The 121,896-nt window shown below is 51.3% G+C and overlaps 2 protein-coding genes across 4 annotated transcripts; both read right to left on the reverse strand.

The window, feature by feature from the left end:
• Nucleotides 1-16,527: 16,527 nt before the first annotated feature.
• Nucleotides 16,528-39,358, reverse strand: KCNC4 (potassium voltage-gated channel subfamily C member 4). 3 transcript variants are annotated; one of them, XM_061121198.1, is made up of 4 exons: nucleotides 38,084-39,358; nucleotides 25,617-26,553; nucleotides 23,430-23,633; nucleotides 16,528-17,634 (listed from the first exon to the last, which is right to left on the reverse strand). In XM_061121198.1, exons 1-4 carry the CDS (start codon nucleotides 38,750-38,752, stop codon nucleotides 17,573-17,575), a joined length of 1,872 nt encoding a protein of 623 aa, XP_060977181.1. In that variant the 5' UTR covers nucleotides 38,753-39,358; the 3' UTR covers nucleotides 16,528-17,572. The 3 variants fall into 3 exon arrangements, with proteins under 3 accessions (XP_060977181.1, XP_060977182.1, XP_060977180.1); XM_061121199.1 differs by having other exon boundaries at nucleotides 16,528-17,696; XM_061121197.1 differs by having other exon boundaries at nucleotides 16,528-21,076.
• An 8,534-nt stretch (nucleotides 39,359-47,892) lies between these two features.
• On the reverse strand, nucleotides 47,893-103,034 carry SLC6A17 (solute carrier family 6 member 17). The gene is made up of 12 exons (XM_061121200.1): nucleotides 102,936-103,034; nucleotides 85,950-86,323; nucleotides 80,764-80,921; nucleotides 78,963-79,089; nucleotides 77,807-77,988; nucleotides 76,077-76,187; nucleotides 56,947-57,188; nucleotides 56,466-56,658; nucleotides 54,392-54,584; nucleotides 53,671-53,830; nucleotides 52,296-52,458; nucleotides 47,893-51,808 (listed from the first exon to the last, which is right to left on the reverse strand). Exons 2-12 carry the CDS (start codon nucleotides 86,233-86,235, stop codon nucleotides 51,440-51,442), a joined length of 2,184 nt encoding a protein of 727 aa, XP_060977183.1. The 5' UTR covers nucleotides 86,236-86,323; nucleotides 102,936-103,034; the 3' UTR covers nucleotides 47,893-51,439.
• Between the last annotated feature and the right edge of the window lie 18,862 nt (nucleotides 103,035-121,896).

Raw genomic sequence — 121,896 nt, forward strand, 5'->3', positions numbered from 1 at the left:
AAATGAGATGTCACATGGAAAGGGCCTAGCTCAGAGCCAGCGCAACACAGGTGCTCAGAAATCTTGCTTTTACCTCCAAAAGTTAAATACAGAATTACCATATGATCCAGCAATTCTGCTTCTGGGCGTATACCCAGAAGAACTGAAAGTTGAAGAGATATTTGTACACTTATTATTCACAAGATCCAGAAGATGGAAGCAACCCAAGTGTTCTCCAGCGGATGAAGGGATAAACAGAATGAAACAAAACGTGAGAGATATCACGTGTGCGCGCACACACACAGCCACCAACACACACACCCCACAATGGAATTTTTTCGGCCTTAAAAAAGCAGGAAATTCTGACACATGCTACAATACAGATGAACTTTGAGGACATTACGTTAAGATAATCACAAAAGGACAAACACCGCATAATTCCATTATATGAGGTAACTTGAATAGTCAAATTCATGGAGACAGAAAGTAGGATGGTGTTTGCCAGGGCTGGAGGGAGGGGGGAATGGAGAGTTGTTTAATGGGTACAGGGTTTCAGTTTGGGGTAATGGAAAAGTTCTGAAGATGGATGGTGGTGATGGCTGTACAGCAATGCATATGTACTTAATGCCACTGAACTACACACTTAAAATAGTAAATTTTGTTATGCATATTTTATTACAATTTTTAAAAGAGCCATGTTGCTTTTATTCTTCTTCTCTAGCAGCAGAATCTTTACCACTTTCTCTTTTCAAGAAAAGAGGACTAGGACAGACTTGGTGTGACATTTCTGGAAGGTCACTTGAAGCCTAATTCTCAGGGGATCCTGCCCAGACTCCCAGAGTAGGGACTGATGAATCAGTGTTCTGTGGAGGCTGAGGAGTCTACAGATCAGACTCACTGGAAGGAAGCTGCCTAAAGTCGGGCAAAGGGAGAAGAGGCACATTAGCATTCATGGAGTGTCCACTGTGCGCTGGGCGGCGCGCTTAGTAGGTGCCAGGCATGCAAAAGACAAGCTTCTGCCCTCAAGGAATTCACAATCAGTTTCCACCTTTACCTGCCAGCTGGCCTTCCCCACTGTAAGACAGCAAGGAGGGCAAGAGGAAAGACACATGGTTTTGCAATTGTCTTCCTGGACTCAGGCTCAGAGATTTTTCCAGCAGTCTCTGATTTTCCTAAAGACCTGGCTCCTGAGCCGAGAAGTCCTCTGTGTCCAGACCCTAAGGAGTACTCAGAGTTGTCTAGGGAGGCTCATCTCACTGCCAAGGCTGGTAAGAGCCCAGGCCATGAAGCAGCAAGTGGCGGGAAACCTACTGGGGGCCCTGCTTCCTGCAGCCCCCTGGGTGGGTGGGGCTGGGAGGACCTCCCCTTGAGCTGATTGAAGGGACTTGCCTTGGTCAGCAACCCCTTGAGACCTCAGGCTCTCAAGAATTGAAAATCTTCATGGAGATCACCCAAATATTTCAAGGTCCTACAATGAGGATCTCATCTTTCATATATCCTCAATTTCCTGGCATATGGCAGATGGAGACCCCCACTGCAAAGTGTAAACAATTTAAACATAAGGTCCCAACTCCATGCAAGTGCTTTTCATTAATTCAACAAACATTTATTGAGCCCCTACTTAATACCAGGCATGTTAATAATACAGTCTGTACTTAAGCTGTCTAAGAGATAAGAGATCTAAGTAAAATTTCCAAAAAAGTTAAAAGCATGACTCTCATACAGATATGGAATGAACATGTATCAAAGACTTTCTTGAACTCACTATTTAACCAGGGAGCCAATAAGATGACAAAGCTGGTTCAAAGAGCATTTAAGGACAGAGATTTAAAGGAAAAGCACACCAAAATAATGTTTTCAAGTTAGAGACAAATCTGGTAAATATCCTACAGGGTAATAAAATAGGGATTATCTCTCCTACTGGACAGAAACCATTTGAATCTCTACCGGAAAAAATCTGCAAGTTAAAATGTATTTCACAGTCTGAGGCCTTCATTAATAATATCAAATGACAGCTGATTCATATCAATGTATGACAAAACCCACTGAAATGTTGTGAAGTAATTAGCCTCCAACTAATAAAAAAATTAAAAAAAAAATCATTGTAAAAAAATATATATATATATCAAATGACAAAGTCAAACAATGAACTTGCCTCCTAGAGCAGTGGTATCTGATAGTATGTAACATGAGTCAGGTGTGTAACTTAAGTGTTTCTAGTAGCCACACTAAAAACAAACAGGTGAAACTAATTTTAAGAATATATTTTATTTAATCCAGTATGTCCAAGATAGTATCAGTTTGACATGTGGCATTAGCCAAATTTTAAGGACTCAATAGCCATGTGTTGATAGCACAGTTACAGAGAATTAAATGATCTTCCTGTAGGTCTGTTAAACAAGGCTTCAGTATGACACTGAAAGAATACACAGTCATCCTCTTGGCCTCTAAATTTCAGATAATTTTCCCTAACATACCTACATAGGGTCCCTGTGACCTAGTTGGCAGGGGTAATGGAAAGGTGAGTCCAAACAGTGGCTCTTAAAAGGTAGCCATATAACCATCCGATGTGACAAATGGTCTTGGACAAGTGGATGGGGGCTGTGAGGGCCTTTAGTTTTGCTAGCGGGATGGGATGAATCAGAAAAGACTTCACAAAGGATGAGTGGGCAAAGGGAAGAGTGTAACCAAAAGCAGGACAGTGTATAAGGTCAAAGAACCATTCTGCTTGGGTGTGTAAGCAGGGAGGGCAAGGAATGAGCTTCTAGTTAGGCCGGGACCACATAATCAAGGGTCTTGAGCATCTTACCTCTATCCAACAAGGAGCCAGAGAAGGTTTTCAGAAAAGAAGGGACATGTCCGGATTCCTCTTTTAGGAAGACACATCAAGGAGCTGTTGGCCCTATGGCTGGCAGAATCTTCTCCATTTATCCCAGTTGTGAATAGGGAAGAAGTCATGGTTGGTAGCCAAAAATATTTCCTAGATATCAAGTTCCAGATGTGATGCCCAAATCCAGTGTGAAGAAAGCATTGGTAAGGGGCGCAGGGATGAAGCAAAAATGCCTCTGGATCTGAGGAAGGCTGCAAGATGATTTTTATGGATTGGTGATTTAGTTGCAGACACTTTAATAATCTTTGGGGCCAAGTTAGTACAAGGTAAGAGAAATCTCAGCCTAGAATTAACTCAGCCACTGGCCAAATGAGGCAAGAGAGGGCATGGGCTTGATTCCCATCATCTGGATGGAGACAGAGCTGGCTTTGATTTCTCTTGCCCTTTACATCTGAGAGGGCTTCCGCTTGTGGCTCAGCTGGTAAAGAATCCGCCTGCAATGCGGGAGACTTGGGTTCAATCCCTGGGTTGGGAAGATCCCCTGGAGAAGGGAAAGGCTACCCACTCCAGTATTCTGGCCTGGACAATTACATGGACTGTATAGCCCATGGGGTCACAAAGATTTGGACACAACTGAGCGACTTTCACTTACATCTGAGAAGCTCAGAGAGTTTGATGGGCCTGCTATAAGATGCTGTCTCTCGCTCCCACAAGAGGCAGGTCAGACAAGGACAGGGGAAGCTGGAACAGGCACGGAGAGTATGAAGAACCAAGAACTCCTGAATTTTCTGAAATTTCCTCCTTGGTATCCCACCTCATCAGTGTAAGAGAAGAGGGACCTGACTTCCCTGAATTCTAGTTCTACCTGAAATGCACAGAATAAGCTACTTAAGGCTGACAGTCCGTGGCCTACAGGAAGGGGAGAGGCAGTGTGGAGAAAGAGAGGTTTGGGGATGACTTTGGAATCAAGCCATCCCTCTTGGTGGTGTGTACCAGAGGCCAAAGGGTCTTAAATCAGATTTTTTACAGTTGATGTGTTTCCAAGTGACTAGTCTGAGAAGGCAGACAACTCTTGGGTCCTATTTCCTCTGGGGGTTATATAATCACCATGTGCAGGACTAACCACCCAGTAGAAACAGGAAAATTCTAATCTCCTTGGAGATAAGACTTCCTCTGGCTTTTTGCCATGAATTGATCACCAGCTGGGGCTTCATGTGAATGTCTTCTGATGAAACCTGAAGCCCAGAGCAGCAGAGAGAACTGAATTGGAACTTAGGAAATCGACCTAACCCCCAGCCTCATGTTTAGAAATGAGGTGGACAACATGTCAAATATTTGTTTAGAGCCAAAATCCAGTCCAATAACCAGCTATGTTCCAAATATCAGATATGAGTTCGGTTGCCTCTCTGCCACAAAGGGGACCTTTTGTTTAGTCAGATCTCTCTCTCCCACCCGCCAGATCCAACCTTCCAGCCCCAGCCCCTCGTGGAAAGTGAAAGTGAAAGTCACTCAGTCATGTCCAACTCTGCGACCCCATGGACTGCCAGGCTCCTCTGTCCATGGAATTCTCTAAGCAAGAAGAGCGGAGTGAGTTGCCATTCCCTTCTCCAGGGGATCTTCCCAACCCAGGGATCAAACCCAGGTCTCCAGCATTGCAGGCAGATTCTTTACCGTTTGAGCCACCAGAGAGGCTATATAATTGCCTGTATTCTCTCTCTCCCCCGTGTAGGTCTCCTCAAAGGTCCTATAGTGGAGTCTACCTATTAAATTTAGAAAGAGCCTTAGCGTCCATCCAGGAAAGAAGGGAGGGAGGAAGCAAGGACATTAAACTTTATGAAATGTTAGTTACTAAGCTAAGTTGTAGAGACATGGGACCTCACTTGAGCCTTGTGAGAACCAGCAGGGTGCGTGAGTGCTAAGTCTCTTCAGTCATGTCCAACTCTTTTGTGACCTTATGGGCCATAGCCTGCCAGGCTCCTCTGTCCATGGGATTCTTCAGGCAAGAATATGGAGTGGGTTGCTATGCCCTCCTCCAGGGGATCTTCTTCACCAAGGGACAGGGTCTTTACCACTAGCGCCATCTGGGAAGCCTATGAGAACCAGCTAAGGTGGGCAGTATTATCCCTAGTCCACAAAACAGAGAACTGCTGCTCAGCCAGGTTAAGCAAGCTGCCAAAGATTGCACAGCCAGAGGTGAACGTGAGGCTGGAGCTCTGGCCCTCTGATTCCTGTTCACATTGGGTCCCAATAGAGCTGATACAAACTCTAGAGAAAATGGTGGGGGAGCAAAAGTCTGAAAGTGAGGATTCCTTGGGCCAGGCTGAAAAGCCATGCCAGGAGCCACCTGGCTCCAGCTGCCTTCATGGTAATGCTGGCTGGGCCTCGAGCTTCTAAACTAACAGTTCTTCGTCTTGGGGGTGGGGGTGGGGGTGGCGGTGGGAGGTGGGTGCAAACTCTTCTGAGAATCTGATGAAAGCTCTGAATCCTGTCTCTAGAAAACATACGTTTACCCACCCCCACACGTACAGTTTTGGCTGCAATTTCAGGGGGTCCATGGGCCCCCAAAGTCATCAATTCTCTCTGAAACCCAGGAGTCTCCATGGGGGCCTAGATGGAGAAAGAGAAAAGGGTTTGGAAGAGCAAAGGAAGATTGAAACAGTGTGCTCTTGAGGGGTAGAGGGAAGGAGCAAAGAGGTGGTGTGGAGGGTGCTCAGGGAAGGAGGCGGCCCACGGTCGAGCCTCTGGTGCTTGGGCACCTCCCAGGGTAAAGTTTGCTGGCATCAAGTGAGCTCCTCAAAGGGCATGGTGGAGCTCTGGGAGGACTGAGAGAAGCCAGGCCCCCCACACCAGTCCTGACCCATCCCGGAAGTGGGCTCTGTTCTAATCAGGGGAGTGGGATTCCATGGCACCGCTCAGATTCCTAAATCCACTTGGAAAGTAGATTCAGAGCCCTTACCCTGAAGCCAGCAGCATCCACGGTTAGAAATAAAAACCCAGAGAGGTCTCGGCCTCAGAGTAATCAAACCTTCCACCTGCCAAGGATGGGGTGGCATCAGGCTAACGCAGCCACCATGCCACTCTGTTAAAAATAATGATTATGTAAAGAAAACATCCTCAGAAAAAAACCCTATCTAATCTGGGCTGGGCTAGAATAAACGCCTCCTGTTCTGACCTACCTCTGAGGTGAAATGATCTATTTCTTCCTTGAATTGCTCCCCCAGTTCTGCACATTCACGTGCTTGCTTAGCAGACACCCAAACAGAGTGTTTTGGGGTTTGCCCAGCTGTTCTATTTCCAGCCTGTTCAGTTCATGTCAGTTCCCACCACATGGTTTGGTCCCTCCCTCCTCTTCCCTGTCCTCCCCACCCCCTCATCTTCCCCTTCCCGCTTTTTCTTTCACTCCTTCTTCCTCCCTCTTCCTCCCCCTCCTCCTCTGAGATCCCCGCTCTGCCTCCCCACCATGTCTCCTCTCACCTCACTGCCTCATTGGCTCCCATCCCCAGGAGCCCACAAGTGTATGTGGAAGTACCTTGGGGGTAGCTCTTGAACCCTGGGCTGTCGGGGCAAGAGGAGGAAGGGAAGAGGGCAGAGAGGCACAGCCATCACAGGTGAACAGTCTTGGGAAAATGCTTCTCTCTGATTTCTCACTGCTTTGGGTAACAAGTACGCAGGTGGCACTGTGCCACTAAGAGGGAAATGACCATACTAGTGAGCCATCTCGTACGGCCTGCATCAAACAGGACACGGCCTCCATCCCATTATCCCACAGTGAGTGGCCCTAGCAAGGCATTTCTGGAAAAGTGTTTTTTGGCGTTTTCTGTTGCAGAAGTCATCCCCACCCCCACCCACCCCCTGACTCTTTCCCTATATATAAATGGGGAAGGACACTTGTTGAGTACCACTCAGCTACCTGAGTCTGGCTAGCTGTTTCATGTGGTCATCTTCCAATGAGTCCTCCTGGTAAAAATTGCAAGAGATGTCGATGATCCCCATTCCAGGGAGGAGAGGCCATGCTCAGAGAGGTTAAGTCATTTGCCCAAGGTTGCACAACTCACAAGTGGGAAACCCCGTGGCAGCCAGAACCAGCATTCTGAGAGTGGATGATGAATCGATGGCAGTGGGAGTCTGGTGCTGAGGTGCCAGCCCCTAGCTGTGTCTGTGTGTGGCCACAGGGCCAGGGTCAGGCTGAATAGGTTCAGGTCAAAACCAGGCTGTAAAGTCCACTCTCTATGGTACCTCTGTGCCTTGATTTCTTCATCCATAAGTGGCAGTGATTGAAAGAGCCCTTACCTTCTGGGTTTGTTCTGAGGATTAATCCACATATAGCATATAGGGCTTAGCAGTGCTTGGCCCACATAAACACTCAGGGTTAGCTATAACTAATCCCAGTGGCTCTGACTCTTTGATTCTGGAAGAATATCGCAGTTCCTGAGAGGAGGTTGGAGGAATGGTAACTTTCACTTCTGGTATTGCTTTAGGGATCCAGAGGCCCCACCTACCCTCTTTCTCATTTAATCTTCATAACTTCCATGGGTGAGGCCCAAGTCACAGATGTGAAATTGAAGCCCAGCAATAACATGGGACTGGATTGGGCTCCTACAGAAACAACCCCTTCCAGCCTCTCTCTCCATGGCCTCTTATGCAGCAGGACTTGTGCCAAGAATGTACCTCTGAGCAACCAGACTGGCACTCGGAGAACTGGGGAGAGCATGAGGCTCATCAAAGAATACCCTGCTGAAGGTTGAGAAGGAGAAAGACAGAGAAGAAGCCAGGACACGAGCCCCTGGCCCTTCCAGGTGGACCCCACAGCCAACCTAAGCCATTAACACCAGGAAGGAAAAGCCCAGCTGGTCACAACCAGGGAAGCCAAAGGGAATGGGGGGCAGTGGATGGGAGCAGTGGTGGTGGGGAAGGGTGGTGGAGAGACTTGGCTGGCACACAGTAGTAGGGGGTAAAGGGAAGGGCCCAACATTCCAGGGAATTGTTCTGGACAAATTCTGAAAACAGACATGGGCTAGAACAACAGATGTGAAGGACAAGAGTCAACAATGAGCAGCTAATTCATTTGCTTTCTCCTCCCTCTATCCCTCCCTTCCTCCCTTCCTTCCTTCATCATTGAGCTTCTGGATGCCAAGCAGGATCCAAGAGATAAAGCCATTAAAAAGGTGAAGCATCCATAATTGAGTAAACAAGCAACAAGCTATAATGTGATTAGTACTGTAATGGAGCGGCAAGTAAGGTGCAGTGAGAGCATAAAGGAAGAATCCAAGAAGGATTCTCAGAGGAGGTGACAGCTGTGTGGACCTTGAGGGATGAATAAGAGTCTGCCAGGAAGAGGACTCAATACTGGAATGTGGAACGGGGCAAAAAGGAGAGAGGATCTTTGGCCTAGAGGCAACTGCCATTGCTTATCACTTCGGATTCCCCTTTTGTTAGTAAAATAATGCTCAAAATTCTCCAAGCCAGACTTCAGCAATATGTGAACCGTGAACTTCCAGATGTTCACGCTGGTTTTAGAAAAGGCAGAGGAACCAGAGATCAAATTGCCAACATCCGATGGATCATTGAAAAAGCAAGAGATTTCCAGAAAAACATCTATTTCTGCTTTATTGACTAGGCCAAAGCCTTTGACTGTGTGGATCACAATAAACTGGAAAATTCTGAAAGAGACGGGAATACCAGACCACCTGACCCACCTCTTGAAAAACCTGTATGCAGGTCAGGAAGCAACAGTTAGAACTGGACATGGAACAACAGACTGGTTCCAAATAGGAAAAGGAGTACATCAAGGCTGGATATAGTCACCCTGTTTATTTAACTTATATGCAGAGTACATCATGAGAAACACCGGGCTGGAAGAAGCATAAGCTGGAATCAAGATTGCTGGGAGAAATATCAATAACCTCAGGTATGCAGATGACACCACCCTTATGGCAGAAAGTGAAGAGGAACTAAAAAGCCTCTTGATGAAAGTGAAAGAGGAGAGTGAAAAAGTTGGCTTAAAGCTCAACATTCAGAAAACTAAGATCATGGAATCTGGTCCCATCACTTCATGAGAAATAGATGGGGAAACAGTGGAAGCAGTGTCAGACTTTATTTTTTGGGGCTCCAAAATCACTGCAGATGGTGATTGCAGCCATGAAATTAAAAGACGCTTATTCCTTGGAAGGAAAGTTATGACCAACCTAGATAGCATATTAAAAAGCAGAGACATTACTTTGCCAACAAAGATCCGTCTAGTCAAGGCTATGGGTTTTCCAGTGGTCATGTATGGATGTGAGAGTTGGATTGTGAAGAAAGCTGAGCGCCAAAAAATTGATGCTTTTGAACTGTGGTGTTGGAGAAGACTCTTGAGAGTCCCTTGGACTGCAAGGAGATCCAACCAGTCCATCTAAAGGAGATCAGTCCTGGGTGTTCATTGGAAGGACTGATGCTGAAGCTGAAACTCCAGTACTTTGGTCACCTCATGCGCAGAGTTGACTCATTGGAAAAGACCCTGATGCTGGGAGGGATTGAGGGCAGAAGGAGAAGGGGACGACAGAGGATGAGATGGCTGGATGGCATCACCGACTCGATGGACATGAGTTTGAGTAAACTCCGGGAGTTGGTGATGGAGAGGGAGGCCTGGCGTGCTGCGATTCATGGGGTCGCAAAGAGTCGGACACGACTGAGCCACTGAACTGAACTGAACTGAATCAGAGCCAAGCCAGAATTCCTTGTAGAGTCCTGGCCTCTAATGTGAGTCACACAAGGAAGCCCCTGCTTTCTTTCTCATCTGAACAAAAAAATTATTATCTGCACTGTTTGAAGCTCTCTTGTGCTAGGATGTCCTATAACAGAGAACAAGGCTCTCACTCCGTAAGTTGAGGATAGGTCTAGTAATCCTATATTCTGAGAAATAAAGTATACATGGACTTTAATTTATACTAGAGTGTGGATGACTGACACAAGATACTTTCCTATGCAGAGATTAGAACATGAAGAGAGGATGAAGAGAAGGACTCTGGAAGTATGTGTGTGTTTGAGGGGCGCCAGAAGGGAAAGCCCCTGACAAGGGTAGAGAAGAGCCCAGGGAGAGAGATGGAGAGCACCAGATCAATTGTCACAGTGCAGCACACTCACGGGCTCTCGGGTGGTGCTCAACCTGCCTGCCAATGCAGAGACATGAGGCTCGGATTCGATCCCTAGACTGGGAAGATCCCCTGGAGGAGGGCATGGCAACCCGCTCCAGTATTCTTGCCTGGAGAATCCCCGTGGACCAAGGAGCCTGAGGGCTACAGTCTATAGGGTTGCAAAGAGCCGAACATGACTGAAGTGAGACCCAGAGGGACAGGGGTACTCTCTGGAGCCTTCTTACCTGCCGCCTACTCCCACCATTCTACCCCCAAACTCTCTGGCCAATGGTTGCCACCTCCAGTGGGGTCCTGAGAGAAAGAAGGTCCCCAGTTGATTGCCACAAATACAGTGTTGTTCCCTCCGGGGAGGAGGTGGTCCCAAGGCATGAGGCTGGATGCATGTGGGGCACTGGGAAGATGACAGGTTCTGTCACGTTCCTTGGAACTGGGAACCCCTGGGGCACTGAGAGGAAGGCACAGGCTTGGCCCCCAGGCCGACCAGCCAGCAGCTGAGGAAGGGTTAAGGATCCAGGCAGCTTCCACACCGTCTGGTGGCGGCGGTGGCCCAACTCTGCTCACCATAGCACCTCAGGAACCACCACCCTTGGGAGACTCCATGACAACAGCTAGTGTGGGAACAGGTCCTTTGGGTCTCCCCACCTCCTGGGCTCACCCCTGTCCTCCCGGGGGGCAGCCGGCCTGGCCTGGGCCGTGACGGGGAGGCGGCCGCCTCCGCTCTGATCCCCTCTGGGGCCTAGGGCTGAGGGCATGGGGGAAAGTCTGGTTTTGTTTATTTCTCTTTGTTTGCTCTGAACCTTTGATCGCTGGTATTATGTTTGAGGTGACTCTCCTTGAACCTGGGGTCTAAAGATGAGGAATTAAGGGGAGTGTGAAGGGGGAGTCTCTGGGGACATTAAGAATGAAGTCATGAGACAGGTGAAGGATCCCAGTCTCTAGTCCCTGCAGAGGTCTCCTCAGAGTGGTCCCCTCCCTCCCCCGCCGCCATGGCCTTAGGATCTGTCCCACCCAGAGGCCTGAGCAGGATCAGGAGGCTCAGAGCTCAGGATGGAGCCCACCGGAGGTGAGGGGGCACCAGCATGAAGGCCAAGCTGAGCCAGGCAACTCCGGCCTCAAGATTTCCTTCCCTCTTTCCATGCCCCAACCTCACTTGCTTTATCATCTCTTTCCTCTGTTCATCAACCCCCTACATCCTTCCCTCTTCCTCCTCTGGCCTTCTCCTCTCCTTCACTCCTCCTTTTTCATCACTTTCTTCATTCACTTTAATGTTTTCCTGAGCACCCACTGTGCAGAGAACCCCGGGCTAGGCCCCGAGAGGCTTTGGGATGAATTAGCTCCCCGGGGTCGCTCACGGTCGGGGGAGGGGAATTCTACAGGCATGTAGAACACCAGGTAGAAATGGTTACGTTCTGAAAGGAAGAGCTAAGGGAACTCTCCTCTTAATCCCTCTCTTCCAGCCTGCCTCATTATTCTGACAGTTTCTCAGACAGGAGATACATAATGTAAAGAGGAGAGCTTTTTATTCCCCCCAAGGACTCCCAGGAATGCCCTAGAAAGTGAGGTGCAAATGCCAGCGGAGACAGCTTGGGAGGGATAAGACAGGACAGGGTTCAGGATTTACTCATGCCAGGTCCACCTCTGCCCCTTCATTCATTCATAAAACATTTATTTCATATGGTGCTGGAACCCAGGTACTTACAGGAAGGCAGGCAATAGACAAATATAGTTGCAAGGAAGAGAGTGTGATGAAGAAAATGAGCAGCTGCAATGACAGAAAACAACACGGAGGTGGCGGGGTGGGGCAGGGGGTGAGGGGTCACCAAGGGAGTGACATCTAAAGTCAAACCCAAAGAGTGAGAACTCAGCCAAGCGAAGGGTGGGGTGAAGTGGGTCACAGTGGTCATGGGAGGAACAGCGTGTAAAAACCACTAAAGGTGGGAGAGCCTGGTATGTGTGAGGAAGGTCCCCTGGGGCAGAGGGAGGGGGCAGGAGTGGTCTGCTGAGGCAGGAAGAGGCCTGAGATTCAGCAGTGCCTTGAGGGCCCACCTTTCTTTGAACAAATTTTGATTTTATTCAAAATGCAGTGGGAATCCAGCCACTGAGGATTTTAGACAGAGATAGCACTTTCCGGTTTCTGTTTTAAGGAGCACTCTCTGCCGTGATGACCCAGGGAGGTCAGGAGAGAGGAGATGGAGCCTACCTCCAGAGTTGAAAGGGAGGAAGGAGATGGGGAACATGTGAAGCATTTCGGAGCTAGGAATGGTAGAACTTACTTAGAACTTACTTGCTCCATGGCTGATTCATAGCAATGTATGACAAAACCCACTGGTAAAAAAAATAATAATAAAAATTAAAAAAAAATAAAATAAAAAAAAAATAAAAAATAAAAAATAAAAAAAATAAAAAAAAAAATAAAAGTTTTCCTTCACATCCTTCAAAAAAAAAAAAAAAGAACTTACTTGCTAACGACTTGGAATGAGGTGGGGTGGCGGTGGGGGAGGGGCCGGGGAATGCAAGATATTATTAGGTATTTTAGTCTACTTGTCCTTAGTCTGTGTCCTCCATTAGAATGTAAGCTCCGTGATGGCAGGGATTTCATTGGTTTGGTTCACTCTTGGTTCCCCAGGACACGATACAGGCATTTCATAAAGATTGACTAAACAGTAAGTGAGCTGAACTAAGGGATGAGAGGACGGGATTAACGATGACATCTCAGCTTCTGGCTCACCTAGGGGAGAATAATGGAAGCATAGCAAGAGAGGAGGCCCAGGGAGGCAGAGAGGTGAGCGGCGAAGGTGCCTGCGAGGGGCCAAGCAGGCAGTGTGAATGGGCATGGAAAGCAGGGAGAAGAAGGGGGTGTGAGTTTGGGTCACCTCTGTACACCAGCAGGGAGAGCAGTGCCTGGAAAAACAGAAGAGGCTCGATGTGTTTGCCGAATGGATGAGTGAGTGAATGAAGTCAAGATGCGAGTTCTGGACCGGAACTACAAACGTGGCTGTCACCGGTCCCTGGAGGGTGTTGAAGGCCGTGGGCGTGGATGGGGTCATTTAGGGAAGAGTGTTTGGAGAGAGAAATGAAGGGAACCCGCTAACCCAGCCACAGCCTCTCCCCACACCAGGTATTGCTGATTTAGGAAGCAGGGACCCTAACTCAGCAAAAAGCAGAGCCCTGCAGTTCCAGGAGACTCCTAGGGAATAGCCATAGAAGCAGGCAAATCTGGTGGGAGGGGGCCCCACAGAGCTGTGGGGAAAGGAGAGGCTGCCGGCACTAACAGCAGACGGTCCCTCTGACCTGGAGCCACAGCCACACTCCTGGCTCCCTCTCAGCCCTTGATGCTGTGGTCAAGCTCAACAGAGGTCTCCCAGGAGACAGCAGGTCTCGGAGTCCCTGGCAGCTATTGCTGGCCTCTGACACAATACAGGCTGTTGGGGCATGGGTGTGCTTATCAAGCCCTGGGTGACTGAGCCCGCTCGTGCACCATCTGTTGTGTGGGTACCAGGGTGGGCTCACACAAGGGCCTGGAGCTGGGAGACGAAGGCGGGTGCTCTCGGTGGTGATGCTGTCAGGGCCCTGGGAGGCTGCAAGGGGTGGATGCTGGGTACATGTCGTCAACCCAAGCCCAGGGTATCCACAGAGTCACTCTGGACTGGATGCACCCCAAATATCGCTCTCTGCCCCACCTTGTGCCTATGACTGGCTGGGCGGAGGCTGACAGAAAGTCTAGCAGGGAATTCCACCCTAGAGTTGAGGACTTTGAGGAAAATCATGCTAGGGAAGGAGCTTATCTGAGTCCTGGTCAGAAGACCAGGTTCTGGACCTGCCTCCATGACTGATACCTGGGTGGTTCCATGTACGTCAGAACATCTTAGAACTAGAAGGGGTCTTCTAGTTCCACCTTCCAGGCTGAGCAGAAATTCCTCCCATGAACCCCCAGCCCATGATCATTCAGAATCTCTCTAAACTTCCAGGATGGGGATTTCACTCCCCATAGGACAACCCATTCCGTCAAGAGTTTGTTAGAAAGCCTTTCTTTATCCAAAGGCTGGAAGGCCCCAACACCAGAGGTTAACAGCGTCACCTCCAGGGAGGACAGTGGGATTGAGAGAGGGAGACAGGGCTTCCCTGTTGATTTGGTTTGGGATGCTTTCCGCACTGTTTGTTAAACTTGTGATGGCAAGAGAGGCAATGAAAAAGACAGGTTTTTCTTGATTGAAAGCCATTCTGCCTTCCTAACATTTCTACCTACTAATCCTAGGTCTTCTCTCTGAGATCAGAGAATAATCTAAACCCATTTCCCCTCTGATGCCCTTCAAATACCTGAACTTGATCTCCATCAAGTTTCCACTGAGACTTCTTCAGGCTGAGCTCCAGACCAGTCTCCATCCCAGTACCCCCAGAAAATAAAACTCACTGGGTTGCAGAAAGAAGGAACCAATCACTCCTTGAGTTGGGAGCTAGTTCATGCTGATTCATTAGTGAGGCCTGAGATTTTCTTCTCCGTTTTCTGTGTGAGTGTGTGTGTGTGTGCGTGCATGCGCGGGGCAGGGGGCAGAGGGCATGATCATATCACTTCCTTCCTCCAGTCTTGGTTTTCTTACCATTAAAGGGGAAAACAATACCTTTGCTATGAGAATCAATACAGATGAAGGAAATGAAAAACATTAAAAAGCACAAATCTATACTCTGGGTGTGATGACCCAGAAGCCCCATTCCATTTAGATAGCAGCTAAGTGTAGGGCTCATAGAGCCAGATGGCTTGGGTTCAAATCCCAGCTTTACTGCTTATTGGATGTGTGACCTTGGGGAAATGACCTGACATTACTGTGCTGCAGTTTTCTCCTCTGAAACAAGGGACGATGATAACATGAAGCTCAGAATGGGTCTTTAGGAGCATTAGCTATATTGCCTAGCACTTTAAAAAGGTTAACTGTTGGGTATTACCACCCCAACTCTATTCCTTCACAGAGAGATAGGGGTTCACAGAAATGAGGCAAATTCATGGTACTTATTTGAAAGGTGAGGTCATTAAACCAAAGCAGTCATTGGAGTGAGTTGCTCCCTGACCCCAATATTTGTAAACCATGCTTTGTGCTAGGCACTGTGCTAAGGGTGTCTCAGGCCCTGCCTCATTGGAGGGGTCTGAGGGTGTTGCTGGGGGCTCCAAAGGCATCTCCTTGGGTCCCCTCAGGCTCTGTTGGCATTGGGTACCCTTGGGCTGCTTGCTGGATTCTCAGCCCCTGACCATGAAATGGTTCCACATTGATAGACAAAAAAAAAACCCCAAACAAACCAAACAACAACAAAAAACACCATTTTGGATGTGGGTCCAGATGCGTAATATCATTATGGAAACAGCAGCGTCTCCCAGCCCATTATCTCCCAGCCAAGCTTCTCTGAGGCGAGCCTGGCTGCAAATGGCTTTCTCCTGTCTGGGAGGTGGGGGGGCGGGGGGGGGGGGGGGCCGGTACAGCCCCTACTTGCCCTCCACTGCTGGAGGAGACATTTTATCTTTAATTAACAACTGGCTGCCTGCCATTGCCTCACCTCTGCTGGCCCAGGCTCCCAGCCTGACTCTCTGCTTCAGGAACAGGCTTCCCTTTGCTTCTCCCCTCCCCTCACCTCACCCTGCTCCCTGGTGAGCTCTTGTCCTTTCCTGGACAGATGACCCTGGGTCAGGCCTTCACATTCACTGACTCTGAGATGCATGCTATCATTATACCCATTCTACAGGCAGGGAAACTGAAGTTCAGTGAATTGCCCCAAGTTACCCAGCTGGGAAGTGGCAGCTGAACTGAGGTCCCCCATCTGCCCACTGGCTCGAGTAAGGAGAGCAAACACGGGCGCAGGCTACATAATTCAGAGCCCTGTGCAAAACAAAAACACTGGGCCCTTCTTCAGTAATTATCAGTAACTTCCAGAGGGCGACAGCTGAGCATTAGTTGGTTGTGGGCCTTCTGAGCGACTCAGGGGGCACTGCCCTGAAGCCAAGCCCCTGTGTGCCTGTAGGAGGGTCTAGGGTAGGGATGACATCTGAGCATCCCCCACCACCCCCACCTCCTGTCTGGGCCCAGGACTGTTCACTTCCCAGCCCTCAGAGATCCCAGTGTGGCCCCAGGTCCTTGTCAGCCTCAGTTCATCAGCCATCCAGTCATTACAACAACGCCGGCATCCCCTGGGCCTCGGCCCACACAGAATTGGTGCAATTTCAGGGGAGAGAGGAAGCCCCCTGCAAAACGAGGAATACAGTGGAACTGCTGAAATGAACAAGTCTCTTCTTCCATGTTATGGTTGGGGGTGGGGGTGGGGTTAGGGGGATGGTGGCAGCAGTAGAGATCCCTGCCCAGGAGCCTAGATCCCAGGTCAGTCCTCTTGGTGTGACCTTGGCCAGAATCACTCTTCATCTCAAGCATTCGTGTCTGGTTCTAAATGCAGGAGTTGGGCTCCACTGGTGATTCCTGGTGGGGGTGGGGTTAGGAGTATGCATTTCTTAAATGCTGGGGGGGGGGGCAGCCAGGGAGATCCCCACAGACATAGAAAGGAAAGGCGGAGGCAGTCACACAGTGGGCACGGCAGAACGCTCCAGATGTCTTTATTGGGGCTTGAGCACGGCATGACAGTCACAGGCATGCGGACAGGGCGGTAGGGCCCAGCCTAGGCATGCCTCAGACGCACGAGGGGACAGCTTTAGAAAAGGACGACCAACATCAGGGAGGGGCAGGGTGGGCTGGGAGTGGGGAGGGAGGGCTGAGGCAGGGGCAGAGGCCAAGGTCGAAGGGGGGCACCTGGCCTCAGCTATTGCACGCATCCTCTGGCCACCAGCCGGGAAGTACAGTATTGCAACTGGTCTCCGCTCGCCCGCGGCTTCCCCTTCTCAGACCCCTGAGCCAGATGGGCAGACAGACCCCTTCCCTGCCCGTCTGCCCAGCAGCATCTTTGGAAAACAAATGGACGAAGGAGACAGAACAAAAAACCAGAAATAAAAACAGACAAAACACCCCCTCAGTCAAGGACGCAGGGAAGGTGGAGGAAGGAGTGGAGGAAGCTGCAGAGGAGCCCTGGGAAGTCCCCCAACAACTGGGGCGTGGGGTGGGAGGTAGAGCCCCAATCTGGGGTGGGGTGAGGCCAGTGGAGCAGTGACCCCAGGGGGCAATCTGGCCTTCCACCAGCCTCTGGCCCACAGGGGAAATGCTCCCAAGAGGGAGAGTCTAGCCTGGGACCACCCAGCTGGACTGGCAGTTCCCAGGTGTATTTTTCCTGGGATATTCCACACACACATTCAGCAGAAACAAAGAATCAGTGAAGGGAAAGGGGGTGGGGTGGGGCAAGGATTTGGGGAGACACAGCCTAACGAAGAAGACAGACCACCAACAGCACGGGCACTACACACAATAGTACAGTATGTATGAATATAGATACTATATGTGCATATATAGCTCTTCAATGTACAACAGAACAAGAACAGCAGACCCGGCGGCTCTGGGCCCGAGGGTCACATGGGAGGTTTTCCATCAGTCCTGTGCAATCAAGGATATGAGTCTTTCCCAGCGAAAGATTCTTGCCTGGGTTCCAGAGTTGCCCTAAGCCTCTGGCTTTCTGTCTGTCTGCCTGTCTCTCTCACGTTGGTGCCGCTTTAAGAGAGGGTGAGGACTTCGGCCTGGGCATAGTTGGACGAGAGGGCGTCTTGGCAGGTCTCTGTGTTTAAAGAGCACAGGTGTGAGACACTGGGACGCACGCTTTCGGCTCAACATTGCCTTCTTGAGAGGTAAGGAGTTCAGCAAAAGAAAGGGAGAAACGAAGAATGAGATATTAGAAGGAAGGCGGCTGCTGACCCACACGCTGTGGGCTGAGGAGTAGGCCAGAGATGCAAGGCATGGGGCCTGGAGTTAAGAAACAGAAAGAGCAGGGATAGGAAGGGAAGGGCGAGCCCTTCATCATCCTGCCAACCCAGCACTGGGCCTCAGTGACCCGTAGGTGATGTCACAGCTCAGCCCCACGCCTGTCAGACAATGAGCTCCAGGAACCAGGAGCCCTCAGGTCCCCAAAGCTGCAGAGCGGTGGGGAGAGGGACCACAGCTCTGCAGCCTGGCATGGAGGCGGCAAGGGAAGTTCCTGCCGGGGCTCTCAGCCCACAGGCCATCGCCTGCCCAGCCTGTGCTCCCCCCAACACAGTTCCATCTGCTGTCACCACCTGGGTCTAGTCCACTGTCCCAGGGGCTGGCGAGGAAGGCTCCTGAGTGGGCTGCCATGTCAGGCCCAGCCCCCTTCCTCAGTCTGGCAGGAAGAGAGTCCCAGCAGCTGCAGGGTGAGTGCTGAAGAGGAAGCTCAAGGAGGACGGATGTGCCCATCTCAGGAGAGGAGGCAGGAAACCCAGCGGCTCAGTGAGCCCTTCCAGACATCTCCTTCTCAGCCTGGGGCGGCAGGGGCCTGGGCCTTCCCTTCCCCTGCCTTCCTAGCTGGGGCACAGGTAGGGCAGGCAGGAGGCTGCAGTGGGGGCGGGGACTTCGGGAGGTGAGAGTCTCTGGCCAGGGCAGATGAGGCCCGGCCCTGAGGAAGCTCTATGAAAAGGAAGCCAGGGCTGTTGCACAGCCTCTCCTCTGACTCCCATGCACCCTCCCCTCTGGCTCCAGCTCACAGCTTCTCCTCTCAGAAGCCCTGAAGGCTGAAGACCGGTCTCCACAGTTGTCAGCAGCAACTGGTACAAACAGGAAGAAAGGTAGCAACTCCTGCCTGGGCTGCTTCCCCTGCTCTGTGGAGAGGGGCTGGGCCCCAGCTGAAGGTGAAGACAGAAGCCAACGTAACGGGTACAAGCCCAAATCCAGAGGCAAGGGAAAGTAAACTGTGCTCTCAGATTGTGGGCGGAAGACAGAGCTTTCTCCTAAAAAGGGGAGGCCCAGGGCCTAGGCAAGCCTGAGGCCTGTGAAGGGGGCCACCTTCCCAGATAGGGCCTAGAGGACTGTGGGGCCCTGTAAACTCACTCTGTCCTTTCCCAGGACCCTGAGGAGGAACTGGGGCCAGCAGCCTCCTCAGTGATCCTGTTGGCTCAATCCTGTGTCAGCCCCACAGAAGCCAGGGAGCCAGGAGGGGTGTGTGGGAGCCCACCCAGCCCCCCCAAGGCACAAGGGGCCCCAGGCTGGCACTCCTGCATCATGTCGCCCAGGGACATCTGTGCCCACCATGGGGGTGCCATGAGCATGCCCGTTCCTGTGGGAGGGAAGAGGGAAGGAGGCGGTGGGTGCCGTGGAAACTTGGGCTCCTGACAACTTGAGGGCTGCCACAGAAATAGCCGCCTCAGTTCCCTGAACCAGAAAGGCAAGTGAGAGGAGGAAATAGCTATAGTGCCCATGCTACACCGGTCACCTCACTCACAGTGTCCATGTTGGAGTCAGGACCCCAGCACCGCTGGGGAGCCCAGCGGGGGCAGGAGCTAAACCATCCTTCTGGAAGAGAAGCTGGGCTCTCAGACTGGACTGAAAGGGGAGAAGGTGCCCTGCTCTCTGTCCTGCTCCCCAGGGCTTGCCTGTCTGTGTCCCCTTCTGAGGGGCAGTGGCATGAATGGTCCTGTATCTTCTCAGCTCTTCTTCTCTTCCTCCTGAGAACAAACAGGACGCCAGCCCCACAGACCACAGCAGGGCGGGGAGAGCCCAGGACCCACCTTGAAGAGAATTTCCTGTGTCTGCCCAAGGCTGAAGAAGGCACTGACTGAAATGGGAATGTTTCTAGAATATGCTCTTCTTCATTGTCCCCTGCAATCCCATGAAATGGTCAGACCTTTCTGCCCAGTTCACCTTCTGGGGCGGCTTCCAGAGTCCCCAGCCTCCTGCCGAGTCCCCGAATGCTGTCTGGCGGTATCTATCTCTGCCTGTTCTGGAAGGAGCAGACATGGACCTTACTTAGTCATTCCCTCCACAAAGTTGCATAATCTGGCTCTAAAAATTGCCAGGCGCCCAGCTCTGCTGTCAGGTCTAATTCCCATCAGGTGAAATAGGAAATGCCTTGGCGGAGGTGTTCCGAGCTCCTGGGCTGAGGCAGTCCCGGCTGGTGCGCTGGGGCCTGCCCTGGGGAGGGGCCCCCTGCGGCAGGCCCTGGCGTGGCCGTGTGCCCCCCGCGGGAGGCAGCGGGTGGGGGCAGGATGGCTCCGCTCCCTGCACTTCCCCTCAGCTGCCCCTGCCCAGGGTGCATCCCTGCTCACTCCGTGACTCACAGACCTGTTGTGCTCCTGGGCTCGTTAAGTAAATGAATACACTTAATTATAGAAATTAGATGAGTCTCCGGTTCTGGCAGCGATATAGAGCGCAGAGGCTGGGTGGGAGCGGCAGGTGACTCAGAGGCAGGGCTGGGAGCTGGAGGGAGCAGGAGAGGAAGGAGAACTGGAGAGGAAGCAGGAGAAGCGGCGTGGCTAGTGATGCCGCAGCTCGGGGGGGTGGGGCACAGATGGGAGGCTGGCTCCAAGGCTGGGCTCCACCCAAGAGGGGGCATCCCGCATCTGGGCCGCTTATACTGGGGCCCCGACTTGGGAACCCCTGCCTGCGCCCCATGCCCCAGGGGACAGCCTTAATCCTGGTTGCTTTGGGTGTGGGATGGACAGACAGACAGACAGAGATGTTCAACTGCAGGCTATTCAGTTACTGGTTGAAGGCCCTGAGGAATGGGGGTGCATTTGCTGTGATTTAGGTGGGAGCCTGAGGGGGAGTCAGGGCCCAGAGACACAGTTACACAGTCCTAGGGGTGACGGCACCTTCAGCAGAGAATGGGAGTGAGTGGGGTAGGAGGCCTTCAAGTAATCTCCCCTCGCTCTCAGGCTCCAGGGCTGAAGCTTTTAGGGAGCTGGGTGCTGTGGACAGGAGGCTCAGGGGCCTCAATTCCCCTGTATCCTGTTTGACTCCCCAAGACCCAGGAGGGATGAGAGGCACGTGTGTGCCTGTTTGTGTGCGGGTGCCCAGGGTCGGGGAGAGCTGAGGGTGCAGCTACGAGGCCGAGTGTCCAGGGGGTGGGCTGGTGAGCGGGTGGAAGGGGTGGGCGAGAAGGGGCTTTCTCGGAGGGTAGGGTGAGCCGTATCGCGATGCCAGTGGAGACAGCCCCAGACTGGTTCCAGCCGCTCCCGCTATGTTGTTTAGGCTCCGGGACTTTCCACAGCCTTGGTGAAGAAAAGGCACATGGGTCAGGGGGGCGCAGCTCCTCGCCTGAGACGCTCCATGGGATCCGTGTTCCGGGGACCCAGCAGGGCAGGCAGCCCCAGGGCTGGCTGCAGAGGTGTGGTTCAGCTGGGAAAGGTTTCCTGGCTCTCTCTGGTCTCCAGATGGAACCCAGGGCCCCATCCTCAGCTGTCCTTTGCTTTGTCATCATCCCCAGGTAAGTTTCCCTCCAGTTGTACAAAGACCCTGCAGCCCTCAGAACCCTCCTTTCTCAACCCTAAGAAGCCCTAATGATCACACACCGCTTTCCTCCCAGGGAGTTCACACTCTGTCACACAGGTACCTACAAGGTCTCACTGGTGTCTGTGCTGGTGGCTGGAGGAGGTCTGGGCCCACTCCCTCCTGGACCTGATTGTAGCCCAAGCGCAGAGAAGTACGGCGTGGTCCGGCATGGGTAAAGTTGCCGAATGCACACTGGGAGTTTGGCGATGCTAACTGCCACGCATCCTTAGCAGGGCCTGTTTCCCAGCAACCCACCTGTTCCCTCTCGAAGGTCACTCTAATTGGCTGAGCTACATGCTTGTTGCCAAGAGGCAGTGTGGAGGCATCTTGAAAATAGAGCAGCCAGGCCCCACAAGCACCCAGAGAGATACGGTGGTGGGACACAGGCTCCCCAGCCCCACACATGCTCACACGCGGTCTTCTCCTCAGATGGGACCTGCTCCCCAGGACCTCAGGGCCTCTCCTCTGACTTGGACCCTCACAGCTTCTTCCTCCACACCGCTACTTCCACTGAGTCTTTCACCACACTGGATGAAAACAGGGGTGCTCAGGATTTGGTTCTGCTTGCTCAAGTCCTCCATGGGGGGTGGGGTCCCTGCCACCCCACCTTCTATGCTAACCACTTAGCATTCTCCAGACAGAGCAAGGCTCCAGGTCTGAACTAGGACACAGGAGAAGCCTCAGTGTGCTTGGGGTGGGAGGTGGGGCAGGAGGGACAGGCATACCCAGAGCCCAAGGATTGGGCTACGCAGAGGCCAAGGGTGACCAGAGGAGCACAGGGGAGTGTGGAAGTAGTATGAGCACCATCCATTTAAAGCTCTAAATTTAGCTGGGCCATATCCAGGTTCCAGATTGCTGCTCCTGCTTCTGCCACCCAGCAGGGCACATGTCCAGCAAAACTGGACACATAGCTCTCAGGGCTTGGTTAGGGTCAGGGTGCTCTGGGGACAGTGGTGATGAGCACGCCAGGGAAAGGGCCTGGGAAGGTATCCCTGGACATTTCCTGGGCTGGGCAGGCCAAGGGACATCCTTGTGGGGACAGAGACATCACAGGCTATTCCTATAGCAGCTACTGTCCCTGCCTCACTTGACCTTGTTTTAGTTTGGGATTTGGGGATGGTGGGAAGTAGCTGGGGGAAAGGGGTTGGACTGAAAGAAGACTAGTTAAGAAGCAACCTGCATACCCAGCTGTTTTGGGGTGAGAATTGGGGGTTTATCCTGAAACTAGGCACGCTTTTAAGAGAGGTTAGATGACAAGGACAGGGCAGAAAAGACAAAAAAGTGATGGGGACTGGGCAGAAGGAACACTGGGGCTTGACAGCCCTGGTCCTCAGCCATCATGGTGCTCCACCATCCCTAATCATTTCAGTCCCACTTGGTCAGGCCAGGAATCCCCGAGCTCCACTGTGGATGGAATTTCAGCTTTCCCTTGAACTCTCTAAATCCTTCAGAACATACCCCCTCTCCCTGCCCACTCCCAGCCCCTGGTCACCTGCTGGCTCTACCTGGAAGGGACAGTCACATCCCAGGGGCTTGCACAGCTGGGCTGCAGGACCCCCAGTTGTAGGATGGAGGAGGTAGGGCCTGTGCCAGGCTCTCTGAAGACCTCACACCAGAACCCCATTCTCACCTTGACTCCTGAGACTCCTGGGAGTCTCCTGGGACTACTTAGGAAACCTGAGCTGTGTTTAAAGGAGGCCTAGGTGAAGGCTAGCAATGACACTGTGGAGTCAGACCTAAAGGTCACAGCAGGAACCAGAGGAAGGGAAGGTGATCAAATGGAAGGAGTGGGCAGGAGCCCTGATCTGTGGTCCCTTCACCCTCCAGCACTTGTCTTTCTGGAGGGCACCTGGCGGGTAGAGGGGCTCTGTGTACCTTCTGGGGATGTCTCGGGCCTTTCTAATCCATGGACTAGAACATCAGGGGACCCACCCTAAAAGCGAGGGTGCGTCCAAGGCAGAGGAGATGGTGGCCACAGCCTCAGAGGAGGAGGGGACCTTAAGCTCCGTGGGGGACACTGGGGAGACTCAGCTCCAGGGGGGCTCCCCCCCTGCCCGGCCTGGGGAGCCATACCTTTGCGGACACTACCATCGGCGCAGGCATAGTCCCCAGCGCTGAGCAGGAAGCAGGCAGCTGCCTTCTTGTTTCTGTCTCGGGTGCCGGAGCGGCGCAGGGCCCTGCGCTCCTCAGGGGTGGGGGCGGAGGCCAGGGGCTGGGTGAGGCCGGCTCCCTCCTCGTCCGACAGCACCGCATTGGCATCGCCATTCTGCTTGGAATCTAAAGGGGCAGACAGAAAGGAGGCTGCAGGAGGGCTGATCCCTGGCCTAGAGCATCACTTACCCAACCCACAGGGAGAGTGGTGCCAGAACCAGGGGGTGGGCCTGCTCCTGGGGGGCAAAGAGTGGGATGCTGACTTTCCTCTCAGCCTTGGCTGGAGATGGAGCCACAAGATACCCCAAAAGCAGAGACTCCCCAAGTTGACCCTGTGAGATCAGCTCAAGGCAGGCAGTGAAGTCTGCTGCCTCCTTGGGTCTGGCTCAGGCTGACACTTGGATAAGAATGCATTCCCTGGGAGAGTGTCTGGCTTGATGGAGTTAAAATTACAGAGTGGCTTCCACATCTGTCTTCCTGGGCCACCTGAAGACACTTACTCTTAGTCACCAGGTATCCAAGCCAGAGTCGACGCCTGAAGGCCTCAGAGCCCTTTGTCTCAGGGGCTCACCTGTGTCTGGGGGAAGACCACCGCCCACCCCGCCTCGGGGAAGAGGCTCCAATTCTGCTCCCACTGCTGTATGCTCTTAGTCCTGACCCCTGCTCCACCAGACAGGCAACACCACAGGCAAAGCTGAGTCCCTGGGTCTGGAGAAGGGGGGGTGGCCAGTTGGCTTGAGGGCAAGGACCAGGAATGCCCTCACTATGACCCAGCAGTTAGGGTCAGGCTAAGGCACAGCTCATGGTGCCACAGGTGAAGTGTGCATGGCAGAAGCCTAGGGACTTGTACACTGTGATGTTAACTTACCCTCTGAGCCCTGAACGGACCTCAGGGTAGAAATGAAATTCCCTGGGGTACGGGCTAGGAGATTTCTGTTCAGGAATCTGGGAAGAAGGTACCATTTTGGTGGGGGAAAGAAGGGGAGCCTAAAGGGTTCCATCAAGGTCTTTGAAAGACCCGCGCTCTTGAATGACCCCGGCAAGTTGGACGGGCCCCCACCAACAGGCCACAGGTGAATATCCTGAGTCAGGCACCTCCCCACAAGGACAAGTCCCACTCTACCCCCAGAACCATGCCCGGAGGGAGCTGGTGTCTTATGAGCAGCTCCCCAGTGGCCTGGCATCCAATGGCCCCCCCCCATACTAGGAATCTCATACCTCTCTCAGGAGCCCACCCCATACCTAACAATTGGGTTCCCACTCTCCCAACTTAACTCTGAGCTGCTGTGGATGAAGCCAATTTCCTTTCACCTCTTGACTCAGGTAGAAGCAAGCTTTCCTGAGCTGGCCTTTCCCATCCTTGGATAGCATGATTCAGACCCTCAGGTCTGCTTATTCCACCTTGCAGCTACCAGTTTTTTCCCCCTTTCCTTTCCCCTCTCCCAACATTGTCTGGGCTGCTCCCTCTTGGTTCCCTTGCATCCAAGTTAAACCCCAAGCCCAGGACTCAATCTAGCTTGTGCCAAGCAGAAGGCAGCCTCCCACAGCCATTACGTTATCACATTTATTAGGCCAAGAGACACCAGACTCGAACGTTTGGAAAGAAATGATTCATGTGTTGATGCTCCTCAGGAGAACAGCTGCCCTCCTCTCCAGTTAATAATGACAGTGCCTGATATTTGTAAAGTGGGTTTAACTTCTCAAAGTACTTTCAGATCCGTCATTCATTTGGGGCTTGTCCAAGTCTTGGAAGTAAGATACTGATAGCATTTCTGTCTTACAGGTGAGGGGTTTATACCCAGAGAGGGTGAACGACTGGCCTGGGGGCACACGGCACACTGGCCAAGACAGGATTAGAAACCCAGGCTTCTCATTCACAGCCCCATGCCCTGCCCATAACAACCTAAATTTCGTGGCATACTCATTCTACAGAGCCTGATGTTCAGGAAGCTATCAGAAAATAGAGATTCAACCTCAATACTGTGCCTTCCTAAAGGCATGCCTTATATTTAGGGAAGCCAGTGCAACAAGAGCACAATCCCAAACTCCAATGCCTGAGCTTCAGTTGGGAGCTCCCCTGGCCACTAGGGGAGAAGTGGCTTTCCTCACCTGCTCGTTTCCTCTCAACCACACCCTCTTCTGGGGCAGGGGGGCTGGCATCACTGTAGGTGCTGTCCCTGGGTGAGGTCTCCTGTGACTTGCAATAAATGGGCGACTCCAGCTGGGGTGGCCGAGGTACATGCTTCTTCCGTTTCTTGGGCAGCTTCTGCTTGGCCATGGCCAGAGAGTAGTACATGCCGAAGTTGTTGACAATGACAGGCACGGGCATGGCAATGGTGAGCACGCCGGCCAGAGCACACAGCGCCCCCACCAGCATACCGGACCACGTCTTGGGGTACATGTCTCCGTAGCCCAGTGTTGTCATGGTGACGACGGCCCACCAGAAGCCGATGGGGATGTTCTTGAAGTCGGTGTGATCATTGCCCCGCGGGTCGGAGGGCCTGGCGCCGATGCGCTCCGCGTAGTAGATCATGGTGGCGAAGATAAGCACGCCCAGGGCCAGGAAGATGATGAGCAGCAGGAACTCGTTGGTGCTGGCGCGCAGGGTGTGGCCCAGCACGCGCAGCCCCACAAAGTGGCGCGTGAGCTTGAAGATGCGTAGGATGCGCACGAAGCGCACCACACGCAAGAAGCCCAGCACGTCGCGGGCCGCCTTGGACGACAGGCCACTCAGTCCCACCTCCAGGTAGAAGGGCAGGATGGCCACGAAGTCGATGATGTTGAGCAGGTTCTTGACGAAGTCCAGCGTGTCCGGGCAGCACACGATGCGCACCAGGAATTCCAGCGTGAACCACAGCACACACACGCCCTCGATGTAGGTCAGGATGGGCTCCGTCTCCACCTCCCGCCGGAAGCGCACGCTGGTAGTATTCCCCACCCGGTGAATCTCCGTCACGTTGCGGTCGATGTTGAAAGCCTCGTGGGTCTCCAGACAGAAGGTGGTGATGGACACCAGGATGAAGAAGAGAGAGGCGAAGGCCACCACCTATGGGCGGGGAGGAGAGTGAGGGCAGCTGTGTCAGGAATGGATGCGCCCAGCGGGGACAGGGCCCTCTGCCTGTGGAAGGAGGGGCCGTAGGTCACCAGGCAGTCTGTCAGGTGGTGAGAGGTGGGATTAAGGTGCAAGGTGGGGGGCTGGAATTCCCTCCCCAGAGGGTCTTCATCCGTGTGCTGTGAGTTGCTCAGTCCTGTCCACTCTGCGACCCCATGGACTATAGCCTGCCAGGCTCCTCTGTCCATGAAATTCACCAGGCAAGAATAGTAGAGTGGGTAGCCATTCCCTTCTCCAGATCTTCCCAAGCCAGGGATTGAACCCGGGTCTCCTGCATTGCAGGCAGATTCTTTACTGTCTGGGCCACCAGGGGAGCCCTTTATCCATGTACCTGCTAAGGCAGTACTTCCCAGTCCTTGTCAGGTGCATGGAAGTTAGAGGCTGCTCTTGGCTGGAAGGAACTGAACAGAGAACTACAGCTGCCCCATCCTGCCTACTGCCTACCTCTGCCCATCTCTAACCCTGTCGTGCTCTGAGCTTCTCAAACTGGAATGGCTATATAAGTCATCTGGGAACCTTGTTAAAATGCCACTCTGATTCAGGAGGTCTGGGGCAGGGCCTGGGTTTCTGCATTTCTAATGGGCTCTCAGGTGAGGCTGCTTGTCCACAGACCGCACCTCAAGTAACTAGACTTTAAGGCAGTGGTCCTCAAAGTGAGGGCCTGGATCAGGAGCATCAGCATCAATTGGGGACCAGTTAGAAATGCCAAGTCTCAGGCCCCACTCAAACTTACTGAATGACAAATGCCAGGGGGAGGATCTAATAATGTTTCAACAATCCTTCCCAGTAATTCTGATACACACCAAGTTAAGAGAGCCATTGCATTAAGGAGTACCTAGAGGCAAGGGGCTGGCCTTCTACCTATTAAGCTCTGGCCGTGACCCACATCTTCAAGCCCCGTCATAGCCCCTCTGGCCAGCCTCTCACCCTAGGATGTCCCAGCTGACTGCCCAGACGGTGAGAAGCATTTGAAGGAAGACAGCCTGCTGCAGGGCAGGAGACAGGGTAGTCTGTGCAGAATATCAACTCTGTCCCTTCTCAAGAGGCTTCCCTGGTGGCTCAGCAATAAAGAATCCGCCGGCAATGCGGGAGCCACAGGAGATGCAGGTTCGATCCCTGAATTGGGAAAGTCCCCTGGAGGAGAGCATGGCAACCCACTCCAGTATTCTCGCCTGGAGAATCCCATGGACAGAGGAGTCTGGCGGGCTATGGTCCATAGGGTTGCAAAGAGTTGGACACGACTGAGCACGCACGCCCTTCTGAAGAACTGACATTTCCTGAGACACTGAGCACCAATAAAAAATAAACTGCACCCATTGGGATCAGAGTGTGGCAACAGCTGATCTAGACAGCTGCCGAGATCGTAGCTAGAATGATGACAGCGGCACTCACCAGAGGAACGGCTGGGTTTAAGTGTCCCATCATTATGAATGGAGATGAAATGCATGTGTAATAACACCAATTACGGAGCCTTCATTTGTTATTCATGTGGTACCATTCACCACTGTCAGGGTACTGGTTGCTGGGGTCCACGCCCCCTGCTGTAGCCTGTCCTGCTAGGAGGGTAGAGGTGGGTTTGCTCCCTGAACAGAGGGCTGAGCTTAAATAAGATACACGAGGGAGGACTGTGCCCCATGACCACTTGCCAATCCCCAATGTCCACCCCGCTCCGATTGCCACCTGGCCATGGCATTTCCCCCTATCTAATGATGCCCCCCGGAGATGCTTTCCTCCCTGAGAGTCTGCACCGAAAGACAGACAGACTGCACCACAGACAGGGTGGGCGGACACGCCTGTTCTTAGTACCACAAAACACCAAGGGAGAATATAGAGGGAATGGCACTCTCCAGGTGGCACTAGTGGTAAAGAATCCTCCTGCCAATGCAGAAAATGTAAGAGACACAGGTTGGATCCTGGGGTTGGGAAGATCCCCTGAAGTAGGAAATGACAACCCGCTCCAGGATTCTTGCCTGGAAAATTCCACAGAGGAGCCTGGCGGTCTACAGTCCATGGAGTCACAACAAGTTGGACACAACTGAGCATGCATAAGCTCATGAGCTGGCAAAATGAAGCAAGAAATAGTGCCTGCAAGGATTTCTGAAACAGAAGTGAGTCTGAGAAGGGAACTTTGGGGATGAACATTCATTAATTCTCTATACTGTGCCTGGCACACTTGGGCATTCTGTGTTATCACCTTCAGCCTTCCCTATGAGGTAGGCCCCATTATCCCACTTTCCAAAGGAGGAGCTGAGGATCAGAGAGGTTATATACTTGTCTAAGGTCACACAGCCTTAAAGGGATGGAAACCAGATTTGAACTCAGCACCATTTACTCTCATTTCACACCTTTTGGGCTGGGTCAATTCATAAACCCAGGAAAGTCGTATCTGAATTATCAATACTTCTCCCAGCCAGCTCTCTGATGACTGGTATTTCACCCTTAGGAACATGTACCTTTGACTTGGGACACTCACCACACACTAAACTAAAACTTATTTACACTTGAGCATGGACGGGTTGATCAGATACAGTAAGTTAGGAGAAGCAGAGTAGCAGACCACAGACATGCTTTCCCACTTGACAACTTTATCTGTAGCTTCTTCTGCCTGCTTCTCCCCATGAAGGTGAATTTCAAGTTCCCTTTCTGGTTTCATTTTTTTTCCCGTGAGGAATGGGCTGTCAAGACAATATGGCTGACATGCTGCTGCTGCTGCTAAGTCACTTCAGTTGTATCCGACTCTGTGCGACCCCATAGATGGCAGCCCACCAGGCTCCCCCATCCCTGGGATTCTCCAGGCAAGAACACTGCAGTGGGTTGCCATTTCCTTCTCCAACGGCTGACATGGGCATTAGGCAAATAGCTCCAGCCCGTGGGTTTTCCATGGCCATCCAGAGACGTGCTGGTGGAGGCACATGTCCAGTAGCCATGGTGATACCAGGAACCCCAAGTCCTGGCACTGCCCTCCCAAGCAGAGGAAGCTGGGGTGAGGGGTGGGGTCAGCATATCCCAGCTCTGCCAGGAAGCCTGGGAAGCAGAAGCTTGCACTCTCAGAAGGAAATGTTAGCCAGGAGAGTTGGCCCACCTGGGAGCCCAACATGAAGTTAATTAGCGATTTGGATAAACAAGTTCACGAAAGCTGCCAAGGGATGGAGCAGAGGGTGCAGGGAGCGGGGGGGAGGGGAAGAAGGGTGCTGTGGCGCCGGGACCCTCTCCCACCTGCAGAGCAAGGTGCCTTCCTCAACTCCGCCCCATGGGCTCCTTCTGTGGCAGGCCCAGAGGGTGCCAGCCACCCCTGAATTCCTGCACTGTTCACTCGTTATTTAAAAAAACACTGAACTATCCCATCTACTGACTTCCACCCCTCCCTGCTCCTCTCTCAGAGTGAGGACAGAGAAAGGGGAACCACATGTGCCCAGCTCTTAGGGCCAACAGAGGCACGAGACAGGGAAAAGGACTTGTTGCGGATTACACTGAGGCTGGGTCCCGACACAGATCTTTTCTCTTGGCCCCTTTGACCAAAGGTGGGACAATCCTCCTTGAGGAAACCTACATGGGGCCTCAGTCTCCCGTGTGGCGCCTCTAGGCTGGTCCCAGAAAGCACTCACTCCCTGAGGAGACAGGCAGAGCCAAGGCCAAGCCCTGATGGACGCAGTGGCCTGTGTTGTAGCAGGCTGCCCCTTTTCGGGTCCCAGGGTTACAGGTTCCCCTTCAGGGCCCAAATTATTCCTCTCTCCCCTACATTATTCCCCAAGCCTAATTATGTTGTAAGTGGTGGCCCTACTTTCACCCAGCCTTTTCCCTTTGGTGGCAAGGATACTGCTGTCTTTCTCACAGCTCTTTTTTTGGTCTGTGATTTTTTTGTTTTTCTTGCTCGCACTGCACAGCATGTGGCATCTTAGTTCCCGGACCAGGGATCGAACCCACTCCCCCAGCATTGGAAGCACAGAGTCTTCACCACTGGACCACCAGGGAAGTTCCATTCCCACAACTCTTGATTGGGACGTTAAAGGGACCAGGGAGGAGGCAGCTGCACTACCCCACTTAGAGGTCAGGGCCTCACACTTGAGCCTCCTATCCAGTCCCTCCACCCCCACCCTGGGCCATCCTGCCAGCTGGCAGGGCTCCTCAGAGCACTGTCCATCAGCTCCTGCCCCACACGGGGCTGTGTGGCCTCAGGGAGCTGAGACTGAGGGCAAAAAAGAGCTAAGGAGCCCTGGTGTCAGACTGCCTGGATGCCTCATCCTGCCACTTCCAGGCAGCCAGGGCAGTGGGGCACTCTGTGCCTGCTTCCTCGCTACCCAGTGGGACAGTTCTAGTGTCCCTAGTCGTGGTACTGCAGGACTGGGTGAGCTTCGACACAGCAAGCGTCTGGCACGCAGTGAGTCCTCAGTAAATGGTAATGGAGCTGAGACGGGCAGGGGAACCCTCTGTGAATACCCCCTTGCAGCTTCTGAGGACAAGCTGGATCTGGAACCCAAACTATCACAAAGTCTTTGCTTTTCAGAAGTGAGATTTAGAAGGTCACTGAACTCAATGTCCTTTCTGATGTTTTATAGATGACGAATCTTGGGAGGCCTGGGGAGAAGCGACTTGCCTGGTTCCCATGGCCAAAGCTGTCCCTTCTTTCCATTGCCTGGGGACAGAGGGCGTGGATTTTGCTGGAAGTTAAAACTGTTCAGGTGGAAAGCCGCCCATGTGAACTGGTCTGGCCAGCAGCAGCCCCTCTCCTGGCAGGTGGGAGGATGCAGGAGGTTCAATCCGCCCTGGACAGGAGGGTCCTAGCCTCTGTGAAGGAGCACCCTGCTCCTTCAAGCTTCCTGCTCTCCTGGGCCCCTCGCACTGGCAGGCTGTATCCTGTTGGGGACCTATCTGTCCCCCGACACCCAACTATTTCAGCTGGTGGGCCACCCCTGTGACCAGTGTCCTTCACCGAGCTCATTCCACAACTGTCCTTGGCAATATAGGGCACACACTATGCAAAGTCACACACTTTTGGGTGCAAGCTGGCTCTGCAGTTACAGTCCAGGAGCCTTGGGCAAGCTTCTTGATCTCTCTGAGCCTTAGGATCTTTGTTCATAAAATGAAAAATTGAGTACCTACTATGTGTCAGACACTAAACACCTTGCCCCTCAGACTGTCAACAAATAAACAAGTAAAATATAGTATGTCAGACGGTATCAGTGTTAGGGAGAAAAATAAAGAGAAAGGAGGTTAAGAAGTGAGAGGGTGGGGGAGCTATTTCAAATAGGGTGGTAAGGCAAGGCCTCAGTGCCAAGGTGACATGGAAGCAGAGATCTGAAGAAGTGAGGGTGTGAGTTAGGTGAAGACCCAGCAGAACTCCAGAGGCAGCAGGAACAGGCAGTGCAAAGGCCCTGAGGCTACAGCATACTGAAGGGCTAAGAGAAGTACCTCTCTAATAGGGCTGTTTCGAGGATTAAAAGAAATGGTATTTGTAAAACTTAGCACAGAGCCTAGAGTGGCTCAGAAATCTGGCACAGGCTGGGTCGGGGGGGTGGGGAGGAGGTGACAGACACCAGTCATTGGGAACTGACTACAATCAGCAGGAGCAGGGGAGGGGAGCCCAAGGAGGAAGGGCCAAGGAGACAGATGGACAGATAAACATAAGAAGACTCATGCCCAAAAACCTATATTAAGGATGAAGTGTAGGAGAAGAGAATTTGAGAACACAGCCAAAGACACTTGCAGAGGAAGATCTGAGGGGATGGATGTGGAGCTGAGCCTTCTGGGGAAGCAAGATCCGAGTGCCCAGGCAGCCCTGGAAAGGCTGTGGGCAGCCCTGGGGGCTGAGAGGCAGGAATCGAGAGGGAGTCTGCCAGGCAAGGCATCTTTGAGATGTCCCTGGGCTCCTGGGTAAGGGCCTGTACTGCGATGCCCAGGCCCCAGCCAAAGGACCCCTGCTCCTCTCCCTTCATAGGCTGCCCTGGGCCTTCCTGTCCTGAGCCAGGACCCTCTGGTTCCAGTGTCAGAACCAGCTTCTACCATGCCCACCCTGCCAAGTCAGCACTTGGGGGCACTCAGGGCCACTGAGCTGCCCAGAGCTGGTGAGTCCTAGCACCAGAAGGAATTCAGTCCAGCCCAGATCACTGGCCAAGAACTTATTTAGACAACTGCAACTCCAGGCTCTTGCCCATCCACCAGAACACCCCTGCCCCTTAAGACTTTCTGTCCCATGCTGTCCTATCTCTGCTCTGGCTGGTCTCCTGGCCAGGAAATTCCCTTCTTCCCTAACTCTGCATGCTTAAGCACTACCCACATTGAATATTTATTTATATATTTATTTATAACCTGCTTCCTTCTAAAAATTATTTAAGGGAGCTAAGTCATTATCACGCAGGGCCTACCCAGTTTAACTTCTATTAATATTTCCTCGTTGAAGCTTCCCTGCATACCAACCCCCCTCCAAAAGTGATATATCCCACACGGTGGTGGGATGTGTGGCTTCTCCCCTCACCTCCTATTGAACTTCATCTTTTAAGACTACTGTGGCCCCTCTCATGATATATGTGTATTATCTTTACCATTTCCTGTCACTCATTTTTCTCTGGCTGACACCCACTCCACCTGACCTGGCTCTCTTCAGGAATAGAGACCACCTCTAACTCGTCTTTATAAAAGCCACCCTGGTATCTGACATGTAGTACATGCTCAATAAATGTTTTCTGGATGACTGAAGCCAAGGTGACTGACTGCCTGCTCCCTCTCCTGGTCCTAAGGAGCCTGTCATGAGGAGAGGTGACAAAGGGGCACCCAGGAATCCCTCCTGGTACCTGGGCTCTCAGACCCTGTGGCTCTCCAAGGTGGGTCAAGCCTGCTGCCTGATGGGGACCCCTGCCAGGAGCGGGTAACCTCACCCAGCTGGAGGAATACCCCAGCAGGGAGCTGGGTCAGGTTGAGGCAGGCTGACTGCCCAGGAGCAAAGGTGGCATGCGTACCCTGGTGCCAGCATCCCAGGCCAACACTGACCATGGGCAGAGGTGAGGGGCCTGCGGGCACCTGGTTCCTACGGCCCTGCTGCCTGACTCTGTTCGTGCCTGCTCCTCCCCCAACTCTCCAAAATAGCCCAAGTTTATTTTATCCCTTCCCCCACCTTACACCCCACCCCAAACGGTGACAAACAGAAACACCTCATCATCCAGAGACAAGATGTTCAGAGACAAATGTTGGTCTGTTCAGAACAAGAGAGGAAAACAAAAAACAAGCCCAGAAGGAGCCTGGGAGGCTGCCTAAGGGCAGAGACAGGGGTGAGGGTAGGAGGCAGCCCCTGGCCTGGGAAGGAGGCAGAGGGGCTGCCCTGGGGCATGCTGGCACTGCCCTCCCAAGGGTGCTATGGAAGTCAGGGCACCCAGCCTCCTACTCAGGTTCCTAGCCCTTTCTCACCCAGAGGGCATGGGGACCTCAAGCCCTGGCCTCACTCAGAAGCCTGTCATGCCCACCGAGTGGCTGGTACCAGGCAACATCCAGGCAGGAGAAGCCAGGGCCTTCAGAAAAGGTGAGCAGGAAGCAAACTCTGCATTTCCTTCCTAGAAGGCCTTGGTTTCATTCCTCTGCCCAGGCCATGGAAAACCTGGTCTCCTCTCTCAACCAAGCCTTCTTTCTTTTTGTCCTGTAAAAGCCCCACAGTGAGGGGGAAAAAAGAGCAAGCAAGCTCGGGTGTGAGCAACTCTAGGGAGCAAGGAGATGGGGTCTTTAATTCAGAGGGAGAAGTGAAGGAAGGGATGGGAGGATAGCAGAGGGCCTCTTAAAGTCAGAGGTCCTCTCCTAGCAGAGCTCCAGGAGGTGGGAGAGGCAGGGGACAAGCACACATGGGGATGCCCAAGATCTGGGCTTAGATCCTAGTTCTACCACCAGCTATGTGACCTTCAACAAGCCCCCCTGGTCTCCGTTCCCTTCTCTGTAAGCTAAGGTTAATACTCCCTGCCTCACGTGGGTCAGATATCAGAAAAAGGCCCAGGTGCCAGCATAGTGGATGCCTAGGCGATGTGAAACCCCAGCTCCGGCTGCAGTGGGATCCTGTGGGGTCACCTCCTCTACTCAGAAGGGAAACATCATGAGAAAACTCAATCTAGGTACTGATTTACCCAGAGGAGGACTATCATCCTTAAGACAGCCAATAACTGGACTTAAGCCAGATCAGCCCTGGGGACCTCTGGGAACAGGGATATGGGAGGTGAGCAGCCCAGGGTCCCATCCATCAGGCCTCGTGTCAGCCGTCAGAAAAGGAGGAAGGCCCGATTTTAGCACTCTGGATGCTGCCCAAACCCCGACTGGTCCCCTACAGTCTGGGAAGCCACCCTCACCGTTGCTGAGCCCTCACTCTGCCTAAAACACAGGCTGTGGGCAGATGGGGCCAAGACAAGCCCGCCCCTTGCACTTGCTCCCAGGTCAGGCCATGGGAACAGAACCACAGCAGCAGTCACCCATGGGCCCAGACGCAGGGAAGGGAGTGGGGCGAGCCCAAAGGGGAATGGCTCTGTGGGCCAGGCCAGTAGCTAGGCAACAGCCTCCCATAATCATCTCAGTTCATTTTCCGTTTGTATCTGTTTTGCTTCTGTCATAACGCGCTACTCAAATGACCAGCTGCTGTGTGCGGAGAGATGCCCGGGGTCAGTGGGAGGCTCCTCTACCCTTACTGGCCCTGGAAGCCCCTGTCCAGGGACCAGGGAGGCAGCAGGAAGAGGCCTGAGGGAGGGAAGGTATGCACACAGACCCAGGGGACGACACTGGGGAGGGGCGTGTTACTGGCCTGGGGTAAATAGAGCTCGGAGAACACAGCCCCAGAAACCCTGTACCTCAGGCCTGGAAGCGTAACTGAGTCAGTGTCCCTTCTGACGTCCCCATCTGCCCCTGGGTTTTCTGATGTCATCCACAGCAGGTACAGAACCTTGGAAAACCTCCCAGACCAGAGTAAGAAATGAGCCACCTCAAAAGCATAACAAGAGCATGTGATCATCTGAGGAGCAAGGGAGCCCTGACTTTGAGTCCCAGCCCACCGCTCTTGAGCTGTGTGACCCTAGAGAAGTTGTCTGCCCTCTCACAGCCTCAGTCTATTAAATAAGGATAATATTAACACTCCGCTGGTAGTTTACTGGGAGGATTAATGCAAAGTACTTGCATGGAGTGCTCAATAAATGGCAGTTGCTATCAGTTAATTTTTTAAACTTTTGTACTCTCACTTGTGTGTCCCAGGAACAGCTGAAGGCTTGCCTTGGCTTGTATTCCTCTGTAGGAAACGAGCCCCTTCTGGCCTGAGCTCCTTACAGCTGTGCACATCAGTGTTAACAACCAGAAGGCAGGCGGCGTGGGGTGGTTTGCTGGTTCTATTATTTATTAGTTAAGTGTCCGTGATAAGACACTTAACACCTCTGAATCCTGGTTTCTTTGTTAAGTGGGAAGAACTTCCCCAGCCCAGCCCCGAAACTTCCAACCTCAAATGGACTGCCCTGGCTGCTGTGATTCTATTGACATATCAAAAGGGCCAAGTATTAATATCTTGGGCTCATGGAGGACTTCTAGAGGATAACCAGGCTCTGAGCTTACTCACAGAGCCCAAGCTGGGCCACTCGGCAGTGAATTAAGGACAAAATAAATGCATTGATGGTACAGCCCCTTGGAACCCAGGGGAGAGGAAAGTGAGTAGGTAAAAAGTCTTCAGAGACCCCAGAATGTTCAGAAATAGGGCCCCTAAGCATCTCATCTCATTCCTGCTTCCCTGGCATGCTCTCTTTCCCCAACCCCGAGTTAAATCAGCCTCCTCCTCCTCCTCTACTGCCAACTTTGAAAGAACCTAAAGGATCTGCACTTGTCTCTGCCCCCTCCCACCCCTCTCACCATGCCCACAGCTGAGAGTGGACACCAGCAGGGCTAGAGCACTATGAGAAGCCCGTGGGATTCACAGTCTGCCAGGGCCTCACTGAGCCCTCACCTTCTGAGCTGGTCTCAGGGCTGCAGGGCAAGAAACAGAGGTGGCACCCTAGCTTTGCTCTCAGTCTTGAAACCAGTCCCTGACTTCCAGTGGTTGCCCGAGGACGTATGCCTCAGCCGCTGACCTCTCTGCTCCTCTCTCCTCTTACACACAGGCGATGCAGGTGCCCTGGTAGAGCATTTATGCCAGCCTGGCCCCTCCCTGCAGTCCCATTTCCCAATCTCCTGCTCTCCCCTGAGGATGGGGGGAGTGGAACTTTTCCTTCCATGACTGGGTTGAGGCCCAGCACCAGAGGTGCTGAGGAAGGCGGCAGAGCTCTGAGACTCATTAATGTGACAACTTGGGATGCCAGAGGTAACTACCAGCTTCCGACGCAGGAGAGCGTCCCCACACCCAGATCCAATGCATCACGTTGGTCTTCAGTCTCCCAGACAGACCCCAGACAGGCTTGAGATCAGACACTAACCACCAGGGTTCTCTTTTTTAGAGAATCTAAAGCCATCCTTCAGGTTTTGTTTTTTTTTTTTTTTAAGATGCTTAAGCCTACCTCTACATCACCCCCTTCCACCTAAAAGGATTAGGGAAAAGTGGACTGACTTGATGAGGGGGTGGTGGGAAGGGACTAGATCTTGCCTAAATCAACCTACACTTCCTCTTGCCACCCCCCCATCCATCCCCGTCACCTATTTCAAGCAGTAACCTGAACCAGGGCTTTCTGGGAAGCCAATTTGTGCTGCAGCAGGAAGAAAGCAGCAGCAACAAATCTGGGATCATCACCAGGCAGCCCGTGGCTGGCCACTGGCTGTAGAAGCTGAAGGGCCCAGAACCTTAGGCTCTTCCTGTCTGACTCTCCCCTCATCCCAGCAGAGGCCAGGACAACTCTGGTGTCCAGAAAGCCTCAGGGGCATAGCTTGGGGCAGGCATCTTGACTTATCTTGCTCTTCTTGCTTGCTTCTTCCTGGGAAAAAGAAGGACTCTCCCAAACCTGGTGTTCTGGTCCCAGTTCTACCTATTATGGCTACAGAGCTGAAGCCCGAGGCCCCTTCTCTAGAACTCAGAGTTCTTAGCACGCTGAGCTGCTGGGAGGGTTTCTATGAGATGGGACACAAGGAAGCAGCAAACCCCAAGGCCTGCCAGATCAGCCACTTACACCCTAGTTTCCCTCCCATCGCCCCAAATCCTGCCTGACCCCAGCTCAAGGCTTCATTCCAGCTCTCCAGGACTCTGTTCTTCAGAGGAATTGGGGTTAGATGTAGAGAGGCCGCCTGAGCAGGAAGGAGCGGGTGGAAAAGCAAGAGCACAGCTAGGGTTTCCTACTCGCTGCGAGGGGGGATGCCTTAAAGCAGGAGCTGGATTAGGTCCAAGTAGTAAGTCAGGTGGGTGCACTCTCCTGAAACGTGCAGGGGGCGGGGTGTGGGGTAAGGGGGTATGATTTCCTCCCAAGTAAGGGAATTTGGGAGGGCGGTGGTGGTCAAGTCAGTCAGTCTCGGTCGAGAGGAGACCCAGGCTCCTGCCACTCACCCTGGCCGCCCGGGAGGAGTAGGGATCCTCGAAGAGCGCCCACATGCGGGGCTGCCAGCCGCGGCAGCTCCCGGGCCCCGCGCCAGGGCCCGCGCCTCCTTCGTGGGGCCCCAGGCGCTGCAGGGCCAGCTCCCGCTCGTCGTCGCCGGCCTCGTCGCCGGGGCCCGCGCCCCCACCGCCTCCGTCCGGGCTCTCGAAGATGTCGAGCGCCTCCTCGGCGTCGCGGTGCTGCCGGTAGGTCATCCAGCAGCAGGGCTCCACGTCGGTCTCGTCGATACCCCAGAAGGTGAGCTCCTCCTCGAAGAGGGGGCCGCACACGTCGGCGGGGCAGTGCAGCTTGCCGGTGCGGTAGTAGTTGAGCACGTAAGCAAAGACGCCCGGGTGCCGGTCGAAGAAGAACTCACAGCCCCCGCCGCCGCTGCTGCCTGCACCACCGCCATCGGACTCGGGCCGGCCCCCGCCGTCGGGATCCGCCAGCCAGGCGAGGCGGGTGCCCGGTAGGGTGCGCAGGGTGCTGCGGTAGGTCTCATGTCGCGTGCCGCCCACGTTGATGATGATCTTCTCCGACGCCTCGCCCTTGGCCATCTCCTCCTTCAGACATGTTTTGGACGGAGGCTTGTTCCCCGACTTGCGCCCGCGGTAGGAGGAGACACACACCGAGCTGATCATAAGAAGCGCTGCGGGGCTTCGGCTTGGGGCGGCCGCTGCCCTCCAAACACCCTTCCCGAGGAGGCAGCGTCAGACGGGGGAGGGGGAGGAGACCAGGAGGAGGCAGGAGGCGGCGGCGGCCCCCTCTGCGGCGTGGCCCTGCCCCTGCCTCCCCTCCGGGGCACCGAGCGAGAGGAGTTGGATTTCTCGGGTGCACAGGTGGTTGGGGTTTGGGCTGGCAGCGCCGGGGAGGGAGTCAGGAGGGGAAAAGGAGAGCCGAGGACCCAAGCGAGGCGCCCGGGGAAGCAGGGCAAGCACACACACGTTCCCCCCGCTAGGACCCGAAGCACCCAGATGCTAGGGGCCAGGGACACGCCCCTCCTCCACCTCCCCAAAGACGGGGAAGTGCACTGTCCAGGCGCACTGCGAGGGTCCGGGCGGTGCGCGCGCTCACACTCACACGGGCCACTCTCCTGCTCCCAGTCCGCGCCGAGCCCCGGAGCAGCCGGCTTCCCCGCCGCAGCGGCGGCGGCAGCGCAGCAGCAACAAGTCCTGGGAGCGGCTGCCGGGGCCGGGCCGGCGTTCTCACGGTAGCCGGAGCTCCGCGGGCCCGGGCTGCGTGCGGTCAACAAGAGGCGGCGGCGGCGGCATGTGGCCTCTTCCCCCCATTCATAAATCCAGCGCAGGGCACGGATGGCGGGCGGGGCGGAACGCGGCTTTCAGACAGGCGGGTGCTGCGCAGGGCGAGGCGGCAGAAGGAAAACAAGCGCGCCTGCTGGGGCGAGCCTCTGGTCCTGCGTCCGCGGCTCGACAGCGGCGGGGAGCTGCGCTAGGCTGGGCGCTGCGGGGGCCGTGCCGGGGCGGGGGGGCCTCAGACGGGGCGTCCTGCGCGGCACCGAGCTTGGGGGGCGGGGCAGCTCCAGGGAACAGGGCTCTGGGCACTGGTGAAGGAGTCTCCCGGGTGGCGGCCGAGCAGCCAAGGACACCTGCAGGCTTCCTGGGCTGCGCCGAGCGGGATCCTCAGCGCAGCGCCCCGGCGCCGGGCTCCTGCGATCTGGCGGCGCTGGGAGCCACGCCATCCACGCGTTTACCCATCTCTGGGCGGGGCGCTGGCCTTGGCCCGCAGCAGGGGGCGGGCGAGAGGTGGCCTAGGGACGGGGGTTGCCTCCACGCCGTTGGGTTGCGGCTCCGAGGGCTCTCCGTCTCCCTCCGGCGTTGGCAGCGGACGCCACTCCGCTGGCGCCTTTTCCTCCCGGCCCCGCCTCGCTCGGGCGCGCCCTCCGCAGGGAGGGGTGGGCGGGGCGCGGCTCCGGGCCGACCAGGCTAGCTGCAGGGCCCCGGCGGCCGAGCTCCGCGTTCCTCCGTGGAGCCGAGCCGAGCCCAGCTCAGCCAGGCGCGTAACCCCCTTGCCGCCTGCGCGCCGCTCTTGCGCGCCTCCGCCGCCATCCTCTCCCGCCCCCTTCGGCCCCGCTCCCCGCCTTCCTAGAACCCGCAGCTCCTCCCACTGCAGTCCCGCGGCCACCGAAGCGCTCTCGACCTCTGACCTCTAACCTCCGCCTGCCCCTTCTGGCCGCTCCCGTTTCCTCCTCCCGATCTAGCCGATCGCTTTGTTGCGGTTAAATTGTGGCCGACTGGAGGCCGGGAGGGAGAAAAGAGTGGAGAGACAGTGTCGCTAGGAAGAGCCCCAGACACTGTGTTAGGGCCTCCTGACGACTCCGCCCCCAACTGGGCTCAAGATCCCCGTCGTCCTGATGCTGGAGTTTGTCACAGTCACCGAAGGCCCCGCCGGCAATAAGGCACCCGGCGGCCTTGGGCAGAAAAGCAGCTCCTGTTCTGGGTGGAAGAAAAGCGTAATCCTGGCGCTGTTACAGGTGTGGGGCAGGTGGCCCTGAAAGATCGTTGGGTTAAAGCCGCGGCTCATCGTTGTCCCAGGGGGCGCATAGGAAGCATCCATGCCTCACCTTGTGACTCCCTCCAGGTTCTACTGTTTCACTCATTGCAAATTGACTTTGCCCTTTTTCTGTCACTTCGCAGCTCTCCGACCCTGAGCTCTTAACAGGCCACACTGCTTTTTCATCTTGATAGCTCCCACAGTGCCTGCCTCTGAGAACCTGTTTGCTAAGTGATTGAGACGCTGCCATACCCAAAATATTAGGCACTAGCCCGACTGCATTGGCTTCAATCCAAAAGCAATGTCCAGATTCACTTGTTTTTATTTGTTAAGTCCAGAACTCTTCCACATCTTTAAATTAGTCCTTTTTTTTTTTAATGATTTTTTTTTTTTAGAGTTTTAGGCAAGCCTCCATATCTGTCCAGATCACTGTAAGAAGGATTTTAAAGCAGAAATGCAAGGTGATTGACACACCTCCCCGGACACCTGTGCACCATCTGGCTATAGCTCTGAGGAAAGGTTAGAAGTCCAGTACAAATATGGGGACTCCTTATAAGCAAAAGTCTCATCCTTAATGAGGTCAGAAAAAGCAAAATAATGTGATGATGATCAGTAATCTCTACTAACACACAGACAAGTTAAACAGCATTCTGGACAGTAATCAGAAACACAAATTTGCTGGCGCTCATTTTGTGTCTAGTCTCCCTACCCCTTGGATCTGATGTCGGCATTTCAGAGTTTAGCTGGCTTTGAGTTTGCTGCAGTGAAAAAGAAATCTCTCAAATGTGACTGGAAAGAGAAGACCCAGGACAAGCCAGAAGCTAGAATGAGCAAGTAAGACTCACAACAAGGATATTAAAGAATTGACTGTAATGAATAGCTTTAAAGCCCTAGCTGACTGTGTCCTGGCAAACTCCCTTGGGGTCTCTCCCCTACTTTCCATTCTTCAGGGTGGTTGAACTCAGTCATTCCAAGAAATGAGAGAGGTTGTTGAGGGTGGGTGGGAGAGGTGAGAAAAGCCGTGCCAGCTTCCCACTCCTAAGTCACTGGTTCATTCAATAAATATTTCTTGAATATCGACTATGTCCCAGGAGCTATTCCAGGCACTGGAAATCAATGAACAAAACATAGACCCTACAACCTTGCCCTGATACATCTCTGCTCTCTTGGTGTTTCCACACTGCAGGGTGTGTAGATGGTGAGAAGCCTGTGGGGAGATGGGTGGAGGAAGAAAGCTACCAGGGAAAAAGGAGGCCTGGAGATCAGAAAACTGGGATGGGGGTAGGGGAACCCAGAAGGAGTAACCGAAAACAGAGAGCCTAGCCTGGGAGAGGCAGTGGGGAGAAAGGGAACTGGGTGGAGGGCCTCTGTCGCAGCACACTGCCCAGCTCCCGGAGTAGGGACTCTGCCTCAGGCCAGGGGCCTCCAGAGAAGACCTCACCACTCGCTGAACGATTTATCCTAGAGCTCTGGGCTACTCTGTTACCTGAGCCTCTCTGAAATTTTCTGGAGAATTCAGTGTGTGGCAGTTGGCCTCATAGGGCTTGTCTCCCTTGATTCTGCGTGTGTGAGGACCTCCTATTTCCTCAGAGCTCAGAATCCAGGAAGGAGAGAGCCCCCTGCTCAGCCCACCACGTGACGACATGCTGTGGATGGGTAGGTGCTGCCCCCTGGTGGTGCTAGGATGCCACGCTCCAGACCTCACTTGGCTATGGCCCTGGGAGAAAAAGCGGCCATCAATTCCAGGACCTCAGGTTCTCTTTCCCATCTGGGACTCAGCTTGCTCTCTCCCTTTTCCATTGCTCCAAGACCTTGATAACCAACAGTTGTCAGCAAGACCACAAAGCAGTCACAGTTGGAAATTCTCAATTCCACAAACTTCTTTCCCTTCATTACCACCTTTTCTCCACTTTCCTTCCCGGGATGCTCAGGTTTCTTCTGGCTATCTGGAAATGACATCCATCTGGGAGCCAGTTCATGCTTAAGTGTCAGCCACCGTGTGTTTTCCTCAGTAGGAATAAAGGTATGGTAAATAAAAAGAAAAGAGAGTAGTGTTTGATCCCAGAGTGGCCTGGATGAGGGGTGTCGGCTCTGGAATGGCCCCTCAGATAAGGCCTTTCCTCTCCTAGGGCTAAAGCTGACCCAGAAGGCTTGAAAGCCTGACATCAAAGCTATTTACGCTTCCGGATTTCCTACTTGGTGCAGGACTCAACCACTTTGGGATGACATGAGACACCCAGTCTCCTCTCCATTTTTTTCTTTGGACTCTGCTTGTTTTGAGGGGCTCCAGACCTAGCAACAGGCCCGTGGGTTCCAAGCCAAGGGCCTAACCATTGCTATTCACTTATCTCCATTTTGATATTCCAGCTCTAGCCAAGGACTGACCTCTCTTCCCTCAGATACAGGTCAAGGAGCCAGCATCCTCTCCCAGCCTTCCCTGCTTTCAGACTGGTTAATTGAATTGCTTTATCAGCCATCATCACTGAGGCAGAGGGTGATAGAGCTTTTCCCCTTGTGGAGGGAGAGTAGGGCGGACGAGTGGAGGCTGAAACCTCCTCTGTGCTTATCGCTTCACTTTATCCTGCCTCCCACCCCCACCCCCAAGCAGCCTGCAGAGACTTGCAGGCTCCAAATCAAATGCTGATAGCCTTCCCAGGAGGGATCTGGGAAGAACCTAGACATTAGGACAGCCCACCAGGCCTTGCAGAGGTCAACTGGAAGTGCTCTGCACAAGGGCTGAAGACAGGGCTGGGTTGCAGTGAAAATCCTAATGAAGGTGTATCTGGGGCCCCAGGGGAATTCCAAAGATGGCCTTTTGGTGGCCCACCTCTTAAAGGGAAAGGACCAGAAGGGTGTAGGCTACAAGCTCAGTCCCAGCCAGGACTGGGAGAAACATAAACCATGAACTTGGAGTCAAAAGGCTGGAAGGGACCTGGGTGTCAACTCACAGGCATATTCTCCTTGAGACATTCCAGGCCTGAGGAGCAGCAGTGATTGCTGGGAGACTGCACTGGGTCTGGGGTTGCACCAAGGGTCAAGAAGGACCTGGGGTCCATGTGGCTTCTGCAGGCAGAACAGTGTTCATGGGAAGCACAGGATCGGAAGCTAAGTGGACCCCCAGAGCCCTCCTGGCTCAAGGATGCTGAGGTAGAGACCTAGCCTGGGGGTGGACAGCGAGAGTGCCCATGCACACACAGGAGCTCAGGGCCCAGCTGGTAAGACTCCTTGGTACTCAGCGCTTCTCCATCTAGAAGAGTACAGATTATTCCCACTTGGGCCGAATTCCAGCAAAACTGGTTTATTCCATTAGTGTATTCATTAGTCCTGATGGGCCCGGTCCCCTCTAGCAGGGTCTTAGGGAAAGGAAAGCGGTGTCTGGAGAGGCAGAAAAAACTTTGGCTCCTCTTGGATGCTCATGAAGCCTAGGGGTCCTTCCCTGCTTGGTCAGCTCTGGGAAGAGCAGATAGACCTAGAAGGCAGCCAGCTCTGACTTAGGGACCCAAGGGCGGAGGGGCACCATGGCTCACATGGAGTAATCCTAATAATGGCTGGGTGCTTGTTGAGTGACAGACATGGTCTTCTCCCCATTTCCCAGGGTTTCTTCCCACTATGTAAGTAAATGCAGGAGAGTCCCTAGCACTGGTGAATATAACAGGGACAGGACATGCCAAGTCAGATTATTATTGCTTCTACAAAGCAGGGACCCCTGCCTGATCCTTCTTTGTATATACTCAGTGCTTAGCACAGTCCCAGGTGCTCAGAACATTTGGTTTATGTTTGATGGATGGAATTAAAGAGGCAGTGGGATGAGGGTAGGAGAGGCCGGAGCCCCCCTGTCAGCATCTTGCTATCCTGGAGGGTGCACTGGATTGGGAGAAACCCAGTCTTTGGCCTCAGTTTTGCCCCCACTTGATTGGCACTCGGGTCCCTTTCAGCCCTTTGACTAACTCCATGGTTCATGAGGCTCTGATTTCCGGGCTCTGAATTCTCTGATTGCTGGGCCTCCGTTTCCCTGACTGTTCTATGAGAAAGTTGGGCCAGATCAGCACTAAGGTTCATATTCTGGTTACTATTGCTGTGAAACAAATTACCCAGATTTCATGGTGTAAATCCAACAAGCTTTGTATTTTGCTCATGATTTTATGGGTCAGGAGTTAGGAAAGACTGTTAGACAGCCCTTGCTTAGAGTTCCTCATACAGCTGCAAGCAGATGTGTCAGTCAGGGCTGCAGACATCTGAAGCTCAGCTGGGCTGGATGTTCACCAGGATGCATCCATGTGGCTGGCAGTTGATGCTGGCTGTTGGCTGGGAGCTTGGCTGAAGCTGTCAACAGAACCCCTGCAAACACATGTCCTCTCTGCACAGGCTGGTCTCAGGATAGTTGCACTTCTTAGAAGGTGGCTGGGTTTCCCCAGAACTCCCAGTGGGAGTGGCATAACCTATTCTAATCTAGACTCAGAAGTCATGTAACATCACTTCCACCATATTCTATTGGTCAAAGGAAGACTTTGCCCACCAGATTCCAGGGGTGGAGCATGGACTCCACTCCCTTGAAGTGTTAAAGAATTTGCGGCCTTAAAAAAAAAAAATGCCACCACATGCCTATGGTCTGTGGAAGCCTTCTCCTTCTGTCCAAGGCCCTGGGGGTGGGGCTGGGTGAGGCTGTATGGCTGGTTATGATTGTTGGGGGGCAGGAAGGTGTGTGGGATTGGTGAGACCTCCACACTTTGATACTCCCTTTCCTTCAAATGATGCCTTTTCTCCCCTCCTTCCTTGATTTCATTGAGTTTTAGGCTGAGATTGACCTTTCTGAATAGCTCTGGGAGAATGACTCACTGCAAGAGTAACGGGGGCCCTGGAATGAAGCAGGTCCATGAATGTACTCTGGTCGCAAGAAGAAAGGAAGCTAATATTTAATGAACTCTGATTCTATTCCAGTTTAGAAAGAATTCTATACTGGATTCCAGCAGGTTTACTACAAGGAGTTCATTTTTCCTTCCCAATGTCTCTGTGAGGAAGGGATTTTGTTCTCTTCCTTTTAGAAAGTGGAGGTTTAGAGGGTTCAGGGACTTGCCGCGTGTGGCAGGGTTGACGGCAGAGCCATGACTCAAACCTACCTCATGCCACCTGCCCGGGCAGACATGCGGCGAAAGAAGTTGTCTCCCATGTCCCCTGCCCGCAAGCTCCCGCATCCTCCCTGTCTGCTCCCAGGGCAGGGCCCGAGCTTAACCATTCACCTCCCTGTGAGGACTCACTTGTTTGTGCCTCACTCAGATGCCAATGACTGAAGATCTCCGCATCCTGCACTAGGCCACGAATCCTGTGGTTCCCCTCCCATCAACCGCGAGGTCTGTATGCCCTTCCACTAACTCGGGGCAGATGCTGTGGCCCACAGAGGACAGCTGAAGCGACACTGTGCCATTTTCCAGGCCCAGGCCTTCAGAATTGGCAGCTTCCACCTCCTGTCTCTTGAAATGGTCTCTGGGTAACCTGAGCCATCGCAGACAAGTCTGGCCCCCCGGGTGTGAACTGTGCTGTGGAGTCTAGTTGTCTGGGGCGTGTGTGAGCTTAGCCTGCCAACCGTTCTCACTGAGGCGCCAGTCATTTGAATGAATGTGAGTGAGCCTGCCTTGGGCCCTCTGGACCAGCTCACCTGCTAGTTGAATACCACTGAGCAACCTCAGTTGCCACCAGAAGAGCCACACAGGTAAGCCCTGACTGAATTCCTCACCCAAAAAACCACGTGATGTAATAAAATGGTTGTTTCAAGCCACTGAGCTTTGGAGTAAATTGATACATAACAACATGTTATCTCATTCAATCCATTCATTATTACCTATCTTACAGAGTAAAATTAAAGCTCAGAGAGGTTAAATAACTCGCTCTAGTTATTCTCTCAGGAAGCAGAAGGTCTAGTTGGCATTTGAACTTGAACTTGGGAAGTCTGACTGCAACTCCCTAAAACTCAAGTATTTGTGATACTGCTTCTTAGTGAATCAATGTGTCCTTTAGGGTTGGCATTTCAACCCCAAACATTACCTCCAAACAAAGAATTGAATTAATTTTCAAGGAGTGATATTTTTAGCACCAAGTCATTCCCCTGTTTGAGAGAGATTTAGAGATGGTGGGTGGGAGAGGAGGGGCTCCTTTCTCCAAACTCAGGACAGTCGGTGCGTATTTATTTATCTTTGTGTATCCATAGCTGGCACAGAGTCTGTTCATGGTGGACACTTAATAAATGATTGCTCAAGAACAAATTAGCCCACCAAGGAATGAGAGATGGGAGTTGGAGAAACGTTAAGTGGACTAAGAGCTGGAGAGCGATGTTGTTATGCCATCTGGTGGCTGTTCTTGGAACAACACTTTCTTCTCTGTGGCAGGAAAAGGAAATGGAAGGCTCCTTGGGGGACTTAGGCTGTGTCAGGGATCAGGCAGCCTCATTCTAGACTGGAGTGGGGTGCTGTGGGGTGGGGCCTCCCCCAGGAGCCACACCTTTTGCTTCTTCCAATGTCTGTGCTCTTTGAGAGTGAGCAAAGTAGTGCTTCCCCTACCCCTCCAGCTCATTCTGTTCTCCAGAGCTGAGCATTCAGTAGATGCTCAGTAAATACTTGAGATTGAACTTTGAGAAAACAAGCAATGTACAGTCTCATATTTCATCTCTACCTTCTAATGAAGTTTGCGAAAGAGACAGCTACCCTGAAGAAATGAGCCATTCTCTCAGACTTTACACCACGGCCTGCTCTTGGAGAACTCTCCAGGCCCCTGCTGCCCCTACCTGACTCCCAGGCCTCCGGACACTGGCACCTTCCCACCCCCAGCCCTCCCCACCTCCGCCCTGGCAGAACTGACCGGCTTTCTTCCCAGCAGTAAAGCAGGGCAAGAATTTCCCCTATGACACCTTGTATACAGACACGGAACACCATCAGATGGAGCCTCATTTCCCTCACTTGGAAAAACCTGGACAACGGTGCACTTCTGAGCTGTTACTCTGTGATCACGGGAGGTTACGTGTGAACTACTTGGAATCCATAAGGCCTGCTGCCAGTGTATGTGCTGTCAACCATTCTGGATAATTCCTAGGGAAATGAATGCGTGCCCTTCCTCATGCCCCTGGCTCCTCAACTGGACAGCCAGGCAGCTTCCAGACTCCCACAGTGGTCCTCGCCCACCCCACCCCCAATCCAGGCATTCACCCCAAAGCTGTCCTCAGGATCTGTGACCTCCCCCACCCCCTCTCCCTGATCCCGGAGCAGGTCAGAAAGGCGAGGGGTTTGGTAAGAACAGACACTTTATTGTACACCATGTGGGGAGCAGAGAGGAAGGAGGGGCTTCAGGGGTGACAATGCCTCATCCCCTCCCCTGGCCGAGTGTCCTTGACCCAGGGTTCTGACCAGTGTGGGATATGTGGACTGGAATCACTCTGAACTTAAGCCAGACTGAAAGGGCTGCTGGCTGTGTGTGCTTGGGTCTGTACAAAGCAGTGCCTGCGATGAGAAGGGACTCTGGGCCCTCCTTCTCCACCCCCAGTCACTAGGCTCCAGTGAAGGTGCAGCAGGCCCGTTTCAGGGCCAGGTGGGGGCTCAGGGTGTCAAACGTGTCCCAAGCTGTATTCCGGTGGCAAGGGATGGGGGTAGTGCGGCTGAGAAGAAGGGCGGAGGGCAGCCCCCTGCCTGTAACACTGCAGGCCTGCTCGGGCCCGGGACCATGCAGGTTCTGACCCCTAGCCTCACATCCTATAGGCTGACTTGAGGGATCTCTTCCTGGCACTAGGAAAGCAGCAGTCCCCACGGACTTGTTGCTCAAGGGCACAAGTCAGTCTGGTGGGCATCAACCTGTGTGCCCACCCGTCCACCCCACATGGGTCTCAGGCTTCAGGTTGCCTCAGCGGAGGGGGCTCCCTGAGCAAGAAGCTGGTGATGGGGGCTGGGGGCCAGGCAGAGGTGGGACCAGGGACCAGGGACTCCTTCAGGGACACCCCTGCCCCGCCCCACCCCGTCCTGCCCAGGAGTCTGCTCTGTTCCCTGTGGACGCTGCATGGACAGCACCAAAGTGAGCCACCTGGGGACTCTGTGCAGGAACACAGGGGCCCGGCCCTCTCTGGCCACCTCCTGCTCCTCCAGAGAATGTAGGGCTGGCTCTTACCTGTCAGATGCCCCACTTACTCTTGACCCCACTGGGCCCGCCCACTCCCAGCTCCCCGAGAGTGAGCACAGAGGTGTGTGTGTCAGAAACACAGAGGAGGGGCAGGCGTCTTCTCTGAGCACTGTCAGGGATGTCTCAAGGGCAAACACAGGACAGAGGCGCTCTGAGATGATGCCCTCTTGGGGCCTCAGCATCTTCAGAAACCCAGCACTTTCCCCGGGGATGAAGAGCTTGTGACGCCAGTGGGCACAGCCAGAAGTCTGGCTGGAAAATAAATGTGCAGGCTTCTCCCACCCCTTAAGACCCCTCATTTCCTGTTTCTGGCAAGCCTGATGGTGTGAAGGCAGTAAGTCACCAGCAAGAGGCATATGCTTTTCTCACAGGCTTCCCACAAGACTCTACCCTGAGGGCTTGCCTAACGTAGCTGAGAGGAGGAGGCAGCGTGGTCTTCAGGAACGTGAACACTAGGAGTCATAGATCAGCACCCTACGCACACCCACATATGTGCACACACATACACACGCACACACACACACACACCAAGCTCCGGGCCTTATGTCTAATGGCAGAGACACAACAGGATGGGCCCAGCCTACGGCAGCAGCTATAAGCACTACCAAGCCCACAGGACCAAGCAGACAGCCCCAGCTCAGCCACCCTGTCACAGGCTGGCACGATAGGGCCTGGTCCAGCCACACGCTACAAAATTAAAAATATATCAAATATACAATGAAAATAGATCTGTACAGCACTGAGGATGAAAATAGTCCACCAGCCACAGTATAATATTGGGTTTGTCATTTAACAGCATTTACACCCACATGTACAGATTGAATATACAATAGAAATAGAATATATAGAAGAGTATATATAGTAGTGTCTCTCCTGGGGCTTTGCTTTTCCTGTTGCTATTTCTGCTCGGGGTTAGGCACAGGGCCAGGTAGGAGGTGCTGTCAGGTGAGGGGGTGCCTAAGGCGGGATGTTGTGCCCCCAAAGCTCATGTCTTTGTGTAGATGTGGATCCCCCCTCCCCTCATACTCTCAGGAAGGACAGGTGGGGCTGAGAAGGCTAGAAATGGGAGCATGTGTGGGGAAGGGATGAGGAAGAGAGATGGCGAGTGGACCCCAAGTGGGATGGGGGAAGCCAATCTGGGGCTACTGTGCCCCTCCCAGTGCTGAGAGCACTCAGAGGCACAAGAGTGACTCAGGCCAAGCACCATGGCCTGTCCCTGCCCTGCGCACCACAGCTCTCAGAGATGGAGGTCTGCTGTCCCAGCCAGTCTTGCTCCCTCCCTCTGTCCCTTCTCTCCCTCCTTCCATCCATCCATCCATCCTTGCATCCTTTCATCAGTCCATTCAACGCTCTGCACACTTCTGACCTCTGATCAGATCCTAATCCTCCTAACCTACACTCTGAGGACAGCCCTATCCTGGGGGAGTGAAGGTAAGCGTGGGTGGGGATGCTTCAAGGTTGGGACCCAGGACAGAGTCCAGGCCCTTGCCCTGGGCGGCTTCCGTGTCCCCAGCGCTGCATGCGGCCCTCCCTGCCACTGGCCAGGCAGCCTGGGAAAGGCTTCTGAGGTGTCCACACACGCCGGGTGGCTGTGCTTATCCAAGGAGAGTGGCGGTGGCCCGGAGGGACAGTGAAATTACCACTTTCTCCAGGTGTGAGCCCCTGAACTCCAGGGACCCCTGTTCCAGGAAAGAAGCTGCCACTAGCAAGAGAGTCAGGCCCTGGGTGAGAGGGGAGGGGTGTGCTTCACAATTGTGCTCCAGATCATCTGAATTGTGCTGTGAACCATCAGGTGTGCCCTGGAAACCTCTCCTCTCCGAGGGCAGAGGCAGAGGCACCACTCTGGGCTCCAGGACGGGGGTGGGAGGGCAGGCAGGCTCAGCTCTAAGGGAGGTGGGAATGGTTCTGGGGCCAACCATCGCCCTCTCAGGCAGGATGTGGGAGCACTCCCCACACACCCCAGGCAAGGCCGAGGACACTGGAGGGTCCATCTTGAGCTGGGTGCTAAGGTGCCAAGGAGCCCCCTCATCTCACCACGTCTGCTGCCATGGTTCATGCTCAAACCAGAGGAAGCCATCTGCCTCACCAAACCGAGCTTGGGGATTTCTGCAGACTCCATCCCCAAGTCAGAGCCCTGAGTCCTGGCACCTCTGTCCCATCACTAACCTTCAGTTGGGCATCTCTGGGACAGGACACCCTGCCTAACCCGTCCCGATGCCTCTCGCCAGAGCCATGACCTGGCAGCACAGACCTAAGGGGCCCCGAGACCTAAGAGCTGCAGGTACCAGGAGGAGCGGGAAGGAGGAACGAACTCCAGAGTAGCCACTTGGAGACTCCCCTGTGCCAGGAATCGGGACTGCTGGGTGGTTCCAGTTACTCAGCTGCAATTTGGTAAGACGATCTCGGAAGGTTAGCTGGGTTGGGGGCTTAGTTCAGGGGACAGAGCTTCTCCCAACCCCCACTCAGATCTACGGAGCAGAAGTCGGCTGGGACAGGGGTGGGGGATGAGACAGGGCAGAACCCCACTCCTTGGGCCTTGGGCCTGGCCTGGAAGGAGAGGCCAGATGGGGACACGTGGGCTGGCTGTGTGTGTGTGTGTGTGTGTGTGTGTGTGTGTGTGTGTGTGTGTGGCAGGGAGTGAGGTGGGCAGGGCAGGGCAGTGGTCACAGCTCCGACTCAGGGGTGCCAGCCAGGAGGTAGCCGCTTCCGTAGCGTCCATTGGGGTTGCCGCTGGTCTCTAAGGGTGATGTGCTGCCAGGCCCTAGATAGGAGCGGTGAGTGGGCATGGGGGAGGGCGCCTCACTGGGCACCTTGCTGAGGATGAAGCGGGTCTCGTCGTTCTCCTCCAGGTTGGAGATGTCCTTCATCATGCGGCCCTTCTTGTAGGACACGGAGAGGGTGTTGGAGCCGTCGGAGAGCAGGTGGAAGTGCCGCAGGACGAATACCACAGGGATGGGCAGGACGGCCACGACAATGAGCATGATCAGGATGGCCATGGCCCAGTTGGGGAAATACAGGTAGCGCTCGGCAGCCTAGGGGCGCACACAGGTGAGCCCTGCTGCCTGCCTCGCTCTGCAGCAGCCTCACCCTCTCAGGCTCCTCCTGCCCACTCCCATCCCCCGCCCCACTGCCCAGGCACTGGCAGAATTGGGGTCATCAGGCACTGATCCTTGGGTCTGCTGATCCCCTTGGCTAAGGGCTGAGGCTCACCAGATCTCAGTTTCTACACTTGTATAAAGCTGGGCTGGTAACAGAGTCATCCGCAGGGAGGGGAAACATGGCTTAGAAAGACTGGACGAGTGCATTCACCTTTCTGCCTGTTTTCTCATTTGTGTGATAGCAATAAAACCACCTCTCTCTTTGGGTTGTTGAAAAGGTTACAGATCAGATGTGCAGAGCCCCTAGTGGGGTCTGACACCAAGTAGTTGCCCTGTAAGGGTTCATCTCTATTACTTGTTGTATTAAAGGCCTGGGAAGATACCACCCCAGATCCCTGGGGTTTCGGGCCCCCATTCTCACCTCCTCCCTGATCCAGGCACTGTAGCCCGGGGGCGTGACCCCAAGCTGGATGATGCTGGCCGTGGTGAGCACAGCCATGCACAGCGGAGACACGAACTTCCACATGTAGAAATAGAAGCGGTAGGGCTGGAAGCCCAGCATCTCCGTCAGTTCCTGCATGAACCTGCCAGGAGCAGCAGAGAGTGCAGAAGTTGGCACCCCCACAGCACTTGCCCAATGCCCCCAGACTCCTCCTCCAAAGCCTTCACTCACCAGTCCCTTCTGTCCAGGCTCTTCCATTCTTCACATTCATTATTCTGTGGCCCTGCTGGCCTCTGAAAAGCCTCTGCTGACCTCCTCTAGCTTACTCTGACTATGTCACATCACATCTCACGCAGGGAAAGAGTACAGGCCACAGGACACGCCCTGGGCGCGTGGATAGGCTCCAGAGGGCTTTCCTGGGCAGCCAACCCCACTCACACTGACCTGGCTCGAGACTCCCCCTGCTGGAAGGGAGGTAGAAGTGCCTGTCCCTGGCGTCCAAAGGCAGAAGGGGTTTCTAACCATTGGGCCCATGGCTGGAATTCGGGAGACTGGCAGACTATGTACATGAATGGCATTTAAAAAATCATCTTTACCTCAGTTAACACCTAACTGAAATCTTGTGTTTCTTTCTATTACAAGTGCAAGCAATGACAGCAGTATTATCAGTACCCATGAGGCTGTAAGGAATTGATTAAATCACAGATATTTTATCACATTACAATTGAGATACCTACAAACGTCATTTATGCTCATCACTACTTAGAAATTACTATTGTTATTAGACCCACAGCTAGATCTTGTAACTTAATGCAGTAAGAATAAAGCACACATGTATTACTATATCACAGATTTTAAAATATTATTTTGCTAATATTCAGTATAAATTTTAGGGGTTCTCTGGCAGCTCAGTGGTTAAGAATCCGCCTGCCAATGCAGGAGACATGAGTTCAGTCCCTGGTCCGGGAAGATCCCACATGTCTCAGGGCAACTAAGCCCATGCAACACAACTGCTAAGCCTGTGCTCTAGAGCCTGAGAACCACAACCACTGAGCCTGCATGCCTAGAGCCCATGCTCTGCAACAAAAGAAGCCACTGCAATGAGAAACCCATGCACCGCAACTAGAGAGTGGTCCTCACTCCAGCCCAGCGGCCTTGGGCAATCGTGTCCTCTCTCTGAGACTTGGTTTCCCTGAATGATCTGTAGGGGGGCACTTTCTGGCTAACATTCTAACTCTGTGACCTCCTGCCTAAATCACAAGCAGCCCTGGAAACACAGCACTCTCCAGGGAGTCATGAGGGGACGGACCTCTCCTCCTGTTCCCTACCTCTCCCCACGCCCCCTCCCCCTTACTTCTTGGTCCCATAGATCCAGGCCACCGCGACATTCTCGAGGATGACGATGACGGTGAGCGGCAGGGTGGCCGAGTAGTCATCAAACATGGTGACGAAATAGTTTCCGGAGCGCTGGACGAACAACAGCCCCACGAAGAATGCAAAGACACAGCAGCCCACTACAGAGAGCCGGAGGCCAGTGTGGGGGCAAAGGTGCAGGGTGGGCAGGGCCTGGGGTGTCTTCAGGGCTCCCAGGTTCCTCCCATCCCAGCCCTCTCCCACGCAGGCCTGCAGCTCACCCTCCAGAAGGCCCAGCCCTGCATGGAGTGGGGGAGGGGGTCCAGATGCCCAGGTTCTGAGCTCCCACTCTACTAGGTGGGGAGCACCCTGGAGCTGGGAGCGATCAGGATGAAACAGGATGCAGGGTTGACAAGGAGGGAGGCCATCCTGCCCAGACACCTCAGCAGGCCCTTGGGGAGAGGGGTGAGTGAACCAAAAAAGAGGCCTATCTCCCAGCCCAGGTTTGACACAGATTCCCAAATAGCCTTCTCCCTTCTGGCTCTGAAGTGCTCTTCTTGAGGTGGTTCCAGCTGCATCCCGGGTTAAGCTTTCTAAGTATGGAGTCATGAATAACCCAGTGGGAACCCAATCTTTCTAAAGTCAGAGCCACCACCTGACCGCTTCCCCCCGCCCTCCTGGGGCAGCCCACAAGGCCAGTGGGGACCGCTGGGAGGAGTTACCTGTGAACATCTCCTTGGGCACCTTGAAAGTGTCAATGATGGGTGTGGTGATGCCCGCCATGGTGCCGATCATACTGCCCAGGCCCAGGTTGATGAGCATCAGGAAGAACATGACAGACCAGAATGGGGAGGCGGGGAAGTGCGTCATGGCCTCGGTGAACGCAATGAAGGCCAGGCCTGTGCCCTGCACAGACTGGGGGGGGGGGGGCGGGGGGGGGCGCTCAGTGGGGGCCGTGCCCCCCTGGGAGCCTCCTGCTTCCTTCTCTCTGCCCTTGGAGTTTTAGGAATAACGGTTCCCTCTTTCCCAGTGATCCCTGCCCACCACCTAAACTCTCTTGTTTCTGGCCAGTGGGTCTCAAACTTGAGTGGGCATCAGAATACACCCCAGGGAGTAAAACACTAATTCAGCACTTCACCTGTGAGACCTGGAATCTACACATTGTCCAAGGACCCCCAGCTATTCACATGAAGATGCTCTCTTTTAGAAACAGCCAGTTCAAGACTCTCCTCTGAGCAGTGCAGCCACCCCCAGCTCTGAATACCAGACCTTACCGTAGTGGTCTCAGCCTTTGCTGCCCAGTGGACTCACATTGGAGCCTTTAAAAAACACTGATGCCTGAGTCTCTCCCCAAGGGCAATGATCTTCTTGGCTTAGGGGTAAAGCTGGATATTAAGGTTTTATAAAGCCCCCAGGGGGACTCTGATGGGCAGCCAAGGTAGAGAACCACTGCTGCAACGTTGGGGCCCCTGCTCGTGGGGAACTGACCACACACTGTCCACTGACATCACTTCTGTGCTCTCCTCATAGTGTCAGGGTTCGGTCAGGGAACACCCACCCCAACTGTGTGAGAGTAGCTCTTGTCATTTGGTTGTTATCAAGATTGTATTATATTAAAAAGAATCCTACTTCTATCCAGAGAACCAGGCCCCACCTGTGAGAATGGGGCAGGGTCTCAAGGAAGGGGACGGTCCTTTATACTGTCTGTTATCTGGGGAAGAAACCAGGGCAGGGGAGCCTAGACAGGGCCTTTTAGCTCTTGGTCACATGGGAAGAGGTCACAGGGGACTCAGTCCCTGAGCATTAGGTTGGTGCCAGTAGAATGCAGCTAACTTTTAAACTATTCATGGGGTTCTTGATGTTTGAACAAACTCCAGGAGATAGTGAAGGACAGGGAAGCCTGGCGTGCTGCAGGCCAGGTTGCAAAGAGTCAGATGTGACTGAGCAATTGAAAAATGACTTTTTAACAAGCAGGGGAAGCTTCACCATCCCTGGCTCCAGGGAGAAGGGCAGGGTTGGCAGAGGCTGACAGACGGGAGCTGGCGCAGCCCCCAGTGAGGCCTGGCATGAGCTGGGATCCCAGGACCCCATGGCATGTCTGTCTCCTGTTACCCCTCCTCACAGAACAGTCACTTTGAAAGTCTCGGCTAAGCAAACGGGGACAGAAGCAGAGTGTCTAAGCTTGGGCCTGCTTGACAATGAAGGGCAGCATATCCCTGCCCTCCCCAGGGGCTAAAGGTCATTGTGGCCATGGGAGTGGGGCAGGGGCAGAAGCATCAAGACTTGAACCCTGGCTCCCCAACTTCCTAGCTGTGAGATCTCAAGCAGGGTCCCAACGTAAAGGCTGCTCGCCTGTAAAACAGGAGACAACGTTAACACTCAGCTCACAGCGCTGTCATGAGGGCCCGGAGGGACAGGCAGCAAAGGGCAGATGCTAATGTAAACACTCACAATCTGTGTGCCATGTCTAAGGCACAGTTCCCAGTGTGTTACACATGGCAATGATGGGTGCACAGGAAACCCATTCAGGACACGGGAGAGCTGTCCCGTTCCCTGTGATTTTGGGGATGTGTGTGTCTGTCTTGTCTTCTCAGTGAAACTCAGCCTGCCTCAGGGCAGGGGTTTTGGCCAGTACCTTTCTCTCTGGGCACAGAGTAGATCCTCACTCATCAAGCAAAAGAAGGAGTCGCTGGTGGCTTTCTGCACCCAAGCTCCAGGCACCCATAGCCTATCTCTGGGCTCTGCACTCCCACATCTGCCTTCCTGCCTGTCCTGGAAGGACAGCCTCCCCCATACCTTATCTAGCTCGTCCTCCAGAAGGCAGGGATCGAGGCCCAGTGCTGAGAAATGGTCCTCCTTCACGGTCTTGATGACCTTGTACATCTCTGCATAGTCCTTGGTGGTAAGGTGGGAGAAGTTGACATGGGGAGGGATGAGGGCTCGGCTCAGGATGTCATTGTTGAGGTACCCCAGGATTTTCTCAGCATTCCTGGAGCACAAAAGAGAGAGCAAAGTAAAAACATTAAAAAAAAAAAAAAAAAGGTTTAAAAAAAAGTGCAGGTAAAAAGGCAAGACTGGGCTCCAACCAGGGTACCTCGCAGACACCCAGGGAGGTCACTGAAGACCATGGTCCCAGACACCTCTGAAGCTGGCCCTGTGGTCCAGGGCTGAGGACAGAGAGCTGCTCTGACCTCCATCCCCCAGCCCGGGTGGAGGGGGGATCTCCCAGGGGAAGGTGGACTGGAGCAGAGAGGACAGGAGGAGAGGTGCCACCTACTCGACCACACACTTCTCGTTCATGATGTTGGCCTTGAAGCCCAGCACAGCGAACACCACAAGGGTGGCCAGCACCGAGGTGAAGAAGTTGATGAAGGACACCAGGGCAGCGTCAAAGTGGCAGTTGTTGTCCTGCTTGTTGTAGCTGGAGAAGGCTATGACGCCCCCGAAGCCCAGCCCCAGAGCGAAGAAGACCTGTGTGGCTGCCTCCCGCCACACCTGGGGGTCCAACATCTTGTCCAGCTGCCGTGGGGGAGAGGGAGCCATGGCAGGGCGAAGAAAAGAGACACAGAGATATCGGCTTTAGCGAATGCCCTGGCAGCCCAGTGATCAGGACTCGGCACTTCCACTGCCGTGGCCTGGCTTCCGTTCCTGATGGGGGAACTAAGATCCCACAAGCCGCGTGGGGCAGCCAGAAAAAAAAAAAGAAAGAGCTTTATTCACCTGCAGTAGCATTTCCACCACATCCCCTCTCCTCAGCCTCACGGAGGCAGCGTGGCACAGTGGTAGAGAACTGTGGTTGTGTGACCTCGGGCAATTCCCCTGACCCCCTGAGCCTCAGGTTCCCCACAGGTAAAAAACAGAAAACAAGAGTATAGGAATCTAAAAAAATACAATGAACTGGTGAATATTACAAAAAAGAAACAGACTCACAGATACAGAGAACAAAGCAGTGGTTACCAGTGGGGAGAAGGTGGTGGGGAGAGGCAACACAGGAGTAGGGGATGAAGAGGTACAAACTATTAGGTTTTAAATAAACTGCAAGGATATATTGTATCTCACAGGGAACACAGCCATTGTTTTATAATAACTAGAAATGGAGTATAACCTTTAAACATTGTGAATTACTATATTGTACTCCTGTAAATTTAATAATATTGTACGAAAACTATGTGTGTGCGTGTGTGTGCCCGTGCGTGTGCTCAGTCATGTCCAGCTCTTTGTGACCCCATGGACTGTAGCCTGCCAGGCTCCTCTGTCCATGGAATTTTCCAGGCAAGAATCCTGGAGCAGGTGGCCATTTCCCCCTCCAGGGGATCTTCCTGACCCAGGATTGAACTCGCATCTCTTGCATCTTCTGCATTGGCTGGCAGATTCTTAACCACTGAGCCACCTGGGAAGTCTATACATCAACTACTATACTTTAAAAAAAAAAATAGTATCAACTTCAGATGATTTCTGGGAGGCCTAGGTAAGATAAAATAAAGGCTGTGTGCTTAATAAAGATAAAATAAATGCTGTGTGCTTAATAAAGATAAAATAAATGCTGTGTGCTTAAATAGTAAGATCCAAGTTAATTTTAACTGCTATCACTGCTTACCATGGAGCTATCATATCAAGGAACACCTTCAAGGGTATCAGCAGTGATGTGCAGGGCAAACTCTAGGGAGTGTCATTCCCTTAGACTACAGTGTGAGTGTTGCCTCCTGGAGCCGGGCAGCATTTGGCCTGCACAATAGGACAAGACAAGTAAGAACACCGATATCTCCCTGATACCTCCTCCACCTCCAACCATGAAAAAGACACCAGCTTCTCCCTCGTGCTCACCCGAACTCCCTTTTCCAAAAAAGAAAAAGACCTAAAGTTCATCTGCACACGCCCTGGATCACAGGAGAACCACCCCCTCAGCTCACCCAACTTGAAGCACAGAACTCAGACACTTCTTAGAGAGGGGACCCCTTGCCGGACCCTCCATTTGTCCTCAGACGCGAGAGGAGCCAGGACCTCCTCAGCATCGAGAGGGCACAGGGTAACTTCCAAACGCTTTTCATGTCTGTTTTCCTTTTACTGTTTGTTGCTCAAGGCAGGGACTAGGGCTTGGGCCCAGCGTAGGATTTTAGAGTCAGACAGACCCAGATCTAAGTCTGACCCCTCTTGAAACTGTTGAGAAGGCTTAGGCAAGTGACAGTGCCTGTTTTATGAGCTTCTGTTTTCTCAGCTGAAAAATGGGAATGATAATAAAGTCTTCCTCCCAAAAGGCCAAAGAATGTTCTACCATACAATTGCACTCATTTCACATGCTACCAAGGTAATGCTCAAAACCCTTCAAGTTAGGCCTTAACAGTACATGAACCAAGAACTTCCAGATGTACAAGCTGGATTTTAAAAAGGCAGAGGAACCAGAGACCAAATTGCCAACATCTGTGGGATCATAGAAAAAGCAAGGGATTCCACAAAACATCTACTTCTGCTTCATTACTATGCTACAGCTTTTGACTGTGTTGATCACAACAAACTGTGGAAAGTTCTTAAAAGAGACGGGACTACCAGATCACCTTACCTGTCTCCTGAGAAACACGTTTCCAGGTCACAAAGCAACAGTCAGAATGAGACATGAAACAACAGACTGGTTCGAAGTTGGGAAAGGAGTATGTCAAGGCTATATATTATCACCTGTTATTTAACTTATGCAGAGTACATCATGTGAAATGCCAGGCGGGATGAATCATAAGCTGGAATCAAGATTGCTGGGAGAAATATCAAGAACCTCAGATATGCAGATGATACCACTCTCCTGGCAGAAAGCAAAGAGGAACTAAAGACCCTCTTGATGAGGGTGAAAGAGGAGAGTGAAAAAGCTGGCTTAAAACTCAACATTCAAAAAACAAAGATCACGGCATCTGGTCCTATCACTTCATTGCAAATAGATGGGGGAAAAGTGGAAACAATGGCAGATTTTATTTTCCTGGGCTCCAAAATCACTGTGGACCATGACTGCAGCCATGAAATTAAAACACACTTGCTCCTTGGAAGAAAAGGTATGACAAACCTAGACAGCATGTTAAAAAGCAGAGACAATCACTTTGCTGACAAAGGTCCATATAGCCAAAGCTGATTTTTCCATTAAGCATGTACGGACATGAGAGTTAGACCATAAAGAAGGCCGAGTGCCAAAGAATTGATGCTTTTGAACTGTGGTATTGGAGAAGACTCTTGAGAGTCCCTTGGACAGCAAGAAGACCAAACCAGTCAATCCTAAAGAAAATCAAACCTGAATATTCGTTGGAAGGACTGATGCTGAAGCTGAAGCTCCAATACTTTGGCCACCTGATGTGAAGAGATGACTCAATGGAAAAGACCCTGATGCTGGAAAAGAATGAAGGCAGGAAGAAAAGGGGATGACAGAAGATGAGATGGTTGGATGGCATCACCGACTCAACGGACACGAATTTGAGCAAGCTCCAGGACACAGTGAAGGACAGGGAAGCCTGGCCTGCTGCAGTCCATAGGGTTGCAGAGTTGGACACGACTTAGCGACTGAACAACAACTCCCTCCCAAAGTGATTGTAAAGATCAAATGTACAGTCTCAAGCAGTGCCTTGTGCAGAGAATCATTTAATCCTGACAAGATGCCTCTGACCAGGTCAGGCCAGGGGTGGGCTTTTGGTTTTTGCAGGTATTTGGGGGATATTTTTTGATGGAGGGGAAGGAATTGTTATTCATATTTGGAAAGAGTAAACTAAGAACAAAGATGAAATAACTCACTCAAAGTACTGGAGCCAGCCCACTGAGACTCAGGAGTTACTAAATACAGATTGTCTGACACTAGGCAGTGGTATCCTCCCAGCTCCATCTCCTGACACAGCTGGCCTGCAGCTACACTCCTCTGACCACTTTCCCCTTGGACCTCTGCTGCTGAGGCTGACCAAAGTGACTTCACTCCAAACAGATGAGGAAGGCAAGGAGCGAATTAGGAAATCTGCCTCTCCTGTGGGGACGGCCCCACATGGTCCTGGGCCGGCTGCCCCTTGCTGCGTGCCTATGAGGGAGTCTGTTCCTTGTACACACAGTAAAGTGATAGGCTTGGGTTCTTCCAGCTCTGATATTTCAGCCCTAACACTGAGGGCAGAAGCTCAGCATCGCAGCAGCTTCCCAAGCATGTCTGAGCAGCATGAGTCCCTCCCCAGCTGACAAGGTGGTGGCATGCTTGGAGGCCAGCAGAATGATGGAGGAGGAGGAAGAGGGAGAGGAGGAAGGTGACAGTAGAGCCTTCTGGGTTCGGGTCCTGTACACAGGTGGAGGCCCAGGAGCACTGCCTCGCTGGCTAGTATTCGAATTCCAGGGAGATTACAGTCCCCCACCCTGTGCAGAAGAGGTAAAGCCATCTTTCGCCCACCGAGAAAGCCCAGAGTGCAGACCTTAAGTAGCCAACAGCCTCTCGGCACACATGAGGAGGTGACATCCTCCCACCCCCTCTCTCGCTGTACCCTCAACAGCTATAGCTGGGGGCTCCCTGTGGATACGAAACTCAGCAAACCCTGTGGACCAGGCCTGGTCCACAGCAGGTAAGCTCCCAGCTCTCGTGGAGCTGACGTTCTAGTTGGAGAGATGGACGTTGGTCAGACGAGCCCATAAACAGATGCTAAGTTCCTAAAGTGACAAGGGCTGAGAAAGCCAAGTACCTAATTCTAGGAGAGCGTGTGATGGGGGATTTGAGTTAAGTCAGGGAAGGCTTCCAGAGGAAGAGACCTTTTTTTTTAACTAATTTATTTTTGGTTGCACTGGGTCTTCATTGCTGCACTAGGGCTTTCTCGGATCGCAGCAGGTGGGGGGTTCCTCTTTGTGGCAGTGCACAGGCTTTCTCAGTACGGTAGCCTCTCTTGTGAAGCATGGGCTCTAGGTGCACAGGCCTCAGCAGTTGCAGCACGCAGGCTCAGTAGCTGTGGCACGTGGTGGCATGTGGAATCTACCCAGACCAGGGATTGAACCCGTGTCTCCTGCACTGGCGGACAGATTCTTATCCACGGTGCCACCAGGGAGTCCAGGAAGGGGGGAAGAGCACTCAGACAGAGGGTACAGGGTGTGCAGAGGCCCTGGGGGGCGGGAAAGGAAGGACACCCTTTTTACACGGGGTGTGTGAAAGGAGGGAAGTGGGGGAGGCCAGCCTGATTGGAGTGCTGAGGACAAGGCGGGAGTGGAACAGGAGAGGCTGGGAGAGTCAGAGGAGTCTGAGCAAAGGAACGTGAGGATCCTGTCTTGATCCTAAAAGAGCACTTAACAGGGAAAGCAGTAAGGGGTGTGAAAGAGGAGGGAAACAATCAGGTGGGCATTTCTAGAAGAAGCCAGTGAATGCAGCAGACCTGCAAGGAAACACTTTCCGCGGCCCAGGTGGGAGATAATGGTGGCATTGTCTGGGGTCAGTGAGGCACAGATGGAGAGACTATAGCAGGAAAAACCAAGCCTACTTTAGCGACGGACTGCCGATGGGGGGCGCTGGAGGGAGAGATGCCAGGGTGACGGCCACATCTCTGGCCTGCAGAACCTAGTGGGTGGAGATGGAAACAGTGGAAGAGAAGCAGGACTCGATGGGGTCTGAACAGGGAAGATCCAAACATCCCTTCTAGAAATGTTGAGTTTAATGTGTCCTTAAGATCTCTACAAGGAGATATCAAGCCAGCAGTCAGACAAACGAGTCTGGAGCTTCGAGGGGAGCACAGAGCTGGAGGTATGATGTGTGAGGAGCAGATGGATCAGCAGGGACTGCAGCTGAGGCTGTGGGTAGAGCGAGAAAGAGGCAAGAGCCTGGGGCCAAGTCAAGGTCTGCAAGTTTAAAACAGGAAAGAGGGGACGTCCCTGGTCCAGGAGTTAGGAGTTACCTGCCAGTGCAGGGGACACGGGTTCAATCCCTGGTCTGGGGAGATCCCACATGACGCAGGGCAACTAAACCTGTGTGCCACAGCTACTGAGCCCGTGTTCCAGAGCCTGTGCTCTGTAACGGGAGAAGCCACCGCTATGAGAAGCCCATGCACCGCAACTAGGGAGTAGCCCCTGCTCACCGCAACTAGTGTAGCCAAAAAACCAAGCAGGGAAGAAGCTCAGACAAGGGAAGGAGAGGAGCGGCAGCAGTGGAGGCAGGAGGAAAAGCAAGAGAGGATCATGGAGGCCGTGGGGAGAAAGCCCAGCAGAGAGCAGGGGGACCCGTGCCACGGAGTGGAAGATGCTATGGCCACGGGAGCATGGGTGAGCATGGGTGCGGTGGAGATGTTCAGGGAGTCATGAGGCCAGAAGACAAGTAGGAATGAGGAGAACTGAGAAACAGAGGGGAAGAAAAGGTGGACACTCGGTGGGGAAGCTAGGCTGGGAATGAAAGACAGAGCAGTAGCGGGGGAAGGCTAAGAAATCACTGGAGGATCGCTTTTAGATGTGTTGTTTCGTTTTTGTTTTTAATGCAGGGACTTGACAGCTGATGGAGAGCAGGGGATCTAGAGGAGAGAAGGGGAGCTGTCATCCATAGGAGACGAGGGAAGGAGGACAGCGTGGGGCAGCTGTGGATAAGCTTGTATATCCCGCTTCTGTCTCTGTCATCTAAGGGAGTTGCTGTCTTGGTGGCCCCTGTTTTTCCCATAAAGCAGGAGGCCAAATCATCTGTTGGGGGTGAGGTGTGCTGGGAAGAGAGGTCAGAAGGTTCAGACAGTGGAAGCGATTTAAAATGTTCACCATGGAACCCGGGAGAGAAAGATGGCCAGAGAAAGGGCACAGGGTCATCCCACACTGTTGAGGGCCTGCTCTGCTTGCCGGGTCACCTTCTTCACAAAGGTAATACAGACCTGCATCTTCTCATCTAAAAATTTTAAGGCCACACTGGTTTGGGAAATCAGGCTTTGTTTCTAATTTTATTTTAGAAGAGTAATATGCTGTGTATACCACATAATTGCATGACACCCCCTGTAGGGTCTGAGGCAGCACCCTTAATCAGATACATTTGTATTTCTGAAGCAGAATATGAAAATTCACACCAAGTGAATAAAGACTATAAATAGCCTCGCATCTGTTCAGGTCATTTACTGCCAAATGAGTTATGGGAGAAAGAATAAACATTTTTTCTGTATTTCAGGGCAATTCAGATTTTGGCATTGTGAGTAAAGACATAGGGACCTATACATGCTCCTAACAGAAATTTGGAGATTATTTTTAAAATAAAATAATCATAGTCTCAGTGGGAAAGAGCTTGGGTACCTCCCTTCTCCTGCATGGCTTTTTTTTTTTTTTTTTTTAATGATCCTCTCAGTCTGACTCTTTGCAACGCCATGGACTATAGTCTGCCAAGCTTCTCCATCCATGGGATTCTTCAGGCAAGGATACTGGAGTGGGTAGCCACTTCTCCAGGGGATCCTCCTGACCCAGCATCTGAACCTGGGTCTCCTGCATCGCAGGCATATTTTTTATCATCTAAGACAGCAGGGAAGCCCGGTGGGTGGATTACCTATGCTCAGAAGGCATGCCGTCTAAGTTCATGGGTGTCAGTCATGACTGTCCTACCAAGCTGCTTGAGCCTCAGGCTAGAAACCAAGACGGAATGGGAGGGCTCTGGGTAGTTTGGACAGTTCCAACCAGGAAGGAGCACACAATTTTGTAAGACAGGACCAGTTGAGACAGACACAGCTCTGGTCATGTCATTTGCATGTTGAAGTATCTTTGACAGTTCCCCGCTATCTGCTGGGGTTTTCCTGGTGGCTCATTGGGTGAAGAATCCACCTGCAATGCAGGAGATGTGGGAGATGAGTGTTCGATCCCTGGATCAGGAAGATCCCCTGGAGGAGGGCACGGCAGCCCGCTCCAGTATTCTAGCCTGAAAAATCCCATGGACGGAGGAGCCTGGCGGGCTACAGTCCATGGAGTCACAAAGAGAGGGACACGACCAAGCAAGATGGTCAAGCGGCAGCACTGTCTGCTGGAAAATCTGTTTCCATCCTATGTTCTGAACCTGCGAAGTACTCTTCAAAAGCATCATGACCTTATAGTCTGGTCTTTGCCCGGGCTGTTTCCTCTGCCTGGAATTCCCTTGCACCTATTCACTTTCTGGCGAACACCCATTTCTTTCTCAAAACCCAGTACAAATATCACCTACTCTTTAAGCTTTTCCTGACTGCCTCTGGCAGAGCTAGTCGTGGTCCCCGGGCTCTCACAGCTTGTGTCAACAGCCCCATGACAGGTTTATGTGCCTGTCTTCCTTTCCACAGTCTGTGCTTCTTAGGGGTGGAGCCCATCTCCTGTTCATCTTTGTGTGAGCAGTGCCTGGCACACGGGAGAGAAGGGAAAAGTGGATGACGGGCAAGAAAGAGACAGACAGAGGCTGACCTGTGTCCTGGAGGTAAGCTGAGCAGGAAGGACCAGATCAGGGGCTATGAAGTGCCAGCCCTTTGGTGCTAAGATCCAGTCTTCTAGGACAAGAAGATCCTTAGGATTTAAATTTCTACTTTATAAAACAAGGCTATTTCCAAGCTGGCTTCCTTTCACTCTCTTTTCTCCCTCTCTCTTTCTAAAGTAATTCTTTCCTTTTTGATCTAGGTCAGTCATTACTAGGTTTCCCTGGTGGCCCAGCAGTAAAGAATCTGCTTGCCAATGCAGGAGACTCGGGTTTGATTCCTGGGTTGGGAAGATCCCCTGGAGGAGGAAATGGCAACCCACTCCAGTATTCTTGCCTGGAGAATCCTATGGACAGAGGAGCCTGAAGGGCTACAGTCCATGGGGTTGCAAAGAGATGGACAAGATTTAGCAACTGAACAACAACAGTCATTACTAAAGTTTTTACAAAAAGGTCTGGGCCATGTGTGAGACCTAAACACACGTCATCATTAGGATTTTCACCATCCCCTAAGCCTAAAACTAAGATGTGGATATATTCCTAGGCTACCATCAGGGCCAACTCTCAAAAAGGGAGGCAGCCACCTAGAGGAGGACACCATCATCCCAAACTACCAACAGAGCTGGCTCTATGGTGTGTGGGATTTCTCGGAGGAGGTATAAAGAAACTGTCTGCCAATGCAGGAGACACAAGAGGTGCGGGTTTAATCCCTGGGTCAGGAAGATGCCCTGGAGTAGGAAATGGCAACCCACTCCAGTATTCTTGCCTGGAAAACCCAATGGACAGAGGAGCACGGCAGGCTGCAGCCTATCGGGTCGCAAAGAGTCAGACGTGACAGCATGCGCACACACGAGGTAGGTCTGTCTTGCATGCAAGGATTTTGGATAGAAACAAAAACTGGTTTGTGTTTGTTTGTATATTAAGATTGTATCTATTTGCTGTTCTTATTCCATTTTTAAAAACTATGAGACATTGATTATATAATGTACAAAAGTGGAAAGGATAGTGTCATGAACTGCTATGTACCTATCGCCCAGCTTCAGCGATTATCAACACATGGCCACTCTTGCTTCCTCTGTATCCCAACCCTCCCTCCTCCCCCTCCCACCTCTAGATTACTCTGAAGTACAGTAGTGGATCCAAATCTGACATTAATAAGCCCCCCAGGAAAGCAGCCGAGAGAGCCAAAGCTTGGCCTCTGTGTGAGTGGTCCCTGGGCATCCCTGCTTCCAGCCTGCAGCATGGAGGGGCACTCTTGCCAGTGGAGATGGCCAGATGCCCAGTGCTCATCTGGGGATAAACAGGCACCTTCACCATTGAATGCCTGTGTTCCTTGAATTTAAAGGTGCTCTTTCAGGATTTTAGGGATCATGATGCCTGATTTCAACAAGGTCCTGATCATACTGTTCGGAAGATGAGCTCACAGCCAGAGCTCAGAAAGCCCAGTGTCCTTTCCAGACGTCAGGACGTGACTGCAAGAGGAAAGGTGGGAAAAGGGCTTTCCTCACTGAAATCAAGGCTCGAACCTGCCTCTGGGTGCCCTCCCTGAAACAGAGCGACAGCTTCCTGCTGTTTGCTAGGCACACAGCTGAGTCACTTCCTGGTGCAGGGAGCAAGGTGCTCCACGGCTTTTCACTCAGCAGCATGAAGATGCTTTTTGAATCAACAAGCAACTGATGAGCCCTCGCCTGGACTGGTGCAAGAGAGAAGCGCGTGCCCTTGCTTCAGCACAGATGGGCCCACAGACACCAGATGGCACCGAGGCACTGGGTTCCCGCTGCCCAAGAACAGTGTCACCTTCACGATGGACGAGAAGAAATACTAGCTAACGCTCACTACACCGTCTCTGCACCCCGGGACAGTCCTACATGCTCTCCTGGTGGTGCTGTGAGCAAGCTGCCATGGATCCCCCTATCTAGCAGCTGAGGAAACTGAGGCCCCAAGGGGACAAGGAACTAGTCTTCCCATGACTGACTGATAAGCTGGGCTTGGAACCAGACCGTCCGACTCCAAAGCCCACCCCTGGGAGCAAGGCTGCCTTACCATCCTGCTCAGAAGCCTGACTCTAATTGTGGGGATCACAGAGTTCCTCCACAAACTGCTATGCCTGGGCCTTTGCAGGGAACCCACTTCTCTTCTCTAGGGGTTACCGTACACCCTTGACCCTGCGGCCCATCCTCATCAGGCAGAACCGCTCACTCGTCTCGTCCAGAGGCCACAAAGCAGATGCCCGAAGCTCCTGCCTGGCTCAGGTTGAGCAGGGCCACAGCCCTGAAAAACTGGTGTGGCTTCTGTCACGACTGATTAATAGGTAAAGGGGTTACGTGGTTTGAAACAGAAAAGGCACAAAAGGGTATTCACCCCTGTATTCCAGACACCTAATTCCTCTTCCCTAAGTGTAACCACGGTACCAGTCTCTTGCCTACCCTTTCAGTGATATTTCATGTGTATGTCAATGACATATATTGAGTTGCCCAAAAAGTTCATTCAGGTTTTTTTGATAAAGATGTTATGGAAAAAGCCAAATGAACTTTTGTCCAACTATTAAGGGGCTTCCCTGGTGGGTCAGCAGTAAAGAATCCACCTGCAATGCAGGAGACTCAGGTTCAATCCCTGGGTTGGGAAGATCCCCAAGGAAATGGCAACCCACTATAGTATTCTTGCCTGGAGAATCCCATGGACAGAGGAGACTGGCGGGTTACAGTCCCAAAGAGTCAGACACAACTTAGCAACTACACTACCATCACCATAAATATTATACACACACACCACACACATGCATATTTATTGTTTTTCTCCCCATATTTTCCCTACTGTCCACTGGAGATGTCACCCTCAATTTCAACACTCTCCCATCCTGCAGAGTTGGGAATCCACAGGTTTCCAGGGCTCCTGACAAGCTGCCCCCTCTACCCCTGCCCGCTCATGCCCTCATCCCCACAGTCAGACTCTGAAACCACCATGCCAGGTCCTTGTTCCCAGGGCCCAGTTTAGCTCGGCTGCTGCAAGATGCCCATGACTCCTGGGTCATTCTTCACAGAGACTTCAACCCCGGGGTGGCCAGGTCTGAGCCTGCTCTGACCAGAGCCTCCATGCCCACCTCCAACTGCCTGCACCCTACCACCGGGCCCTGTCATCAGCACAGTCCCCCACTGCTGCAACCCATCTCTGGACATTCTCTTCACCTTCAGCAGCTCAGAGCAGAATCATCTGGGGAGCCCTGACAATCTGCTTCCATCTGAACCCCACCCCCAGCAATCCTGAGCAACGAGTCTGCTTGCTGGATTCTGGTTAGCCAGGGTGGGCCTGAGCACTGGTAGCTCTGCCTGGTTCTTACAGCTCCCAGGGGAGCCTGATACGCAGGGAAGGGCTGGGCACATGACCCTAAGGCCGAGGCGGCCCCAGCAGCCTCTCAGGTGAAGGCTGTTTTCTCGCACCTTTGGGACCCCTGGGCCTGGGTGGACAGGGTGCTGCCCGCTCTCCTGTCCACTCCCCCACATTCCCCTGCACACTGCCTCTCCTCCCAACACTACTGCAGCCGTCATCTGAGTGAGTTCCGTATCTCCATCAATGTCTCCTCCAACAACCTGCCCCTGGGTCCCTTTCCCTCCTCCCTTCTGAGACAGGAGGGAAGGGGGCAGGCACAACCATTAAGAGAATGACAGAGCTGTTGAGGATACAACAAAAACTGGTTAGAGCCAGTTAGGCCCAAGACGGCCAGAGATTCCACTTTCAGTGGACCTTGAACCTCCTTATGTGCTCACTGTAATATATTAGCTACATGACATATACCCACAGACACCAGGACAGTTCCCAGACAGCACGAAAGACCAAAAGTGGGTGATGACCTCATTTCTCAAAATCCCCACCCTCTTCCCCAAAATAGTTGCCTATGAGATTACCCAGCCCATAAAAACTAACCACCCTATATTTGGGGGCCACTTGAACTTTCCATTCCCTGGGACTGCTCTTGCCTCTGACACAGACTGCATTCTACCTTTGTGTAACTTAATAAACCTGCTTTCACTTATTCATTCATGGCTCATTCTTGAATTCTTCCTTAGGGAAGCCAAGAACCCTAACTTGGTAGTCCATCAGAGGGACTCACCTGAGATCTGGAACATAACCATCCTCTGGCATCCCATTTTCCCGCAACCTTCCCCCACTCTTGTCCTTCCCCCCACTTCTATAAAGTAACACCATGGCCTTTGTCATGACTAGCAGCTGTGCTCCAGGTAAACCTTAATTTTAAGGATCCCATCTTCCAAAGCACCCAGCTTTTTCGCTCACCTCTAGTATCTAAACTCTACAACATTCTTCAGCCTTGCTGGGAACTCCAGCCCTTTGGCCTCCCTCCATTTCACTGCCCTTCACCCTGTTTGGATCCTAACTTCCCTTCATCACTGGCTTAGTCAATGTCCATCCTTTTCGTACTCCTTCCTCACAGTCTCACCTGCCCAGCCATCTCTCCATTGTCACCCTGATAAGCTCCTGACCCGGGTGATGTCCAGCCTCCCTCTACTCTGGGCCGTCCCCAGGCAGCAGTGCTGGACACAATGTAAACCTTGGGCCCTCACACACCAGACCTTGGACTGACTATTTAACTTCTCTGTGCTTCAGTTTCCCCAGCTGGAAAACAGGGATAACAATAATACTTTGGGACCTTGCTAGCAGTCCGGTGGTTAAAACTCTGCACTGCCAGTGCCGGGGGAGTGGGGTTGATGCCTGGTCAGGGAACTCAGATCCCACATGCTGTGTGGCGAGGCAAAAAAGATTTTTAAAAAAATCTTTTTAACAATAAAACTTCTAGAATCATTATGAATTTAAATGAGTTAATATACATAAGATGCCTCACATAGTAAATACTGTCTGCTGGAAAACATGATTGGTTTAACTGCTTCACTGTAGGAGCAGCCTGCCTTCAGAGCTGGTAAAATGTGAATAGCTGTCCACCATGGAACTGGAACCACACTTGCTATCTTCACCGCGGCACTTGACCCTTAACCTCCATCGTCCCCCACCCACCCTGCGTGAACACACTCCCCATCTCGTGTGCAATTACATCACACTCACCCCTCCTTAGGCCTCCAACCCCATGCCCCCCCACCATCTCTCCTCTCAGCTGATGACCTTGCTGCCCACTTCACATCGAAAAATGACCCAATGAGAAGAGAGTTCCCACACTGAGCAGCGTCTGGCCAGCGCTTCTCAGCTGACAGCATCTGTGCCTTAGGCTGGCTGGCCGGCCCGACGCTCCTGCTTCTGGGGGACAACGTCTGCTCTGAGATAAGACCAACCCCTCCACCTGGGCGCTGGGTCCCATCTCTCCTGCTTATTCAAGGACTTGTTCCCTCCTCTCCCATAGCATCAATTTCCCTTTTTTTATTTTCAAAAAAGCACACAATACAATGGTTTTTAGTATATCACAGGACTGCACAACCATTCCCACAATCAATTTTAGAACATCATCACTCCGAAAAGAACACCCATACCCATTAACCATTGCTCTCCATTTGCCCTCCAACCTCCCAGAAGCCCAGTCCTAAGCGACCACTTGTCTATTTTCAGTCTCTACAGAGTCCCCTATTCTGGACATTTTGTACAAACAGATTCACATAATAAGTGGTCTTTTGTGACTGGCTTCTTTCCCTCAGCATAATGTCTTCAAGGATGAAATCATCCATGCTGTGGCACGTACTTCACTCCTTTGTATGGCCAGCCAATATTCCATTGTATGAATATACTACCTTTTACTTTTCCATTCATCAGTTGATGGACATTTGGGTTCTGTCTGCTTCTGGCTATTATGAATAATGCTGCTAGGAACACTTGTGCACAAGTTTTTGAACATATGTTTTCAGTTCTCTTGGACATGTGCCTAGGAGTGGAATTGCTTGGGTCACATGCTAACTCTGTCTAACCTTCTGAGGAACTGCCAGACTGTTTTCCAAAGCGGCTACACTATTTTACATTCCCACTAGTAATATATGAGGGGTTATTTTTATCATCAGAATTCATAACATTCTGAAATAACACCTTTGATCTCACAGTTCTCTTCTGGTTACCACTGCATTTTCCCATTCCTCTGCTCCCCTTACAGCAAAACTCCTGAAAATAACTGGTCTTTATTACTTGTCTCCAGTTCCTCCCCTCCTATTTTCCCTTGAACCCACTGATACTAGACTTTGCACCCAACACGCCACCAAAACAGCTCTTGTCAAAGCACTAGTGATCCTGCTGCTGCCAAATGCCTTGGCCATTTCTCAGTCCTCATCATCTGGCCTTTCAGCAGCTTTGGACTTGACCCTCCTTCTTAAAGCACTTTCTCCACTTGGATGGAATTCTCTCCATCTCTCTCTCTCTCTCTCTCTGTGTCTCTATCTCCCTCTCTTCTCCGCCTCCCTCATTGACTATCTCTCCCCCAACCTCTACAAGCTGGGACCCCACTGTTCAGTGTTCAGTCCTTTTCTCTATGTTGGCTCTCCAAGTGACTATGACCAGTCACAACTTTAAATTCTGTAACTCCCAAATTTATACTTCTGCCATGTTCCAAAAGTACTCTCAGAGAATCAAACCTGCTCTCCCCACCATCTTCCCCCATATATATAAATGTCAACCCCCTCCTTCTAGTTGGTCAGGCGAAAGGCTTTGCAGTTTTCCTTGTCGTCCCTCTCTCTCACACCTCACGTCCAATCCAGCAGCAAATACTGACAGCTCTACTTTCTAAATATATCCTCAATCTGACTACTTCTCATCACTTCCATTGATGTCACCTGGGCTCCCTCCATAGTCACCTCCCATCTGGATGAATTCTGGCACCTGGATGGAGCCTTCTAGCAGGTCTTCCTATTTTACCCTTGCCCCCTCAGACATCTATGGCAATCAGAGTGACTCTAGGAAGATGGAAGTCAGATCATGTCACTACTCTGCTCAGAACTTTCCAATAGGCCCCACGACACCCTGAGTAAACAGCAGAGTCCTCTCCTGGCCTGGCTCCTCATTGCCCCCCTTGACCGGTCCTATCTCTCTCCCCACCGACTCCAGCCACAACAGCCTCCTTGAGAATGCCAGACTTGTCCAATCTCAAGGGCTTTTCATTTATTGTTTTATCTTGGAATGGAATGTGCTCCTTCCAAATATCCACATGCTCTGCTCCCTCACCTCCAACAGGTCTTCACTCAAATGTCACTTTCTCAGGGAGGCCTTCCTTGAGCTCACTAGCTATGCAGCCCTCTCCCCAGAGCCCCGAATCTTTCTTTCTCTGCTTTTTCTTTTTCTCCTTAGCAACATCACCCAACAACTCTTTTATCTTGTATTAGCTATCTCCCTTCACTAAAATATAAGCTCCTTCAGGGCCAGAAAGTTTATCTGCTTTGTTCACTGCTGGATCACAGGACCCACAACAGTGCCCAGAACATAACAAGAATGCAGTGAACAGTTGTAATTTTGATAAACATTCCCTGGAGGTTTTGGTGGTTAGATAATCTATTCTAATCCATTGTATATTGGGCAACTCACATAATTTAATGTATGGTACCCCGTACTGACTTGGGTTTTTAACTGGATGGAGAGAAGCAGCCCAAAGAGTTCAAGAAGTTCATTAGCCACTAACATGAGGGACTGTTCCATCAAAGGTGCTAGTGGCTCATCATGGTATCCTGGCTACGCTGCATTCATCACACCCAGTAACAGCTTGAAAACGTGGACTGAAAGTCCAGGTCCTCTAGCTTGGATTATTTCTGATGTTGGAAGACTGTATAGGAGGGGGCATTCTCCCGATTATTCAGTACACCCATGGAGGGCCTATGCTTTGTTAAGGTTGATTCTGAGATGCCCTGGCCAGAAATCTTGGACTCGCCCACCACTGCCAGATGGCATAACCCTTGGTGATGTCATTTACACTGTGGTTGATCTGCATGAAGCAGTGCACAGACGGGGCAGCTGTGTGCAGCAACCCTGGCACTCTATAGCACTCTACTAGAGCAAGGACTTGAAATGCCTTCCAGTTCCCCATATCTCACCAGGCCCATGCTGAAATAGTCCCAGACGTGCAACAGCAGTTTGCCATGTACAGACAGACATTTGTGTCTGAGCATGGGTCCACATTTTTTGCAGATGGTTGGAAAGTTTTGTAATAAATAGGAACTTCACCCTAGCTATCACCATTGAGCCTCACTTGCCTAAAACAAACGATGGCACAGACTTTGAAGGAGATCCTTGATCCTTTGATCTCTGAGGCCTTCAAGCCTCCCCTTCCCTGCTCAATTCATCCCTCCAGTGTCAAAGGTAGGAGCTTCCTGCTCAAGGTCTCTAGATGCACTGCCCCCCAGGTTCTGTGCATACTTGAAACTCACAAGAGCTAGATGGACCAGGTCCAACACCTGCTGGTTCTTGACCTGGTTCCTCTAGAGCCTTTCAGATTTTATTTCTTTAAGCTTCACCTCATGAAGACTCTGGACCTCTACAAATGCTAAAGTGGGACCACACTGTTCTCTGAATATCCCAGAAAAGCTGTGGGAAAGGAGCACTCCTAGTATTCAAAGTGCACATCAACTTTTTGCATCCATCTGATTGGCAAAACTCAGATGTACACTGCAATTGGCCAAAATTGCAGCGTAACAAATGTGGAGCAACTGGGACTCCCATATATAACTGGTGGGAGTGATAATAGATGCAACCACTATGGACAGCAATTCAGCCAACATCTACTAAAATTGAAGACACGCATACCCTCTGAGACATCAATTCTATTGCAAAACATATACACCCTAGAGAAACGTGTACTCATGAATATCTGTGTCATATGTTTACTAGCATTAGTAGCAATGGTGAGAACTGAAAGCAACTTAAATGACGATCAACTGGTCATGTAATGAATAAATTCATTACAGTGGAATACAATATGAAAATGGATACATGTAATGGAGTTACATGTATCAATATAGCTAAAAATATCAAAAAAGAGTATTTAGCAAAAATAAAAGCAAGCTGCAGAAGGTTGTATATAATGTATTTTATATAAAAATTTAAAGTATGCACATATGTTATATTTTGTTTAAGGATACACATATATATATTACAAAATTTTAAAAATGAATTAGTAGACTAAACCCCAAATTCAAGACAGTGGTTATTTTAGGGAAAGGGAAATGAATGGGAAGAGAATGGATACTTGCTATGGTTGCTGTAGAGTTGCTAAGTTGTGTCTGACACTTTTGCAATCCCACGGACAGCTGCCCGCCAGGGGGCTTCCCAGGCAAGAATACTGGAGTGGGTTGCTATCTCCTTCTCCAGGGGCACTTTTATGGCATCTGTAATGTTTCATTTAAGAAAGTTTATTACATTATTATATGTGTGTTTATATGTCTGAGATGTTTCACTTAAAAAGATGTTTTAAAGAGTGCTAAATCAGTGAATCAGAAGGGAAGAGTATTGTATGTATTGGGCCTGGTAGCTAATCTTATGAATCGGTTCCACTGGCTTTCGGAGTTAAGTCCCAGGCTCTCCTAACACCACCCAGGGGCCCATTAGACCTGTGTGAATCTCCACGTTTATGATCATCTCCAGAGTATATAATTTTCTCATAAAATTCAACAAAGTATAACGGAAAGTCTCAAGTGAACACAGTAGACTGATCACAATTCTAGAAATACAGTTGAATTCATTCATAAAAACCACTGACTTTCTTCTCACGGCTGTTTTCCCCCAAAGAACCCAGGTTTGCATTTTTCTCTTCTTTGTCAGACATCACATGTTCACAACAACATACCCCAGCCAGGTGGCTCCAGAGTCACACTCACGCCTCAGGAGATTCACTAAGAGCTTCATAGAGCAGACCTCTGTGCTCGTTCACACAGAAATCTCAGATGTTACATCCAAGAATGCCGAGGGCCAGTCATTCCTGTCTGATGAATATAGAAGGGTGTGTGTCCTGCATCTTGTTACCCACCCCCAAACATCAGCGGTTTGGAGCTTCAGAGCAGGAGAACTGGGAAGGAATGGGGCTTTCAGACTCCACTAGATCTGCGTTCTTCTCCCTGTCATTTGTACGGACCGCCTGTGTAATCATTCGTGTGTGTGTGTTTACCCAAACACATGTGTGAGACAGCACTATTATGGGACAAAGTCAAGGCACAGGACTGGACACGGTCCGGTCTGCAGACACAGGGCCAGAGCCCTGCCAGGCCAGACTGAAGCTTCACCAGGCCCCTGATATTGCTACTGATCAGCTGGCATTTGGAACTGAACTTTCTAGCCTGCCCACCAGGGCAACTAATGTACTTCATGCCCTTGAAGGGCATGCCAATCTGCATTTGAAATTCTCTTATTCCTCAGTGGACCGGTGCATGCCAGCTGTGCCTAGTGGTCTGAGGAGCAACAGAGAGCCAGGGCCACCTGGTGGGCAGAGACCATGCTTAGGAAACTGGGTGTCCACCTTCAGAACATTTATGCCCCTGAGGCAGCCCTGGGAGCCATACACCATGATCCTGCTCTTCCCTCACTGGGCTATCGCGGGGAATAAATGAGAGAGACGTGGCTGGCTTCAGTAAGGGTAAAATCATGATTCACGTGGTCTTTTACCTTTAATAAAACAGTAACCCCATTCCCCTGATTTGGGTACAAGCTGGGATTCTCAGGGAGCTTTCTTCTCTTAGGCATCTTCTTGGTACCTACTGTCAACAGATTCACTCAATGAACCCCCACCCCCACCCCCACAGTCTGGCCAAACCTGACTCTCCCCTCTGGCCTTAAGCATGTCCAGTGTCTTTCCACACTCGTGCATATAGCTCCGTTGAAATCCTATCTGCTCCCCGAGGCTGTTTCAGACGTCACCCCCCCCGAAGCTTCGGCTTCCACCCACACTGAGGCGCCGTCTCTCCCCTTGGGGCCGTGCGTGCCGGGCCCGCGCTCCCCTCCCTGGTGCCTCCGTCCAGCAACCGACAGAGAGCCCGCCACCCAGCGGGCCCGCAGCGAGCGTTACACTGCATGGAACAGATGAGGCCCAGCAGAGCGGTCCATGTTCCCCAGGAGCCTGCGACCCTCACCTTGGGAGTGAACATATGTAGGATGCCGTCGATGGCCCCCCGCAGCAGCAGCCCCCGGACCAGGAAGCAGGCCAGCACCACGTAGGGGAAGAGGGAGCTGAAGTACATCACCTGCAGAGAGAACAGGGACCCACTGTGGGGCACAGCCCCTCCTGCAGCTGGCACCCCCCTCCCTGCTCCCAGCTGGGGTGCACGAGCCGCCTCTGATGGCGGTAGAAAGCAGAGCCCCAGGACCCCCCGGGCATGCTGCCAAACCCACTGCATGTCTGGCGCTGAGCCACGGCAGAAGCAGGCACACAGACAGGCTGGAGTCAGCGTGGCTGTGCCTGAGGCTTGTTTTTTCCTTTCAAGGGTTGGGGGGGCTGGGCCTGCAGTCTCCCCACCCCCAAGGGCTGCCACTGGGGTGAGGAACCCTTTGCTCTTCCCTCTTCATTTTTTTAATGTCTTCATGCCAGCTTTTCTGTCCCTGACTCCAGGGGACTCCCTAAGGATCTCCCCTGTCCTTGGAGCTCCTCTGACAGAAAGCATCCAGGAGGGTACAGGCACAGCTCCCAAACAAAAGCATCAGAAGAAGGTCCTGCCTCTTGTGATTATAAAGTATATGTTATTTTCTACCACATGCATTTCTTGAACATTTCTATATCCCCATGTGCCTGGCACAGAGCCACCCACAAAGGAGATGCTTACAAAAAGTTTACTGTGCTGAAACAAACCAAGAAGGCTGTTTGGGGAGGATGGTGTAAAGGTTAAAGGAACGCATCTCCAGAGTTAGACCACCTGAGTTCTGATCCCAGTTCTACCATTTTCCAACCATGTGACCTTGAGCGATTTATTTTACCTTGGGGTGCCTCCATTTCTTCATCTATAAAATTGGTATAATGATTCCTAACTCCAAAGGTTGTTGTGGTCCAAATGCACTCATAAATGTGGCAGTGTGTGATCAGTGACATGAAGTGCTAGCTACTAGTCTGGCCTTTGGAGAGAAAAGAGGCGGTGGCTGAGGTAACATTACCTTTCCAGGGCTTAGCTTCCCTGCTCATCATATCCACTGAAGAACCTGAAGCCTTAGACAGACAAACAAGGTTCTAGTTTGAGCCCTGGGTCTGACTAGCTGGCTGTCTGATCATGGGTGAGATTTTTTTCCCTTTTCTAAGCCTCAGTTTCCTCATTTGTAAAATGGGTAGGTTGAGCTATAGGATTTCTAACATCTTTTCCAGCCCTGGAAGTCCATGAATATTGATACATGACAAATAAGAAAGGGTCCTTATTTGAAGGGAAAATGACCTGCTGGGAGAAGGTGTGTGGGGTTACGCTGGTCTGCATCCTAGAGGCTCTCAAAGTCCCCTTCACTCAGAGCACCCACCTATTCACAGAGCCCATTAGTTAGATATACAGTGAACTGTTAGTTTTCACCAAAACTTGCTGAGTAGGCTTTTCTAGGATTTTTGAGGGAAGCTGAGGGGCAAGGGTCTAGACAAACATTCTAGTTCAATACTCCTGGTTTTTTTTTCCTTAAAAGTTTGCAGAGCAGTCCTGAGTTATCTGAGCATGAAGGCAGCTGGGGTCATGGCAATGATCTTCCACAAACCCACGTGGTGGGCTGGCCACAGGGACCAATACTACAGCAGTGACACTCCCATCTCGGACCTTTCATGGGCGACCCAGAGTTCTCCGCCCCTGCATTTCACACTTTTTTGCAGCACCCTCTCCCCGGCCCCCTGGCCACTCACCTTCCCCGAGGACTGGATGCCCTTGACGACAGCCATGCCCACAATGCTCCAGGCCACGAGGAGGCAGAGAGTCATCTTCCAGTTGAGGCCCCCGCTCTCCGAGATGGAGTTGGAGATGTCCAAGGCCTCTCGGTACCAGAAGTAGGTAGTGGCTGAGCTCTTCTCACACTCTGCCTCCACCACTGAAATGGCAGCAAAGGCCACAAGGGGCCTTGTGGGACCACCTCCTCGGCTGGACCCCAATCCAGCGCAGCTGAGCATGGTAGTAGGAAGGGATTGTATTGTTCTGGGCTAGCCAGGATCTAGCAGATCTGAGGACTCCTGGGCTCCTGAGGGGCCTGGGGAGGCTTTAGGACACACTGATCTAACTGAACTCCCTCCCACTCATGCCATCCCCCTGCCCATGTCCATCAATGGAGAGCAGGAAGGATTAGGCAGAACTGGCCTCAAGTTCCTTGGGAAAGGTCCTGACCTAGGAGCCAGACACCTGGGTTCTCATCCTAGATCCTTAGCGAAATCAGTGGTGTGACCATGGGAAAGTTGTTTCTGAGCCTCAGTTTACCCATTTATGAGGTGGCATAAATCACCCAGCCCTTTATAGGACTGGCATGTAAATATAGATTGTTTCCAGACAATAGTGCTAGAGTAACACGGGGTAGTTAATAATAACCAAACAAAACTCACAATTTCCAGAGTTACTCCTACACTCACTATGTCATTCAACCCCTATAAGAACTCTGTGGGACAGGCTGGCAAGAGATCATCATAAGGGGACATGAGGGGACTTCCATGGTGGTCTAATGGTCAAGACTCCATGCTTCCAATGCAGGGGGGAAGGGTTCAGTCCCTGGGTGGGGAAACAGATCCCACATGCTGCACGGCCAAAAGAAAAAGAAAGTGGGAGAGATGAGGATCAGAGAGGGTAGGTGGCTTATCCAAGGTGGCACAGCAAGTCAACGAAATCCCAAAATCTGCAGGGAAGGAATGGAGACTCAGATGTAGAAAATGGATTTGTGGACACAGTGGGGGAAGGAGCGAGTGGGATCAATGGAGAAAGTAGCATCAACAGCCTAAGCCTCTTAGGCTCTGTGGATTCCTTCCTGGGACGGAGCTAGCTGGCATCCCCAGGTGGGTTCCTCAGAAGAACCATACTTGCCTGCCACGGTCCCATTCCTGGAGACAGGGCACTCACTCCAGGGCAGTGGGTACTGGAAAGACTTGAAGAAGTAGAAGACGCTCCACCCGATGATCACATTATAGTACAGCCCCACAAAGAGGCAGACCTGCAGACGGGGTCCACGGGCATCACAGAGGCTGCAGGCAGCTCCGCCCCTTCCCCTCCCCCATGCACAGCCTTGAAGGAGGAAGAGGAGAGCCGGCCGGTGGCCACAGAGGGCCTGCTCCCAATCCTCCCCTCATCTGTTATTCGGGGAATCCACAGAGGAATGCTTCAGATATTAAAGTTCTCTCCTTTAAGCAACAAAGTCTTAAAATGTTAATCCTTTCCAGTTTGAAATTCCTCTAAGATGCTTGAAGCACTTCCCCATCATTTCCTGATGACTCAGGATTATAATTGCAGAACTGCCCTATGGGGCTATGGAGGCATGCCCAGTTATCGCTGCCACAGTAAATGGCCCCAGACAGCTGTGCTTATTGAGGTTTTGTAGATGCTTCTTATTGGCTCCCCTTGTCCTCCCTTCTCTCAGGATGCTGCTTTCTCTTTGGTACTGTCAGAAGCCTGCCTCTAGAAAGACACGACTTCTCATTTTTTGGAACATGATAACCAACCTTGATAGAACTGTATTTAAAACAAAAGCACATGGATTCTGACTGAGGGTCAAAGGGGTTTCCTTTGAAAGCAATGCTTCTACATGTAGAGATTTTCTGCATCCGCTTGGGGTGCAGAGACCCCTGCCTATAGCCAGAGATCCCCTCTCTCTACAGGGGCCTGGCTATCTGATGTATGTGACACTGCTGGGCAGTGTGAGAGCTGAGAGACCCTGGCTTCATCAATTTTGTCTGAGCCCTGGTACCATGAGCAGGCACTTGCATGAGCAGACACTCCTATAGCATACCTTACATGTGTGGGACTATAGCGGCAGAGATACCCACTGCCTTTACTGGAATGCTTACAGTCCAAGGAGGAGACCCCACTCACACTCATGCACATACACACGGCCAGCCCCAGCGGAGGGTGCTATATTCGGTTGTGTCAACCTGTGCAGAGGTGATCTCTCCCAGTCTCTGCCTGAGGCAGGTTTGGGCTGGCCCTGTTGCCAGGCCAGACAGATCCTTCCAGAGGCAGATTCCAGTTTTTATCTCTGGTGTGAGCATGGCACCTGCAGGCTTTGCTCTTAAGGGAGGCTCGGTTTCCCCACCTGGAGAGCTAAGCAGGGCCTCATCTGCAGCCCCGTGGATCAGCCTGGAGCCCTCATGGAGCGTCCCCATCCAGGCCAGTGGGGTCTCCCCATCCCCCACTGTTCCAAAGCCACACCCCTCCTGGGTCAGCCACAGGCCCCTGAGGCCTTCTTCAGCTCTGCTCATGCGCACAGCAAACTGGAAAGGAGACACCATACCCTAAGGCTGCCTTTTCTCACTTAGCCAAATAAAATACCCTCTAACCCAGGAGAAAGGACGGGCCTCCCTCACAGAGTGCTGATGGGCTGGTAAGCAGAGCGGGTATCTGGGATGGTTCACATGTCCCCAGAGAACTCTGGCTGAGATGTCCCAGGCCTTTCCTCCTACATAATAATCCCAAATATTACATCATTCAGGCAGTGGTGCCCACTTCCAGTTTAGGAAGTATGTGGTCCTGAGACACCAGGTGGATGCAGTACTCAGGATGAGGGTCTCCCTCACTGCCCTTCACCCCTCCCAGGACTCTGGGCTGTAAGCCCTGTGCCCCAGAGCAGCCCCTCTGCCTCCCGGCCTGTGCCCGCCACCAGCCCCCAACTCACTATGCAGCTGGAGAAGCCGATGCCGCCCAGGCGGGGGCACACGTAGTGCCACACGCCGATGCTGCCGCGGCGGATCCTCTGGCCCACGGCCAGCTCCAGGAAGAAGAGCGGGATCCCAATGATGATCAGCAGCACCAGGTAGGGCACCAGGTAGGCACCTGGGGAGGAGGGAGGGATGTGGGAGGACGTCTGGAGCACGGCAGCCAGGTCAGGGAGGCGTGGCAGCCAGGTCCTACAGCCTCAGCGACATCTCCAATCATCCTCAAACTGCCCCAGGCCCTGTGCTCCTCCTCCAGGAACGCTCTGGCTTACACATGCAACCTACCACACACTGGCTGCCCAGACCTCCTTCTCCCCCTTGGCTCCACTGACCCAAAACACAAAGGGAGGAGCCAGATGGATGTCAACGCCTAATATCCACAAAGCTGGACTCAGAGGCAGACATCCCTACCTCCTGACGCATTCTGTGGACACCTGTTCACACCCGCTCCCCGCCACAGAGGAGCAGCCCCCACTCACTGGCCCCTCAGAGGCACAGACCCTGGGCCACCGTCCTCCCCAAGTCTGGGGGACCAGACGCTGACACAGCAGACTGGACAGCTCCAGGGAAGCAGAGCTTGGAAGCTCTCCAGGGACACAGGGTCTGACAAGCATCGCCATTAATCTACAGCTAATTGGGAGGAACGGAAGAGAAATTAGCAGTTTACGAAAGCATAGCCAGGAGGATCATAAAGGATAGAATGGATCTCGCTAAAGATTCCAGACAATAAATTTAGCTCGCTGTTCCAGGTCTCACTGCAGACACAGTCTCGATTCCAAGTGACAGGGCATTTAGCAGAGGAATCAAAACCATGTCTGGACACAGACAATTGACCCCGGTGGAGAGCTGTGCCAACAACCCAGTCCTGTGAGCGGTGCTATTGGCACAGCCCTGCCTGTCTGTTAAACGTGTCTCCAGTGCCCAACATCCCCAGACAATCCCCTGCAAGCTGGGAGCCTCCAGAAGACCCCCCAGCCACACTGCTCTGTTCCCCATAATGCAACATCCCAACATGTGTAATAAACCCAGGAGTCAGGCACCTCTGGGGCCCACGACTCAGCACTTGGCAACAGCTCATCGTTAGCTATTCTACACCAGGGTGTGCAGCGGGGCCATCTGGGCCTCAGAAGGCACAGACAGTATCCCAGGAGAGCTGGTGGGACCCTGGGGTTCACCTGAGCTCTGTCAGCATGTGCACACACATCACACACGATCAACTGAGCATATACATGCTGAGGGAGGGGCGTGGGTCCAATGGAGCTAGTCAGAAAAGGCGCCCAGAGGAGCAACCCCCCGCAACTTATATAAGAGAATCTAATTCATGCAACACACATGTGCACATGGTCACATGAACGCATCAATTTAACTTGTCACTAACGAGCCTCTGCATCCTGTTATAAAAGGAGGGGGGCCTGAAGGACCCCTGGTTCTGTCTTGTAACCCAGCTCTATCTCATGGTCTCCAGCTCTGGGAAACGGAAGAGGAGAGGAGTGATCTGAAGGACAGCACAGGGACACAGGCTCCCTGGTTTTGTATTTCACCCACGAGTCCTCAGGTCGGGGAAGATGTGCAGGAAGACAAGTCTCAAGGGTCAGAGAAGTAGGACAGCATCTTCTGTGGACGCTTTCCTCCTCTTCCCAAGGAACTAAGGAGAGTCTCCAGGTAATTGCTGTCCAAAGACAGGTCCTGCTGCAAAGACTTGGCTCCCACCAGCCACCACTCAGGCCCCAGGACTCTGACTGACTGGAAGTTTCTTCAACACACTGAGGTCTAGCTAACAGGGCTCAGGGGACTGCAGGCTGGATGAGCAGCATTCTGCCTGGGTTCATCACAGGTGCTTTTTCATATCAACTCTTATTAAAATCATTTGGACATGCACCCTCCTCTACCTTAGAAAATACAACTGGGGACACATCAGAATTTACTTTGATGGTTCAGTGGCTTTTGGGGCCTCAGGTCATCAGTCTAAATAGCTGGAAGCACTGTTCAGGGAGTTATAAAATTTAGCAGAACATGGCTACAGAGAGTTAGATTCTGGGATCTCTGAGGCTTCCTGGATCTCTAGCATGTCTCGCTATTAATAGCAAACCCCAAGGTGGGCTTTGAAAGACCACCTTGATCTCAGCCTGTTGAGATGCATGCTGAGTAGGGGTTGAGATCCAGACCCTTAAGTCAGACCTTCTGGGCTCAAGTCCTGGTTCCACCGCTTACTGTCTCTATGACTTTGGGCAAATTGCTTGATCCCTCTGTGCCACTGTTTTCTTATCTATGTAAAGAGGATGAAAATATTAAGTAGAATCATATGAAATTGCTGATATTTGATCCTTTTTTACTTACGAAGATGCCCAGTTCATACACTTCAACTGTACATCTATTGTACAGGGCTTCCATGAGGATTAAATGAGTGACTTACCCAGAGTAAGCACTTGATGACCATTTGCCTACTTCTCATAAAAATAAAGAGGAAAACAAGCAAACTGCGAGGATGAAGAATAAAGAAACTGTCAACATCTGGTGGAGCTAGGCGGAGTTTTGGAGTTTCCATCCAAAATTAAGCAATTCTCACTGGATCACTCAGGGCTCAAAACCAGAGTTATGACTCTCAGACCAACCATCTCCTGTGACAATCTGCCTCCTTCCAAAACACATTTAAGATGACTAAAATGTTTAAGATGACTATAAAAACCAGTAAAATGTAGGAGTTAAAGGTAGAGATAAAGAGGGATTCCAGGAATTAGAAAGGATGGGAAATGAAGGTAGGAGCATGGAATGGGGAGTATCAGAGTCCTGAGACCTGAAAATGCTTTTCTTTTGGGGGTTGTTCGTGATGTCTAGTGCCATGGCAACGGTCTGGTGACACTGGGAACTAAAAGACTTTGGCAAGAATGCTCCCTGGGGGCAGGGGGGTGGTGGAATGTGTGTCGGGGAGGACTCTGTGATTCAGCACTGAGTGCTCAGGCAGACTGATTATCTCAGCCATGAAGGATATGGCTGGAGGCTGCCAGCCGAAGCCCCTAATGCAACGTGCCCTCTGAAGTCATTTTGGGTACTCTGAGCTTTTAACATCTCACAGCACTTGAGGGAATCACACACTTCCCTTTGTATCTTTGCTTTGGGCAGGCCTTATATCAACTCAGTGACTTGGGCCTAGCCATTGCCATATAGGGGCTTTCCTGGTAGCTCAGTTGGTAAAGAATCTGTGTGCAATGCAGGAGACTCTGGTTTGATTCTTGGATCAGGAAGATCCCCTGGAGAAGGGATAGGCTACCCACTACAGTATTCTCGGGCTTCCCTGGTGGCTCAGACCGTAAAGAATTCTCCTGCAATGTGGGAGACCTTGGTTCGATCCCTGGGTTGGGACGATCCCCTGGAGGAGGGCAGGGCAACCCACTCCAGTGTTCTTGCCTGGAGAATCCCCATGGACAGAGGAGCCTGGTGGGCTACAGTCTACGGGGTCACAAAGAGTCGGACACGACTGAGCGACTAAGCACAGCACATGGCATGCCACACAGATTGAAAGCTCTGATCGGCAGCTATTTATTGGGTGAGTAAAAATAAAGATCTTCAAAGCAAGGAGCGTACAGAGGGAAGAGACTGTGCCCTGGTGGCAAGATGGAGGTTTCTGGCCATAAGTCAGGTGGGTAGTCTCACTCCCTGCCCTTCAACAGAACCGGCAAAGTAGGAGAAGTCTCCAGCCAGGCTCTGACTTCTGGACCAGGGAGAGTATCCCAGAGGGGAGGGAGGGACTCTGAATAGGGCTGCATCTCTGCGGGAGCCCACAGGGCAGATCCGTGGGGCAGGGAGGGAAGGGACAGGGCTAAAAAGCCTATAGAGCTGGGGCCACACCTTCAGGCTGGAGCGTGGCAGTCCCAGGGCATAGGGACCCAGGGGCAAGAAAGTTCTTTGCTGGCTCCATCACTTTCCCATGACCAGAGGTCTGAGCTTGGAACTGTCAAAGTCCACTGGGTATTTTTTTTTTTGCTTATTTTTGGTTCATTTTCCCCTGGTTTCAAAGCAAATTGCCTTTGGAACATTCCAGGCTACCTCAGAGGTGCTAGGGGATAAGGCCTGGGGGCTTCAACCCACCCCAGGAGCTAGAATAGTGAGTATAAATGGTCTGATACCAGGGGCAAGATCCTCTGGGGGGAATGAATCCCCCTCTGGAGGGGCAGCCCGAGGGCCCCTCCAACCTGCCAGGCAGCAGGTGTAGTGATTAAGGGTTCAGGCTCTGGGGCAAAGCTGTCCAGGTTTGAATCCTGACTTTATCACCAGCTGTGTGACCTTGAACAAGTGATCTAACCTCTCTGTGCCTCAAGTAACAGCCTCTAATATGAGGATGATAATAACTTTTCCTCACATAGGTTTTTGGGGACAATATGATGGTTGAACCATATGAAATCGGTGCTTTGACTGTTCCAAGATGCAGTTTCATGCATTTCAGCCTAATATCCAGGGAGAGCTTATGATAGTGCCTGGCATGTATAAGCATTTAATAATAATGGCCAACAGCTGCCCATTACTGTGTGTCAGATATGTGCTTAGTCGCTTCTGTTGTGTCCAACTCTCTGCAATGCTATAGACTATAGCCCACCAGGCTCCTCCTGTCATGGGATTCTCCAGGCAAGAATTCTGGAGTGAATTGCCATGCCCTCCTCCAGGGGATCTTTCTGATCCAGGAATTGAACTCACGTCCCTTATGTCTCCTGCATTGGCAGGTGGATTCTTTACCACTAGCACCCCCTGGGAAGCCTCATCAGATATAGTGGTAAGCATTCTATTAATAAATATAAAGCTCGTTTAATTCTCCCAACTATCTTGTGAGGCAGGAACTACTATTATTCTCATCTTACAGATGCAGGATAGTGAGGCACAGAGAAATAAAGCAACTTGCACAGGGTCCCAGAGCCAACTGGCTCCCCTGGGACTTGAATCCAGGCTGTCCAGGGCCAGAGCCCACATTCTCTCCTCAGGCTTGCAGCCTCTTGAGAGCTGTTAGCCATTCCTGGGGAAGAGTCTCAGTCTCACTCTGGAGTCCTGAGTACCAGCCTACAAGGGCCCTGGTTCTACCTCATAGACGGGTGTTTCTTTTCTCCCCTCAGCCCAGCCCACATGCAAGGCACTCCGGGACAGCAGGGCTGCCCCTTACCTCCTCCGTTTTTCTGGCACAGGTAAGGGAACCTCCAGATGTTGCCAAGACCCACAGAGAAGCCAATCTGGGCCAGGATGTACTGCAGCTTGCTGTTCCAGGCTGGCCGGTCCTCCGCGTCCAGCTCCTCCTCCGCTGCCTTCTGCTTACCGCCTGCCTCGCCAGCCACGTTCAGGACACTCTGCTTGTAGTCCACGGGCTCCTCCAGGGCCAGCAGGTCGGCCACCGACTCCGTGACGTGCTCATTGCTCTGCTCGCGCTGGGTCACCTTGCTGTTCTTCGGCATTGGGCCCCCTGGGTGGCGCAGCCCTGCTTCCTAGCACGTGGAGAAGGTGGGACTCGGCTGCTGTCAGCTCCTTCTCATCCAGGGACCTCTGAAACCAGAAGATCAGGAGAGGGTTTGCTGACCACACCAGAGAGGTGGGGAGCCCAAGTGGACACAACCCAATCGACTCCCTGTCACACACTCAGAAGCTGGTCAGGGGCCTTGAACTTCAAGCTTGCCTTCATCCCCAGTGAGGGCCACTGAAGACCTCAAGGTCTACACCCTCAGTTTCCCCATGGCCCTTCTCAGCTGAGCATCATCAGAAAGGCAAGCCTGATGGAAGGGATAACACCATACACCAAACCCAAATAAAGGGTCATCCATCACAACACGGCCACCTTTCACCATCATAGATCCTAGAATGTTCAAGAACATTTGGAGGGCTCCACTGCCTTCCCCTCCTAGGGCAGCACAAGATGTAGCCAAGTCCTAGCCCTCTTGTGTTCTATTTAGTCAAACCACCTGGTGGACCCAGAGAAACCGGCACCTTCATTCCAAATGCAGAAAAATAAATGACCCAATCAAAAAATGGGCCAAAGAACTAAACAGACATTTCTCCAAAGAAGACATACAGATGGCTAACAAACACATGAAAAGATGCTCAACATCACTCATTATTAGAGAAATGCAAATCAAAACCACAATGAGGTACCATTACACGCCAGTCAGGATGGCTGCTATCCAAAAGTCTACAAGCAATAAATGCTGGAGAGGGTGTGGAGAAAAGGGAACCCTCTTACACTGTTGGTGGGAATGCAAACTAGTACAGCCACTATGGAGAACAGTGTGGATATTTCTTAAAAAACTGGAAATAGAACTGCCATATGACCCAGCAATCCCACTTCTGGGCATACACACTGAGGAAACCAGATCTGAAAGAGACACGTGCACCCCAATGTTCATCGCAGCACTGTTTATAATAGCCAGGACATGGAAGCAACCTAGATGCCCATCAGCAGATGAATGGATAAGGAAGCTGTGGTACATATACACCATGGAATATTACTCAGCCGTTAAAAAGAATTCATTTGAATCAGTCCTAATGAGATGGATGAAACTGGAGCCCCTTATACAGAGTGAAGTAAGCCAGAAAGATAAAGAACATTACAGCATACTAACACATATATATGGAATTTAGAACGATGGTAACGATAACCCTATATGCAAAACAGAAAAAGAGACACAGAAATACAGAACAGACTTTTGAACTCTGTGGGAGAAGGTGAGGGTGGGATGTTTTGAAAGAACAGCATGTATATTATCTATGGTGAAACAGATCACCAGCCCAGGTGGGATGCATGAGACAAGTGCTCCGACCTGGTGCACTGGGAAGACCCAGAGGAATCGGGTGGAGAGGGAGGTGGGAGGGGGGATCGGGATGGGGAATACGTGTAAATCTATGGCTGATTCATATCAGTGTATGACAAAACCCACTGAAATGTTGTGAAGTAATTAGCCTCCAACTAATTAAAAAAAAAAAATCAAAATCAGAAGGAAAAAAAAAAAACAAATGCAGTTGGGGGCCAGTGGCATCAACATGCTTGTCAGTAACACAGACTCTCAGCCCCAGCCCAGACCTACTGAATAATGTATTTCTACAGAAACTCCAAGTGATTCAGAGAGGCATTCATGTTTGCAAAAAAGAAAAAAAAGGCTAACGCTCTTACATGGGGCCCCTGGACACCAGCATTCCCTAGGCAAGAGCACTGACCAGGCTCAGCTAAAGATTCTGGCAGCAGAGACCTAGAGATGCTTGCTCAGTGCCAACAAATCCTGGGTCATCGCTCAGCAGTGACATTATCTGAAGGCCACTGCAGCCAAGAGCCAGTTCTCCATCCTTCTGTGACAGTTTTACAGCAGATAATGTCTGCACAACGCGGGCGGGGGAGGCAAAACTCTCCCCTGCTCCTGCCATTCCCCATCCATCTTTCCTGCTTTCCCTTAAACAAATAGAGCACCAAGGAAACGAGTCCTTTGAAGGATCCCAACACTCTGCTTGTATCAAAGCACCTCCTCGTTAAGGGAAGGTTGGAGGATTTAAAATTAAACCACGTACACCCCGGCCGGCAGTTGCCTTGCATCTTTCTAGGGATGTAAATCATCCTGTTCTGTCGTTACTCCACTAAGCGAAGGAGCTGCCTCTGTTCCCCTTGCACGTGCCATCTCAACACTCGGGCAAGAGCTCTGGGTGGCCAAAGGGTACACACCTGCCCCTCCTGCTGGCCTTGACCCAGACCTCCTGGCTGACTCCACCCAACACCTGACCTGAGAGGAGACCTGGCCAGCCAAATCCTATTATACACGTAATGAAGCTAGGAGACCTGGCAGATGGGGACAGCTGTTCTCCCTGGCCTGCGGCGTTAGCCAGCCCTCCCCAGGCCAGGTTTTGGATCACACAAGCAAGTGACATCTTCTTGTCCTCTTCATCTAAGGGGGACAGTGATTCTTTAGTGACTGTCCCCTTCTACTCTAGGCATAGTCAGGGTCTTGGGACAGAGTCAGACTTCCTGAAAGACCTCAGAATTCCCTATAAGAAACACAGCTCTCCGTTGGGACTCTGTTTCACAGTGGGTCAGCTGAATACTCCATCATGGCCTGGAGGGTGCCCCAAGGTGGGATTGTATGTCTGTGGATGCTCCAGCCCTCAGCCTCCCCCCAGGCTGCTATGGTGCCTGTGCTACAGAAGCGAATGGTGCCCCTAGGAGTTGTGCCAGGGGGAGGCCTGTGTTCTTGCCTAGGCTGCCAGGAGAAGCCCCCCCACCTCCCCAGTCATCAGGTCCTGGTCCCCAGGCCCTCAAATGGAGAACAAAACCTAAGGCACGCGTGATGGCAGCTTGTCCAACTAGTCTGTCATCCCTCAGCTACGTTAGTTTTATGAAAAGCTAGAGCTGGGGAGGAGGGTCATTAGGTCCCTCCTGTGAGCAGTCACCAGGGCTCCTGAACTCAGAGCCTCCCTGCAGGTACTCAGCCTGCAGCAGGATTAGATCAGAACAATCTGGAATGCATTAGATATGATGTACTGTTCATCTTGTCACAACTGGAGAAAACAGGGATTCCTGCAAGTCAGCAGAATTTACCTTGAGGCTGGCCAATTCGACAACACATTTCCCCATAAATAGATTAGTGAGTGGCAGCTCTGGTCACCAGCACAAGAAGAGCGGGAGGGAAGAAGTCACCATTCTAAATTGAGAGGGCTCAAGGACAAAACTGGCACATTCTAATAAATCCAGAGAAGGGTACCCACAACAGCATCACGGAAACCACAGGCATCAGCTCAATATGAGCTTCTTCCTTCTTCCCAAGACATCACTGATGTGCATGAGCATCCTGCACCACAGGATGGGGCCCGGGGTCCTCTGGGCCATCTGCAAAGTGCTGCTGCAAGCTTGCAAGCTGAGACACTGGCCGGGCTGCCATCAGGACTGGAACCTTCTGCACCCGTGAATCTGCGCATATTAACAGGAGTCCAATGTTCAGAATACTAAAGTTTGAGGGATCCTAGGAACATTCTCATTTTATATATGAGGAAACTGAGGCCCAGAGAGAGGGAAATAATTGCCCAAAGCCACTGAGTCAGACCCAGCAGGGGGTGGAACACAGGAAGAAGACAGTATCTTCTTTGGGGGCTTTGAAGTCAGAAAGGCCTGGATTTGAGAGCTCATTTCATTCATTCATTCATTTACTCACTCACTCATTTCACTGAGTTGACAAATATTTACTGAGTGCCTTCTCCTGGTGGCTTAGACAGCGAAGAATCTACCTGCAATGCGGAAGACCTGAGTTCAATCCCTGGGTTGGAAAGATCTCCTGGAGAAGGGAATGTCTACCCACTCCAGTGTTCTTGCCTGGAAAATTCCATGGACAGGGGAGCCTGGTGGGCTACAGTCTATGGGGTTGCAAAGAGTTGGACACAACTGATCGATTAACACTTTCACTTTCTCTGTAGCAGGTTCTGTTCTAAGTGTGAGGGATACAGCAGCAAACAAAATAATCCAGAGCTTCCTTTTGTGGAGGTTCTGTTTCTGGCGGACAGGCCAGACATTCAAAGAAATAAACATACAAAATAACCAATGGTGATTTCTACTATAATGACAAATAACACGGGATGGAGATTGAGGTGGCTGGCAAGCTGGAGGGCTGCAATGTTCCGATCTGGAAAGGCACCCCTGAGGAGGGTACACTGGAGAAGAGGCACTCAGGAAATGTATGTCAAGTGCCTGAGAGAGTGAATGAAGCGCCTGTCTGACTTCAAAGCCCCTGCCCTCCACCCCCCACCTCTGCCATTTCTCACCTCCACCCCTCTACGCCCCCACTCCGCCAACCGTAAAGACATTGGCTGGTGCCCTGAGAGAGGTGGGCAGCCACCTCGCTTGAATTATGCAAGTGTCAGGCCCCTCCTGGGTGAAAAGGTTCTATCTGAAGACAGCTCCTGCCTCCCAGGGAGGGCTGCGTGAAGATTTCATGAGCAGATGTACGCAGAGTGCCTGGCATGGGGCTTGGTGCTAGGAAGGACCCCAAGGGTGGAGGCCGCAATCTGGAATTCTGGTTTTGTTTGTCTTTATTCATTTAAAATGAATTCATTTAAAAATATGTAAGTCCCCCTATTTATATTTCGTTACATAAATGCCCTGTTTCTCCTCAGGAAAAGCCAAAATGAGTTTGCGGGTGGAGTGGGGTAGAGGGCGGAGAGCGTTGTGAAACACCAGCAGCGCAGAGATGTCCTCTTTTGCTAGCGAGACGTAGCAGCACCCTAAAGCTGGTGGGGCAGCACCCTGCGAGGTCCAGGTCCACCCATCTGGCCCCAGGGTCAAAGGGAAGCAGGTAAGGGCCATACAGGGCCAGGCCCCAGGCCTGAAGATCAGCAATGTTATTACTGATAAAAAAAAAAAGCATGGCCTCACAGTAAAGCCTGGCAATATTATGAGTAGAACTATAGCTCATATTTGGAATAGTTCGAAATCATTTAAAAACATGTCTTACACAGTCCATGGGCACAGTGTGAGATGGTGATTCTGCCCGAAGCCAAACTGCCTGGGTTCGAATCTTAGCTTCGCTCCTCACCAGCCACCAGCTGGCCGGGTTCTTCCCCTCCCTGAGCTGATTTCCTCAGTGCCAGTGAACAGAGCATGACCACCCGGTAACGTCGAGGGGAGGACAGGTTGTACAGGTCTCAGGAGGGGGCCTGACCCCCAGCAAGTGCTCACAGATGTCACCTCTTCTTATCATCTCACTGGCTTCACAGCCCGGCCTGAGAAGTGCAGTGAACAGCTGTGCCCCCAGGCGGGACAGGGCACGGCCAACATCACACACCTGCCAGCACCCAGGTCTCCTCACTCCTGGGCTCTCTGCATGTCTAAAGGGGAGGCAGCAGCAGTGACTTCAAATAACCTGTCCTCTCCACAGCCCTCCAGTTCCCTGAAGCCTGGAGACCCTGTGCGGGAAAAGGTGAGCTTTCAGCCCAGGGCCTGGGAATCCAACGTGTACTCAGCGACCCTGAAGCACGGCTGGGGACAAGCACCAGAATCAGAGAAGATCCAGGCAGGTAGATTCCTCTCTGCCCTGCCTTTGCTGCCCGTGGAGCCAGAGGTGATCCAGGCAATGGGAGGCCCATTCAGTGCTGGTCTTGCTTGACCAACCACCAGCCAACTGTGCAAAGTGGCACCATCAACCCGATCTCTCTGGATCTTGCTTTCCCTGTGTGTGCAATGGGTAGGTCTGGATGGTCTCTGAGGCCCTTTCAGCTCTGCATATATCCAGGCCCTCCTGCACATGCATGTGAGCAAGGTGTGACCTGCCCCAGGCACAGACACTGCAGGTCCTTGGGCTTGTCCGTCAGGCCACCCTCTTCCGGACGAGAGCTCACTGGGGCACTGTGGTGATGCTTTGACCGCCAGCCCTCTGTTCTCGGATTACCCCCCGTAGTAAACGGGGTGGGTTGTAAAGGTGCCTTCCCAAGAGGCACATCAGAGGACGCAGTGCCATGGTACCCCCCGGAAGGATGCCTCAACTACTTAAAACACTATGCAGAGAGGCTCGAATGCCGAGAAAGCCCTCGGTTGCCAGATCTGTCACTTAGCAACAGATGCAGCTTACAGCTCAGAATAGCACATGTGAGAGAAGCAGGACGGGAGAGTGAACTGTGAATCTTCTTAAAAAGAGAAAAAAATAGTGTGACTAGGAGGCAGACAGGTAAAAATATCTCAGGGCCAGAGGGCTGATGGTTCCACAACCACCTTTCAAGCACAGCTTTCAAGTCACTCACTCATTACCGCCGGGGCGGGGAGCAGGGGGTGGCTGCTCACCCTGCAACCAAGGCCAAGCCAGGGGCTTCTCCACCCCACAGGAGCGGGGAGCGGGGGAAGGGGGACCCTCTGAGCACCTGCCTCCTGAGGTCAGTAAGGTGGTACCTGGTAACTCAAAGGACAAACTCAAAGGAGTCGGTTTCCACGTGAGACTCCCAGGTGAACTGAGTGGACAAGCTGCTATCTTGGGGAAAGAGGAGCCAAGGGGACCACAGACCCCGAGGACTGACTTCACTGAAGCCCTGGGGGTGCTCAGTGTTGCTGCCTTGGGTGGGCGGGTACTCTGGAGAGTGTTATAAGTCTGTAAATGGAAACCTCTATCACAGGGCTTCCAGGTGGCTCAGCGGCAAAGAATCCGCCTACAATACAGGAGACCTGGGTTAGACCTCTGGGTCGGGAAGATCCCCTATAGAAGGAAATGTATTTCACTCCAGTATTCTTGCCTGAAAACTCCCATGAACAGAGAAGCCTGGCGGACTGCAGTCCATGGAGTCACAAAGAGTTGGACATGACTTAGCTACTAAACCACCACCACACCACAGGGAAGCCGTGGGTCCCCAGAAGAGACGAGCAGTGGAGAACGCCCAGCTCCCTGGGCCATACAGCCAAGTCCAGCTCAGGACCAAGCAGTGCTGAGAAGGAAGTAAGGTCAGGTCCCTTCCTCTCCGGGAACTTAACAGCTTCCCGATTTCCAGGTGACAAGCTGTGGTGGCCCACACACTTTTTCTAATTACCTCAGAGCCTCTGGGCTTCCACTGAGCCCCATACAGATCAGACTGTTAGAGACCCAAGTTGTCCGCCGAATTATTTTTAACTATCTTATTGGAACCTCTGGCAGTCAGCTGGTACAAACTGCTCCTGGCAGGCCCTGGCCTGGGGTGGCCGCTCATCTTGGGTTTTCTCGCCCAGGAGGCACAGCCAGGCGCCAGCACATTCCTGGCCTCTTCCTCCTCCAGCCTCCATCCCCACATCGCCCAGTCCTGTCAGTGGGTTCAGCTCTGTCCTCTCCCACCCTCGTGCTCTAAGTCAGGCCTTCTCCCCATGGAAGGCCAGCACCAGGCGTCCAGCTCACGTCTCCTCCAGGCCGTCGGAGGAGATACCATGTCTCCCCACGCCCACGGCCATCGCACCGCCGTGGCAGCTCCTCTTGTGGGCCCCCTTCCACCTCCCTAGCCCTGGCTCTCCCCTCCTCCCCAGCCCACCTACCACTCCTCATCCTCTGCCTCCTTGACCTTCTCAGTCTTTGAAGGTCCAGCTCAAGGCCCAGCAATGACGGGACGCCTTCCACAGTAACCTAGTGAGAAAGAACATCCCCTTCTCTCCCTTCCTCAGCACACTTCTTGTAAGACTATTCGCTGCCTTTACCATCTGGCTTTTTAGTATAACTAGTTATTTAAGGCCTGATTTCTTTCCGAACCACAAGGCTCCCTGAGGGCAGGACCCAAGATGGATCAGCCCTGTGCTCCTCCCCACTGCCCCACACCCAGCAGGGCCTGGCACACAGGACAAGGCATGGTATTCACAGATGCTCCGAGGTCTCTGCCTGCCCACCCTCCAAGAGCAACGTGCTTCCCTGCTTCCTATGTTAAAATCGGAACTTCGGCCTTCTCCTTTGAAACAAAGATGTGACTGCGAAAAGCTAACAGCTCTGAGCAGAGACATGGTAAACCTACCAGAAGTCGTCTGCCCAGCCAGGGGCTCTAATCTGGCGCAGCCCTGCAGCACATGTGGGGAGGACCCTAGGCCTTGGAAGACAGATTTCTAGCCCTGACTCATTTGGAAAATAGGGAACAGCTCTTACCTACCAACTGCATCTGGTTATCATATGGATAGAAGGAGAAAGAGAAAGAAAAGCTTCCTGAGACATCAAGTCAACAGAACAGCCACTTCTGACTCCATTTCACAGATTTTCCAGCTTTGTGCTGTGGTCCCCAGTCCTTATCCCAGCTAACTGCATCTTTGCTTCTCCAAGGCCAAATTCTGGTGACCAACTACTACATGTGCTCAATAAATATGATATGAATGAAGTGAGTGAGTGAATCAATGAATTGATGTATTTTGAACTCCTCAAATTTTCTAGAATCTGATATTACTTCTCAGCTTCAAATTTTCCCATCTTCTGACATGATACTCTGATCCCAGGAGCATGTGACACCCCAAGCATCTGTTTGAAACTAACATAAACTAAGAAGTCTGGCCATCGCTCAAAGACATTTTGCCTTTCATATAGGAGCCATGATCTGTGCCTCCGTGTCTCCACTTTGCAGGCAGGATTCATCCACACCACAGAGAAGTAATCACTGGATGGCATGGTCTTGGCGTGGAGCCTTCCAGAGGCTGGCAGACCATTCCAAGCAACACACGGGCAAAGGAGCCAGTGGAATTTTCTACATCTCGTCTCACCTTCCTGTTGCATTTACTGAGCATGCTCGCTGCAGTTGGTATTTTGTTTTCTTAGTCAAGGAGGAAGGAAAGCAGGAAAAGGGGCAGATGGTCCATGGGGGCGGGGGGGGACTGGCACTGGAAAATATGGGAGAGGCCAGTGCCAACGAAAGCTTTTGGTTCAGTTCTACCAAGTCAAGTGAGAGGGAATGCATGCCCAGTGAGTGTGCAAGCAAGAGCAGCACCAGGGCTGCCCCACAGACCCCTGAGATTCCCACTAGAGTTTAGGTGCTGAGGGCAAAGTGGACTGTGGTGATAATGACAATTTCAACAGCAGCACACGGACTCTTCTGATGATCCCAGTGGCTGAGACTCCATGCTTCCAATGCAGGGGGCCCAGGCTGGATCCCTGGACAGGGAACTAGATCTCATATGCCACAACTAATGATCCTGACCGCCACAACTAAAACCCAGTGCAACCATATAAATAAATAAATAGTTTTTAAAAGACCAGCAGCACACAGGCTATCCTTCTTGAGAGCTAACTATCCATAGCAGCCATTGTGTTGAATAGAGAGTATTTCCTTTAACCCCACCAAAAGCTGTATGAGGCCGGTGCCACTCTTATCCCCATTTTACAGATGAAGAAGTAGAGGTTCAGAGGGGATACATTATCTGTATTTCATTGAACTTAAGACTTTTTGGTGCTGGTACTTTCTTGAACTTACCAGAAAGGGTCCATGGAAGGTTTTCACCCAACTAGGTCACCACTCCACTTGACCAACAGCCCATCTGAGACATTGTTGACTGCACATTCTGATTTTAAGATGTGACACTGTGCAAAATTACACATCTTGGGTTTGATGAAATATAGCACACAGTCAAAAAGTGGAGGCCCGGAGTCCCAACCACCAATATAAGGTGACTCCAGAATCTCTCAGCCACCACACTGTCCAGGAAGATCGTGGGATTTGGATTCAGGGAAACCTGGGCCTGAGTCCTGCAGCCACTTGCAAGTCGTGAGTCTTTGGGAAGGTTTACAACCTCTTTTGGTTTCAGCTTCCGGACCTGAAAAGATGGGGATGAGGCTCTGACCTCATGGGACTGTCATGAGGATAAAATGAAATGACACAGGAAGCATACCATAAACCCCATCAGCTGCCCCTCCAAATGATAACACGGGGGAAACGGGTTCAACCAGGAACAGAGGCCCATTCACCCATGTGCCTGCAATGTCTGGGAACCAGCATGGAACAAGCACATGGTTACCTGAGGACTTGTGGGGCTAGTGGGGGATGCAGGTGTTTGGAGCTCCAACTTATTTCCACTTCTCTCTTGAAATGAAGGAGAATGGAGCCCAGAGACTCTCATGAACTAGAGATACTACTGAAATATGGGATTTAAAAACTTCTCTATATTTTCCCTCCCTGTCCTTTATTCCCTTCAACAGATATTTACTGAACAGTAACTGAGCATCAGGCCCTGTCCTAGTACAGCAGAGAACAGAGAAAACAATGTCCCTGCTCTGGGGGATTTAGAGGACAAATAAAAATCATATATAATAAGAAGTAATATCACATGAAAGTGAAAAGTGAAAGTCGTTCAGTCGTATCCAACTCTTTGCGACCCCATGGACTATACAGTCCATGGAATTCTCCAGGTCAGAATATTGGAGTGGGTTGCCATGTCCTCCTCCAGGGTATCTTCCCAATCCAGGGACTGAACCCAGGTCTCCCACATTGCAGGTGGATTCTTTACCAGCCAAGCCACCAGGGAAGCCCAAGAATACTGGAGTGGGTAGTCTATCCCTTCTCCAGCAGATCTTCCCAATCCAGGAATCGAACCGGGGTCCCCTGCATTGCAGGCAGATTCTTTACCAGCTGAGTTACTAGGGAATATCGTATATATAGGCATAAACAATATCCAGAGTGATATCAAATAAATACATACAGGGGATAGAGTGAGGTAGGGATGCTATAATGTATAGGGGGTATTGGAAAGCAACTCTGCTAAAGACCTGATCATGTGAGAGCATAAGCCAGGATATCCTGGGGAAGCAATCATGGCAGAGGGAACAGAAAGTGCAAAGGTCCTAAGGCAGGAGCCACACAGGCCCTGTGCGTAGAGTATCCTAAGCCAGGGTAGAGTGGGATATGCTGAGACAGGAGAATAGCTGGCAGCCTGAGCAGGCAGGACCCGTCAGCCGTGAGGAGTTTGGGTCTTCTCTCGAACAGAAAACTGTTTTTAAAGGGATGGATAGAGTACAAGTTAGAAAGCATATGGATTAGGAGTTTGGGATTAGCAGATGCAAACTATTACCTATAGAATGCATAAATGACAAGGCTCTACTGTACAGCACGGGGAACTATACTCAGCAACCTGTGATAAACCATAATGGAAAAGAATATGAAAAAGTATGTATATGTATGTATAACTGAATCACATTGCAAACCAGCAGAAATTAATACAGCACTGTACATCAACTAAATAAATTTTAAAAAGAAAAAGCAGGTAGGTTAGAGATGGTGGTGACCCGGGCCAGGCTGTTGGATAAGGTTGAGATTTTAAAGAGAAGAAAACAGAGTACCTAGGGTACTGAAATGTACACAGGACCTGAAGAGAAGACCCATGAGACTGTCCTGATTTAGGAAAAAAAGTTATTTTTTAAATCAGTTTTTAAAAGAAAAAGTCAGGAGTGACAAGCAAAAGCCTGATTCCCTGCTTTTCTTACTCGTGGGAGGCCCACAGTGGCAACAGATGGGTCCTTACAACCTTTGCCCTAATCCTCTGACCTGGATTTTCTTACAGCCACTATTTCCTCTCGTTCCAGAGAGAGACAGAAGGAATCAAGGGTGTCCAATTACCTGAGTTACCCACTAGACTGCCGAAGAGCACTTGAAAGAATAGTGATCAGAAACCCTTAATTACAGTCCCAACATGATGTCTCTTTCCTGAGGACCAGAAATGTTCGTGTCTCTTTCCCTACCAGCCTTCAGCACGGCTTTGTGGAGGGGTAGGCAGAAAGGCACCCCCATCAGGAGCAAGCCGCCAGCCACCTGAGATCACAGTGGAAGGAGCACACGTTTGAGGACCTACTGTCCTTCCATATGTTATTTATCCCCAAAACAACTTGGGGTAAGATGGAATACCCATTTTACAGATGAAGAAGCCTAAGCTAAGGGAAGATAACTACCGTATACTAGATTACTACCGTGTACTAGATTACCCAGCCAAGAAACGGAGGAGACAGAATCCAAACTGTGGTCCACCTCACTCAGTAGTCCGTACTTGTCCATTCTTTGGTGCTTTCCAATCTTCCACACATGATGACACACAAGAAGAGAATACTGCCATGGCACATTGGGTAAATGGAGGAGGCTACTCCATCCTAGGCCATTCAAGGCTATTCCAGGGGATGAAGGTGTCATTATCTCTGGGCCACATGCCACCTATCTGGGGCCCTGGTTAGGAAGTTCTCCAATGCACTGTGCCACATTGCAAAGCACACATATGAATCTCATTCAGCAAGTCAACAATGGAACAAGTCCATCTACCATCATTCCTCCTGGAGGTCAGGAACTTCCTCGCTTGGTCAGGTCCGTTCCCAAAGCTTACTGTCTCTGGCCTGACGCTTGCCCCATCCTCACTCCACAAGTGGCCTCAGAGCAAAAGCGTTTTCTGTCTCAGCTCCCAAGTTGGGGACTCAGGCTGCCCAAGCCTCATCTGACATAGGATTGCTCTCTAACAAAACATACTGGTTTTAAACATGAGAATAATTTGGTACAGTAATGCATCTTGCACCTAAGCTCACATTCTCACATGTGAATTTTCTGTGCACAATGAATATCTAGCTATTTTTTTAATAACTGAATTTATCCAGAGATGGACCATATCTTAATTTTTAAAATTACTCATGGGGGATGGGAGAGGGAATTACCCAAAGACTGTATCTCCTCAAAATGGCTGTCTATGGAGCAAGGGCTTCCAAGAAGACCTCTTTGTCCCCTGGGTGTGCTTACCTTTCAACAATCCACTCTTACTTTCAGAAACTTCCCCACCATGAACAAAGGGGGCTTGAAGATATGAGGCAGTCTAGGAGAGTAGAGACCTATTCTTCCAGGTGATTTCTCAGAGAGAGAAGAGATGGAGAAGCAGAAGCAGAGACCAAGTTTCCCAGAACAGTCAAGGACGCATGCGGTGGAGCCCCAAGGGTGAGGAGCACAGGCTCCAAGGGACGGGACCAGGAAGCAAGCAGCATCCCTCTGGACAGCCCTTGCCACCACTGCTGCCAATGACCTTGGAGGGTTAGCAGTTTCACTCTGGGGTCTGAGACCTCACTAGAAATTGCTGCAGGTCCCTGGCACACACTCTCCAGTAGAGAAACCTGATACATCAGAGCCCACCAGTGACTGGCTGTTCTTGGTACTGCAGAAGCAAAAACCCTCAGGCATCCTCACATTTGCTCTGACTCTTCCTTCACTGCTCCTAGAACCAACCCCAGACTGGGACAGACTTTACAGGAATGAGGTCGGGGTGGCAGAGATCAGGAAGAGAAAGATGGACAGGACAGTAAAGCATGAAGATGGAGCCTGAGATGTTCTTCTGGATTCCAACCAACCTGGGACCACATACTGTATTCCGCCTTAGAAACTGGGGTATGCTCATTCTCTACCAATTTCCCATTAGCGGAGGCTCATGTCCTCCTTCTCAGAGCAACAGCTTAAAGAAATAAACTCACAGGTTTAGACAACCTCATTTGGGTAAATGCCTATGTTGTCAGCAAAAATTTATTAAGAACTTATTATGGATTCACATCACATAGACATCAAGAACATGAAGTCTGGAATCTAACAGACCTGAGTGCAAATTCTCAGGTTGTCACCCACTACCGTGTGACCTTGAGCAAATTATTTAACCTCTCTGAATTCAAGTCCCACATCTGTAAATTGCTGAGAGCAATAATATGCCTCCTGGGACTCTAATGAAGGTTAAATGAGATAGTATATGAATGAAGCATTTAGCACAGTGTAGAAGTCTCAATAAAAACTTAGATATTTTCACTGTGTGCTAAACACCCAGCACCCAGCCCTCCTAAAAACAAGCCAAGCAGGCGTTTCCCCACAGATGACCATCCCACCTGTGATCACTACCACAGAGCTACCCGTGGTCCTGTGCTTCTGACCTCTGAAAGTCAGAGGGGATACCAGACTGGGGAAGGCTGATGTAAAAGGAATCTATAATAACAGAATTTTTCCCTATCCTGGTGATCCAGAAATTTTGTTGTAAGGATTTCTTGCAGCCCAGCCTGAGAGCGAGCAATAACTCAGACCTGGTTTAGGAAAAAACCAAAATCCATCTTCCTTTTAAACTGTTCTGCTGCTTATCTTAGCAGCTTTGAAGGGATTAATGATGAATCGTCCTGCTGCAGCAAATCTGGATAGGAAGGAGCACGAGGAAAAGGAAGCTGTACAGACAGAAAGAACTTGCTTCTTAGTATTCCTCTCCTCTCCTCTCTGTATTTATTGTATCATCCTTGGAATTTGCTCCCAGATCCAACTGGGAGAGCAGTGATTCCAGGGTGCATGTACCACTTACTCGCATGAGCATGCGCACACGTGCGCACACACACACACACACACTCACATACATGAATTTCCTTCCAGTGGCAGACTAGAGTTCCTTGAGTCAGCATGGCTTCTTTCTTGCTGTCCTAGGGGGGGGGGCCCTTAATTTCTTTGCTCTTGAGGTGCACACATCTTAGCTCAGCAGCCAGCAGCCCCAGCACAGCTCTGCCCACCCCCTACCCATCCCCCCACCCGACTCCACGTTCCATAGCCCTGCTCTTACTCAGGCTTCCCCACTCAAGATCTCCCAGGGGACACTTGAGGGTTGGAAATAGGTCAGTTTGAAGCTGCACTATAGGTCCTTCTCAACCACATGGAAAGCCCTGCCACTTTCATTTGTCTTCACACTCCCTCTCATACCAAGAAACAAGGACAGGAAGAGAAAGACTCACTTCTGATTAAGATCCATGAGGAAAGGGGTGCGGAACTAACATTTAATGAGCATCTGCTAGGTGTCTAGCACTGGGCTTAAAAATCAGCCTGCAGAAAAGGTACTACTGGCATCCCTGCTCTACAATGGAGGAAATCGAGCCTCAGGATGTAAGGGACTTGCCCAAGGTCACCCCACACTGGCACACGGCAGAGCACTGGGCCCAGTTCTCACTGAAATCACAGGGTCTCCTCCCCCCACACCCCAACCCTCTCCTCCAATCTCCCCTCTCCCAACACGGCCCTGCTCACCTTTCCCATGGGCTCACAGCTCCAGGACACTTGCCCAGTAGCCAGATCTCTGCTTAGCTCACTCCGGAGGCTTGGTCACCTTTGGTCAGAGATGTCAAAACACTGGAAGCTCGGGTCCTTGCCACTCACAAGTCCCAGTAAAGAGCTTCATTCAACTCACAAATAGCTGACACAAACTCTGCATGTGACTCAGGCCAAACACTCACTCCAATCAGGCTGGTGGGCACAATCTGCCTTCTGCACTGAGTCACCCTCCAGGCTGAGCTGCAAGGATTTGCTCACCACCTACTTAGCCACAGCTGCTCCATTAGAGAAAAAGCCAGCAGAGAAGCCGAGCCTCTGACGGTCCCCACGGATGGGCCACGGCCAAGGACAAGTAGGTATGACCTCAAAGCTCTTCCTGCCCAGGTCCACCTCAGCCGATCATGCGATAATGCCAGCACAGCATGAGACACAAGAAGCCCTCTGTTAACCTCCACTCACTATGACCTTGTTCTTCAGACATCAGTCCAATACAGCATAACTAAAATTTTGGTTGAATTGGGGCAGGGGGAGCATTTCAGGATTTTTTTAGTTCCTGAAAGTTCCCGTTAACAGGGGCAGTGCCCTCAAAACAAACTTCTTTCTCTACACCCCTGACCTATCTCCCCGACCCAACCCCACCTGCCTCGTGTTCACAGTTGAACTGCCCCAAAGGTAGCTCCGGCTAGAAATGTCTTAATCTAAACGGTCTGATAAAAATTTTCTCAAAGAACCAAAGAAGAAAGGAAACCATTTTTTTTTTTTTAAACTCTCCATGACAGCGACTGGATTCCGTAAGGTGAGTGGCCTCGGGATTTCTGAACATTTGCAGCCCTGACGGGGCTGTTTGAGCCTTAAAAGGAAAGAGCAGGAGGCCGCGCCCCTGCGGGAGCGATCCTCCCTGGAGCACTACCAGCATCGCGCATCGCGGGAGAGCGCGGTGTGCACAGGTATAAACGTGCAGAGGCCTCGCTCCCGAGGCGGCGCCCCCTCCAGACCTGCACCCCGCGCACCTACGTCCGCATCTCCGCCATTCCGTTCCCAGACGCGCTTCCCTGGAGGGAGCATGGGTTCTCCGCTATCTAGCTTCGAGTTCAGCCAGGACCAGCCCCAAGACTGGGAATTAAATATTTATCTCAAGCGCGAGCGCTCTGCTTCTCTTGCCAATGTTACTGTCAAGGTCATGGGCGTGAAGCCGAGTGGCTGGGGCTGGGGTCCCCAGCCGCGCAGGAGACTCCCGGTGAGAACTGCACCCTAGGCGCGCAGCTCTAGGCGGCGGTTCTTGCCGGGCCTCCTCCCCGGTCCTCCGCGTGCGCTTGCCTCTGCAGCTCTGCCCGATTACCTCTGGAGTTCTTCGGCCCTCCTGAGCCCGGGAAGGTGAAGCTGGGTGTCCAACCCGTAAGCTGGGTGTCCAACCCGTGAGCCGGGCGCAGGGCACCCGCGAAGCGCCCGAGGAGCGCGGGCCCCAAGGGTTCCGTCGCCAGGCAACGGCAGATCAAGTGGCTGGGGCCCTTGCAGGGCCAGGCGGATACCCGGGCAGCGCCGCCTCGCACCTCAGTCCTTCGGCCTCCCGGGCTGGGGCGGGGCCGGAACAGTTGTAGTTGCGGCGGCTGGTCCCATAAAGCCAGGCGGGGCGCGGCCGGCGACTCACCTGTCCCGCGTGGGTCGTAGCGCGGTCTCGGCTCCTGCACTCCGACCGAGCAGCTTCGGTCCCCGACGGGTGGCGGGCGCACAGCCCCTCCCACGAGCAGTCCGAGTGTGGCGGCGACGGGCCCCGGCCGGGGCTGGGAGGAGACCCAAAGCCGCGCACGGGCGCACGCGACTCTGATCGCTCCTCGCTCCCTCCCTCGCCGCCGGTCCCGGCCGGTCTCCCGCCCGCGGCGTGTTCGGGCCTCGGGGGAGCGGTCCGGGAACCCAGGTACCGCTGCGGAGGGAGCGCGTGAGGCTGCAGGCGCCGGAGCCCAGGGCCACCCTCCCTGCACTCGGGCCGCGCCGGCTCTGCGGAGCGGAACGGAGCGGGGCGGAGCGCAGCGCTGCGCGCACTGTTCCCTCGCTTTGCGAAAGGCCACCCTGACGGCGGGGCGCCGTGACGCAGGCTTGACTCACGCGCGGCCCCGCGTCAATGCGAGGTTCCGGGGCCTCTGATGGCAGACGTAGGCGGAGTGGGCCAGGAGAGGGAGGGGTCTGCCTGGGAGCAGCCTCTTGAAGCCCCCGGCCAAGGAACCCAGACCCTGGAGAAGCAGTACCAGATTCTGCCCTAAAAGAGGAATGCGACCCCCATGGCCAAGGCCCTCCTGAGCCTGGGCCTCACTTCCTTCATCTTTCCAGGCCCATCTCTTTCGGCTGTCTGGTATGAACTCAGCACCAACCAAACCTGGTTATTCCCCTGCCCCAGCCACTTCCACCTCATGCTTTTGTTCACTCTCTTCTCCTCAATTTCCCACTCCACTGTCCTTCCACTTAGCACTCCTCAAGATCCTTCCGTGTGTGGTTCAACTCCTCCATACGTCACTCATCTCCTGAGCTCCTGTGTATGGCAGAGGCTGCAGGAGATGCGAAGATCACTGCTCTGGGAGATGAGGGCGTGGAACCTCTGGGAGAGGCAGAGTGGGGTTTACCTAGGAACCCATAATTCAAGACAGAAGGATGGGAGAACCCTACAAGATGAGTAGTGAAGACTTATGGAGGAGATGAGACAGGATCCTGGCCACAAGCAGTGACAAGATTTCAGTGGAAAGGGGTAAGGATGACCTTTGTAGAGGGGACAGCATGATAAGGGCAAAGATGCAAGGGAGTGGAGAAGGTGTGCAGTTGGGATGACTGCCTGATATGGAGCAGGGGCGGGCTGAGAGCAGGTGCAGTTAGGGAGGTGGGAGCCATCCCTCGGGGACTTGGAAGGCTGTGGGGGCAGCCTGGATGAATTAACTCAGCTCTAGAGGACACTAAGGGGATGTTGACACTAGAGGCAGGTGTCTGGGAGTAATGAGAGGTGGAGGCTGTATCAGTTGTTCTACTGAAAGGCAATAGGACCATTGTCGTGAATTCTGAAAGTTTTGAAATTTTACCCTTGTATCTAATGTGAAGACTCCCCAATCTTTTACAATCATATGTGAACCTGCCAACCTTTGCCCCCAAGGGAGACCTTATATTTATTATACTGGAGGGCAAACAAAACTGCCCTCCACTGGGGGAGACACTATCTCTACCTTTAAAGGATGTTTGCTGTGTGAACCTCCTCAAAAAAGATGATCTGGAACAAAAAGCCATCAGTGCCTCTACCTGTGAGACTTGTGGAAACTTGAGTCCCCCATAAATTATCTTCTGAGAGACACTTCAACTCAACCACTCAACCACTAATTAGTGTTAGCCTACTGTTTGCCTGACTCCATTCTAGGCCCTGAGGATAAGGCAGAAAACAAGACAGATAATGGTCCCTGCCCTCCTGGAGCTTCCACTCTGGTGGATCCAGCCAGCCATGCATAGCGGGTGGAGGGGCATGGCAGGCAGTAGCAAGTGATGCAGGAGGCTTGACCAAGGTAAACCAGCAGCCTGTGACGACTGACCTGGTGTTGGAGAGAGAAGGAAAGCGTCTGAGAGGGGTGGTTGTAAGGCAGAGAACTTGAAGGTGGTGTGGTGAGGGGAAAGGAGAAGGACTTTGGAGTCATACAGACCAACATTTTCATCATGACTGCCATTTACTAGAAACCTTGAAGAAGTTACATAACCTTTCTGAGCCTCAGTTTCCCCATCTGTAAAATGAATAACACATACCCCATAAAGTTATTATGGTGATCAGAGAATATTATTCTTTTAAAGTATCTGGTATCACATCTGATATAACACGTGCTTAATAAATTACAGTTATTAGTGGTATTATTGGGTGATTGTATTGTTACTAACCACAATAAAGAATCTAGAAACAGGAGCAGATTGAGGGAGCATTGGGGAAGAAAGTCATGAGATTTAAGCCATATTGGGAATGAAGCAGATTTCCCAGGTAGCACTAGTGGTAAAGAACCTGCCGACCAGTGCAGGTAGATGTAAGAGACGCGGTTTCGCTGTTGGGGTATCTTTGAGACCTGCCCCACCTTTCTCAATCCCTCACAAAATCTATCCGTAAATCCTGGAGATTTTATCTCCTAAATACCTCTAGGATCTGGCCGGTCCTCTTTAATTCTGCTGCTACAACCCTAGGCCAGGCAATAATCACTGGCCATATGAACACTCACTCTCACATCCCGACTCTGATTTCAGATCTGTTCCTTTTTCTCCACGCAGCAGCAAGCGTGATCTTTTAGAAGCACAGATATGCTCACCCTCATCTCCAGCCTGCAGACTCTTGCCCACATCTTTAACAGGTCCTTCAAGGCCCCTCATCATCTCCAGCCTCATTTCACACCCTTCTCCCCACGGCCTTCCCTGCAGCCCACTATCTATACAACCTTCTCAGCTCTCCTGCTCACCCACTCCTTCCTGACTTCAGCCTCCAACCCTTATGCCCTCTCTGCCCAAAGCCACTAAGTCCTCTCCTGTTCCCCCATTCCCCACCCATTCCGCCACAGAGTTCACTTAAACCCTACTTCCTCATGAGCCTCTTCTGACCTAGAGAAGAGTTCAGTCCATCTCCCAGGTAGACACAGCTTTTTCTTTGTGGCCCTCATCATGATTGTAACTGGGGAGCTGGTGGTGTGACCAGGGCTGAGGGATGGTCTCCTTGGCTGGGGTGTAAGCTCCACGTGGCGGAGACCACCTTCAACACAGAGTAGACACTTCATAAAGATTTGCTTTAAAAGTAAGGTGTTGTTTGAAATATGAGCATAAAATCCAGGAAAGCGGGGATGCAGAAGATATTAAGAAGAGGTGGCAACACCTGGGGAGTCATAAGCATAAAAGGGGTCATTAAGTGGAGGAAAAGATGGCAGAGGAAGTACATAAAAGACAGTCAATAAGACAGAATTTGAGGGATGCAGGGCATTGCTTACTTCTAAGGGGCAGGAGGAGCAAGAGGGACAAGAAAGAAGACAGAGAGAAGTCAGGAGGTGAGAGGACAATGCCTATCACAGAAGAAAGAAATCTGAGCTGAAAAACTTGGCCCCTGCAGCAGAGGTGCCAGTGTTCATAATTCACCCCATTATGACTAACCTAGGAACCCTCTTCCAACAACACAAGAGAAGACTCTACACATGGACATCACCAGATGTCATCAGATTGATTATATTCTTTGCAGCCAAAGACGGAGAAGCTCTATACAGTCAGCAAAAACAAGACTGGGAGCTGACTGTGACTCAGATCATAAACTCCTTATTGCCAAATTTAGACTTAAATTGAAGAAAGTAGGGAAAACCACCAGACCAGTCAGGTATGACCTAAATCAAATCCCTTACAATTATATAGTGGAAGTGACAGATAAATTCAAGGGATTAGATCTGACAGAGTGCCTGAAGAACTATGGATGGAGATTTGTGTCACTGTACAGGAGGCGGTGATCAAGACCATCCCCAAGAAAAAGAAATGCAAAAAGGCAAAATGGTTGTCTGAGGAGGCCTTACAAATAGCTGATAAAGAAAAGATGTGAAAGGCAAAGGAGAAAAGGAAAGATATACCCATTTGAATGCAGAGTTCCAAAGAATAGCAAGGAGAGATGAGAAAGCCTTCCTCAGTGATTAATGCAAAGAAATAGAGGAAAACAATAGAATGGGAAAGACTAGAGATCTGTTCAAGAAAATCAGAGATACCAAGGGAACATTTTATGCAAAGATGGGCACAATTAAGGACAAAAATGGTATGGGCCTAACAGAAGCAGAAGATATTAAGAAGAGGTGGCAAGAATACACAGAAAGTGAAAGTGAAGTATCTCAGTCATGTCAGACTCTTTGTGACCCCATGGACTATAACCTACTAGGCTCCTCTGTCCATGGGATTTTCGAGGCAAGCATACTGGAGTGGGTTGCCATTTCCTTCTCCAGGGGATCTTCCCGGTCCAGGGATCGAAGCCAGGCCTCCTACATTGTAGGCAGATGCTTTACCATCTGAGCCACCAGGGAAGTCCAGAATACACAGAAGAACTATACAAAAGAGATCGTCATGACCCAGATAACCATGATGGTGTGATCACTCACCTAGAGCCAGACACCCTGGAATGTGAAGTCAAGTGGGCCTTAGGAAGCGTCACTAAGAACAAAGCTAGTGGGGGTGATGGAATTCTAGTTGAATTATTTCGAATCCTAAAAGATGATGCTGTGAAAGTGCTGCAGCCAATATGCCAGCAAATTTGGAAAACTCAGCATTGGCCACAGGACTGGAAAAGGTCAGTTTTTATTTCAATCCCAAAGAAAGGCAATGCCAAAGAATGTTCAAACTATTGCACAATTGCACTCATCTCACACACTAGTAAAGTAATGCTCAAAATTCTCCAAGCCAGGCTTCAACAGTATGTGAACTGTGAACTACCAGATGCTCAAGCTGGATGTAGAAAAGGCAGAGGAACCAGAGATCAAATTGCCAACATCCGTTGGATCATCAAAAAAACAAGAGAGTTCCAGAAAAACATCTACTTCTGCTTTATTGACTACGCCAGAGCCTTTGACTGTGTGGATCACAACAAACTGTGAAAAATTCTTCACGAGATGGGAATACCAGACCACTTGACCTGCCTCCTGAGAAATCTGTATGCAGGTCAAGAAGCAACAGTTAGAACTGGACATGGAACAACAGACTGGTTCCAAATCAGGAAAGGAATACGTCAAGGCTGTTTATTGTCACCCTGCTTATTTAACTTATATGCAGAGTACATCATGAGAAATGCTGGGCTGAATGAAGCGCAAGTTGGAATCACGTTTGCCGGGAGCAATATCAATAACCTCAGATATGCAGATGACACAACCCTTATGGCAGAAAGCGAAGAAGAACTAAAGAGCCTCTTGATGAAAGTGAAAGAGGAGAGTGAAAATGTTGGCTTAAAGCTCAATACTCAGAAAACTAAGATCGTAGCATCTGGTCCCATCACTTCATGGCAAATAGATGGGGAAACAGTGGCAGACTTTATTTTCTTGGGCTCCAAAAGCACTGCAGATGGTGACTGCAGCCATGAAATTAAAAGATGCTTGCTCCTTGGAAGAAAAGTTATAACCAACCTAGATAGCATATTAAAAAGCAGAGACATTACTTTATTGACAAAGGTCTGTCTAGTCAAAGCTATGGTTTTTCCAGTGGTCATGTATCGATGTGAGAGTTGGACTATAAAGAAAACTGAGTTCTGAAGAATTGATGTTTAGAACTGTGGTGTTGGTGAAGACTCTTGAGAGTACCTTGGACCACAAGGAGATCCAACCAGTCCACCCTAAAGAAAATCAGTACTGAATATTCACTGGAAGGACTGATGCTGAAGCTGAAACTCCAATACTTTGGCCACCTGCTGCGAAGAACTGACTCACTGGAGAAGACCCTGATGCTGGGAAAGATAGAAGGCAGGAGGAGAAGGGGACAACAGAGGATGAGATGGTTGGATGGTATCACTGACTCTATGGACATGAGTTTGAGTAAGCTCTGGGAGTTGGTGATGGACAGGGAAGCCTGGAGTGCTGCAGTCCATGGGGTCGCAAAGAGTCAGACATGACTGAGCGACTGAACTGAACTGAACTGAGGAAACCTCAGGGCCGATTGTTCTCATCTGCACAGTGGGGAGAATACTTGAGTTTTTCCCCTCAAGTAATATCTTTCTAACAGCAGCCTGGAATACAGTAACGACTCTGTACATGTAAGTGTTGCTGTGGTGATGACGATGGTGGTGGTGATGAGGGTGATAGTGGTGGTGATGATGATACACAGTGAGGAGCTGGGCCAGGGGCTTGGAAGGGGGGCTTCAGGCCAGAGGTCTTTGTCCTGGGGTCCTGTGCAGATGGAACAGCACCTGGAACTCTGCTTTGCAAATCAGGCCATCTAGGAGGTCATCTGTCCAAATGAGTCATGTGTTAAGGAGGGAGCAGCAAGACCTGAATGGGGAAGGGGTTTCCCTGGGCAAAGTCAGGACTTGCAGGCAGCTGTCTCTTCTCTCCTGGCTCACCTGATGCCAACCTTGGAGGACGGCAGCCCTTCATACAGCTCTGAGCACACCTGCTCCTGTCTACAGGCAGTGGTCTGGACTTCAAATCCAACTACGTCATATTTGGGGAGAGCTAGCCTGTGTCAGGCACTGTGCTAGCCTCAATAGTGTGTGGCTGAATTCAGAGGCAGGGTTTATACAGTAGGTCAAGGACAACTTGGAAGGTGTTAGGAGCTAAACAATGTTCCTCTGCCTCAGCCAGAGCCAAACAAAAGCCCCAGAGCAGCCCCAGATAGAAGAAGACAATGCTGAACTTCATCTTACGTCTGTCAGAGGAAGCAAATGCTTCCTGAAGCACTGAAAAGGGGACTTTGCTAGCACCTAGGGGTTTGTGTTCAGTTCAGTTTTTGCTCTGAGTGTTCTGTTGCTTGGAAAAGAGAACAAGATTCTATCTCTTCTCCCCAGTTTTCTCTGTGCGGGCATGTGCCATATATATATATATATATATATATATATGATTCATGTAAGAATCTTTGTAAAAACAGCACAGATGATTTTATTCCCTATTACATTTCTGTTGTATGTTTCTTCTCAAAATCCATCCTTCTAAGTTCTATCAGAGTTCATATGAAAAATAACTGGCATTTTAGTTTAAGCTATAAATATGAAGCGCAGCAACATGAAATTCTGCTAAAGGAGCTAACATAAGTTTGAGTTTCACTAATAAAATTATCATTTTCAGATGAAAGGATAGATATAACCAGTCTATTGAGCTTCCTCTCTGTTAGAGGTCCACTGTAAAGAAATAGAAAGCAATCAAGGACAAGCTTGTGAAGGAATTTACCATGTCCCCAGCCTCACAGACCTAGGTCTGGATACAGCCAGGCAGGCCATTTAGTAGTTGTGGGTTTAGGGGACAAATGAGAGATAAAGCCAGAAAGCAAGTTGGATTTGCTAATGGGGAGGCCTGACATGCTAGACTAAAATGCCTCTAATTATGTCAGAAGGTAATAGGGAGTCACTGAAAGTTTTAGAGTATGATAGTGACATAGTGATGACTTCCTGTTTAGATTTAAATGGGAGGTGGCAACCCCAGAGTCTCTCAGAAGCATCTCTGCTCCCAGAGAGGAGGCAGCCATTTCTGTACCCAGGTTCTACCCTGCAGCAGCTCTGAGAGTCTCTCTGTTCTTGACCTTAACTCCCCAGGCTGCAAAATGGAAGCCTCACTTCTATATCTGAGAGAACCCCAGTGATGAGCAAGTTGGGGAAATGCCAGGAGAGTGAGAGAGAGACAGCAAGAAGTCAGAGGCTCAGGAGGACCAGAGGGGGCCTCCAGATATTTTCCTATACCTGCCACCTCATTCAGAGAAGGCAATGGCAACCCACTCCAATCCTCTTGCCTGGAAAATCCCATGGACGGAGGAGCCTGGTGGGCTGCAGTCCATGGGGTCGCTGAGAGTCGGACATGACTGAGCGACTTCACTTTCACTTTTCGCTTTCATGCACTGAAGAAGGAAATGGCAACCCACTCCGGTGTTCTTGCCTGGAGAATCCCAGGGTTGAGGGAGCCTGGTGGGCTGCCGTCTATGGGGTCGCACAGAGTCGGACACAACTGAAGCGGCTTAGCAGCGGTAGCAGCAGCAGCCACCTCCTTGTCCCCAGGTGTGACTCAGGTGAGCCTGTCGACCACTTGGTTCTTACCACCACCTTCACCTGATATCAGCATCTTGAGGTTGTCCTTGAAGTGCTGGAAGAGAGGAATGGACAACTCTTCACAGGAACAAGAGGCACCTCGAGAGGGCAGACCAGGCCCCACTGCCCAACTCCAAAGGTGGCCCAACCTTCTGTTTACTGAGACTCAGTGCCCTGAAATGCTGGCCCTGGAGCATCTGACTCCACAGGGCCCTTATCCAGCAAGGTGGGTGCCCAAATAAACACACTCCTGCACAAACATCCAGAACATAAATCAAAACTCACTTGTAGGATGAGTGATTCTAAAGGACCTTTCACGTGACCAAAAGACTTGCCATGTTCTCTTCCTCCAAGATGGTGAGATGTATGCAGTCAGATAAACTCAGGTTCCAATCCCACTCTCCCTTGCCAGGTGACCTTTGACAGATCACATAGTATATCTGATCTTCAGATTCTTTATCTGGAAAATGGAAATAATCTGTTCTCTAACCTCATGGGGTCATTGTAAGGATTAAATGAGATAAAACCCTTTTTTTTTAAGTCAAGGCAGTATTCCCACTGTTGCTGTTAGCTCTGAAGATGTGACCAATGCTACTTTAAGCATCTTACACCTATTAATTCATTTAATGATTAAATAACCATTTACCCAAGATGTTATAAAATATAAAGCACTTTCTTTCCTTAAAAGTTGAAAACTTCATTTAAAAAATAACTCAACCAGACTACCCTAGTGGTCCAGAGGTTAAGACTCTTTGATATTAATGCAAGGGCCCTGGGTTCTATCCTTGGTCAGGGAACTAGATCCCACATACCACAACTAAGACCCAGCACAGCCCAATAAATAAATAATAATAAATAAAAAAACTTCACAACTAAATAACTTAATACAATTCAGTAAGTGATTGGTTGCAAAATTAATATGTATGATAGCTATAACCTTCAAATCTACAGCAACCAGTAAGAAGATATAAGAAATTCAGCTACAATAGCAATAACAAAAAGGGAAAATACATAGAAATAAACTTTAAAAGATGTATAGAAAATTCCTGAATGCCACTGATAGCTCCAAAAGGACATTTGAACATAAGAAACAGCACTTCTTAGATTCGAAGACTAAACATAATGAATGTGCTGTGCTTAGTCGCTCAGTCGTGTCCGACTCTTTGCGACCCCATGGACTGTAGCCTGCTAGGCTCCTCTGTCCACGGGGATTCTCCAGTCAAGAATACTGGAGTAGGTTGCCATGCCCTCCTCTAGGGGATCTTCCCTACCCAGGGGTCGAACCCAGGTCTCCTGCATTGCAGGTGGATTCTTTACCTTCTGAGCCACCAGGGAAGCCCAAGAATACTGGAGTGGGTAGCCTATCCCTTATCCAGGGGAACTTCCTGACCCAGGAATCGAACTGAGGTCTCCTGCATTGCAGGCAGATCTTTTACCAGGTAAGCTACCCAGGAAGCCCAATGAAAATGTTAATTCTCTCTGAATCAATCTATGTTTTAAAATGACCTCCATGAAAATAACAAAAGATTTTATTTTTCTTTTTAACTAAACAAGCTGTTACTAAGCATCATCTGGAAAAAGAAATCAGCAAAAGTATTCAGGGAAATCATAAGGGAGAGTAATGAACGTGGTGTTAGAATTTACCAGGCGATAAGGCATGGTATAAAGTTATGAGTTTAAATTAGTGTAGTCCTACTTATGAGAAAGACATGAAGCAGAACATAGTCCAGAAAGAAACCCAGATTCAGTCATTTAGAATATAATAAAGATTACATTTCAAATGAGTAGGGGGAAGATGGATTTTTAATAGGATTGACAGTACCCTTATACCCATATACATTGTAGATGCATTGAAATTAATAAATGAAAGAAAATATAAGCCATAGAAAGTATCAAAAGCAGTACTTAGGAGGATATATATATAGAATATATACATTAAAACAGAAAGAGTGAAAAATAAATAAGCCAACCAACCATCTCAAGAATTTAGGGAAACAGCCCCAAAGAAAACAAAAGAAAGAAAGTAAAGGCAACATGTATACATGCATACTCAGTAGTCTCAGTCATGTCTGACTCTTGGTGACCCCACGGACTATAACCTACCAGTCTCCTTCGTCCGTGGGATTATCCCAGCATAGAATACTGCGTAGATGGCCAACATAGAAATTGATAAACTAGAAAAGCATATATACAATCAAGAGGATCATCAAAGTCAGAAGTTTGTCCTTTGAGAAGTCTAATTTTTTTAAAAAATGAAACCTAAAAGTACTAAAAGAAAGCATGGAAGAGAGATTGTCACAGCCTGGGTGGGGAAGACCTTTCTAAGTCTGATATATAATCATGGGCACTCCCTGTACCTCCTCCTGTTTTATTTATTGTTCTCCAAATCACTTCTCACATCTGGCACTCAATTCACAATCATGTTTGTTTGCTTCTTGTCTGCTCTCAACTAGACAGAAAAACTCTGTATTCCCTGGAATAAAGCCTAGGACAGTCCTGCCATATAGCAGGTGTTGAGGGCTATCTGTGGAATGACTGTTCAGAAAGTGGGGAAGGTATTTCCTTAATATATAAAGAGTTCCTAAAAAATTGCTAAGAAGAAGATAAAAGGATATGAATAGAAAGTTCATAGAAAATAAAATACAGGTGACTCCTACACATGTAAAAAGATGTTTAGTTTCATTCACAGCAGAAGAAATGCACATTGAAAAATGAGATACCATATTTTACCTATTATGTTGACAAATAACTTTTCTTTAAAAAAAGGCTGATAACACATATGTTGCTAGTAGGAGAAGAGTTAAACTGTACAGTTTCTGCAGAAGATAACTAGACAGTATTTATCAAAATTGCAAAGGTGCATCCCATGGCTCATTAGGCCATATCTGTCAAAATTATGAAGGCACACACTCACTCGTCTAAAGACATTCATCCAAAGATACTCCCTCAGCAGTATTTGTCATTAAAAAAATGGAAACAATTTAGATGTCTATCAACAAGGAATTGTTTACATAATTTATGGTACCACCACACAATCAAATTTTTTGCAGCCATGAAAATGAACAAATCTGCTCTGTATGTTTTGATGTGGAAATATCTGCAAAATGTGTTGTTAAATGAAAAAAGATGCAGGGCTGTGTGACCATTTGTGTATACTGCACATACTTGTAGAGGCATAAAATATTTCTGGAATGATTCAAAAGAAACTGATAATAGTGCATAACGCTAGGGCAAGCATGGCTGGGGGAAGGCATGGGAGAAAGATTTACTTTTCGTCTTTTGAATTTTAGTATACCTTATGTCTGTACCATGTCGATTCAGTATAGCCATATCTGCCTCTATAATGCATCTGAGATCTCTAGAAAGGGGACTTCTGAATCTGGCCACAGTGACTGCCTTTACAGAAGGCAGTCTGCCTTTACAGAGGGAAAGCGAGGGCTGGAGGGCCTGGAAACAGAACTCAGCACTGAACTTAATGAGTTCCGTTTTAATTTTTCTTGACCATAGGCATGTCTTACTTGCTCATTAAAATACCAAAGCGCATTTCTCCTTGCTCCTCCAGACTGCCACTGTCTGCCGTGCCCCACCCCCATCTCTGCCCCTCTGTTCAGGCTCACGCCGCCTTCTCCACAGCGGGGCATGGCAAGAAGGGCAGGGACTGCGGGATCTCCTTCTGCCTTGGGGCTTCCTTGCCCTCATCTGTGAAATAGGAGAACAGTAGTGTCTATGCTCTAGGGTGCCTGAGATGGGTGTACATGAGATAACATCCCCCGCGCTGACCTTTGGCAGATACCTCTAAACTTTGAAGGAAGAAAGAAGTGGCAAAGGCTTAGACAATACCTTCTAATATTTATGAACAGCAGTGAGGACATTCTTCTAGTTTGTACTCGAGGTTGAGGGGTAAAAAGGGGTGTCCCAGATTGCTCACGTGCCCAACATCCTGGAGCCCCAAACTCCCAGCCTGGGAGGAAGCTTTGTTCGGTGTAAACAGAAGGGAGCGGGTTCTGCTCTAGTAGGTGCAGCATCAGCTGGGAGGCGGGGAGGGGAATGTGCTGGGAGACAGTAGGGAGGGGGCTATCTGTCTGCCCCCACCCCAGACCTGGGTAGGGACAATCAAGTGCAAAGCCTGCCTTGCTCCAGAGCCAGCATGAAGCTTTCAGTACCGGAGTCAAATATAGACCCATTTCCATAAAAGCACCAGCCTGCTTCTATAAATACCTCAGCCAGTTTTCCGGGGTTCTCATGTGACTTTGATGCCTACCTCTGTCTGCGGGGATCCGTCTCCATGGTGACTGGGCCATGTGACCAGCTACTCTTCATTCATGGCAGGTTGCCGCATCCCGTGTTGGGGGTGGGGTGGTGAAGGGGGCTGGAGGGAGGGCTAAGGAGAGGGAGAAGGGGAATGAACAATGAATAACAGTAAACTGTCTGGTCTTGGGGGAAACGGCAGAGTGCCAGCCTTAATGCAAGGATGCTCTGACAGAATTATTAATCTCCCCAAAGCTGGCTGTCAGGGAGGAAAATTTTTATTTGAGAAGCAATAGACCTCTTTGCCTATGAGTCAGAGAAGCAAAATCTCAGGGCTGTAAGGGGCACCTTAACAACTCTTGAGGACTGTTACAATCCCCTGGTTGTCCGATGAGGGTAACTAGGCCTGGAAAGGTCGAGGGACTTGTCCAAGGTCAGGCGGCGAGTCAGTTGGAAACTGGGACAAGAATCAGCGTGCGTGTGCTCAGTAGGCTCCTCCCCATCCCTCACTGGGACTCTGCTCTGGCCTGGGGATGGCAAGGGGCTGCAGAGATATGTGTGACTCTGGTCAGTGGGGACTTCGATACCTTGGCTCCCAGGTCATCCCACCTGGCTGGGGTCATAGATCCTTCAGGGGAGGGAAAAACCATTCTGGGCCTAGACTCCACACTGGCCTCTTGGCAGATCCATGTGGAGAGAGTGGCTAATAAATCATGAGAAATCCCGCAGTATCCAGCAAAGCCAGATGTCATCCTCAGTCATCTATGGAAATATTTCTGTGATCAGAATGTCCCAGATCTGCCCCCATCCAGCCAAACCCCTCAAACATCACCAAGTCCTATGCCCATTCTTGCCTGGGGCTGGGGATGAGATGAAACAGTAGGAAAGGACTGTTCCTGCTTTCACAGAGCTGCCCTGCTTAGGTGCACATGGAGAAGTGAATAGAAGAGAATCTGGTTAACCAGCAGCTGAGCTCCAGGGATGTTTGGAGCTGGATGTAAGATGGGCCATGGAAGCTGGGGAAGACTTACAGGAGGATGGGAGGGGAGGACACAGCCAGGCAGGCCGATGGAGAGGGGCATTCTCAGGGGATCCTGGGTGCTGGGGTAGGACCTGTGCAGGGGGAGGGGGGTGCGGGGCAGTGCTCTGTTGAGGTGGACCAAGGAGGGAACTCTAGACATGCCTTGGGTTAGGACACTGCTGATCGCAGACTTAGTTCATGTGGTTCAATCCCATGAGCTCAAACCACCAGCAGTGGAGGGTCCAGGAGTACCAGAGATGACAAAGAAACTCGTGCACTGACATATTTCTGGGGGAGACAGAACACAAAACCAGACATTATCATGGGCCTGCATGTGTCAGTATCAGCCATAGGCTCTACAACCACCTGGCCTCAGGACGGGTCTTCAGCAAGCTCCACAGAGGTTAAAATCCATCAGGCTGGAGGCTGGTACCAGCCACAGTGACCCAGGGCAATCCTCCGTCTTCCTAACTCTCTTCACCTCTGCAGTCTTTTTAGCGCTGAGGATAGAACCTCCTGCCTGTCCCTGCCCCCTCACTACCATGGGCTCTCAGCCAGCCTGACAGTGGACTGGCTATAACAGCGCATCCCCAAGCTCAAGGGGTGAGAGCTGATGCTCTGAAGTGGAGGGGGAGCGGCAAGAGAACAAGCCGTGCAGGCCATGCGTTCTCTCTGCTTCACCACCCGCTGAGCACCCACGCTGTGTGTGTTTACTTCACCAAGGCTGCTGGAGTCCAGAGACAGTGCCCAACCTGTTTCTTGAAAAGCCTCTTCTGGCTCCTAGCTGGGAGTGTGGGATGGAGGCACACGTTCATTCAGCACTGACAGGTAGTCAGCATGGTGGAATGGTCAGAGCACCCTAGGGAGACAGATTTGAATTAGTTCTGGCTCTGTTGCTCACTTATGACTCTCTTGGGGAGATTATTTAGACTCTCCAGACCTCAGTTGCTTACCTATGAAAGAGGATAATGTCACCTAATATGAGAAACAGTTGTGAAAATCAAAGTGATTACGAAGTGTCCGGCACGTAGAAAGTGATTTTAAAAGACAGTTGCCTCGGACTCCCCTCAGGGTCCAGTGGTTAAGAATCCATGCTTCCCATGCGGAAGATGTGGGTTTGATCCCTGGTCAGGGAATTAAGATCCCACATGCTGCATGGCACAGCCAAATGAATTTTAAAAAAGTAAAAAGCAGCCGTCTCTACTACAGTGGGTGGATGAATGGATGCACCTCCTCATGGGTACCAGTTTCCATGCTCACTGGCCCAGCATTCTCGAGTCTTCCCCTGCGTCATCTCTTCTGCTGAGAAGATTCTCCCCCTTGGCTCCCCTCATCAGAAGCCTTTCTGTCCTTCAAAGCCCCTTTTCAGTGTCACTCTTCCCTGCTACCATGCCCGATCACCCACAGGATGCTCCTTGCGTAGACTCTGCTATTGTATCATCCTTCAGTACGCAGCAGTAACAAGTGCTACCGGGATGGGACGCCATTTACCACACTGAGAACCTAACAGGCCTGAGACTTAGAAAGGTAAGTGACTTGTCCATGGTCACACAGCTATGACGTGGCGAGAGTGAAAGATAAACTCCAGCCCGTTTGGTTCCACTCTTGGGCACAGCTTCTGCATCCTCCCTGTTAATGATACTCTTACTTGACCATCTTTACTCTCTCAACTACATTACCAGCCTGTGTGGTGTGGCAGGAAAAAAAATACAGATCCTGGGTTCAGCTAGAAATAGGGTTAAAATTCACCTTTGCCACTGACGAGTTGTAAATAAGTTGTGATCTCGTAAGTCCTCAGTCTTTCCAGATCTGTCTCCTTGCCTACAGCTGTGTGGTCCTTGAGATGATGTGACATGCAGTGATGGGCCTGTCTTATAACAACAGACATCACCACTGGCACGGCCTGGTCCCCCAGGTGGCTGGGTGTGTGATGACAGCTAGTCCTTGAGTGTACATCCTGTAGCAGGCACCCTTCTAAGGGCTCCTGTACATCCTCTCTTTGTTTTCCTGATAACATTACCGTGAGGTAAAGACTTTGAGGATCCCCATTTTATAAAACCAGAGCTTAAAGAGGTTGAGAAACTCGCCCAGTGCAGCAAAAGCAGACGGCAAAGCTGGGACTTGACCCAGATCCATCAGATCCCAAAACCCATGCTCTGCACCGTGATTCCTCACTGCTTCCTTGTGAAGTAGGTGAAGAATATTCTTCTTCCATTACTGCTGTGAGACAGTTAAACAGAAATCACAAACTCCACCTTACAGATGGAGCAGCAAAAGCCTGAGGTACCAAGTGACTTGCCCAAGGTCACGTGGTGACAGAGTCAGTTCTAGAACTTGGGGCTCCTAAACCCAGGGCTCTGCTTTCTCCCTTATCCCTGCTGCCTGTAGCTGAGATTCTTGAGACAGAGACACCAGGACTCTGGGAGCTTGGCCAGTAAGTTGGCCACAGGTCTCAGCCTCAGTCCAGGAAACCTCCAACCATGGAGAAATTTGCTTTGAAGACAAAGGATGATTCCTGGCAAGGAGAGTCATTCCTATTTCTGTTCTAGACAAATGGGAAGCTGTCTCAGATTCCATGATAAATCTTTTTGCTAAAGATGATACATCACTTTGAGCTGGTTATATGCGCAGTCTTTGGACATCATACAAGTCAATTACTGAGACCAAGTCCTCAGCGCTGAGCAGAGATATTTTCTTTGGTTGCTGTAACAGAGCCAGAGCCTCCCAGAGACTGCCGAGTGCTGACACCTGCCCAGAAGCCCTGTGGGGAAGGTGTCCACCACTCCCATTCTGATGGCCTCCACTGTCTTCCCCTGAGGTCACCACAAGGTTTCTGGGCAAGATTATTGACAGCCAAGATTATTCTGCCTATTTTATAATCCCAAGCCTTACTCTTGGCTAACTGGACTTGGGGAAATAAGTTTCCACCCCAGGACAAAACCTCAAGTGCAGAGCATCAAACAGGGCCTTGCTTCCCTCACCCTGAGTCTCAGAAGCATATCCCTACACTCTGAGGAGCTCCTTACCTGAGTCTGAAACACTTCCAGGTCAACTCTCTGCCCCTCGCAAACCTCTTGGGCATCACAACTTTCTGAGGCTAACCCCTGAGAACCACTCCAGGCCAGCAGATCCAGCCTTCCCTCACTCTCGGACTCTAAGAGGAGCCTGTGTGTGGTTTTCAGTGTTGCAGAACCAAGGTTTGAGACCGTATTAAGAGCATGGGTGATGTGAGCTTCATGACTTTGGCAGGTCTTTAATTTCTGTGAGCCCTCATCTGAAAATGTGACCAATGGCCCATCCTCGCTCCGAAATGCTAAGAGTCATTCTCTGGGATTCCAGGAACACAGTTGGAGATGGCTGGAGCATAAGATGAGGGGGCTGGAGTGGTAAGGAATAGGGAGGTAGGGATTAAATGGAGAGGGCAGGGGTCTGAATCATACAGAACTTGAATGTCATGCTAAAAGGCTTATATTTTATTTTAAAGGTAATGGAAAACCAGGGGAAATTTTTAAGCATGGGAGAAGAGTTGCCAGATTTAGCAAATACCAAACATCTATTTAAGTTTAAACTGGGCATCTTGTATTTTATCTGGCAACGCTGCAAGGAGTGACAGAGAAAGCTCTCTGGCCACTGAGTGGAGAATGTGTCGTAGGGAATAACACTGGAAGCACAGACCATTGAGGAGGTGATTATCTTCCAGGCCATAGTTACAAAAGTTAATATTTGTTGAATGCATGTTTTTACCAGGCACTGTTCTCAGTGTTTTATGTGTATAAATTCATTTAATTCTCATAACAAAGTGTAGTATCATTTCCGTTTTACAGGTGAGGAGACAGCAGCACAGAGGGGTTAAGTTATTTGACTGTCACACAGCTAGTTAGTGGCAGAATTGAAACTGGAGTCCCAAGCCCACATGCTTAACCACCGTGACATGCTGCCACTCCAGTGGGCCATGAGAGCCTGGACCAGGCCCTGTAGTGGGAATTAGGTGTCAGTCTGAAGCTGTCTTGACGCCCCAACCCCTGGGGTGGGGGTTGGGACGCTATGACTGGCAGAGAAGAGAGAAGGGAGGCTCAGGGATCCAAGCTCTATCACAGTGACACATTTTCAGATTACCTGGTACTTTTTGAAGCAGGAAGAAGGGCTCATAAGAAAAAGAACTAGCATCTCTTCACCATCTACCAAACACCAGGCAGGGAGCATAGCAATCCTCGAAGTATTCAGGAATCACAATCAGCAGGCACAGTGGTCGATGGCTGTGGAGTGAAAGAGGACTTGAGGATTCTTGTTTGGGATGACTGAGGGGCCCCAGTGAGGGACCAGAGAGAATAGGCATCTAGTTCAGGACATGTTGAATTTATCAGGTATAAGACCAGGAGGCAATTAAGGCCCAGAGAGGTTAAGTGACTACCTTGGAGTCACACAGAAGGTAAGTGTCAGTGCAGAAACTAGAAGTCTCTTTGACTGTGTCTGGGGTGCCTGATACAGACAGGACCCCAGTCTAGGTTCAAAGATGAAGACACCTCAGAACACAAGTCGTGACCAGTATTTGGGGACTGCTGTTTGATGCGGGTTCAGGTGGTGCCTACGTGCTCAGTTCTGAGAGCAGACCGTGCCCCTTCAACTTTGAAATGAAAGCCAAGGGCTGAGTTTTAAGCACTGTGAGCCAAGAACATTCTCTCTGCAACGGTTTTCTCCATCTGTAAAAAGACAACAATATCCACAGCAAAGCTGTTTTGGAGATTAAATGAAGTAAGTAAATGGGGAAGCATTGACCCATGCCTTGTAATCTGTCCTTGTGCTATTATTCCAATCTTCTGCCTCTGCCACTACCCCTCACCCTTTCCTGCTCCTCCATCTTCCTCTCTCTCCCTGGTCTGCCCTCCCATTTTCTCATCTTCCCTTCTCTCTTTTTAGGCCTTGGGACAGATCCTGCTCCAGGGAGTGTCTGCAGGTAAGCAGCCTCGAAACAAAACGTGCAGTCTCCCATCTCGGCCAGCCTAGCCGCCCCCCCCCCGCCCCCCACCCCCGCCTCTAGTTCTCCACCCCACCCCCACACTCACTTGCCTTACGGGACAGCCCACCCTGTAGGGGACCAGCCCACCTGGCCTTCTCTCCTGCTGACTATCAGCTCCCCTCCCTGCTGCCACATCCACTGGCTTCCTAGGGGACCCAGCGACCCCCACCGGCGGTTGCCCAGGGATTGCCACCAGAGGTGGCCGGAGGGACCGCAGAGACACCACAAGAGTCCCAAGGGGATGGGGAGGCTCCAGCCGGGACAGCCTGGAAATGTACAAAGCCTATCCCTAGGGACCGGCGAGAGACTGACGTCAAACCAAGGCTGAAAATATAGTCTGGAAAGTCACGCGGCATCGTGAAAAATGAGCCGTTCTCCCCAGCCAGAGACATGGACGGTGGGGAAGGGATATAAATCCCGGCTCTTTAGAGGCTCCAAACAGCAGGGGTTGCTAGCTTCTAGGCTGCCTGTCGAGAGGTCTCGGGGGTCCCCAGTGTCCCATTCAGGGACCAGGGCACCTGCAACCATCCCCATTCCTGAGAGCAGTCAGTGCCCTGAGAACTGAGGCCCAGCAAGGGAATCTAGGGGTGATC

This window comes from Dama dama, chromosome 20 (genome assembly GCF_033118175.1).
Source record: "Dama dama isolate Ldn47 chromosome 20, ASM3311817v1, whole genome shotgun sequence".
NCBI classification, from domain to species: domain Eukaryota; kingdom Metazoa; phylum Chordata; class Mammalia; order Artiodactyla; family Cervidae; genus Dama; species Dama dama.

Coding starts and splice junctions, on each gene's coding strand:
- SLC6A17 (XM_061121200.1), bottom strand. CDS start 86,235: ATGCCGAAGAACAGCAAGGTGACCCAGCGCGAGCAGAGCAATGAGCAC. Junction 79,090..80,763: donor TCGGCTTCTCCAGCTGCATA/GTGAGTTGGGGG, acceptor CCCCGTCTGCAG/GTCTGCCTCTTTGTGGGGCT. Junction 54,585..56,465: donor TGGAGGACGAGCTAGATAAG/GTATGGGGGAGG, acceptor CCCCCCCCCCAG/TCTGTGCAGGGCACAGGCCT.
- KCNC4 (XM_061121197.1), bottom strand. CDS start 38,752: ATGATCAGCTCGGTGTGTGTCTCCTCCTACCGCGGGCGCAAGTCGGGG. Junction 26,554..38,083: donor ACTCCTCCCGGGCGGCCAGG/GTGAGTGGCAGG, acceptor CCCCGCCCATAG/GTGGTGGCCTTCGCCTCTCT. Junction 23,634..25,616: donor GGTTGAGAGGAAACGAGCAG/GTGAGGAAAGCC, acceptor CTGCCCCTTTAG/ATTCCAAGCAGAATGGCGAT.